The sequence below is a fragment of the Emydura macquarii genome, unplaced genomic scaffold (genome assembly GCF_026122565.2).
Source record: "Emydura macquarii macquarii isolate MOO-44397 ecotype Brisbane River unplaced genomic scaffold, CSIRO-AGI_Emac_v2 contig_2676, whole genome shotgun sequence".
Taxonomy (NCBI): Eukaryota; Metazoa; Chordata; order Testudines; family Chelidae; genus Emydura; species Emydura macquarii.
Genome location: NW_027132813.1, coordinates 5,711,318 through 5,847,471, shown reverse-complemented (window position 1 = coordinate 5,847,471; position 136,154 = coordinate 5,711,318). Strand labels below are relative to the sequence as shown.

At 46.9% G+C, this 136,154-nt stretch overlaps 1 protein-coding gene across 6 annotated transcripts; it reads left to right on the top strand.

The window, feature by feature from the left end:
• The first annotated feature begins 18,710 nt into the window (after positions 1-18,710).
• On the top strand, positions 18,711-90,977 carry LOC137164163 (uncharacterized). 6 transcript variants are annotated; one of them, XR_010922958.1, is made up of 7 exons: positions 18,711-19,342; positions 35,692-35,770; positions 40,594-41,084; positions 70,058-70,111; positions 88,586-88,996; positions 90,282-90,367; positions 90,822-90,977. XR_010922958.1 is itself a non-coding variant. In XM_067564786.1 (5 exons), the coding sequence occupies exons 1-5, from the start codon at positions 19,274-19,276 to the stop codon at positions 88,712-88,714; spliced, it is 822 nt and encodes a 273-aa protein (XP_067420887.1). In that variant the 5' UTR covers positions 18,711-19,273; the 3' UTR covers positions 88,715-90,977. The 6 variants fall into 6 exon arrangements, 2 of the variants coding, with proteins under 2 accessions (XP_067420887.1, XP_067420888.1); XR_010922959.1 differs by lacking the exon at positions 90,282-90,367; XR_010922956.1 differs by having other exon boundaries at positions 90,282-90,977.
• Positions 90,978-136,154: the final 45,177 nt, after the last annotated feature.

Sequence of the window (136,154 nt, the reverse complement as noted above, 5' to 3'; positions counted from 1 at the left end):
GTTGAGTCACCATTTACACTTGTATACAGGGGTGTAAAAGAGTCATGTGGATGTAGCAGCCTTTCATACTCACTCGGTGCTCACTTTGTATGGATGGAAATGACAACACAAGGTACATGGCAATGGAGAATCAGGCCCTAGCCTGCCTAAAGCGGGAGAAGAAGGAGAGGAAAAGTGTGTGGCTCCTTTAAGGGAAGACAGCTACTGCTGGAGTTAACGCTGCTGGGGAATGAATCTCTGGAAGCTGCGTTTTTCTCAGAGTGCCTCAGGGGCTGGTTACTAAATTTGGTTAGTGGGCTTAAATAATGCAGCATGGCAGAGCCCATTGGGGTTGAACATTGTCATATCCAGACAATCTTCTTCGAGGCGGCTGAGATCTCTTGTTCTCTCCCTTCACCCTCTGTGCAGGAGTTTGAAGCTGATGTGAAACATCATCTATAATAATAACTAGCAGGGAAGGGCCGAGGCTGCAAAGTGCTATCTCGTTCTAATGTGCTCCCTCGATCTATCTCTAAGGTGCCAGTCACCATGGCACCCGAGCACTTTCTGATCTGGATTCAAGCTCCTCCAGTGTTCAGGGACGTTTGAATCCCAGCCCTTCATTTAGGGCCATCTCTAATGAACAGGGATGGGAGTGGAGCTGTCTGGTGTGGAGAAATAACCCTCCTATCATCTCTGATCTTCTCCCAGGCACTTGGCATCCACTGACTCTCTGTGCTCTGCTGGTTCCTCTACCTGGCGTGCTCCCCCATCTCAAATGCTCAATAGATCTTCTCTCTCCACCACCTGGGGGCACCAGAGAGCAGAACCTCTCCCTTCCGTGGGCGTGAATGGGCTGAAGAGACAAACCTAGTTGTGGAGAATGGGGAAGAAGCAAGTGTCACAACCCCGCAGAATATGGGCTTGGATACACCTGGTGGTTGGGATCTACCAGATGAGGAAAGGGAAAGAGAATGGTCCTGCCAACTGTGCCCCAGGGTGTCACTGTGCGTGATAGCCTTCTGCCCCGTCAGCTCCTGGACCACATGGGGAAGCTGGGAAGCAGACAAAGGCTTGCAGGACTGTGAGTCAGTCCAGACACAGCAGCAAAGGGACTCACTCACTGTAACAAAGAAGCCTACGTGCCTGTCTGGAATTAAATCAGATCAAACCTTCTCTGCATTGGTCAGGGAAACTGACTTAGCACCTTTCTACCAAGAATCTGGCTGGCTTACACAGGACCCTAATGTTGTAATTTCCTCCCCTTGATCAATCTTTGTTTACTAGGAGAGTGTCTCTGGTCCCCTGCGCCCATTATCCTTGATCTGAAGTGACACTTGACAGCAGATCATGTGGACAGAGACTTCCTGGATACTCAGCGGTTTCTCATCAGGAAGCCTTCCAAATCCAGTCCCTAGGCACGGTGGTTCAGCACTTGCAAAGTCACCAGTACTTTTCCCCCTCCCCCCAGTAATCACCCTCCCCACACACACACACAACTGCTGAAGTATTTTTAGTGATGTTGAATAAGTACATGTTAAATCTCTGCCCGCTAGCGACATGTCAGAAATGACAGGGGCATCAGCTGTGAAGCCTGCAGCAAAATTGGCTTCTTCTAGGGCTTTTGCACACGACTGGAGAGAGCTGTTACCTGAAAGGATACCGGGGACATAGGGATTAAAACCCTATGCTCAGGGTCCCTATGATCAGAACCACTGCTCCCCCAACCACTCCATACTCTCCACACAGACATACCCATTCTTCCCCTCACTGCCCTGTACATGCTCCACTCAGATTCCCACCAGTCTGTCCCTAAACCTCCCAGCCTACATCCACTATTGTCTTCCTCTAAAGCACTCCACCTTCTCCCCCTGAGACCTCCATTTACTTCTTGCAAGCCATGGGTCTTCTCTCCATAGGCAGCCCCATGCTATGACCCCAAATAACCCACCTTCTCCTCCAGACATCCCATTTCCTCCTTCCAACCCCCCCATCATCTCTCCCAGCACTCCTCCTCTCACTCAGTGCCCACTATTCTCCCCCTCTACCCCCTGTCTCCTTCTCCCCAGGACACTTTCCATTCCCTTCTCAACTCTCTTTCTCCCTTCAACCATCCCATATCCCCTCTCCCATGCTATTCCACCTCTCCGTTTTCCTCCTTTCTCTCCAACCACCCCATCTCCTTGGTCACTCCATCAACAGGGTTCCCTTGTCACGACTCGTGGGTGGACACCTCTCTATTTCTAGTGATGCTGTACTACCATTTGCATCTCCTTCACGCCACCTGGGGTGGGATCATTCCTTCCTTTGAAGTGGTCTCTTCATGTACCTGGTATTGATCAGCGTGGCAGCCAGAGGTCTGCACTCTGTTGGGCGTAGCGGGAGGAAGTTCACTCTGAGACTTTGCCACAAAGGGGCCTGGATAAATAGATGATGTGAAGCTTGAGGTGGAATACTAAGGAGCATTGTAACTGTCAGGCAATGCCAAAATATTTGTAGTTGTGAGTTATAGCGTGCCTGATTGTGGAAGGTAATAAAAATATACCACTATAAACACCCCTCTGGAGAGTTAGTAAAACACCCCAGGGATTTACATTCCTTAAATCTCTTGTCTGAGAAATCCCAGCAAGATAATGTGCAGCTTTAATTAAATAGGTGGCTTCTCCATCCTCAGTCACTTCTTTAAAAATGTTGGGTGAGACATCAGGTCTGAAATACGCAATGGCACATAGGTCAGTCCTGCTGGTTAATAAGACAATCACAGTTCTGCACGCGACAGGTACTTAGAAGCTAGCTAAGAGGACGTGAGGTGGCTAAGGGGTTATTGCTTTTTATTATTTGTATTGCAGTAGTCCCTAGGCATCCCTGCCATGGACCAGGACCCAACTGTACATGCACAGAACCCAAAGACAGTCTCTGTCCCAAAGAGTTACCTCTTAGTAACCTAGCTCAAATTCAGTTTAGGTCAGTAGTGATGGACAGTGGTTGCTGTGTAAAAGCGTGATCTGGGGGCAGATCGTTCCATAGCTGCCTGTAGTGCAGGGTTTCTTGTTACCTTTCTTTCAAGCAGCCACTGTCAGAGACAGAACTCAGGAGTAGGCTATTCTTATGTCAAACTCAAATCACTTTCCAATGTTAATTAACCAACTCCCCTGCCCCGCCTTGTTTGATTGGCATTAGCTCAATTTTACCAATGGAGAAACTGTGGCACAGGGAAGTTGGGTGTCTTAACCAAGACTAGACTCTATGAATCCTGCTGTAACTGCTGGGCCACATTGCTTCTGCCATGGCAAAGAAACCAGGGGGCACAGACATGCTGCCCTGGTCTGGAGGCAAAGGAATTGCTCTCAGATTGCTGCTGTGGCGTTGCTTTTTTATAACACTGCAAAACTGTTTAGTTTAGTTGGGGTTGGTCCTGCTTTGAGCAGGGGGTTGGACTAGATGGCCTTCTGAGGTCCCTTCCCACCCTAATCTTCTATGATTCCATGAAAAGGAGCCACGTTCCCAGAGTCCAGCAGCAGTCTTGGCTGCAGATAAGATTTCAGTCTCTGGTGGTGCAGAAAGTCCACAGCAACAGGGGCTGAGGCTGTAGGAAGAGACCTGAGGCAGTGGGCAATGTGAGTTGGAGTAGGTTGTGTCTTTCTGTCCCCCATAGCAGGTGAAGCCTGGGAACAAGGGATCCAGATAAGTAGGATTCTCACTTACTTGATAAGTGAATGTGAAACTAGCAGGGAAAACCATACATGGGGTAACTTTTCAAAGCATATGGTGGGAGTTTAGCTGACAGATTTCCACCCACTTTAGTGGGAGTCAAAGTGGAGAGGGTATGTAAAGCCCTTTCCTCCCTATGAGGATGTCAGGGGCAGTTTTCACTCGTGCTGGCTCCTATACTTGTATCTGAATGCCAAGTGTTTTAATTTAAAGGATCCCTGTAGGCCAAATGCTTTATTTTTGTACTTGACATTATTTTTCTCTCTGTCACCTCTCAGTTGCTTGTGGTTTGAATAACATTGCTCTCCCTGATTATTTTTTTATCAATCAGATTTGGCAAACATTGCGGTTGTGTCCCTCTCCTCCATCTCGCCTCATGTTTTTGGATGAGTGATATAAACATGGCTTCTATTAGTTTGCACGTCACCTCTGTTAGGAGGGTCAGCACAGCTCTGGGAAAAGGGCTTACCAGGTCATTTGATGCCTACTTAGGAACAAATCTAATAGAGTAGAGGGCAGTGGTTCTCAATGTATTGGCCATTGTGGTCCGCATCCAATACTACCTGTGTGGCCCCGAGGATGTCACATGGGCCACAGCTGTGTGCTGATTGGGCCACAAGCGACCTGTGGGCCGCAGGTTGAGAACCCCTGGTATAGGGCCTAACATAAACAGAGGCTATTTATTTGGCATATTTCTCACCATCACACTGGTAGATTTCATTTCATGCTCATTGATGCTCTGTACTTAGGTGGCATATTTTATCTGAAAATTTCCAGGTACCATTAATTAATTATTGTCACATCACTGCCTATGAAATAGGCATTTTAATCCCTATGTTACAGAGAAGGAAGCTGAGGGCCTGAGAAGTGAATTGTTTTTCTCAAGATCATACAAGAAGTCATTGGTAGAGATAGCACAAGAACCCTGACTCCTTGTTTATTTTCTTAACTAATAGATCACCCTCCAAACTCTAGTTACTCAGTGTTCCTATTTTCCACCAGGTTATATCAACTGCAAGAAGATAGGTCCAGTTGTAGTCTTAAACATCATCACTTTAAAATGTGCACTTACAGAAAGCCTTTCATCAGCCCGATCAAATACTTGCAAAGGTGGGTATTATCCACATTTGTCACACTGAAAACAACCAGGCACAGAGAGGTTCAGAGAAAATCTAGGTATAGGACCCAGGAATCCTGTTCTGCTGTGCTACCCCAGACCACATCATCTACACAACACCACCTCCCCAAGTTTAATTTTTAAATTCTTCCTCTCCAATTTATTTTGCGATCACCTTTGTGCAGGTTTCTCACCTCCTTGCCTGACTGGGTGGACTGTGTTGACGATCTGGGTGCATGACAGAGGCACACAACTGGCTTTGGGTTTGCAACTCCCTCACCTCCCCCCTTGGTTATTTTGTTTTGCAAAGCTAGAGGCGATTCAGCTGTAGCTCCTATTGTAGCAGTACCTCCAGAGTCTGGGCAGTGAGGCTCAGCTCTGCTTTTAGGCCTTCTTTAATAGTTAGTGGTATCAAAACTATGATTAAAGCCATTGCTGTGTTCAGGGAGAAAAACAAGGGGTGGAAAATGACATGGTAGGGGCTAGACAAGGTCCCATTGTTGTAGTGAGTTTTAAGTGTAAGTCACTTTCCGAAGGGAACTCAGGGGTGTTCTGGAGATGCTGATATTATGACTGCAGTAATTCCAGTAATGTAGCAGGATTTTGTGGGTGGGGGAAGGGGAAGGAACTCGGCAAACCATCACAATGGAAAAATCTTGGCAAGGGGTTGCGACATCATCTAATGTCCCAACTCACCCAAGACGGGAATCCTTTTATTGCTCTGCAGCATCCTGCTTTTGCAAAAACTCACCCAGTGTCTGAGGAGGGAAGCACAGATGAGGGTGTGTGCAGGAAATAATAAACCTGACCACGCTACGACATCCCTGTCCCTGGAACTGAGTGTCTTACTCAGCTCTTGAATGGTGGGATCCATGCAGGAGAGCAGACATGAGAGTGGGCTGCCTGTAGCAGCCCCCAGTTACACACTGCTAATTCCATTGAATGTCTATAGTGACGGGATGATCTGAGATGCTCTGTCAGGGCTAAGGAATTGAGACTGATTTTTTTTCATGAAAGCAAACTTTAAACAGGGTCCTAGTTCAGTCTGGTTTACTGGAGATCTTCAATTTGTCTTTTTGGAGGTGGCATTTTCTAGTGGGCAAGGCCTTGGTGTTAGGAGACCCTGCCTCTGCCCCCGCCATGCTGAGTGACTTTGAGCAAGTCACTTTGCCACTCCATGCCTCAGTTTCTCCACTTATAAAATGGTGAGAATATTCCCCACCTCGCGCTTTGTTGAGATTATTTCAAAGTGATCCGCGATCCTCAAATGGGAGAGAGTATAATTACCAAAGATTATTAGGCTCCTAGCAAGGGGAAGTTTTTTCTTGGCTAGATATTTTACTGTTCTAACTGCTGTTAAAATAAAGCATAATGAATCAAACTTAGGCAAGGTAAAACTTCATTGACTTCAACAAGAGCTGGAGCTGACTTAATTAGGGCTGAAGCTGGCCCATTGCCTTTAAAACTGCTCAAAGGGTTCTGGTGTTAGTTACTGCAGTTAGAGATACAGTTACTGATCACTTTGGACTGTGTCTTGCGTGCACACGTGACTGGCTAGAGCACTCATGATGCAGTCACGTTCTTTTGCTGACCTCTCGTGGCCGATAGGTCGCATTGCTGTCTGCCTGTGGGAGTGCAGAAGGGCTTGGCAGCCCCTGTGACAAGCATCCACTTTTGCTTTCTCTGCCTGGAGCGACAGGGACCAGAATGCTGGAGCGTCCTTTAATCTCAGCAGCTTCGATGAGTCCCACTGGATGAAAATGCACACAGGACGAGTGGGATTATTTAAATTTGCCCATTAATTTGAGTTAAAAATAAGACAGCAGCTTCCAGGAGTAACTTCCTGCTATTTAGAAATGATCACCCTGCTAGATGGATGATTCCCAGGTCAGAGGAGCTTGGGGCTTTCCTCAAGGAATGCTCTTTGCTTGGCGTGGAGGGTGAGACTTTTCCTTTTGGAGGTAGGCCTTGTCCTAGTTGCCCATGCCTTCGCTAGAATGCAGCTCTCCGTGGCTGGCATTCCCCACATAAAACCACGTTCGAGGCTACTGGCTTCTAACTGATTTCAATGTGCTGTTCTGCAGCCGGCTTACCCAGGGGTCACCTTCCTCGTCCTGCACCCAATGGGCAGGTAGGACTCTCACTGACAAGCCCCAGAGTGGGGTGTCAGTGCCGACCTGTTGACTCTGTAATATTCTTTCCCCATTAGGCTGGCAGAGGCTGGCTTTGCTGAACTTCAAGCTCTGCGGCAAGGCCTATATATTTGCTAAGGGGTGATTTGATGGGGGTGTGTGATTCTGCCTAGTATTTATATGGTGACTCTCACAGTGGTACCTAGGCATGAGTGTGAATTTGGATTGAGTTTGCGTTTTTAGTAGGCATTCTCCTTGGACCCCTAGGCATTGGTCTAAATCTGCCTTCACTGACCTGCCTCTCATGGCTATTCACATGCTCCTTGAGGAGGCAATAGATGCATCGTATACATTTTAAATGAATCAGTAAGTTGCTTGTGTTTCTCTCGCCCCTTTCAGAACACAGGATCCTTGACATTTAAGGGGTTGGGGCCTAGGTGTGTTCCTATTAAAGTCAGTGGAAAACCTACTTTATGTGAGGAGAGGCAAAGAGCTTGGCTTGTTTAGCCTAACCAAAGAAGGCTGAGGGGAGATAGGATTGCTCTCCATAAATACATCAGAGGGATAAATAGCAGGGAGGGAGAGAAGTTATTTAAGTTAAGACAAGAACAAATGGATATAAACTGGCCATCAATAAGTTTAGGCTTGAAATTAGGTGAAGGTTTCTAACCATCAGAGGAGTGAAGTTCTGGAACAGCCTTCCAAAGGGAGCCAGGGGGGAGGGGAACCTAACTGGCTTCAAGACTGAGCTTGATAAGTTTATGGAAGGGATGGTATGATGAGACTGCCTACAATGGCACGTAGCCACTCAGTGACTGCTACCAGCAAATATCTCCAGTGGCCGCAGATGGGACATAGATCATAAGAACGGTCATACTGGGTCAGACCAATGGCCCATCTAGCCCAGTATCCTGTTTTTTGACAGTGGCCAATGCCAGGTGCTTCAGAGGGAATGAACAGAACAGGTAATCATCAAGCGATCCATTCCCATTCCCAGCCTCTGGCAAACAGAGGCTAGGAACACTTCAGTAGCATGGTTTGGCATCTCTGAGGCCAGCCTGGCTAATAGCCATTAATGGACCTATCCTTCATGAACTTATCTAGTTCTTTTTTGAACCCTGTTATAGCTTTGGCCTTCACAACATCCTCTGGCAAAGAGTTCCACAGGTTGACTATGCGTTGTGTGAATAAATACTTCCTTTTGTTCATTTTAAACCTACTGCCTATTAATTTCATTTGGTGACCCCTAGTTCTTGTGTTATGAGAAGGAGTAAATAACACTTCCTTATTTACTTTCTCCACACCATTCATGACTGTATAGACTTCTATCATATCCTCCCTTAGTTATCTTTTTTCCAAACTGAAAAGTACCAGTCTTATTAATCTCTCCTTATATGGAAGTCGTTCCACTCCCCCAAATCATTTTGTTGTCTTTTTCTTTACCTTTTCCAATTCCAATATATCTTTTTTGAGATGGGGCAAGCAGATGTGCATGCAATATTCAAGAAGTGGGCATATAATGCATTTATAAAGAGGCAATATGATATTTTTGGTCTCAATATCTTTCCCTTTCCTAATGATTCTCAACTTTCTATATTATACAGTTATAAATGTAGATCAACATCACACTCCACTGGCCAGATTCTGTTATCAGTGACGTTGATGTAAATCCAGGGTAACACCATTGATGTCACCATTGACACTAGATGGGAGGGCTCTGAGTTACTATAAAGAATTCTTTTCCAGATGTCTGGCTGGTGGGTCTTGCCCACGTGCTCAGGGTCTGCCATATTTGGGGTCAGGAAGGAATTTTCCCCTGGGGCAGACTGGCAGAGACCCTGGGTTTTTTTCACCTTCCTCTGCAGTATCAGGCACAGGGTCACTTGCAGGTTTAAACTAGTGTAAATGGTGGATTCTTTGTAACTTGAGGTCTTTAAACCATGATTTGAGGACTTCAGTAACTCAGCCTGAGGTTAGGGGTCTATTACAGGAGTGAGTGGGTGAGGTTCTGTGGCCTGCAATGTGTAGGAGGTAAGACTGAATGATCATGATAGTCCCTTCTGATCTTAAAGTCTAGGAGTGACAAAACACTTATTCTCCTCCTCCTAAGGTTGTAAGCAGGGGCAGGCATGACTAATAATTAATTAATATAATAATAATTAATATACCATAAACAACGTTAATTCTGATCCATTCTCCACATTTTCACCATCAATTCCTTTCCAGCTGACCAAACCTTGGTATTCTTCCATGTCTACTTCTTGCACTGCTAATCCTCACTGCCCACCCTGGAAATCCTGATCTATCATCTGCTTTCTCATCATCACCCATGGGCTCCACTTTGACTAAGACCTCCTCACGTATCCAGCATACACTTTCCTAAGGCCAAGGACTGTACTTGTTGTATTATGGTTTGCAGATTTGAAGAAAGAATGTTCTTTGAAGTCTGGATGTGAGATATTTGAAAGGATGGGGTCAGATTCTGCTCTGAGTTACATTGACGTAATCCAATGTTACGCCACTGACATCAATGGTGTTACTCTGGATTTACATCAGCATCGCTGAGAGCAGAATCTGGCCAGTTGAGTATGATGTTGCTCTACGTTTATAACTGTATAAAAGTCAAGCAATCTCTACATGCATAAACTGTTTGAGGACTGGTCAGGGTTTGCACACTCTGGTCTTGAAGAAGGTGGGTGAAAATGGGATAAGAACAACTCTATTTTAAAGACATCTTCGTGGAGGTGTGTAACAGGATGACCTGCCACTTTAAGGCCCAGAAGGCCCGGGCCACTCAGCCCTGTTCAGTTAGCCCCACCCTGCTACACCTGTGCAGGGTGTGGGACTGAAAAGGAGGGAGAGGAAGTGGGTGGGCTGGCTAGGAGAGTGGTCAAGTTGCTGTGTAGGAAATAGACCTGATCCAGATGACTCCTGGCTGGAGCTGGCAATCAGACAATGGGACAAGCTGTTGCTGCTTGGAGCCTGCCAGGAAGGAAGGGGGCAGAAGGCTGAGCCCAGGGAGAGAGGAAGACTCTTGTTTTGATGTTTTTCTGGACTTGGGCTTAGGAAGTCCTACCGTGGGAGCGGCTGACTGCTTTAAAGTGGCTTGGCTGGAGGGCCAAGTCACCTCCACATTGGGCATAGCCTATAGGGTGTTGTGGGGAACCTGTGGTGGGTGAGCTGCAGTAGCTGAGGGGGTGCTTTTGGATGGTGAGACTTGTAACAGGGTGTTACATTCCTTAAAAACAGACAGTAAAGAAAGCAGGACCTCCCCTGAGGGCCGAGCAGCTTTCAGACACAAGCACCATAAGCCCGTGCTTACAACCCCAACTCCTGGATGAGACCAGAGTCTCAGCTTTCATTTTAAATTTCTAGCTTTTACAGATGCAAAGAAAAGCTTGACAATGTGAACACAATGTGCTGGATGTCTGCCTGAGTCTGCAGGCAGCCTGAAACACTAGCTCCAAGAGGTCTGAACTGCCTCACTCGTCTTAACTCTGAAACCTGCTGCCATCCCAAGGAAGGGTGGGGCCAATCAGAGAAGTGGGGCCACAGCATGAGGGGCAGGGGCAGGGGCAAGGGAAGTGTACCTTGCCCTCTGGATTGCCTTCACTTGGGCCAGCTAGGAGGAGAAATATGCACACGTGGGAGGACTGCATATTGGAGAACCCCATGTGGGGGACATGAGAGAACTTGTGGGAGGCTGGAAACCTTTGACAAGAACAAAACTGGGCCTCTTTCTAATGCTCAGTCATTTCTTGGACCCAGAGACTCCAGCCACATGACCTGAGCTGACAGCTTGGCTATGGGATGGACTCTTGTACCAGTGTCTATATGGTGGTCCCCCTAGTACATAGGCTACTTCTTAAACAGTGGGTCAGAATTCTGAGGGAATCTCCTGGATCAGTGGTTTTCGACCTTTTTTAGTTTGTGGACCCCTAAAAAATTTCGAATGGAGGTGTGGGTCCCTTTGGAAATCTGAGAGTCAGACCACAGATTGAAAACCCCTTTTATGGTAATGTTAACTTTTCATAGACCCCTTAGGCATAGTCTGCCATCCCCCAGGGGTCCACAGAACACAGGTTGAAAACTACTGCTCTAAATCAGTGGCTCTAAACCAGGGTCTGCGTACCCCTGGGAGTGTGCAGAGGTCTTCCAGGGAGTACATTGACTCATCTAGAGATTTGCCTAGTTTTACAACAGGCTACATAAAAAGCACTAGCGAAGTCACTACAAATTAAAATTTCATACAGACAATGACTAGTTTATACTGCTCTAAATACTGTACACTGAAATGTAAGTACAATATTTATCTTCCAGTCGATTTATTTTCTAATTCTCTGGTAAAAATGAGAAGGCAAGCAATCTTTCAGTAATAGTGCGCTGGGGCACTTTTGTATTCTTATGTCTGATTTTGTAAGCAAGTAGTTTTTAAGTGAGGTGAAATTTGGGGTACACAAGACAAATCAGACCCCTGAAAGGGGTACAGTAGTCTGGAATGGTTGAGAGCCACTGCTCTAGATAATGTTCCCCACTTGTAACACAGGATGGATGCTGCTGAGAAACACTTCTGGTGCTATTGGCCAGAGAGCTATTTATGCTCAGCCCTTCTTTCTCCGATAGTCTCTTTAATTTTTTTCCCTTTCTAAGGAAGACAGTCTGACATTCGTAACTGCTCAGCTGGGTAAAGAACCCCACCTAGCGACAGGAGAGCGATCACAGTCTACAACAGTGGATCATAGGGAGGGAACTGGGGGCTTCTTTCTCTTATAAGAAGCTTTGAAAGTACTGAGCGCAGTTGTGGAAGAAAGGGGCAATCTTAAAGATTGGGAGGAGTGCTAGGCATGGTGAGTATGCCACATTCTCAATCTACTTCAGCACCCTCCTAAAGCATCTCCCATCCCATGATCACTTCCTCAATTACCCTCTCATATGGTTCAGTCAGAGCTGTGGGCTGGGATCCAGGATATCTTGGTTCTATTTCTGGCTCAGCCACAGATTTCTTGCATGGGTCATTTAATTTACCCTCTGTCTCAGTTCCATCTGTCAAATCTGCTACTTCCCTAACTCACGGGGGTGGTATGCAAGGATAACAATCCAGAAATGACTGTGAGACGCTCAGATGCTATGTTGAAGAGGGACATAAAAGTAACTAGATGGAAGATGCCATAAGAAATGTAACTTAACAGCTCCTACTGAAACTCTACGATAGTAATCCTACTCAAATCCTTGGGTAAATCATAGGTATGGCAAATTACTAATAATTCCACAGCAGGCAAGAACTTGGGCTCAGAGTTAAGGGTGTTTGTGATGTCTGACCTATGAATTTCCTGACTTTCCAATTTCTGTTGTTTTATTTTAAACTTTGAATTTCCTTCCTTTCAAGTCCCTCTTGAGTGTGTAACTACAGTGCTGCAGATGGTTTGTGTGAGTCACTACTGTGGATTTACAAACATTTGTATCTGGCAATCCCTTGTAGGTTCAGGTGCATGAGTACAGAGGGAATGAAACTCCTAAGGAGCAATAAAGACTTTGTGAGCCCAGGGCCCAAATATAGTACTGAAATGCTCCCTTCTATTTTTTCTCCAGACATTTGTTCCTTTCTGCTTAGCCGTACAGGTTTGAATTACACCTATGCTGGGGCATTGCGTTCAGCACTGATTCAGAGGGAAGAGCACTGCTGTGCTGTGATGCATGGTGACATTTGCTTGGTTTGGATGGACCTAAAGTACTTTGCGGTGTGTAACTGTAGTCTTCACATCTCAGGGGCAATTTGGTGGAGGAGAGAATTGGTGATGGAAGGTGCTCTGATATCACAGTGATTGATGTGGTATAACGACATCAACAGAGCAGAGCGGAATTAAGTTGAAAGATCATCTATCAGGAAATGCCAGTGCCTTGGCAGCAAACATAGTGGGCTCTGTTGATGTCTCTCTTAGCTTACTAGGAAGAAGGAGAAGGTGGTTGGAGAGGTGCAGGCTTAGGGAAAGGATCCCATCAATCACTTGGGTTCTTCCTTTCTTTTCCACTTTAAAGACCATTTGTTTCACTTCAAAGGCCTCCAAGAGGCAGAACCACGTCTCTCCTACCCGCACCTGCTTATGGCAGGTGAGCAGGCTGATTTTTGCAGTCTGATGCTATGTATCTGGGTCTTATTCTATGGAAGATATGTGGATCCCAGAATACAAACACCATCTATGGTCCAGATTCACAAAGCTACTTAGGTGTCTAACTCCCATTGAAATCAGGCTGCTCCCAGCCCACCCTCTACAAAACATTTGCCTCCCCAACTTGGACTGTGACCTAGCAAGCCTTAATCTGCTCCCCTGCCATTCCTCCAATGGTAGAAAACAAGGGAGCAGCCCAGACAGTTGCCAGGAAGTGCACGGGGGAGAGGGGAAAGCATCTCCAGCCAGTCTCTTTCCAATATCTATGGCAAGAGATGCAGGGATACTGAGAGGTCATGGCACAGTGCATAGGGACAAAGTGGCTGGCAGTCTTCCAGGGTCCTTTTAGGCAGCTCTGTGTGTCTATGTGGTAGGAAGACTGCTGGGGAAAGAGATAAAGTGGAAGCGAAACCGGCTGAGACCACCCCCTCCTGGACTAGAGGAGTCTTTTAGTCTCTTCTGCCTTGGTTTGTGAAGAGCAGGATTGCCTTGCTAGCACTGGGTCTGATGCCATCTGCTATCTGGGCTAAGCGCCTGTCTGTGGCCTGCTATGAAAACCACTAGCATAAGCTGCTGTGTGTGTATATTATCAGGTCCCCCTCTGTGCCAATCCACAGAGAATGAGTCTGTTACAGGCCTGGCTAGTGCAGCATTAGGTCAAGCTGTAGCTGCTGGTGTTTTTACTCTGGAGGTCCCTGTTTCAATCCCTGATGTGCTGGCCAAGATAGTAGGAATGAGTAGCCAGCTGTAGCCTGAATTATTGCAATAAAGCCGAGGGGAGACAACGGGGTGTTAAGAGACTGGTCCCAGTCACATGGGATGGGTCAGGGTTACAATGGGTGCACTCACATTGGAAGGGTCAGTAGCCACTGAACCCAAAGTTACAACATCTTTTCTTTTCTTTTCTTTTCTTTTCTTTCCTTTTCTTTTCTTTTCTGCAAATACAATATCATATCAGCCAGAACCAGTCATCACATATAAATAGATTTAATTACTCAGATACACCCAATAGAGACAGCTAGGATGGAGTGAGCATCTGTCAATAACTAGACATAACTATTTATATCAGGGCTCCCTAAACAATTCTTCTCCCCCATTTTCTTTTACAAACACTGCAATCTGATTGACACTCATATTCTCCTGGATCTACCTCGTTTTGGCCCAGCAGCCTTTTGCAGCCTTGCTCCAGCTTCAGCTTTCATCCTGCTTTTGCTTTGCTGCCCCTGCTTTTTAACTTCTGCAAACCTTTTGGGTTCATGCTTCCATGATCCAGGCCAAATGTAGCCCTGGGGTCATTCCCTTAACACTCCTCCTAGAGGTGGAATTTAACCCAGCGGCTTTTAATTCTGCAGCTTCTTTTGGTGTAATGAAGAGAGATGTCCAATAGATGGCGCTTGAACCTTCAGCCTACAGTTTATTTCCCATACACTACACCCTGGGCCTTTCAATCCACAGCCTAGGTTGAAGTGTGCCATGCTGTTTGACTTGGAAGGTGGGGGAGGGAAGGTAAGACACCAGTTTACAGAGTGCTGTGGGCGAAACAAGTTCCCTGGTGATTTCCAAGGGGATCACAGTGACCCTTCTCTTACAAGAACCCTTTGACTGGGCCTGCTGCATGGATGTGGCAGCCCCGCTCATTAGCTTCCTTTCTGCTCTTGCGTCTGGAACAGGAGAGTCAGGGGGGCAGATGGGCTGGATGAGCTGCATCGGGTTTCCCCTGGGGCGTAATGGGCAGGAGAATGTAGAGGGAATGCAGGCCCTAAGCTAGCCTTGCTATCCCACCCGCCCCAGTTGCGCTGCTCTGGTGTGGCTCCCACAAAGCAGCATCTCTGATGAGGAAGGTGCAGCGCACAAAGAGTTAAGGCATGTCCTCCGGGAGTTACCTTCCCCAAGACAGTAAGAAATGCAACAGGTGGGTCTCACTGAAGATAGCTGGCTCGGCTCGCAGCATCCTGGCTGTGCGATTGCAGTGCTGTATGTCGTGTTGTACAGGGAACTAGCTGCTTTCCTCTCCTTCATCTCCATTCCATCCAGATCCCATCCTAGGGGATGGGGTCTGCTTTCAATGGGCTGTCTTGTGCTGGGAGCTGAGGCTCACTGGACATTGAAATTGTCGCCAGGTCTGAGACTGTTTATGATGCTACACCACAGTGTGGGGATTTGGGGGTAGAGATGTCACAGTAGAGTTAATATAGGGTACAGTGGTAAAGGTGGTAGCATTGCGGGGTCCCTTCTGTTGCCCTACCTTCATCCCTTTCTCTGGGCATGGACACAAGGAGTAGGCTATTTTCACTAGCCTTTTGAGTGATGCTGAGGCCGATATGTGGATTTTACATCAACATTGTACATCGTTCACCATTTTGTTGTATTTTCATTGTGCTGCCAGGTGAAACTAAACCCCTCTGACTGAGTTTCACTTTGAGATTTAGCTTTCGTGTGAACCCAATATTCAAAGCAAAATTCAAGAGGTGAGAAACCCACAAGAATCAAAACCAAAGCAAATGCTGATATGAAACCCTGGGAGGTGAAACCACTGAATTCCGCATAGCTCTAGCACTATGATCCTTCACTGGACAACAGGTTAGGTTGCAGTTTGGTACAGATCATAGAGCATGCAACTGGGAATCGGAAGACATAGCTTCTGTGTCTGGATCTGCCACTGATTTCCTGTGTGACGTTCAATAAGTCACTTAACTTCTCTGTCCTCAGTTTTTTCCTTTGGGGATGATAATACCACTTACCCACCACTGAAAAATATTTTGCGATTTTTGGATGAAAGCAACCCACACTCAAGTTGAGGTGCAACATCCCACAAGGCATTGGGACTGCCTGTGGAAGCATGTGCTCGCCAATATGAGAAAGTGGGTGGCACTGCTTGTGTGAGTACGAGCTACTCAGTGTGAGTGAGCACTGCGAGTGAGATATACTGTTCAACAGAAGTAAGAATTGGGCTGGCTTGTGTGTGTTTGTGCTCTTCAGTGTTAGCAAGGGCTGCAGAATCAGGTCCTGTGTTCATACAAAGTATAATTATTATTGGTCTTCTCATGTTTCAGGCACAATCACAACCCCTCATGTCATTCGCTCTCGCACTCTGTTAGCAGCACCAACCCAGGAACCGTGTTAGATCCCACTGGTGCGGGACCTGTCACGTCACTTTCGTGGCTTCTATTTTGCACTCTGTTGAGTCTATGCGGGTTACACAGAGGCTGCCAGCTGCAGGCCTGTCCGATGGCAGGTTCTATTACAACCCATAGGCCCTTTAGAATGGGGCTGTGTTCTAGGTAGTTATTTTCTCCCCTCTTCTGTCTGGAAGCAAATAAAAGGGCTCTGGAATGCGCCTATTCTGGTCTCTGGTAGGAAGTGTGAGTAAGCCTGGTACAGTCCCAGGAGTTGCTCAAATACAGGAATGGAGTAAAACCCTGTAGTTTTAGCTGGCTGAGGTTTATGGGTCATGTTTTATAGCTCATACTCCTTATTTAGGCAAATCTCCCATGTCTCTAGTGCCTGAATATGGAGCGAATAAAGGCCTCAGGATCTGGCCCTGTATGAACTTCTGCAGTGACACTCACTAGAACAAAAAAACAAAATGAGAAGGGCTTTCAATCCTCATGCATCAGAGCATGTGCTTATGTCCAGCTGGGGGTCACGAACTGCCCAACATGATATAATATTGCGCTACTTTGTGAAGGTTTTAGGTTTTCCTCTGGGATTTGGTATTAACCTCTGTTGGAGGCAAGATACTGGATTAGCTGGACCAATGGTCTGATCTGATATATCAATACCTGTGTTCCTGTGTTCATGAAAGACATAGCTAGAGATATCTAGACACTCCTGGATTTTACTGAGATATAGGATCTGATTTTGATTTCACTTTGGTGTAATTTGGGAGTACCTCCACTGAAGTAAATGGAGAGAGACAATTAAAAATCCATTGAAAATGAAGCAGTCAGGCTTGTAGTCTGATGTAGGTGGAGTACACTCTGAATACAGTATAACAGACACAAGTGTTGAAGAACTCCACTCCCAGCATCTTGTAAGGAAGCACCATTGGAAGATATGGTGCGGGTGTCTTCATAAAGCAGACTGAGGGAGTGTGGTGGCCCTTTAAGAAAAATTGTTTTGCTGACCAGAGCTGAATTCATTCCCTTTTGTGGGAAGCTAAAATGTTCTTTCACTTCTCCACAGTCAGCAGATTATCAGTTCTTGCCTTATCTTGTTACAGGTGCTTTGGCGGAGAATAGAGAACTGACATTTTAACCCCGCCGCTGGCCTTCCTTGCGATTCCTACACTAGCTGAAACCGCCTTTTCCCAGGAGCAGGAGGCAGGTCGGGATGAAAGGCCTAGTTGGCTCCAAGGATGGGCAATGGGGCCTCTCATCTATAAACTGATGGTTCAAATTCAGTGTGAACTGGTAGTTACTGAAATAACTTGGTCATTACTGGAAGCCATGCTGATGGCTGCATGGTAGCCTATGTGAAATGAGTTGGTGGCTGCTCATTAGTTCAGAGTGGCCCTGGCCCAGGCCCATGCCATACAACCCCTGGTACTGTTGTTGGCAGGGTCACCAGCAAAGCTGAGGAGCATATGGCTCCTGCAGCCTGAACAACCCTCTTACCCACATTGGCACCGTGGTGTGGGGGAAGGTTGTGCTGTCACTACCTGGCCTGCACCCGATTGGATACGGAACCTTTGAGTGCTAGGTCATGGGTTTGAATCTGAGTTGGATGGACAGATTCCAGGAGGTCAGTTCATGTGTCCCATTCCCCCCTTCTCCTGGGTGAGCAGACTGCTAACAAGGGTTCCCTATAGTGAGGGATCCTCCTGTCTACTAGGTACAGGATAGAGACCACTCGGTGCCCATGAGTTAATGAGGACATTCTGTCACTGCCACTACGTGGGTGGATTCAAACCAGTGGTGAAAGGCTTTGTATCCCATTACTGATCCCTAAAGCCACCCTGGCCCCTGACTCCAGTTCATGAGCAGATGAGACCCTGCCTGCCTCCCAGCATTCTGGTAGGTGGGCTCACACCAGCCCGCCTGCCTGCCCTCACTGCCTGCTCGTTCCAGTCTCTCCCTACTCGCAGAATAGGCCGTGCTGTAAAATGAAAGGAAAGCCAGACATTGGGTTTGCACTTATGGGGGATCAGGGGGCTGATGGGCTTCCTGGATTTCAGCTTCTACCCTGTTCATCAGTTGTTGCCATAGGGCACCATGGGCAGCAGGATCAGATTGTGTATGAGAGAGGAGGGCAGGGAGAAGGCTAGCAGAAACCCACCCTGATTTTTTGTTTTGTTTTGTTTTTAATAAGAAACTCTTTCTTCTGCTATCTAGTGAGTGATCTCCCTTGAAATTCCCCTGTAGAAATCCCCCTTTCAAGATTTAGGGGGTGTGGGTGTGGGGAGAGTGAGACCTGTTATCCTGCCACTCCAGGATCCAGGTTTGGGGGAGGGGGTAGCTCTCTGCCCCCTTTGATTTCTCTTTAAATGGAAGCCCTGCCCACTGAAATTGACACAGTCCTCCTTGGCTGGCCAATGGGAGCCTTGGCTGGGTGTTCTGTTTGTTACAAGTTTCACATTGCTGGAAGACACAGAGACTGAGAGAGAGAAACAGAGAGTCAGTGTGTATGAGAGGGAGCGTGGATGAGGGGGAGAAGAGAGCAAAGAGGGGCGCAACAGAGAAAGAGAGAGAGGAAGGATGCCTGTTTGGAGCAGCAGGCATCAAGGACAGAGAGAGATGGTATATTAGATCATTACCATGAGCAGAGCCCAGGGCCTCTGCTAAAGAGCTTTTCCATCTCTTAATAAAAACATATTCCACCAAATGTCTCCTGTCCCTTGCAGAACTCTGCCAGCTGGTACCTTCACTCCTTCCGAAGCCTGTAGAAAGAAGGGAAGTTTAATTTTTTTTAAGTGTTGAAAAGGGATTTTTTTTAAGTAAGGGCCAAAAGACAGAGAGTGGTGGGGCAGGAAGGAGAGGGGCAGTGCTGAAATCAGGGTAGCTGAAGATTGGTCCCCTTTAGGAGGTCTGTGTACCTGGGGGTGCTTGAATGCAAGCCGTTCTGAGCTGCTCCAAGCAAAGCTGCAGTAGCAACAGCTCAGCAGATATAGATGTGTGTGTGTGTATGTGTGCTTGCTTAACCCTTTCTTTGCTCCCTGGATTTATACCATGCTGAAGATCCTAACCAAAAAGCTCAGGGACCAGAGTTTGAATGAGATCCAGCCTTTCCAGCTAAAGGTAAGAAGAGCTCCGAGTATGTCTTTTTTTGGCACACTGTAGCTAATTAATAGGGATAATAACGCTGTTAACCTGCAGCCTTCTGCGTGCTGGGTCAGTTTCCTTTCACTTGGCTCAGGGTGGGAGGCAGGGTAGTAATTGGCCTGTACTGCATGAATGTTATTAAGACATATTCCCTTGAACACAGGGCTGCCTTTGCCAGTGCAGTACAAAACAGAGAAGGGTGTAGGATGGGGGCATGTATGTATTGGTCTTTCAGCCTAGTAATATTTTTAATAAGGCGCATGTTTAATAAGTGCTGAGAGAGCTGTCTAGCAGAGGTGTGTGTGTGTGTGTATCTATAGCTATATGTGTATCTAAAATCACACCTCTCTGATATTGCAGTAAGCATCTAGAGATCTCAGCCAGCCTCGGCTCTCTGGGGTTGGAGCCCCACTGTGGTAGGCCCTGTGTAAATATATCTAGTCAGAGCTCCATTCTCTTCAGTATTTTTGCAGTTTTCTTTCTCCTGGTTCTGAAGGCCAGCATCAGACCTGGAGTTTTCAGCCTGTTGTTGTTCTAGTGAGTGTCACTGACTTAAGGCTTTCTGAACCTCTTATTTCCTTGTTTAGTTTGTACAGGAAAACGAGGGACTGCAGACTCAGGACCATGTATATCCAAGTCCCCTCTGCAAAATGCAAGGAGAAATTTACCAACCATATCTTGCAAAATAAAAATGGAACCAAGATGAGAGGAATACAAAAAGTGCCAGGTTCTGGTCCATGACACTGGGGTGAATCTGGAGTAATCCAGCTGAAATCAGTGAAGTTATGGTGTCAGTGGCCCCAAATCAAAGACGGGACCTGGGAAAAGTAGCAGCCTTTATTGCCTGGTCTGAGGATTGGAGGGCCTATGGAGTGGAATCTTTTGTATGCATTACACAGAGGCAGATTGTAGTGTGCAGCTGTGCTCCTGCAGAGTTGCTCTGGCTAGGTTGGTGGCAACTTTATGAGAAATGAAGCTGATATTTCCTCAATGTTCTGTGTCCCTTTCATTTCTTCCAGTTTGGCTTGTGGATGCTGTTGTTCTGGGGGGGAGGGAAGGCGTTGTTTAGAGGCAATAGGGGCATTACTTTAGACTGGCGGATTGATCCAGTGCAGGCCGTGATCTGTGTGTGGTCAGTGCACAGTGCGATTTCTTTGGGCCTTGGGGCTCTAGTCACCTTTTGTTTGAATTTTTCCTTCTGTCTTTCTGAATCTTGAATTCTGAAACTGGAAGGTTTCTGGGGCTGCAAGCTAGACACAATAGGCCCACTAAAGCTTTCAGGATGCATGTATGCATACGCACAAACCGGTGCTAAAGGACATCAGCAGCTATTTTATTCACACAAGCACCAAGGTTCTGAGGCGCAAACAAGTGAGTTGCATTTCTGAAGGCCTACTGATACAGCCTTTAACTCTCAGCGTGTCTCTAAAGCCTCGTCGGCCTAGGCAAGTGCCATTCCAACCTGCTGGAGTTGCTAGTACAATGACTGGCACAAATGAGCATGGGCACAAAGCCAGAATTTCCAAACTCTGGGCTCAAATGTGTCTGCTGGCCACTGGGGACGATGTAAGCCACACCACTGCAAGGGAGTTTTGGGTGGGATTTTACCTCAGGCCAGCCTCCCCTTCCCACTACATCATGGAGTACACAGTACTATCCCTTGCATGTCTGGCCAGATTTTCTGGCTGCTGTGGACTTGGGGAAGGTTCCACGGGGGGCACGTGGAATCCCTGTGTTTTGGAGAGTTGTGCCTGGTTTTGGGGGCCTGCCCCAACCTCCCACCTGCTCCCTTACGCACTCTGGGAGCAACTAGTCACAAACTGGCCCTCTGTGCTTCTCGGAGCTCACGTCAGCGTCTCCTCAGCCTCCTGATGTGCACCGTTTGCTGCATGCATGCTGCATGGATTATTTGGTTACAGTTACTTGCCCAAGGCTGTTTGGAAAATCCAAGGGGCCTGAAGTCAGTGGGAGTTTTGCCCATGAATGGGAGTAGGATCAGGTCCATGGTAGTCAGACTAAGGATGAGTAAATCACTTTGGATAAAATAAGATCTGACCTCCAGCCAAAACCCAAACCAAGCAATTTGAGTTTTTTTTGTTTTTGTTTTTTTAAATCTGGTTAGCTGTTTCCACCCACATTGTCATATGCTTCTGTGCTTCACGTGCTTGCTGGAAGTTCCTAATACCATGGAACAGACTGTTCTTGTATTTCTAGCACTACTGGAAGCAGGCAGTATTGAAATCTTGCAACTGAGGCTGTTCTTGAGTGGATTTCCAGCCCAATCTTGTAGTTTGGAAAGAGTTTTAGATTGGCACTCAAACTTTTGAGTGCTTCTCAGAATAGAGCCTCTAAACATTTTGTGGATCTCCTGGCGTTACCTCATGTAATAAATGGTTGGGCTTAGTGTATTTGGTCATGTCGCTTTAGTGGCTGGCCTCATTGAGAAATAAGAGCCTGATATCACAGCAGCTAATGGAATTACTACTTTAGCTCATGTAGGGGTGCTTGTGCTTTTGCTTTTGCTTTCAGTGCTTGAGACCTTCTATTCCTACTAATGATGATGTCTTTATGCACGTGGCCACAAGTTCCTTACACTGAGCCGTCCCATACAGCTTCACCTGTTGCCTCTCTGATCTGACCATATTTGCTAGAGAGGAGGCCCAACTAGAAATCTGAAATACAAAAACCTCCAAACCTTGGTGGAGTGTTAGAAATCTAGAGGCGAAGCCAGATCTGAATTTTACAGTTTGGGTCTCATCTTCACTCATAGCTGGGAGCCGTGTCTGCTCTAGAACAGACTCTGGGGGTGAGGGGAAAGCTGTCTAGGGGAGTGAGAAAGGGAGTTTAAAGTTGTGTGCATTCTGTTCAAATTTTTCATGTGAGGGAGTAAGAGAGAACCGTACACCACCCAGAGTCATGCTTTTTTGCTGGGCCTCACCCAGACCTCCAGTATTGAACCCCTGAACCAGGTACAGTAGATAAACATCCAAATCAGTGCAGTTATTTGTACCCACCATGTGACATACAGGCCCCTTGGCAAAGGGTCCCCTGTTCTTTGCAAACAATTCTCATCTTGGACCTGACAAACTCACTACATCAAGTACATTGCTTACAGGGTATTTATCCGTACAGGGTAACATGTAAGGTCTCTGCTGAAAGCTTGTATGGGTGGTATGTAAGGAATAATGCAACTGTATTGAAGTTTATGCCCTAATGGTCTTAAAGTTAAAAGGCGTCACCAGGGAGTGATATTACTTGGTGATGGCCTGTTCATGCAGGAGGGAGTTGCCGCTTGTTCCTGGTTAGCTGGTGAGATAATGCCAGGTTTAGTTTTCTGCCATTGCCCCGTCCCAGAAGAGTCAATGGAAAACCATCAAAGACAACTGCAAACAGTCCAAGCCCCCTGCAGTTAAAAAAGGACCATTACAACAGACGGGGGTTCACCCTGCCTAGGAACAGAGAGGAACGACTGTTTCAGTGCAACACAGAATGCAGAGAGGCACGCTGGATCCATTCACCAAGGAGACATCATGAATGTTTGGATCCTGGTTCCTGTGAAACCAGTGAGTTCTGCAACAGACTGAACTTTGGGGAAGGGAGTGGGAAGTCTGCTGTGTTAGATTGGAAAGGTCACTGTTATTAAGTGTGGGCCCTAGTTCATGTTTTCTGGTTTTGTTTTGTATTATAACCATTTGTTTGCATTACTCTCCTTTCTAGTGGAATCACTATGCTTTCTTAAATAAACCTTCTTTTGTTTCGTTACAAGTGCTGTATGTTAAACAGGAGCAGTGGTTTAAGGTAAAACTAGTAAACTGGGACGCCTTTCTCCCTTTTGGCAGAGGATCTGGGATTTCTGGGAGTAGCCAGTGTCAGGGGCTGGGTATCACAGGGGAACGCTTCAAAGGGACTCGGCGACTGGGGTGCACAACTGGTTAACCTGCAAGGCAAAGGCAGGGCTTGAGGAGCCCGGAGGAGAGCAGCCCAGAGGAGAGTGCTTGAGTGGTTAATAAGCTGATGGGATTAGGAAGCTAATACCCAGTTTCCACAGGTAAAGGAAGCCTACCTCTTGTTAGAGGCAGAAGATGATAAGGTAACTCACAGTTCTGGGTGTGCAGAGAACCATCACACCCTAGTTTTGGGCTGGCTGCACCTGAGACCATTTCTGGGAAAACTAGGCCAAACTATAGAAGTCCAGTTTTCAAAAATATGCTGTGAAGTTGTATCTAGGTACATGGGATAAATAAGATACAGGAACCGAGTGTGCAAAAATATACAGCGATAGGAGAAAAATGGCTAATTGTGTCCAAATGAGTTTGCATGTACAATTGTAGCACTCTTTTTCCTCTCACAATGACACAGATGTGGTTTTTTTTGCATCCACAATTAATTGTTTGCACCCCTGTATGCATATGTCGTTGGTGCAATTTAGGAGTGTAGTTTTTAAACCTAGATTTTAAACTCTTTGGGCTAAGGACTGTGTGTTTACTGCATGTACAATGCCCATCAAACTAGAGTCTTGATTGGTGCCCCTAGGTGCTACTGCAATACAAATAATCAGTAATGCATTGAAATACCTAGCCCAGGGTATGCAAAGTTAATAGGTTTGATCCATCAATCATAGGTTCTAGCCAATCACTTTTTATTGACACCATGGCAGCAGTGAATAACTTTATGGACTACACAGTAATTGTTGAATAACTTTAATATCAACACATTTAATATTATTTTAACCCAGAAATATTATTCAAACAATTATGTATTTGGAATATTAATTCTGTACTGGTGTAAAGCACTTGGTTTGGAGTTAGGGGAGTGAGAAGGGTGTCCATTTTTTAGCCCATGAAAGGAAGACGAGCTGTCCTCATGCTGAGTATTATCGTAACAGAGAACAGCCTCTCACTGCTGCTCAGTGCATAGGGCAGTATGGTCTAGTTACTTGAGAAGTCACCTCATCAACCCCCTCGCTCCTTCAATTATTTCCTATTAGCACCTGCACCCAGAATCAGTGAAGGGATTCTGCGGTGACTCTACGGTGTTTGGATGGGTCCTGGCAAGAAGCCATGGATTGATTTTGGGTCCTGAGTGAAAAAGGTCGCGAGCCACTGTCGAATGGGCTAGAAATGGCGCTGGCAGACACTTCTGACCCTGTTCTGACGCACTACTCTATATTACCATGGGCATGCAACTTAACCTCTCTAGCCATGGACCAGGTCCGAATTTGGCCCCTCTGTCTCTATTTCCCCATCTGTAAGATGAGGAAAATAGTCTTTACCATCTAGCTCATTACTAATGCTGAATGATCTCTTACAAAGCGCTACATAAGTGCTCGTGATTATTATTCGTGAGGGCAGAGTATTGGCTTTTGGATTTTTCTGCTGTTGCTGCAGTTGTGTGCTCAGTCTATCCACTGGCCTCCTACCAGATTGCTCATTCAGCTGATGAAAGTCTTGCTCAATGGAATTTATTTTCATCTCTGTCTCCTAAGGAGGCTATTCCCATATCCCTTTCTGTTTGCTGCTCGTGCACATTTCGCTCTTCCCATCACAAAGAATTCATTCCCTTAAGATCGTCAGGCTCCATTTTAAAATCTGAACTGAAGACATTTCCATTCCTCATCACTGTTTATAGCTTTATGCTATTTTGCTTAGTTTCAATCTTCTGAAGCACTTTTTGGGAGTCAAGCAATAATTAAGGACCCTATTTAACAAGGTAATTTTAAACAAGGTGCCTAATTTTAAGCATGTAAGTACATCTACTGATTTCAAATGGACAGTTAATATGCTTAAAGTTAAGCATATGCTTAAGTACCTGGCTGAATTGGGGCCTAAAATAACACTAGCAGGTTAAAAATGAGATCCTTAACTGATATATATTTCAGTATTGCCAGCCCACAACCGTTCAAACTCAAGCTTGGGTTGCCAAAAATCATGAGATGGCTTAAAAGTCATGACACCTTGAAAAAATTTAGGGGTGCTTCTTACTTGCCTTCTGGGTTTTGAGCTTTTAGGGCTCAGGTTTGCCAGCTTTCCTCCACAGCCATGAGGGCTAGAAACTTCAGAAAATGAAAGCTGAGATTCTCACATAATCTCTTGACTTCAGAAACTGGGAATTCAAGAAAAATATCACACATTGTGAGACTTGTGATAACATGAGAAGCCAGTGAAGCTACACTGATTTATATCTGATAAAGATCTAAACTGTAATTTAAAAAAAATAAATGTCCTTAGCTGTGGGTCAAGAGAGACCTCAGGATTTGTCCCTATATTTACCAATCCTGAGTTTATTGAATCTAAAAATTTAAAAATACCCTAATGTACTTTACCCACATTTTAACGCTATTTGCTTACTTTTTGCATTTCAGTGAAAATATACTAGTCCATTTGCTCTGGTTTACAGTCCATTTTGAGCTGGGTTCTTTTTCCCGATGTCATGCAGCAGCTAACACTTATAGAAGTGCATCTAAAATACACCACAAGTGTTCAAGGTGCGGTCCCAGGCCGTCTGACTGTGTTTGGCCTCACATATGTGGCATTTGCCGTTGGTCCAAGCAATCTTCCTAGTTCCTCCTTATTTCTTTTCCATCCTTAAAAGTCTCAGAGCAAATTTGGCAACACTGTCTAATCTTTTCAAGCTGGTGTGGGTTTGTCTAAGTGATGATTTCTCTTATCTGTGTTGGAGGTCATAGTTTACAGCTGCGTACTTGGACGTAAAGCGGAAGAGGAAACCTTTGAATGGGGAGTTTCCTCTCTTGAGATGGGAGTGCCAGCCTGCCAGCTCAATACTGCAGTTTGGTGGGAAAATGTCTGCACTTGAGCTGGGGGAAAAATAAATCTTCCTTTGCCCTTTCACCTCATTATTACATACGAATAAAGTGTTTGTCCCAGACAACCGTTTAAAGTCAGCTTCGAAGAGATAAACAAGACAATGTGGCAGCTATAAGCTGTTGGCACCGTGGCCAGTGGCTTTTAGGGGGCTGTGCTGCTGCCAGATGTATGTGCGCTATGGAGAGAGGGAGCCCAGCTGACAGACTGAGAGAACAACAGCTTCTGTGTATATATTTTTTGGTCATAGAGGCTACTTCAGCTGGTTGGGATTGGACAGTTCTCTCTTGGGAAACCTGTCACTGGCATTCCTCAATCAGCCTACCCTACAGGGGTCACTGAAGAGCAATGCAGTTCCCTCCCCCTTTTTTTGTCTCCTCTCTTCCAGAGATTAGGCAATTTTTTTCCTCTGCCACAGCTTTCCCAGTCTTCTGCTAGCCTAAGTGAGTGAGAAGATAAGTCCAGGGCTTCAGCTCAATGCACAGTGTATTGCATTAGCCATCAAGTTGGCTAGCATGGTTGCTACTCATCTTGAGTTGCATGAGTCTAACCTGCAAGGATACTACAGATAAAAGCAGTCCCAGTGTTTGTTTGGGGTATTGCTGGATTGCAATGCAATGTTGGAAAGTAACCATGCACACGCTATGCTGTGCTGTCCTGTTTCCACTGGACCAGATCATGTGTGTGATGGGGAGGAAACCCTGCTGCCTGGTTCCTGTGCTGCAAGGTCAAATTCTCCCAAACGGGAGCACCTGGGGAAAATCTGTTGCCTGGTTGGAAAGGATCCAAAGCACTTAGGGTCATCCCAAATTTCTGGATGGTCCTGATTTCTACCAGCAAGGTCTCCTATGAACTGAGCTTGTGGGCACCAGAACTGGACAAATGGGTGGCTAACAAGCTCTGAGTTTTACTTTGGAGACATTTGACCAGGTGGACCCAAAGTCTGATCCTGATTGGCAAGCCCTGCATTCTTGGCTCTCTTGAAGATGCAACACAAGAGATCTGATGTAAATCCAAAGGGGAGGAGGCACTTAGATCCGCTGGCCCTGAAAAGATTAAACGGGGATTTATTTGGGATGCCTGAACTTAGGTGGAATTGTATTAGCCAGATACACACACACATACGAGTAACAGTATTACAGTCAAGCTGGAAAATGCATTGTAAGAGGCAGCACATAAGTGAGTAGAAATGATTGTCAAGCAAGATCTCTCTCCAGACAGGGAGCTTCTCGTCAGCTAATGAAACCTCTCTTGGGAATGGCAGGTGCCTTGTCTGGATCTCCTGAGGAGGGGGCTGGATGGGTCGAAAGCACTGTTATCAGTTACATCATTTGTGCCAAGTACTGTTTGGCTGTGATTGTCTTACTGAGGGCCCCAGGAGATGTGGAGGAGTCCTTGAAAACCATCAGCTGAACTGGCCTCTTGCCAAATGATCTCTGCTCAGCCCAAATACTTAATAAGCAGGTTAGGCTGGGAGTGTGGCTGCTGTCTCAGGAGAGGGAGGTGTGTGTACTTAAAGTCCTATGGCTTTCCTCATCTTCCTCTCTGAACTCGGATGTATCTGGGGATGGGAGTGATGTAGGCAGCTCTCTTCTCCCATTTCCCCATCCCGTTACTGCTCCTGCCAAGTCTTCACTCGGGCACCAGTCCTGCAATTAATGGCATCCCCTCAGTCTGACTGAGTTTGGACTCAGGACTTCTGCAGCCATCGCTCCTTTTCTTTTCCCCTCTTCCTAATTCATTCCCACTGCTAGGTGTGTGGGGCAACTTTCTGGAAGTTCCTTCCTCCATTAACCCTTCCCTTGCCCTGTCCCCCCTGTGCTGCTCACAAGCTGCTGTCTCTATGCTTGTGTGATGAGGAGAAATAAAAGGAGGGAGCTTGTCTTCCAGGAAAATCCTTTAAATGGGGGGATAAATAACCCAGGAATCCTTTGACCACATCAGCAGAGCCATGAGCTTTGAGACACAGAGGTGGAGAGAGACTTATCGTGTGGCAGTGTCATGTGTGGTTAACTGCTGGCCAAAGCGAGGCTGTGGAAGGGGAGTTTGCCTCGGGCTGGATCCAAGGGGGTTGTTATGGAAGAGGCTTGCTGGAGGCCAGATCCTTGTCTTGGAGGGTGAGATGTGGGGTGGGAAGTTTGGTTGAAAAAGGCAAGACTAGACTCAGGGAATCGCACAATTTTCCTCCTCCCCACAATACATTGCTAGACTCTACCAGCCCTTACGGCTAAGAACACATGCTCAGTTTGAGGAGACAATGCCCCTTCCCCTCACCGCCTCCAAGTTCATTTGCCACCACTAGGGATGGTGAATTTCAGGGCATAGGAACCCTGCAATACTGGTGCCATTCCATTCTGCTGGCCTACAGGAAGGGCAGGCCTTCTCTTTGCAGGACCTCAGTGTGTTCAGTGGCATTCGTCTTACACAGCAGGAAATGCCCTGCAGGACAGGAGGAATTTGAAGGCTTTATGGCTCCAGGCTGTATCTTTCACCCCTCGCTCTATCTTGCCACGAGCACCTTTCCAAGCGCCTGGCCTAGCACCTGCACATCTCTCAAGGTGGAATGCAGCTGGTCACCCCACTTTTGTGGACATCTCCCCTCCTGTTCGCAATCACACTGACTGCCCCCTCCCATTCTTGAAGTCAGAACATCCCGGTTATAACTACAGCCACCCCTTACCCGGAAAAATAATACTGGGAAAGTATTTAGCAAATTGTAACTGTCTCTTAATTCAGTCTAGCAATGGGGAAACCAGCACCCTGGGCCCAGTCTGTCTGTGGGGGTTGTAGCATGCCCGTCACTATAGCGTTTGCTGGAGGCACCGCATTAGGGTTGAGCAAACCATTCTGAACGAAGTCAGAGCTGACCTGAGCCCCTTGCTTGAAATCCAAGGCGGGTATGGCCAGGAATGAGTTCGCCATAGCTATGTAATCAGCAGCGGGACTGGGGCCTCTGTCTGTCTCTGACAGGTTTGTCTTTGCCACTGCAACCACTGAGACTAGCTTTATAGGGCACAAATCTGGGCCTTCACTGAGGAGTGGCTGGGGGGCTACACACATTCATAATGCAATCCAGGGGTCCAGGCTAGGGGTCCAGAAGGAGCATCTGTGCACCTGCAGCAAACCCAGCTGCCTCAGACTCTGTCTGTCACCAATTTGGATGGAACACGCCGCTGCTTGAGGAAATGCAGGAATTTTCCAGCTTGGAGAGGGAGAATGAGCGAATGAAAGAGTGAGATTGAGGATGATTTGCAGTTAATCCCCTGCCCCTCCAGCCATGAAGATGGTTTATTTCATAAATGTACAGTATTTACTCAGCCCTGACTTCCCACTGAGATGACGTGTGCTCCATGGGGAGTCCTGGAAACAGCAGGAGCACATGTGCGCACACGCTCGCGTACGTTCTCTGTCTTTCTGTCCTGAACGTAATCACGCATGCACAGAAATGTTGTCGCACGCACACTTGCACGCAGAGACTAGCATGGGTAGGCAAACACAACCACACGTTCAAACAGTCACACAGACACATAGCACAGTGTGCAAAGCACGGACCTTTACCCTCACTCTGTTGCTCCCATGCACACACAACAGCCACACTTGCACCCAGGCCACACTTCCAGACATACCGGCTTACACCGTCACACATGTGCACCGACAAACTGACATTCACACACACGCAGCCATTGTGTGCATGTTTGGCCCCCGCACTCCACCCCACTCTAACATTTGCTTGCTGAATGACTTGTGTCTTTTGGAGCCATGCAGTATAGGCGAGTAAGGCCTGTTGGGAGAAGGGGAGGAGTGTAATATAGGTTTGTCACCTACTGCGCTCTCCCTTGGGCTTCCCCTGCCTCACGAGAATGTGCGAGTCGCTCCCCTTTCATAAATTACTAGCTGATTCTCTGTGGAGTTCCTACTGATTGCCTGTAGTGGGCTCAGCCTCCCTCTGTGGGCTATACTTTGATGAGGTAGCTTTCTCCCTCTTTATTGTGGAGTCTCTTAAGCCTCATTATTTCAGCGTTTAAGCCAATCTCTGTTAGAGATCAGGATGAGTCCAAATGAGAGGGGCAGATTATCCCACATCTGCCTATTGTGCCATTCTCTGAAATACCTGGTGCTTGCTGGCCACTGTCGGAGAAAGAATACCGGACTAGATGAGCCTTCCCATCTGAGCCAGTCTGCCAATTCCTGTGTTCCTTAGTAATGCTCCTGTCAGCTCCCGTCGCCCATCTCTCTTTGTGCTCAGTTTGCCAGTCTTTGGGATGAACGCCATCCTGCAGGGATGGAATGGAGAGTGTTTCCAGAAGGAGGTGTCCTGGGGGCAAGGAGTGACCTGGCATGGGATTTCTTTCCTGCCATGGGGATGTGTGGGTTGGTTTTTGTGTTTTTACAAGTGCTGTGTGTGCTGTCCTCAAACACTGCCCCCCACCCATTTCCCATTCCGGTTTTGTGTTTGTTTCCCAAACTTCATAATGGATAGAAAACCAGAGGGGTGAGAGCAGGCAGCCAAATTCTGAATGAGGTAGATGAGGTGGCCACCTGGGGCGCAGATAAGAGGTTCGTGTGACAAAGATAGGCCAGGTAATGGGGAGATGTGGAGCTCTCAGCCTGCCAGGATGTGTATCAAATACCTCAGCTGAAGGACCCAAATCAGAGACAAAGGCCCCAACTGAGAGAGACTGGTTAGTAGGTGAGAGAAGCACTGCATAAAAAATGAACATTGTTTTTTGTATAAAAGTTAGTGAGTCAATACATTAATTTATGCTGGTTTGTACCTGGGCCTCTAAAAATACCATTACAAAATTTGCAGGAGCACCCATTTGCGTTTGCCATATTGGCATTTGTGTATGTGCACCAGACATCTCATGTGCAAAAACCTACATTTGTGCATCTAATGTGTCCTCCTGCAGGAAAAATGCCCCTTTTGCCTGTAAAATGCCTGCTCAGTTTGCCCAAAAGGGCATGCATCCAGATTTTGCAGGTACCCTTTCAGAGGCTGGTTAAAAATGTGGGCTTATGTGTCTAACCTGGTAACTGGCAATGCTATGCAAATGTATGTAAAGCAAGGAGTCAGCAAAGAGAATCTCTTCTCCACTATTTAGAGGTTGCTTATGCCCTGAAGCATGAATGTTTGTATCCTTTCAAAATGTTTGTTTAAATTTGACTATAATACTGGAAATTCTCATCCATATAAATGTCCAACCTCCCCTCCTTTTTTTGAGTTTTGCTAAGCTCTTGACCTCAGCGATATCTTGTGGCAATGAGTTCCACAGGCTAATTGTATGCTGTGAGGAAAAATATTCAATCTGCCATGAAAGCATAGTCAGGTTTGAGGCACATTTCTTGGATATGGTGCAAGGGAAGCTTTGCTGCTGCTGCCTGTATCACTTCTGGAGATGAATGGAGGACTTCATTTTCCAGAGCTGTCAGCCTGGCACCTTTTATCTGCACTCTTTTTTTTTTTTTTTTTTTTTTTTTTTTTTTAAAGCCTAGATATGATTTAAGGTGTGAAAAGGTTTACTAATAAAAAGAGAGATTAAAAGAACTAAAATGCAGGTTCAGCTTAGCTAAATAATGACTATGGAGGTGCATGATGATTGTCTGCAGGTATTTGAAAGACCAAAAAAGAGAGAGTAACTCTTGAGTGAGGTCTGCAGGGGTATACAGGGCTCAAGCATAATTTTTTCGGGCCCAGTACAAACTTATAACATGGGCCCCCTCCCACACACATACCACAATCCCTCATCCCCTACATACAATCTCATGAACCATGAACATTTTTTTCCTCATGGTAATGGGGGTTGCAGCCTGGGCCGGCCCCCCCAGGGCTTCTGGGCCCCAGTAAAGTGTACCCTTCCCCTCTAGGTGGAGACCCTGGGAGTATAACTGTAATAAGAGTGTTGGGATGTAATTGAACAAAGGAAAAATCTAAGCTGAGTATCAGGTGAAATGTCCTACTGGTAAGATCTGTTCGACACTGGAATGGCGTCCCCAGGGAAGTGCTGGGAGATAGATAGCATGATTTAATAGGTATTTTCCATCTGTAATTGCTGTGATTCTGGAATTGGACCTTAATTGGTGGTTTTGTGAACGACATGTGAGACAGAATGGAGCATAGCTTGTTCTCCCTTGACTACTGCTAAAAACCTGATTGTATCAGTAAGATAAATAGGTAGACAGATGATAGCAAAGACTTTTGAGGGCGTGTCCCATGGTTCTTAGCGCTGCAATAAACTGAGACCTCGATGTATTCTTTCTCAGGGAATTGTGGCAGAACTTGTCTGCCCTTTCTGGGTGCATGGGGAATTGTGGGAAGGCACTGGAGGACTAGCAGTGCTTGCAGAGATACTGCCATACTGCAGAGTGGTCATGTTAGCAGCTGACAGGTTTTAGCCCTTACCAGGCCAGCCAGCTTGATTTAGCAGCAGCACCACTCTTCAGTTCAATGTGTGTGGACAGAACTCAGACTAGAGACAGCAACAGAGTTACAACTCGAGTTAACTCTGCGTTAAAGACAAGCCCACTGTGTGTTTGTATAGCACTTCCCACAATGGGGCTTCAGTCTAGCTGGAGACTCTGGGCACTGCTCTAAGACAAATAATAATAACATATTGTACTGGCTGTGTGGACAAAAGTAGGACTTCATGCTTCATGGCTGTTAACTTGGCACCTCTCCTCAGAGTTAAATGTCCTTATTAAACAGCGTGTGTGCGCGCACATAATATAATCTTAGCTGCTGTGCAGAAACGAGCAACTGCATTGATTTCAGCAGCATTCCAACCTCAGGAAAATCCAGCTCCCACAGTCATGACTTCACAAGTATTAGTAGGAAATTATCAGACCATTGAGGAAGGAAAATATTTTACGGTTTCTAACAGGGCATTGCAAATACAGGAGGGTGAGAAGCAAATATGAAGGGCACGTAGGGAAGACTTGATAATGTCCGCTTACATCAAACTGCAGGATGGTGGGTACACTGCTCCGGTACCTGCATTCAGTGCCAGCTGTAAGACTTCTCCACATGTGGCCCCAGTTAAGTGAATTTTCTCCTTCACTGCTAGTCCCTGTTTGCACCTGTGGGGTTATGTCACTCCAGTGATACTTCATGGGGACCAGTGGATTATGAGAGGATGAGTGTGTATCAGCATAATGCATGCCTTCTACCTAAATCTCCATGAAAATTTAAAGGCGACACATTAAAAACTTTTAAAGAAAATATCTTTTTTTTCCCCCTCCAATACACAATTTATAGTTAACATGTGGGACTCATTGCCACAGGATACTGTTGTGTGGCATGAGCCTAGAAGGATACAGAAAAAGATTTGACAATTATATGAATAATAGGAACATGCACAATTATTTTAGATAGGAGAGATGTAGAACTGTATGCTTTGGACAACCACTAATTGCCTGTTATTACAAAGAAAATTCCTGTACAATAGTACAGACAGTTTATTCCAAAATTGTCCAGTATGTGGGCTTTCTTGGGATTCTAGCATCTTCTTCTGAAGCATCTGGTGCTATCAGAAATGGGATATTGGGCTACCTGTACATCAGGTCTGACCACTGTGGTAGTTCCTAGATGGGCTACATTCTCCATAGGCGTATCAGCACATCCGGCAACACAAACGGTGTGTTTTACCCAGATATATGTGGACTGTTCAGCAGAATGTCAGATGTGTTCTATTTAAAGTTGGACCCGAGCAGCAAAAATTTGATCCAGGGCTCTGCTTCAGCCCATCTCGGCAAAGGGGCTAGCCAGCAAATTTAGATTAAAAAATTCCAAATAACCTATATCCCACATCTTAGCAGGTGCTTGGTTTTGGTTCAGGCACATTGGTTGGCCAAACCCAGGTGTATCTGGAATTGTCAGCAACATGAAATGTCTGTTTCAAATATACCTGGAAGATTTAGCACCAGTCAGAGTGGCTGCAAAGTCAAGTCACTGCTAGTGGAGAAAGCCTACTGGAAAAATAGCACACTGGGGTCATGGGGGAGGAGGGGGAAAGAGTGAGCTAGACACTGTCAGACTGTACTTGGAGCAGGTGAGCTTTGTGGGACTATGTGTTTGTGATGGCAAATGGGGTGTTTGTGTAGGTTGAGTGGTGGCAGGCGATGTGTGTTTGCGGTTGCGTGGTGGCATGACGTGTGTCTGCAGGAAAGCAGCATTTTGGGTGTTTGGCTTTGGAGAAGAAGGTGCATATGTCGCATGGCCATGTGCAAGGTCCCTTATGGAAGAGTCCTATAGAACATAATAGAAAATGCGAACCGTTCTAAAGATCTTTTTCATCTATCCTCTAGGCATTGTCCTACCAAATTCACAGTTTATTTTAATAAATTTCATGATTCAAAGCATTTTAAAAATCTTGAATTTCACGGTTTCAGATATTTAAATCTTAAATGTCACGGCATTGTAACAAAACCTGAATATGTATTTTAAAAGGGCAAAATATAAACAGATAAAGCCCCTGATGACCTCTCCCCAAAAGGGACGACCCGCACCCAATATTGTGCCACCCTTACTTCTGCCTTGCTGCTGGCGGTGGTGCTGCCTTCAGAGCTGGGCACCCGACCAGCAACCGCTGCTCTCCAGCCACCTGCCTCAAAAGGCAGCACTGCTGCCGGCAGCAGTGCAGAAATGAGGGTGGCAATACTGTGACCCCCCACTACAATAACCTTGCGACTCACTTTTGGGTCAGGAGCCCCAGTTTGAGAAACGCAGCCGTAGGGCAAAAGTACATAAAAGACCAGATTTCATGGGGGAGACTGGATTTCACAGTCTGTGACGTGCTTTTCATGGCCATGAATTTGGAAGGGCCCTACCTATAGGATTTAATTTGTTATTAAAATTTTGTGAGGTGGTTCTAAAAGGCCTATAGAACGATTCTTTTTGTCATACACTGTAGGTTTTTGGGAGTACGTTCTAGAGAGCCCTATTACATTTCTACAGAATCCAAATTACGTCATCCTTGGTAAGTTCTGCTGGACTCTTCCATGAAGTGTGACGGGGCGTGTATGTCGTTAGGTGTGTCTAGGAGGGGAGGGCAGGTGCATAGTAGGGTGACTGGTGATGATCCATGTGTGGGTAGGGTGGTGTGGTTGTTGACAGGATGTGTGTGTTTGGGGGGAGTTGGTGGCAGCATGGTGTCTGTGTTTGTGGGGAGGAGTTGGGGAAGTGGGCATGTGGTGACAGGCTGTGTGTGGTTACAAGGTGTCTGCGTTCGGGGGTTGGTAGCAGGCGATGTGTTTGCGTTATGGGGACAGTTGGGGATGGGAGATGGAAGCAGGCGGTGTGTGTTTTTACTGGGTGGGTATGTGTGGGCAGGGGTAGAGTTTGAGGCTGGGGAGGAGGATGTTGGGGAGCAGGGTGTGTGTGGTTCATGGGGGTGGCTGCCGGGTCTGCGTGGGAGAGGCTGGAGAAGTGGGTGTGAGCAGCAGCCGTGCCGTGGGGATCAGACGTTTAATACCAACGATGAAACCTTTCCTTTCTGACTTGTTGCCTAGATCTCTTACCCCCCTAGTGATGAGGAGGACAGCGACGACTCTGAGGGAGAGAACCAGGAGCTTGCTCAGATTGACAGAGGTAAAACAGGGCTGCCAAGATGGAAGTGCATTTTGCCTTTCACCTCTGCCCTGAGAGAGACTTGCCTTCCCGTTCATATTATCCCACCTGCACCACAGCCAGTTCTGCCGTCCCGCCTGCATCTTGCTAGTGGATGCTTTGCATATGCTCCCATTTCCATGCACATCCTCCTAGGTTGGCAACTTTTGATCAGGAAGTCCTATGGGGCTGCTGGAAACAGTAGGGGTTGTAGACAGCAGCTCGCAAGAGCATCAGTAGAAAGGATCCTTCTGAAGCTCCCTGTACATGAACAGGTCCCTGCTGGTATGCCTTCAAGTGCACAGTGGGCCTAATTTCAGTTACTCTGTTTGAGTGGCTTTTAGCCAGTCTTGCATGCCACCTATTCTGAGCCCATGCATGCTTAGATCTGCTCAGCCCCCGGAGTAAGTCAGAACAGCCCAGAAGTCAATGGGATTACTCACATCAGTGAAATGGTGCAAGTGTTTGCAGGACCAAGGCCACAGTTCTCAACGCTGTTTACTAAGGTCTACACAGGGACCCTCCAGAAAGTTAAGGTGAGTTAACTAAGGCCACGTCAACACTATGGGATTACAGCAGCACAGCTACAGGGCTGCGTCTACATTGCTGTAGCATAGATGCTTCCTACAGCAGCGGAAGAGGTTTTTCTGTCACTGTGGTAATCCACCTCTCCCAGCCACATTTACATTGGGGGCTAGATCAGTGTAGTTACAATGCACAGGGTGTACATTTCTCTCACACCCCTGAGCTCCGGGCTCCGTCGACCTAACATTTAAGGGTAGACCAGGCCTCTGTAAAGTAAAATGGTCTCAGGGCATGTCTTCACTACAGAGACTATGCTGGCGTAAGCTATGTTGCCATAACCCCGTAGTGTAGTGTGGACACAGGACTGAGGGAGGGGGTTTTTATGTCAGTGTAGGAACATCACCTCCCTGAGCAAGAGTAGCTATGTTGATGGAAGCATTCTTCTGCTGACACAGCTGTGTCTACCGTGGGGGCTAGGTCAGCACGGCTATGGTGCGAGTGTGGGTTTTTTTACATCCCTGACTGTCAGATGTAGCTATGTTGATCTAACTGAGCAATATAGACCTGGCCTTAGTTTGCGGTAGTTGAGGCCTGGCCTACACTAGAAAATTAAGTTGGCTTCTCTGTGTCACTCAGTGGTGTGAAAAATCCCCATCCCTGAGCAATGAAGTTAAAATGTAGACAACGCTAGGTTGATGGAAGAATTATTCTGTTGATGTAGCTGCCGCCTCTTGGGAGGTGGGTTAACTATAGCAACTGGAGAATCCCTCCCATCAGCATAGGTAGTGTTTACACTAAAGCGCTTCAGTGGCGCAGTTGCAGTGGTGCAGCTGTGCCCCTGTAGGATTTCAAGTGCAGACTAGCCCTTAATCTTCCTTTAAAGGGAGTTAAGATAAAGTGGACTAATTCCCCTTTACTTCTGAATGAGGCCATCTGTGTGTGTGTGTGTGTGTGTGTGTGTGGTGGTGGTGGTGGGGGTGTGTGTGTGTGTTATGCCCTTTAATTTCACAGCTTTCATTAATTCAGTTTAATTAACTTGAATGTCCCTGTGTAGACAAGGCCTAAGAAACATCGATATCATTAACCTCCTGTTAAGGGCAGGGAAACAGTAGCACAGGGAGGTGAAGGTCTCAGGGCAGGTCAATGGCAGAGCATTAAACCCAGTCTTCTGGCTTCCAGTCTAGAGCCCGATCTACTGGACAATGCTGTCTCTCCATAAGTTTCAGATAACAGACCTAGTTTTTGTATAATATCATGTTACCTACAAAAAACTACGTTGAAAGAACATGATTAAGGTTTCAAACTCTAGCTCTCAAAAGTTAGGAAATGCCAGAAGTAAGGTTGCCTGTGCTACTTTAAATCATCCTCTTTGGGCGTATGCATTATGAGACAATCTTTAATTACATGAGCACATAGGTTTTTTTCCACAGGACCCCTGGCTCATTGAGTGCACAGGATGGATGATGCTCACTGAATGAGCAGCTCTTCCATATTTTGTTTTCTCCTCATTGTTGAGTGTTCATTATTTCCTGCACACAATTCAAACCCTGCTGTGAAGACACAATGATTCATTTCCTCTTGGGTTTTTCTATGGCGTTCATCACTATGGTAGAGTGCTTCACAAAGATTAATGAATTTATTTTCCCAACACACCTGTGCCCCATTTGAGATACATAATACTTGATTTTTTCAGAGACCTTAGCGTTACATAGCACTTTCTATGTTCAAAGCACTGCGCCCACTGACTTCAGTTGTAGCTATGCTGAGCACTCACTCCTGCAGATCAGACCCCAGCTTCTCAAGTCAGGCACCCAGAAAATGAGGAGTAGATAATTCATGGCCACCTATGAAAAGCTGGGGTTAAGTGATTTGCCCAGCATCACATAGGAACTCCATGGCAAAAGCAGGGATAAAATCCAGTTCTCTAGGGCAGCATTCAACTGCCTACGTCATGAGTTCACTCTTTTCCTTTGTATAATCCCCTGCCTTAATCACTACACACCTGATTCAGTTTGTGACTTTTAGTCATTCTTGCACTCCACATACAAGGCAGGAGTTGTACAGACCGCAGTCTCCTCCTTCACTGCACATCCATGATTCATCCCCAGAGCACGGTCCATCTTGTGCACTGAATGAGGTAGGGTCCTGTAGAAAAAAGAGAAAATGTTCATGTAATTAAGACCATTTCATAATGCATACACCCAAGGAGCCGACTTTAAAGAAACACAGGCAACCTTACTTCTGGCATTTCCTAACTTTTGAGTGCTTGACTTTGCAAGCCTTAATATTGTTCTTTTAACTTAGTATTTTTGGGGATGCCACTTCATAGGTTCTTGAAAAAGCAAACTGAAAAAACCCAGAAATTCCATCATGTGGCATCATGTTGACACCCACCTGGGTCAACAGGAGGACGGAGCCTTTAGATCCACCAGTCAGAGCACTGCCACGTGAACTAATAAAGGAACGGAGAGCAGTAGCAGCTTGCCATCCTCTCTGTGGCCCAGCGCTAGAGGGGGATGAGACACGCTGCCAGTGGGTTTCACAGCTGTTTGCTGACAGACGAGGAATGTGAGACTCCGGACTCTTGGGTTCAGTTCTAGGCTCTAGAGGGGTGTGTGCTCAGTGGGCACTGAGTCATCTGCCCAGTTCCTCCCAAACTTGATGCCTTCTGCCCCATACACTCCAACCTGTCCCTGTTCCAGTCCTATCTCTTCCCCGCCCCGGCTCCTTGTCACAGCCCATTCTCCTCACCCAGCCAGTCCCTCTCTACTCCTCAGGCTTCTCATCCCCATCCAAGTCTTTTTGTCCAGCAAGTCTTAGTCTCACCCCTCCGCACTCCTTGTCTCAGTCCCCACTCCGCCACCCTGACTCCCTCCCCACTCCTTTACTTCCACTGGCTCCCTGTACTAGTCCTTCTTGCACAACCATTCCCAGTTTCTTCTCCCAGCAGCTCCCAGTCTTCTTGCCCAAACAATCCCAGTCTCCACTTATTCCCTTCTCCCAGGCTCCTTGTCCTTACTCCTCTCTGCTCCCCACCTTTGAGGTCTGGCTCTTGGCCCCTCTAGATTTGAACAAGCAGCTTCCTCCCCCACACTGTCTGGACCCAGCAAGGGGGTCATTGAGAGCACTGGTAAGACAGGCTCCTTGCTGTCAGTTCCCAGGCATGGTCCACCGTGCAGGGAAAGTCTGCTCAGCCCCAAGCTGGAGCAGGCCCAATGCAGATGGAATCTTTGGAGAATTTAGCTGCAAAACTCTAGCAAGCCTCTGCTGAGCTTGTGTGACTTGATTTTTCCCCCCAAAGATTTATAACTTGGCCAAGTTTGGGTGGATTTTTATGGGGATGGCAAAATGCACATCCCTGTCATAAAGGGCTCCCTCTGCCAAATTTAATCTTCCTGCTCTGTGAGGTCACTAGAGCTTCTCAAAGAAAAGGTCACCAGAATTTTTTTTTTTAACACTGGCAAAACAAATGTGTTTTTCTCTTGTTCTTGGAAACTACGTAGCCATTTTAGCTGAAGTATTCAAGAAGCATTCAGCCTGAGGTAGACACTTGGCATGGAAATTTTCAGCACACATGGTTGATGTTTGGCAAAGTTATAAGCAACTGAAAACAGGATCTTATAGTGAAGTGTTCACCAATTTTAATAACTGGATGGAGCTGGTAGCACACAGGTGGCTCAAAAAACACGTGCCTCTACCATTAGAGTCACAGGAGAGCTCCTTTAAATAACACTGCTTGTAAGTCCCATATTGTCTCGGTGAGTCTGTATCTAGAAGGCAACATCATCCACATTTTCACATGCACAAAACCAGCACATTATGTAGGGACCCAGCTTTTTATTAGATTCAGGTGCTGAAATAACTGGCGTGTCAATGTACTTGCCATACAGTCTGTGTCCGGCTGGTGGTTCTCAGGCTGGTGTCCAGTGAGACAGCTTAAAGTTGAGCCACGGTCTATGGCAATGGTTCTCAACCTATTTACCATTGTGGGCCGCACATGCAGCTCTCTGTGTTATGTGGGCCGCATCCACACAATATATATACACTACCCATATCACCCTGAGGATGTCACATGGACTGCAGCTATGTGCTGACTGGGCCACAAACAGCCTGCAGGCTGCAAGTTGAGAACCACTATCTATGGACTTCCAGCTATATGCTAATAGTTGAAGTGGTTATTTGGAGGAGCAAGGAAGGGAGATCAGAATCTAGTAGGCCTGATTGTATAGCATGTGTCATTCAGACTTCTCCTACCACTCACATTCTCCTCCTTCTGTCAGAGAGAAGACGGAATTGCACATTGACTCCTCTTGCGACCAACCAGCTCCAGAACCAGGAGAATCAATGCTGTAAGGTCCGGGCTCTTTTCCATGGCAGCCTGGATCGCCACAGTTCAGAAGAGGAGTTGGAGCGCATCAACCGTGAGTTTGCCACCGAGAAGCGGAAGTGGTCGCAGGTCAGCAGGCTTTCCTGCTGTGGTGACAGCCACAACACATCTTCTAGTGATGAGGAAGTGAAAAACTTGTGTGGCATGTCCTTCCGGCCTGTGGTGGAACAAGCCGATGGTCTTCATGCTAGCCCCAGCCCAGTGCTGTTCAGTGCCTCTCCTCCTAAGAGACTCCAGCCCCTGGTACTGAATGCAGCCTCCAGGCCTCTGATCTTCACAAGTGTTGCGGCCGGCTTTGAGCAAGTCATGCCTTTAAAGAGACACCGGCAAGGCTACGGGGACACGGTCAGCAGACCCAGCCTTGACCTGGAAAAAATGCAGCAGGTAAGGCTCAACTTCACAAAGGAAAGTTAGCAATTCACAGGGGAGAGGCAATTCTTGATTTAGTTCTAAGTGGAGCGTAGGGATCTGGGCCAGGAGGTGATTATAGCTGAACTGCTTGGCAATAGTGACCATAACATAATTAAATGTAACATCCTTGTGTGGGTGGGGAGAGTAATACCAAAAAAAGCCCACCGCAGTAGCATTTAACTTCAGAAAGGGGAACTACACAAAAATGAGGAGGCTAGTTAAACGGAAATTAAAAGGAACAGTCACAAGAGTGAAATACCTGCAAGCTGCATGGAAGCTTTTCAAAAACACCGTAATAGAAGCTCCAATTTAAATGTATACCTCAAATTAAAAAGAATAGTACGAAGAATGTGACTATGGTTAAACAACAGAGTAAAAGAAGCAGTAAAGGCATCCTTTAAAAATTGGAAGTCAGATCCTACTGAGGAAAATAGAAAGGAGCCTAAACTCTGGCAAGTCAAGTGTAAAAATATAATTAGGCATTTTTCCTCCTCTGTTTTTTGGCGTGGTGTACTACATTTAGCCTTATTAACAATGCCCCTTTTACACTTGTGTGAGGGTCCCACCAAAGAAAGGAAGAAAGATCAAATTTGTTCTGTCTTTAAAAAAATCCAGAACAAAAGACCCTTTTTCCATTGTCTCCAAGACATCATCGCCCCTACAACAATAGCTGTTCCGCATAGTGATTCCAGCCTCGTGATTTCAGCACATTACCCGCATCTTCCCGCCTCTTTGTCCTTTCCAACAAGCCACTAATGAGAGAACATTCAGAGGGCCCAATCCTGCATTCCTTATGTACCCAAAACATCCACTGGTGCCTACAGAAGTTTGAGCTGTGCAAGGAGCACAGATCTGAGGCCCGCTTGGTTAGAGAATAAAAAATAAAGGAGCCAGTGCTCAGCTAAGCAAAGTGCGCTAGTTTCAGGAAGTGTGCATAGATGTATGGTGGGAGGGACAGGGACCCTTTTGGCACTTGACACATGTCTCTAATCTCAGAGTCAGGGGCATGAATCGGTTCTTCCCGAGGTCCTTGTGCAGCACCATCATTAGGAGTGTGTGCTGGCAAAGGGTGAACTTCAAAAGGGTTGGAGGCTCCTTCGATTCAGTTTCTCAAACTGCCGAGGCTTTTCAGAAGCCATGAAGTTCAGCTGGGGAGTCTTGCAGAAATGAGTTTCTTCCTGGTACTTCCTGCTTCCAGCTGGGATGGAAGCTGCACCAGCCAGGCCTTTTTCACAGTAGTTCATCCCCGCACAGATCACACTGTGTGAACTGGGAAAAAAGAGTAGGCTGGAATGATTTTGAATGAAAAGCTTTTTTTTTTTTTTTTTTTTTTAATGAAAAATTTTGCAAGTTGACATTTTAGAATTTTTTGTGTGTCTTTTCAAAGAAATTTTGATTGAGAACGTTATTGACATTTTTCATTTTCACAAACCCCAGGTTTTGGTAAAGGGAAAATTTCAATAATGGTTTCAATTTAAAGAAAAAAAAAGTGTGTGTGTGTGGGGCGGGGGAATAAAAATAAAAATGGGTCAGTCCATCTTGAATCCGGTGAAATAGAAATAATTTTGAAATTTTTCACAGTTATATTTTTAAAAATATTGAACATAATATCAAACACTTTCAGAATTAGAGCTTCAATAGCACTTCTTATTTTACCCAGAAGGACTGTCTAGCCTCTACTTGATGGTCTTATTAGATTGCTGCCTGTGCCCAGGTCTGCAGAACAGATCCAAGTCGGGGGAGACTCCTCTGTATTGTGCAGACTAGTCTATAAGAACCATTGAAGGGTGGTTACTGCCAGAAAAATCAGTAACATGACTGGACTGTTGAGGCCATCTCTACACTACAGCTGCTACAGCGGCACAATTATGGCGTCATAGATATGCTGCTGTCGTGCTGTAGACACTTCCTATGGCAACAGAAAGGGTTTTTACATTGTTGTGGGACTTCCACCTCCTTGAGTGACAGTAGCTAGGTTGATGGAAGCATTCTTCTGTCAGCCTAGTGTGGTAGATACGTTGAAGTTTAGGTCAACATAGCTACGGTGCTGAGGGGTATTATTTTTCATGCCTCTGAATGCCATAATTTTGTCAACTTGACTTTTAAATGTAGGCCAGGCCTTAGTCTCCCCATTTCAGATTCACTTTGCATCAGCTAAATCAATGATCTTGTGATTAAGACACTTGGCTGGGATTTTAGAGATCTGATTTCAATTTCTGCTCTGCCACAGGCTTCCAGTTTGACCTTCGGCAAGTCACTTAATTTTTCAGTGCCTCAGTTCACCATCTATAAAACGGGAATAACCCATTTCTTTGTCTGACTTGACTCTTTAGATCGCATGTCTTTCAGGGCAGAGACTGTCTCTTACGATATGCTTGGACAGCACTTGGTGCAATGAAGCCCTGGTCTTTGGATACTAGTGTAATACAAATGGCAAGGAGTTGCATACTCCACCTGAGCTTTGAACATCAAGCTGTTCTTTATTCCTTGTTCATTATCTTTACTAATACAAATTTAGTCAGGAGAATGTAGCTGATGGTTTTGTTTGATGCAAAGAGGAAAATAATCTGGCTTGCTTTCCCCCAGCTGCACTGGGTCTGCAGTGGGTGCTGGAAGTTGGCAAGTAGGACTCAGACATGCAGGGAACAAATATGTTGTGATGAGCAAGAAGGTGCCTGTTTGTTTTGGTGGAGTGGGGACTGCATGGCTTAGGGCACAGGTGGGATGTTGAGACCTTCACCCCTATGCCAGTGTTTCTCAATTGGTGTTCCACGGAACCCTGGGGTTCCGCGGGAACACTGTTAGGGTTCCGCGAGCAGCTGTTCTCCGCACCGCCGAAAAAGAGAAGATGTCCCGGATTTTTCGGCAGAGGGTATTGAGTGTAAGTGTAATGTAAGTAATTGAGAAATGCTGATGTTTGCTTATTTCGACATTTTAAGACTAAGAGTATGGGGGGTTCCGCAATTATTTATGGAGTTCAAAAGGGTTCCATGGCCAAATTTAATTGAGAAACACTGCCCTATGCCAAACTACACTGGCAGTGGTAGTCGACATAATGTAGCTTGCGTATCTCCCATCGACGTACTTACGTTGACGTACCACGGTGTCTTCATGGCGCTCCGTCGAGGGGAGATGCCCTCCCATCAATGCAGCCTTTCAGGGAGGTGGATTAAGGGCATCGACTGGAGAGTCCATCTCCCATCGACTGAGTGGCCCACTCAATTGATCCCACTGCATCAATCGCTGCGGAGCCTGCAGCGTAGACATACCCCCAGTCGGGTTGAATAGTGGCACTGAGGCTATGGCTACACTGATGGCGGCAAAGATTGATTTCTCTGGATCGACTGAGCGGTCAGTGAAGACCCGCTCAGTTGATCCAGAAATCGATGTACTAAGACCACCTTCTCAAGTGGCGTAGCGCTGCGTCGATGGGAATGCGGTTCCCATCAGCGCAGTGCAGTGAAGACGGCGTGCAGAAGAGAAGCAGAGAAGTTGATGGGAGTTATGCAAGTTTTTTGCGTAGCTTGCGTAACTCCGGTCGACTGCCGCCGAATCTTGGAGCTAAGTGTAGACAAGCCCAAAGTGGATGCAGATAGTAGCCTGGGTTTCTGTGAAATGAGGTGGTGAGTGTCAGTCCCGTTCCCAGTGGACAGTGTCGAAAGAAATTGACACAATTGGTCCTCTCCTCTGGCAGTCTCTGAAGAGAGGTAAAGGACTCAGTTCTTTGGGGGCAGGGACTGTCTTTTTGTTCTGTGTTTATTCAATATGTAGCACAGTGGAGTCCCGGTTCATGATGGGGGAGCTCCTAGATGCTACAATAATACAAATAATGGACTTTGAGTTTGAATTTGAGTCTGTATGGGGGAAGCTTTCCCTGCTGCTCCGCACACCTACCTGTCCTGTGGATAAACAGAGACTGTCGTGGCCTCTCAGTCCCATGCCTTTCATCAGCACTAAACAGGTGGAATTTGAGAAGAAAACCATTCCGGGTAGCTGCACGGCCTTCCCTTCCCAGCATTCCCTCACAGCGTGGTAATGTTGCACGGTGCCATAGCAATGAGCCTCCACCAGTGGCAGCCCCCTTCACTGCCATGTCTGGTTGCCATCCAGACTCTGCCCCTTTGGAGCTGGCATGAAGCGGTCAATAAACTCTTCCTTTGCAACTGCAAAGGATTAAAAACATTAGCCCAGAAGATCTTTTTCCGTTCTTCCTTTTAATTGGGCTGAAATGTCCTGGCTCGGGCAGGCACACGCAGCTCCAGTGCACAGCCTGTCCCAGCCACCCCTTCGTCATTATCCTTAGCATTGTCCTCGTTCTGCGCAGGCCCTGCTGCCAGCCACGTGCATATCAATGCGGGTTGTGCCATGTCCCAGACAGGTTGGGGCTGCTGTTGCCGTCTGGGGATGGGCGTGGGTTTCTTGGGAGCTCCCAAACTCTGGTCAAGTCGCTGCACCTCAGTGCCTCAGTTTCTTCATATGTAAAAGGGGATAATATCTAATGCCTATCCATAAGGTGATTGGGGCTTTAACTCATTGTTATTTGTAAGATGCTTTCCAATCCTCAGCTGCAAGGAGCTATGGAAGGGGAAAACATTATCCAGTGTTTTCATTTGGAGTGTATCCTAAGGGAGAAACGGATCTCCTGCTGTTGTCTTTGTATCCTCTCTGGTGCGTGGACAAACCTTAAATGTGCGAGCAAACCAAGCTGGGAGGAGGGCCTAGTGATGTCATACTAAATGTGAAGGATCTGAGAAACATCTGCTCCACTGACTTCTCGAGGGAATCCTCTCCTCCGGACTTATCCAACAAATTCACCCCTTCACTCCTTTGCTCCAGCTTCTGTATGGCTGCAGGTCACATTACCATTCCTCTCTCCAGCTGACAGATACTGGCATTTCAGGTGGAATGAACCTGGCATGTGGGGCAGCACTGAAAGCTCACCTGGCCCTCATACTCCTCATGAGCAGGAGCCGAGAAATGGTTAGTGGGAGCTGTGTGTGTGTGGCGAGAGGGAGCTCTGCGCCAGCGTGATGGGAATTTGGCACAGATTTAGCACAGAGCCTCTGGTTGCTGAGCTGTAAACACGCAGCTGATTTCACTGCATTAAGTGAAAGGGGACTCCGTGGATGGTGATGATTTACAAATCCTTATGGCGGCTGAGGCTTGCCCTTGTCTAGTAAACGGAGACAGGAAAAGTGGCCTCTGGACAGAGAAGGCTCTAGAGCCCTTTTTACCTCTAGGTCACCAGCCTGAACCCAGCATAGGTTGTTAATGACTGAAAATGATTACCATCTGCTGCAGAGGCGGTGCTAGCCCATTGCCGGCCCTAAGCAGGAATATTTTTGCCCCCTCCCCCGTACAACACATAATAAAAAGCGGATGGGGTTTGCGCTGCTCTGGGCCCTAAGCAATTGCTTTGTCTGCTTCTGCCTCGCGCCAGCGCTGATCTGCTGGCTCTTTCAGAGCCTTTCATCTGCTGCTTGATGGGCCCTGCAAAACAGCCACCAGTCTGTGCTAACTTGCCACTGCCTCAGCTTTTCGGTGGTCAAGCGGCGGACTTCAGTCTCCGGGGCTGTCCATCATGAAATTCCCTGGCCTGGAGGGGCTCAGAGCAGATGATCACAGTGGTCCCTTCTGGCCTTTAACATCTATGGATCTAGCACTTAAAGCTCCTATGGGTTTCAGTGGAAGTTGTGGTCATTCAACGGCTCTGAAAATCAAGCCGTTTATCGAGCGGCGTGATGATAGGCATGGAAGTTTGCAAATGTAGGCATTAGCTTTTTTGTCTCCAAGTTCCGCTCCAAGTCCTGGTTGGAGCAGCATTGTGAGAAACCACACCAGCAACCTCATCCCCAATGCACCATCTGTGTCATGATTCTTGCTTTTTGTAAGCCTCCCCCTCAAAATCGCATTTGGTCAAAATGGGAGAGTCTCCTCACACCCTGTGAGCTTCCCCCCAACCAGCCTTCCAGGATGATATGCCAGGCAAAACGAGGGGTTCAGAGCATTGCGGGGGTAGCTTGCTTGCAGTGAGGCAATCCTGAGACTGTAGCAGTTAGGGACTGAAAAGATTTATTAGCTCATCTGATCTATCAGCCCACAAAGACCTATAGCCCTGCAGCAGAGAAGGTATCAGACATTACCAGAGTCACTGCTCATGAGGAGTGGCCAGCAATTCCCATTCTCTCTCTCTCTCTCTCTCTGGAGGAGGCATGGAGATGGTGGCTGTTCTGTTCTCTCGGGGTCCAATATCTACTGGAGAGAATCTTTGGCCCAGTGCCCTCGACGTAGCTGACATCTGGTTCTCTGACTAAGACCTTTATAGTGTCAGCATAGGCAGATAGTAGGGAAGGGAGGGAGGGGTGCCATCTGAGAACACCCAGGTGCTGGGAAGTAGGGAGGCTCAATGGGGAGGGTGTGGGCAACCTCACCCTGCCTCTGAGGAGGTGATTATAATTCTGCCAGCCAGCAGATATCTTTGTCTCTTCCATTGTGCCCTGTAAGTGCACGGTGGATGGTTATCATTATCTAATGCCTGGGAGATGTTCTCCGTGCAAACTTACACAACAGTGGAAGCTCTTGTGCACGGGCAGGGCTGGTGGAGTCAGAGCAGGAGGAGAGCTGCTACTCGGCTAGAGTTCAGCCACTCTTCGGCTGTAGCAGCAGCTGGCGTTGATCAGTTCTGAGAATGGTCACCACGATTCCTTTGGTGTGTCTCCGCCTCAGTGACTTAATGTTAGTAACGTCTCCTGCTGCTCTGATCGGCAGCATCTCCTGCTGTTCCAGCCACGGGCACCCTTCACACAGCTCTCTGGCTGCCCTTCGGTAATCCTGACTTGTAAGCACCCTCTGCTCTTCCAGTTCCTGGCCCCCATTCAGCTCTGCTATTGCCCCTCAGTGCTGCCCTGCAGCAGCCTCTGCTCTTCCGTTTCTGTGTCTCCCAGCTGGGCTGCTAATGAACCCCAGCTCCCATCTTCTAGCATCTCCTGTTATTCCAGTCCCTGTCCTTTCCCATGACTCTGCCAGTGCGTTTCAGTCCTGACGTGGAATACATTCGCTGTTCCATGCCTCAGCCCACACACTTTGCTACTGTCCCTCGGTACCTCCCTTCTGGTTTAGGTCCTGGCCTATCTCGAGCAAATTCAGAGCTGCCTTTGCATACACACAACGGGAGTAGGCTGAAGGAGGATGGCTGAGTAAGTCTCTGTATGGGTGCCTCTGTTTGGAAAAGACAGCTGTGCTTCGATCCTGTTCTTCCCACGGGACTGGCAACACAGCATTGCCTCCTCTGTGCTCTCCATCTCTGTGAGCTTGTGCAGCTGAGAGAAGTGAGTGGTGGATAAAGCTGTTCTGAGCATCGTGCTACCTTAACACCACCTCTGCTATTACCAGCCAGCAGCAGCAGCAAACCCAAGTCTGTTCCTTCTGGGAGCTTCTGGAGCCTGTTGCCTTGATAAGCTCCTGCTTTGGTTCCTGCCTGAAGGCGGGATTGGCGTTTCTTTGGGATTGACCGCAGCTGCCAAAGGTGCATGAGTTAGTCTTCTGAGATCTAGTGGTCACATACCAAGCGGGAGGTTACACTTGGAGCAAAAGTCCTGGTCTCTCCCTCCCCAGGACAGCAGAGAATGAGAGCACTGCGACAATAATGCATTCAGCTCCCATGGAGAATGGCAGTGACTCAACAGCGACCCCTTCCGACTGCTAATGGGTGGCATCAACAAGTCCCCAAGAGAGTCTTGTTCAGGCCCCACGATGGTTGTGGCTGTGTTGCAGGGCTTTGAGGAGGAAGCGTGAGAAAGGGAAGGAGATGGGAGGTGCATGGGCGGGGGCGAATGAGTTGAAGGGAACAGAAATGGAGGAGCCCGCTGAAGAGTGAGAGAGGAAGCTGTCTTGGGTGTTTTGGGATCCGCAAAGGGACAGTAATAGCACTTGGCATCAGTGATAGATGAGCCTGAAGTTGAAGTTACTGACTTTTAATTGGGGTTGCAGGCTGGCTGGAAACCTTTGTAGCCCTGCTGTCTGCCTGTATCCCTGAGCTCTAACAGCTGTAAGAAGGCATTAGATCAGTGGTTCCCAACTTTTTTGGCTTGAGGGCCACAAATATCATTTTTACAACCCTAAAGGGCCACTGGTCTATCAACTCATAAAAAATAGATTGATGTATACACCATTAAGGACTACAGATCACTACATATTTAACGTAAACGTGTTGATGCTACTGTCTCATTTTTACATTCACTATTTTACGCCTACAAATTACTCACAGTGTGTCACACGCTCACAGACAAAGCACTAGTGTAGCTGAGTGACTGTCACTACACAGTGAAACACATGGCCTGGCAGCTAAGTCATGGTGGGTGGCCTGCGCTTCAGTGGAAGCAAACTGGAAGGCACTGATTTTTAGAGTCCTGACCCTGCTCAAGCATGGTAGGTCCTGGCTGCTCTGGGCCCCCCCTTCCTCCCTCACTGCAGCCAGACAGAAGGAGTTCAGCGAGGAGGCCCCGTCCCCCTGGCTGCAGCAGGGAAACCGCACAAGTCCTGTAGCCCTGTGCACTCCTTCTGGGTCCCTAGGCAGTGGCTCCCTTCTGCAGCCAGGGGGATGGGAAATCAGTGCTCCCCTCCCTCTAGCTCCAGCAGGGACCCCAGCACCTACAGACCTAGGTGGAGCGCTTTGTTCTCTGCGGCAGCCAGGGGAGGGGAGCGCTGATCTCTCATCCCCTGGGCTGTGGCAAGGAACCTGCACCGGTCTTGAAGTCCTGCGGCAACGCACTCCGCCTGGGTCCTTGTTCAGCCAGGAGGGTAGTGGCAGGCCACTTTGAAAGACCCCGTGGGCCACAGGTTGGGAACCACTGCATTAGGCTAAGGCTGGTTGGTGCTCTGGCTGCAGGCCAGTGGGAAAGGAGGTCCGATGGGCTCACTGGCATCACTATCATGGACACTGCGGAGCTCAGACAGCACCAGGGCAATGTCCTGACGGCTGCCAGTGGCTATGGCTGGGGCTGGAGCCAAGATGTATATGCGCCTCTAGGGAACAAATGAGTGAAATGCGGTGGACTATTCCAGGTTACTTGAGAGAGGTGGCCTGGCTTGTCTGGTAAATGGCATGGGATACGTTTTGCTGGGCACAGCGTGAATGACACCCCCCCATGCAAAAAGACATGCCGCTCACCTAGAGGCTATTGAGGAATCTGCCTAGGGGAGGAGGGTGTTGGGGTTTGAACCTGAGTATCTCCGTCACTCAGTCATATTGTTACATGTGGTGGTGCTTGGCAAAGCATGGCTCCTCCTCTCTACTGGGTGCCTGTCTGCCAGTGTCTGGAATTGCCCCTGTTGGACTGGCAGGCTGTGTGCAGGCCAGACAGGCTTCCTGGGGGTTGTAAATCCAGGGCTGTCCTAACACAAATGTGACTAGGTTTAAATTTGTGACTTGAGGAGGCATGAAGAACTTTCACTGCATGGACACAAGGGTGGATCCTTGGGGACCTCGGTCTGCTGGGATTTCCCCACTGCTTCGCTTTCAGATAGCGGGTTGCTTCCTTTCTGCACCGGGTTTCCCAAAGGCCAGCGTTCTTTCGAGACAGCCCAGGAGGCCAATGCTGGCTTTCTCTCTGGTTCTGAACTTTCCCCAATTGGCTCTGAGGGCTCTGGCAGATTAAAAAGTTTTGCTGGAACCTGTTTCTACTTTCCTGCAGGGCCAGTTAGTAGATGCTGTTTGCGAATGGACAGAGGTGGTCTGCCCCCTGCACTGTAGCTCTTGGTTAGAGACAGGGGAGGGTTGGATTGCCCCACCCACATTCTCCTTGGCATATGAGGGCTAGGGAGACAGCTTGGGTTCTGAATGGACTGTCTTTGTTGGCCTGGTGTGGGTGCTTCATTGTGATGCAAATACTGCATTTTCTGGGCACTCATTACTGCACCCAAGGAGGGGGAGAGGGCAGGCGGCTCCTCCATATGCTATTGCTGCCCGTGTTGTATTTGTTCTGTGTGTGAATCGATCTCAGTCTCCAGGCCTGGAAAGCCACACCTCTTGCTAGCCACACCTTTGCTAGCACAAAAATTCACTGAAAGGCCAGAGCCCCAAATTGAATCTCTAGGAGAAAGCATTGGGTCAATGTGGATCACTACAATAAATTCTGCCGCTCAAAGTGCAACCATGTGGCGCGATCAACTTCAGGAAAATGGCAGTTGCTGCTCTACACCTGCCATATGAAAGGAGAAGAAGAAGAATGTGGCTGAGGACCAGGAGGTGTTTGGACCATACAGAGTGCAGGGGTGTTGGAACATGCTCAGCTATTCTCCTCAGAGTCCAGATAGTCCATCGTTAGCAACAATGATATGTTGCACTTTTGCTTGCGTCCAAGGGTCTCAAAACACTTCACACTCATTAATTAAGCCTTTCAAAACCCCTGTGTGTTACTGTGTATCTCCAATATATAGATGGGGAAATGGAAACAGAGAGATTAAGGGCCAGATTTTCAAGAGACCAGCTCCCATTTAGGCACCTAACTCAGTGGCCAGACTTTTGACAGAGGAACAGTAGGAGCTGGGTGCTGAGCGCTTTTGAAAGTCTGGCTGTACGTGACTTGCCCAAAGTTATACAGAGTTGGTGGCAGATGGGGGAACACACCCCCAACAGTCCTATCTTGTCTCAAGTCATTACACACACTCCCTCCTGTGCAAGCGCACCCTCCTGCACAGCAGTGCTTGGGGCTGTCAGTCGAGACGTGCACAGATCTGTCTGGGTCACATAATCTCCCCAGGGAGAGATCCTGGGTGCAAGAAGAGCAGGGAAATGAGGGAGCGAGGGATAGACTGCAGAGTGGATTTGGAAGCGGTAGAAACAGGAAGGTCTCATGATGATCTGGGATTAGCAACAAATGCCAGGCTTTTGTACTACACTTGTGCCATGACAGAATTAGAGAGGAAGCTTATTACAGAGCTTGCCTTAGCCAAGTTTGAGAGTCTCTGTCGTCCCAGTTTGATGGGCAGGAGCTGGCTGTGCCATCCAGCCTGTAACCAGAGTCAATACTCTAGGAAATAATCTTTTGGAAAATCTTTGGTTTGGGAGGCTGTGCAGCCCGGCTGTTACTAGCACAGCTGTCTTAGCATGGGCTGAGTTCTGAACTTAGATTTTTCCACCTTAACTCTGAGTAGCCCATCTCTTGTTGGTTCAGCTGAGACCCTTACTGTTACAAACTGCCCCTTTGTGTGCCCATCTTGGCTTTCTTGCGCCATTGACATTAGTGGGAGTTTAGAATGCAGGACTTTGTGTTCAAACCGCCAGGCTGAGATTTTTAAAGCACTCGGTGTCGGTCTAACTCTGCTCCGCTTGGACTTGATGAGAGCAGAGTTAGGCAAATGCTGAGTGCCTTTGAAAATGTCACCTGGGCTTTATTCCCAGACACGCAGCTCTTTGTTGAGCTGAAGTTAATATGGAGAAACATCAGTGATTTAAAGGAAAAACCCTTAAAAGCACACTGTAGCTTTAAAATCACACACTCGAGAAAATGTAGAATTTCTCATGGCTAAAGGGAAATGAAAAGAATAAAAATTGGAGAGTACCGTAGGGAAATCTTCCACCCACCGTACCCTTCATACCTATTTCTTACAAGAAGTGGTCTCACATAGGAATGAGCTTTCAAAGCTCAGAGTTCTCCTGAGGGCTGTAGGAATCCTGTAGTTTGTGTTGTAAAATCTACAGGCCGTGCCTACACCAGGAAAAAAGATGTTTTTTTTTTCAACAAGATAGTTAACACGTTGTAAAATCCTAGTGTGGACAGGGCGACCTGTAGTTTGACCTCTGTGTAGCTGGTTAAGGTGAATCCAAGTTGCCCAGACATATCAAAGTCAAACTACAGCTTGCCCTGTCTACTTTAGGATTTTAGAACATTAGCTATCTTGTAAAAAGTAAAACGCACACTTTGCATAGGGCAGACATGTCCTTTGGCTACTTCTGCCGATTTTACAAGCTGTATAGAGTAGAAATTCCCTTATACGCTTGCCAGATGCTCCTGCAGGCTTTGGTATAATGGTGCATGGAGCTAACGTGGCGTTCAGGAAGCATCTGGCAGATTGGAATATAATTTCTGAAGTTCACATAATTGGGCCTGTGCTGCTCCTAATCTATGCAGAAATATCCACAAAGTGAGAGCACCTGAGATTTTGCCCCGCCCCCTATTTCATTCAAATCCCTTGTCCAATTTCCTGGAACTTAGGTGAATTCTGTGCTGTTGTAAATTCACGTTTGTGACATTTCAGGGTGGTTTGATGAAGCTATTAGGGATCAGGGAGTATAGTTAGGTTCTTTTAACCTTTCCCACTGAGGAGTCCAGTGTCCCTTGTTGTACCAGAGAAAGAGACAAGACACATGCACACAGATGCAGAGAGAAAGAACACACTGCCCAGCTAGGTGATGAGACTGTACATTCACATATCTTATGTAAACCTCCAAAGCAAAGCTGGAGTGTTTTGTTTAGTACTCACCGCTTGACATGTTGCTGTGATGTATGATGGGTGCAGTTTGGTTGTAGTTTGTTATTTAAAACACAAAGACACCATGTTCAAAGTGGTTTTTAAAATATTATTTTGGTTTAAAGAGAGTTCTCATCATTCCCTGTATCACACATTTAGCCCTCTTTTCTCTTTTGAAATGCTTTTCAGAGGAGTGAGTCTAATTGTAAAGTATAGAATTGGTGCCGTCATGGAAAATGTTTTCGGAGCTTTTGGAAAATACGTCGTGCACTGAACTAGATAGTGATAGTACACAGTCCTCTTATAGTGTTCTTTGTGGGATATCTAACTGAATCACCCAGCATGGACAGCTTGAAAGGCATTTTATGTTGCCATCCTCCCCCTCTGCTCGCTACATTTTGCGACCTCTCCCACTACAGGCAGATGCTCTAAATATTCTATCGGGAGACCTTAGAGATGGACGAAACCATAAACCCCAAGAAGTTGAAAAACACCAGGTTATTTTCCTCCCAGTGCAGCTGCTGGGTATATGGTGGGGCTGCTGGGAGAGAGTGAAAGCAGCAGTAGTTAGCAATTTTGAAACTTGCATACGTTGCTCGTTCTGCAGTACAGAACTCTCCACTAAATTCAGCCACTGGTTCATTTGTCCTCCCAACTTCTGGATCCGAATCACTTGTGTGTGTATATGTACCCCTGTATATATGGATAGGTTTGGCTCCAAATCCAAACTTTTGGCCTATTTCTACTATATTGGACAACAAAATCCTCCTGGCTCTAAAGAGTTACCATTTCATTAACCTGGAAAGGGCCAAAATTCTGAATGAGAAAAATAAATGGGAAGATCCATGTGCTAGTAAAAGTCTAACTATGACTAAAAGCATGTGTGATGTTATGAGCACCACCATGTGCGATGTATGCTGAATGAACCCTGATGGCATACGCATCACTAAGGCAGCAGCTTATTTCAATCAAAATGCTAGGAATGAACTTGATTGAAATAAGGCACTGATATACACTAAGATCACTAATGCAGAGGACGCAGTTAGGCAAAGAGGGGTAGGGGTGGGTTCAAGAGAGGTCTGACGAAATCCAAATGGATCTCTCTTGCCGTAGGAAGTTTAAAATGGTGGCATATGTGATGTGTGGCTGCTGATGTGTGCCAACAGCCAGAGGCAAGGATAATTTCAGAAGCTCAGTCCTACATGAGTTGAAGTGTGTATGTGGGTACAGGGAAGAGTGCAGCCTATTGAATTGCCCACACCCCTTCCTGCAGTACCTAGTTCCTATTGGCCTGATTCTCCACTCCCTTGCACCACCTACAGTCATTTAAAACAGAGCAAAGTGGATGTAAAATGCTACCTGATCCAAGTAGTGCTTGGAGACTGCAGTGATGAGGGCCACACACAGACATAGAAAGACAGATAAAGTGCTAGGCAGTGGAATAGCAAGTCCTGCGTGTTCTTTAGTGATTACTCAACCAGATGCATGCTCTAGCCCTTTTAGCATGTGAGTTCAAACTCCATCATGGCCCTATGTGCTACTGCCACAGACGGTGCCCTACCCCCTGCCAGCTAGAGAAATGGTTGTGACGTGACGTGGGTGCAGCCAGGGTTCCCTTGCAGTCAGGCGGCACGCAAGTCTCAGGCAGCCGAGCAACTGGTGGGGAGAATGTTCTGCAAACACAGCAGTTAATTAGGTGTTGTATAAATGGATTAGCTCACTGGAGAGTGAGATCCTTTTATCCTATTAGCCAGCCAGCGACTTCACTGTGTTCCCCTGTGTCATTATTATGTACGTGGTGTTCAGAAGGGAACATGGGGGCAAGTGAATGGTGGAGAGCAAATGGGTTAGTCCAGCATTCCCCTCTATTATTATTTATTTATTTATTATTCCATTATTCCCATCCCCTGGTAGCACATAGTGGTGTGAGAAATGGTCCCTTCAGTCTGTTAATCATCCTGGCCTGTCATTTCTAATGTAGTATTTATTTATGCAAAATTATGCTAATTTGCATACACAAATGAATCTAATCCTTCATAAACAAGCCCAGGCAAGTGAAGGTGCAAGGCTGGCTAATACATGGATGGGGTATGGTGAGGAGGGTGCCTGTGTGGTGGGAAGGAGGAATGGAATTTACGGCCATGTACTCAGGCCCTGCAGGAGATCAAGCAACCCCAGGGTCTCAGCATAGGTCTGTGGGTTTGTTTTATGCAGTCTTGTTTTGGCTTTGCAGAGCCCTTTATGCAGTTGAAATAACATTGGCTTTGGCCTCTTCAAAGCTTCTCCACCATACAGGCATTTAAATCTTAGGTGCAGATCAAATCTGGTGTTTTTTATTGACTCCCATAAACGGCTCTCTGCAGCATTAACAAAGCAGCTTGCGGCAGCAGAAACTCAGGGGACTAGATCGTGAGCTGCAGAGAGGAGAGGAGGATGGTTCTAAGCTACCTTTTTGGTTCCTGGATCCTGAGGCTGCTGAAAAGACCCTGCTGTAACTCAAAGCAATGTGAGGGCTACTCATTACACTAGCTGGAGAGCTCCCATAGGGACCTTTGTGCTGACCAAGGATCAGCTGAACCAAAGGCCAGTCCCAGACTTGACAACACCTTCCTATGCACCCTTCACAACATGCACCCTACACAGGGGACGGGAAGGGAGGCAGCTTGCAATGCTGGTTTGATGACAGCTAGAGATCCCCCTCTGCTAGCTATCCCTTTAGGACAGCCTTTTGAATGCTTTGTGCAACCGCAGGCCCCAGGGAGCTGTCCCGTTAAACACAAATACCACCACATGCGTTCGAAAATTGTAAGTCAAGGTCCAAAACATCATGAGCTTTTGAAAAACAGATAAATGGTGGGTTGTTTTTATGTGTCTTCTAAGCCTTTAGGTTGCCCTTGCTTCTTGTTTTCAAGATTTTCTCTGCAGTCAGAGCAGCTAGAAACTTACTCGAAAAAGTGAAAGCTAAGATTCTTGTGCAATCTGTTGATTCCAGCAGCTTGGGCTTTAAGAAAAAAACATCTGATATTACAAGGCTCTCAATACAATCATCAGAGTTGGCAACAGTGAACACCACTATAAATGCTGCATTTAACACATTCTGATTACAGGTTCCTTATTGCAGGTGATGAATGAGCCAGAAAGAACCAGTTTGACTCTCAGATGAGAATGGGAAGGTTGCAGGGCTGGCAGTTAGGAAAGAAAATCTTTTTTATCCTTGCAAAGTGATCAGATTTGGCCTGGTGCCACTGAGAGACAATAAACATTGTCAGTGGCGATTACAGAGCCACTTTTCAGAGTACACCTGCACTTTAAAGGGGCACTTGCTCTCAAATAATTTAAAGCTTAACATTTAGATTTTCTTTAAAAAGTTTTATAAATCTGATATAATAATCGACAAATCTTCAGAGTATGTAATGGATTTGTGGCTATAAGCATCGGGCACCAGTGTTACTGTCTAGTTAGCGTATGTATGGAATGGAAAAGAGAAGTCTGAACCTGCAGTTCCAAAACACCAGTCTTGGCCACTTAGACTTGAGATTCTCCATTAGCTTATATCTCCTTATATGGCCCTTGTTGCCACCCAGAGCCATAAGGGGTTCTGTCACCGCCTGCCCTGTAATTTCAGAGAGCCGTGGTGCCGTATGGTATCAGATCTCATTACACTACTACAGATCTCTGATACCAGTAGCCAGCCCACAAGCATATGGTCTCACCCTGATACTCACCAGCCTAGTTACTCATTGCAGGATAATACAAATATCCCTTCCAGTTCCAGATCTCCCCAGATCCATCCTCCCCGAGTTCTTAAGTTCTCATTCCCTTCTGGTTTGTCACCCCTGAAAGTGTGACATCTGCCTCCCAGGTATCAGTTCATTTTGGCACACATACGCCATACAGTTTGCACAACAGGGACCTGTTTGGGATAAAAATAAACCAAAGTTTATTTAATAGAAAAACTACAGATTCAAAGATGAAATAGTGAGGGAGAGCAAACGTAAACACGTTACACAGAAAATAAACACAAAGATGCAACCTCAGGCTTTACACTTCTTTACTAGAAAAAATCCCTTTTCTAATACAAGCTACTTATCGCCTTTGAACAGTTCCCCAGAGTACCTGCTAACTATAGGAGGGATCCAGCATTCATGGACAGCTTCCCATCTAGATGCTGTCTCTCAGCCGCTGGATGACCAGCCTCTATTCCAAGCCTCTTTTTAAAAGGCTTTTTCCTTTCTTGTCTCTCTCAGAGCATGTGGCCTTGGTTATTCAGCGTGGGAGGATGTCTCAATGTCTTCCCATTAACTCTAATAGCTTATCATTTTTTTTCCTGGGCTAGACATTGGATGGTTATTTGAAGCCAGTTCCGTGTAGACATCTGACTTGGGAAGTGCCTCTCCTCACTTACCTGCTCACCACCCTGCAGTGAGGTGGCGTTTAAGTTTATGAGCACAGTTTTTTTTATATACACAAATACATAAATTCATAACCATGGTCCGTATACATATCTTGTAATGACAATCAAGTTCAGAACATTACAAGCGTTCATAAAAGCCCTTACTTGATATATTTTATAATATAATAACACAGTATGCAGTCAGTTGGTTTAACTGCTTATTTTTGGTGTTTAAACCTTCTGTTTTTCCCTTGGAGTGAAGCCTGATTTTTCACAATGAAGGCCTCACAATTTTTAATGTATTTATCCTCACAACACTCCTGTGATGTAGGGAAGTGTTATTATCCCCAAGTTTCAGATGGAGTATTGAGGCACGGAGTAAGGGACTTGCCCAACGTCACATAGGAAATCTGCAGTGGAGCAGGGAATTGAACATGGATTTCTGGAGTCCTAGGCCAGCACACTAAGGCCCAGTGCTAGTATGATTTATAATCACTAGGGTCCTCCAGCCACTAGAGGGCTACATATGCATAAAGGCATCAGTAGGTCAGACTTTCCATTCAGCAGAGGGCAGTGTTGCATATATACGGGAACAAGTGCATTGTAAAGGTTTCTAAAGTTCTGAAGGGAAAAGTTTGATTTGGAGCAATTGAAGGCATTTTGTTTTGGCCGCCAAAAGATTAGGTTTAGCAACGCTGTTGAAGCTGAGGGAATCACCTTTCCTATCGTAATATACAGAGCTACAGATTTCCTTGATCAGCAGGCCTTTTTAGGGAAGAGGGCAGCAAACTACCAACAAAAGGAGTTGGTGTCCATCTTTTGTTTATTCCCTAAGACCACTCCTTTTTTAGAAACATCAAATCAGTATGGGACATCTAGTGCCTGAACAGCATAACTGCAAGGACATCTCATTACATCCCCAAGTCTCTCATGGTCTGCATGATGCAGTCACCCAAGCTGTACTGCCTAAGGGCATCCTGTTAGAGGGTTGCTTTTCTAGCAAGGACTTAGTCTCAAGTTTAGGGGATAGTGTTACCCTTAGTGGTCCCAGCCTGTATTGGTTCTAAGTCCCAGTACTTCTATACAAAGATAAATAATTTGCAGGTTGGCACTGAGATCTGATTAACTAAAGAAATCCCAGTATTCCAAGTACAAGTGCTAGGCATTTGGGTAGACTGTTGTGTGTGTCTACACTTCCTTCTACTGGAGAGAACCTGGTCAACTGCATGTAATGGCCCATGAAGCCTAAATAAGCCCCTCCTTTAGCTTAAGTAGTAAGTGATTTTTGTTTTGGGAGCAGAAGTTTCTGAAATCTGTCTCTCCTGATGTCCATCTAAAGGGTAACAGTTGACAAGAAAGTCTGTGTCTTGCAGTAATTTCTTTCCTGTCCAGGGACTATAGTGGGGGTTCCACAGCCTGAGAATTTCCTGTGTTGCTGTTGAAGGAACAATCTTGTATATAAACCTTAATTTTCTCTGCCACCTGATTTGTATTAACAATTTAACCCCTTCATAGCACTCGGTGCCATCATGCAAACAGCTAACAAGAAAACCCTGGACGGGCACATGTTGGGCCTTGTGGATGAGATGTGCCCCAGAATGCCCTCTTTTCTCTCGTGGTGTTGCAGCACTTCAAAGGGAGAAGGAAAGTGGTGTAGGAGATGTCTCCATTGGCATAACAGCTCTGCCAATGGCAAACATTGATGGCAGGATTGCAGCTCACATCTAAGCCAGGACTTACTCGGTAATATTGCCAAGGGTCTCTGGCTGTGACTGCAAAAGTGAGATGAACCATAGAGACATCAGATAATATGTTAGGCTAGACTGGACATTCCCTATGGACAGCACTGGAGCCAGCATCAGGAACCTGGGGAGGAAATGTCCCATTGGCAACAATGAATCGAAAGCCTGTGAGCTGTTTTTGAGGGGCCCTTTCCAAGCTTGACAGCTGTGAAACTAGAGCCCCAGACATTTCAGCAGGGTCTTGCAAACAGGAGCATTAACTTGTCTGAGCAGTGGCTAATCTTGGCACATACTGCACAGATGAGCGAGAGTGAAAAGGGATTTAATGAATGCCGCCTCCGTGTTTATTTTTCACCTTCCAGGTGTCTGTGTTTCCATGTGCAAATGGAGTTTTACTTGTGTAAGGCCTGAAAGAAACCTGAGAAAGGACTTTAATATTTGGCTGTGAGTGAATAGGTGGACCTTATGACATGCTCTGCAGATCAACAGGCACTGGCTCTGTGAGATAAAATCGGGAAGTGAATGCAGAGCTGAGGACTCTCCACTGAAAATGTCCAGCGCCCTGGCCTCAGAATTCAAATTTGAGGGTTGTTAGCAAAGGTGCCTCTGCTGATCTTGCCTGTCTCACCATGGCATAAGGTGATGGGCTGTCAATAAAGATCCAAAGCTTACCTGGAGACCACATGCCATAGAGACAGCCCAGAAACATAGGGAGCCAGTCACCTCCATACATACAGATAATCAGTTCCCTAGAGCAGTGCTGCCCAAACTTTTCCTGTTGCCCCCTCCTCCCCCCTTTCCAGTAATGGAATCTGTCTATGCCGGAGTGGCCAAGCCATGGCTCGCTAGCCCCGTGGGCTGGGAAGCTTGGGGCTTCTGCCCTGCAGTGGGGTGGTGGGGCTAGAGCAGTGGTTCCCAACCCATGGCTTATGGGCCAAAAGTGGCCCGCAGGATCTTTCAAAGTGGCCTACCGCTTCTCTTCCGCTGGCTGTAGAAGGGAGCCGCTGCCTAAGGACCCAGGTGGAACGCGTCGTCACAGGCTACAAGACCGGTGCAGGCTCCTTGCTGCAGTCAGGGGGATGGGAGATCAGCATTTCCCTCCCGCTGGCTGTATCAGGGAACATGGCAAAGCGCTCTGCCTGGGTCCCTAGGCGCTGGTGTCCCTGCTGGAACCAGAGGGAGCAGTGCACTGATCTCCCGTCCCTCTGGGTTCTATTCTGTTTTGTTCTATTCTAGATGGTTCTTACACTGTCCTCCTCACCACGCCTTCCAATAGTGCATTAAGTGATGTGACTATCCTCTGTCACATGTGGTTTGTTTATTCTCTCATCCTCTCCCTTGGGGGGAAAATTTTGTGTGTAGTGAAATAATTTCCTCCTCACACTTATGCTCAAATTTTCATATGTGCTCCCTGATTTTGACTGTCTAACCTCAGATGACACATAGGGTCTGATCTTCAGAGGTGCTGAAGATCCACAGCTGTAATTGAAATCAAGGGGAACTCTAGGTGCTCCATACCTACTAAATATCAGGCCCAAGATGCCACCCAAAAACTAAGGCTCTCACATGTAATGGACCGTTTTGAAAATGTACTCCTTAATCTCTCTGTGTCTCAGCTGCCCCATCTGTAAAATGGGGTGGTAATACTTCCCTCCCTCCTTGGGTGTTGTGATCATCATCAATGATTTTGAGGAGCTCAGATACTGTGTTTGGAGATAAGCATGATGGAAAGCCTGTAAATAATAGTACACATACACAAAAAAGAGCTACTACCTGTACCTACTTACATGTATGCAGTGTTGTAGCTGTTTTGGTCCCAGGATATTAGAGAGACAAGGTGGGTGAGGTAATATCTTTTATTGGACCAGCTTCTGGGACCTGACAAAGAGCTCTGTGTAGCTTGAAAGCTTGTCTCTCTCACCAACAGTTTTGATGAGATAGCCATAAAGCCAGTGGATCCAGTCCCTGGGGAATCCCTTCATGCAGGGGAATTGGTCTAGAGCAAGGGATCGATTCCTCCCCCCCTCTCCCCGCAACCTTCTCCTGCCGTAGGGGGTATGGCTGAGGGAAAAAGTGCATGACCACAGTGCCACTGGACTCTGACCATTCCCAGCTGGTGCAATGGCCTCTTGGGGCAACAGATAGCCTGGTATAAATTAGGGAAGCCCTGAGAACAGGGGAGGTGCAAAAGTGGTGTAAAGTTACCTTAGCCTTTCTTCCTTATCCCATCTTGGTTCCTGTGTTGAGCAGAGCTCAGATACATACGAGAAATTAGCCCCAAATTTTCCTAGCTCAGAAACCAAATTGTCCATCGTCTGCCTATCTGTCTAATCTAATCTAGCTAATAAATAATCTGTCTAACCTGTGTCTGTCAGTTTGCCTCTCTGATACCCTCAGTTGCCCAGAGTGAGCCTGATTCTGATCCCACTACCTGATGTAAATCTGGAGCCAGTGGAGTAACTCTAGATGTACACCAGTGAAACAGAGATGAGAATCTGACGTTTTCTCCCATGTTCTCTGAATTGTAGGCTCCTCACCAGACCTAAGCATTTGTGCCCAAACTCTAGCAAAATCAAACACCCGACCCAAGTCTTGGCAACAGGGAAATCACTTTGTTTTCTCCAGACTCACAAGAAAGTGAAATCTGCCTTCTGCTCTGGGGAAACCTCTTGCCAAGTAAATGAAATGAAGAGACACCTGAGGCCTGGCTCTCCATTGCCCTTCACCCCGCGCAGTGACTCACACCAATGCAAAGTGCAGCCATGGTGATCTGGCAGCTTGGCACCATTCTGCTGCGGCGTGCATGATTGTGCAGGGAGTCAGGCCCTGAGATGGGTTTATGGAGAAACTGTGGGGTGACAGGGGAGGGAGAACCTGAAGGAGCCAGGTCTAACACTGAGCTCTGCTTGATGCCAGCAGGCATTTTAGAGGAGGCTCCTGGCGGGACTGTGGAGGGCAGCCCTTCGCCAGCTGTTGGAGTTGGCCTATCCCCATGTCCTCAAATTCTTTCTGGCCTTGTTTTCTGTAGAGTCCTGCTGAAATCCCATCCCATTCTGGGCGAATGGGGTGAGGCTGCAGCGTGTTAGATGGCTGTGGCGTCCCATCCCCCCACCATGCCCCGCCTGCGCCCTGCCACGCGGTGAGACGTAGGTGGAACTCGGTCAAGCAGAAGCCTGCAGCAGCAGCAGCGTGCCTCACAATAGCCACTTTGTGTTGGGGCCTGACCTCATCTGTCCACCACGCTGCAGCTGCTCCCTCCCCGGCACAGGCGTTAACCCTCGGCGCGCCGGGCCAGACGCAGTAATTGCTGGGGAGGTGGGAGGGAGTCACTTTGTTCTTTTGCTGGTGCTGTTGACTGGGGTGTGGTGAGTGGCTGTTCCCACCCTCATGACTGGCTGGTGTCCAGTGGGGTGGTGGTGTGGATCAGACTAGCTTGAGGTCTCCGTAAGTACCTGCGGAGCAGGGACCCTGTGTTGTTGCCCTAGAGGAAGCATCACCAGGTCACGTGCTGCACTCCGCCTTTTGGCAGCGGCAGTTCTTAGACTGGAAAGCGGATTAGTGCCAGTGAAAAGAGACAGCCCTGGAGGCCAAAGCCTGGACAAGGAGAGCTACTCCCATCCCAGCCATCTGTCTCATCCCACCTCTTGGAGCAGGGCCGTTTTAAGACCTTCGTAGGCCCTAGGCACACTTGCCTTCGCAGGCCCCCCGATCGAAATAACTAATTTGATTTTAAGCTATTAATAAATAGTTTTTAAATAAAAATAAAAAATTATATATAGCATTTTTTTTCGTAGGCCCTGAAAGTTTCGTAGGCCTTAGGCACCGTGCCTATTGTGCCTAATGGGTAATACGGCCCTGCTCGGAGTAAGTGGGGAGCTCTCTCGGTGGCCCTATTCAGTCCTTTGTTTCTCTGATGGTCCTGCAAGCAAAGGGGCCAGTGAATCATTATGCTTTTGATGATGTGAACACCTACCCAGTGGGAACTGGACAGAATGTGCCCCACTCGTTTCTCATTGGAGGGCCATGGCTTGCCACTGCTAGTGCCCTGGGCCTGTTGATCTCGTGGTGAAAGGGTTGCCCATTGCCAGTCCTCTGAGCAATCTAGTCCTCAACCCATCCACTGGAACATTCAGTTCTTTATATGTGTTTCCCCTGCCCCTTGCTTACCTGATATACTCCCTTCTCTCTGACCCCCAATATCATCCTGATCCCCTCTCTCTGCAAGTTTGAAAGCTTTTACTATACAAAAAAAAAAATGTAAGGCCAGTTACAGTGGAATGTCTCCAAGGGCCATATGTTCCCTTTGCTTCACAAGTTAATGTGGATGTCTTAGAAGGCACAATGCACAGGGCAAAACACTGGAGGCAAGGTGGCTCTTTAAAGGTGACCTGCAACGGGAGAAACATGGTCTCTGCCTGTTTTGCTTCTTTATGATGGAGAAAAAAGCCCTGAAAAGTTCTTTTTCAAACAATTTTTTTCTCTGCACATTATTTTTACTGTAGAAAATCAGATCTTGCCCGCCCTGTTTTTCCTAGAAGACTCTATGGACTATTGGGAAACTAGTAAGGGTATGATATCTCTAGCATAGAAAGTAAACCTGGCTGAGGGCAAATGACTTTTATTCAGGCTGATTAATTCTTTTGTTTCCTAGTGAACATCTATTGGACTTCAACACCTGACAAAAACCCACACACCTTCAATTAAAGGCTGAGACCACTCCCAATCCTCCACAAAACCAGGGAACGGCAGATTTGACATTCCTCTTATTATAACAAAGGCCTGATCTGCACATGCAGTTACATCAGTTAAAAGATGTGTTTTAAAATCATTTTCATTAAATTGGTGCAAAACCTCTAGGAGGACATTCTTCATTCACTTTCAACTTGGTTTATTTCAGTTTATCTTAAGCTGATCCTTTGTTCCTTTAAATTAAATTGATGTAAACCAATATTAGATTGAATTAAGATTCTTCACACAGGAATTTGTAATAATTAAACTAAAATTGACGTAAAAACCAATTTTAGTTAAATCGAGTGCAACTTTGGAGTGGAAAGAAGCCCTGAGGTTAAAAAAACAAGAAGAACAAAACCATCTTTTTTGGTTTGTTTTGAGTTGTGCAGATAGTACAAATGAAACCAGGATTTCCAAAAATTGTTCCATGTGTAAACATTTGAGGCTGAATAAGCATATGGACAGAGAATTAAGGCTGGTTTTCAATGGGTAGTGCAATATTTTGCATTTGTACACTGAAGAGGTTGTCTCAACTGCAAGTGTCTTTTGAATATTTTAACCCATGGCATCTTCCTTTCACTGTTCATTTCCATAGTTTTAAATGCGCACTTTTAAAAAACTGTAACATGATTTAGAATTCATATGTTTTAACATTTATGTTAATTAGTGGAGCAATCTTAATTTAAGGGTAATTACATTTTTGTCTGTTAATATAGATTATAAAGAACTTGGTTGTATGGTAGCTTGTGTATGGTTGTATAAACATAAACGTGCAGTGACTTCTACTGGACAGAATCAGAACTGCTCAAAAGAATGTCATAAGCTCTATACTACTCATGCCTACACAAAGATTTTTGCTGTAGCTCTAGTGTTTAGTGTGCTTTAAGAGCAGCAGGATCAATGTTTAATCTTTGCTGTTTACATGCCACTCTGAATGGCTGTGATATACAGCCAAGTCCTAAGGGACCATGGGTTAGTTGCAATATTTTATTCAGTGGATATATAACTCTCTAAGTGATTGCATTGAATCACTGCAATTTTCCTTTAAATCCCAGTCTGGGATAAAGGGGGTCGCTGTGCGTGCTTTTATGCAGGAGATGGAGTGGGTGGGAGGATTTCTTAGGCTAAACTGATTATGTTGTGCTCAGAAATTTAACCCTCAGGCAGCTAATGCAGCCTTCATTTCAGAGAGGCTCAGCATGTGGTCCTGGAAGAAACTTTTATTTTCTTCAGTCATTTTGTTTTCACCTTCACTTTGGGAGCCACCGGCATGGTACAATATGCTTTCCTTCGCATTGATAACTGTAGTTCAGGTTCTAACGCATACAGCCAATTTAAGGGCAACAGAAGGGACATTTTAGTTGAAATGAGGGGGTTGGGAGTCGGAAAGATGCCTCTTTTCATTCCATTCCCTTTACTGCAGAGGGAGGAAAGATAGTTTTGTGGTTAAAACACGGCCTCCGAACCAGGATCTGATTTTATTCTGAGCTCTGCCACTCATTTGCAAGTTTTTGACTGCAGGCAAATCATGTAACCGCTCTGTGCCTCAGTTTCCCTATTTGCAAAATGGCAAATTAATACTTCTCAACCTGGCAGGGCTACTAGCAGGGTAACACAGTGGTTACTAAACTGGGCATGCCATCTCTCTTATGGGTCTTTCCCCTTGGCTTTAAGCTGCTACAAGTCATGCCGCCACATTAATGTTACTTCAACCATGTCTGTACCGATGTGTATATGAATTAATGAGTCCCTGCTTCTCAGAGCCGGACCGATATATGGAAAGCTCTAGAGAGCTAGCATGAGAAGGGGCTGCCTTGGAAAGTCCCCACATTGTTGCTAGGCAGCAGCATGCTTTAGCTTCCTAATCTGAAAGGCAGCGCTTGGGCTTGGCAGTGATTTGGCTCTGGAAAAGAGAACCAGAGGGGTGTAAAAATATACGAAGATGCTTGACTTTATTTTGTAAATGGTAATTGTACCATTGCTGGGGCGTTGCAGCTCACCATGGACGTGACCAGGAACAAAGCAGCAAAAAATTTCACTGGGTGGAATAACAGCTGGACCCAGCCTTTTTTGGTGGGACAAAAGCATTTCATTCCCCCACATTTCATGCCTCCCTGCACTGCCTGGATCCTCACGGTAAAGCTCAAACACTGCAACACAGTTGCTCCCACCTTATTTCCAGCCTAAGCAGAAGCAGAACGTCTCTGCAGTCTCAGAGGAGAGAGCCTTCTCAACACTGCTTTATGGCCCAGCTTTGCAGACCCAAGAGCCATAGAGTTTAGGGCCAGAAGGGACCACCAGATCATCTAGTCTGACCTTCTATACATCATAGGCCACCAGCACCACCCAGCAGCTGCCCACTAGACCCAATAACTAAAAGGAGACCAAAGTATTACAGCCCACAGGAGACTAGACCATTAAGTGCAACAGACAGAGAATAGATGGGATCGAGGTTCACCGGTGCTCTTTTGGTTCTTATCCAAACCTCGGAAGCTCTTGAAGTTTCCTCTTCTCTAGATTTTACTTCTGTGTCCTGAAAAAGTCCAACCAGGGGCAAACCAGAGAGGTCATTATCAAGTAACAAGTCTGTGGCTACCTAGAACTTCACAGCTGCCACCATGCTGTCCACCATAGCTACCTGGAACTTCAAGGCAGAAACAGGGATGGAACTAAGATACTCTACCACTTAAAGCTCAGTCCTACTGCTTTAGCTAAAGGAGAATCTCCATTATCTGTTTGCAGTATAGGGCTTATGATACAGCTGAGCAATACTAGTTCCATTCAGTGAGGTCTGTCTATCCATCCATCTATTTGTTCACTCCTCCCCCCAAGCCAGTTCATTAAAAAGTGTAGTATTTATTCAAGTAATCTTTGGCTTCTTTTTTAAGATTGTGAGGCAGCTACATAGGTGCAACAGCAGTCACAATTAATTGTCCCCACATTTAGTCAGAAGCTGGATTGAGTAAACATCAGGGCCTTGGTGTCCATGATCATCTGAAGCTGGCTATTTGGAATGGTGTGACTCCACGGTGCCTTGCGGGAGTAAAGGGATCTAGGAGCGGGAACCCTTGAATCAGTGGAAGCTTTGCAGGGCAGACTGGGAGGTATCATGCTTGCCTCCTACGAGCAGGGACTGGATTAAGCAGGCTGCTTGCCAATGCTTTGTTCTTCCATAGCTCCTTTGAGCTGTGGATCCCAAAATACTTTACAGGCATCACTGAATTAAATGTTGAAACTCCCTTCCCCTGTGGGGGATAGCTGAGTAGTATCAGCTCAGTTTAAGAGAGGCATGGACAAGTCAAATGACTTGCCCAAGGTCTCATAGCTTGTAATAGAGCTGGGATTAAAACCCAGGAGTCCTGGCTGCCTAGTTCCCTGCTTTAACAACACTCCCCTCTCAGGGATGGGATTAGAACCCAGGAGTCCTGGCTCTTAGGCGCTGACCACTAGACAATGCTGCTCCCTCTTGTGTGCAGGCCATCCCCACACCTCCAAACAGCAGGTAAGCTTTTCGGCTTGGGGGGACTTGCCTTACCCTCCCAGCCAGTGGGAAGATACGGTGAGAGACATCACAGTGGCTTTGTAGGAGGGGCTTGTGGTGAGGATGAAACCCTGTAGGACCCCATGACTCTTTGCTTCCACATTCCCTGGACCAGGCAGTCAGTCTCTTTGTAAAAGGACATTCAACCCCCTAGGTTCCCCGCCCCCACCTCATCTCAGTGAACAATCGTTGGGGGCAGGGGGGGGGGGTCCTTAAGAACAGGCAGTAACCTCTCAGTAAATACCAGGCTTGCAGTAACTCCCTCGCAGGGGTGCTGGGAATGGAGCCCTGCAGGCTTTTATAGGAATTCCCAAAGCATTACTTGCTTAGCCGGGTGGCACAGGCCTGGGTTAGTTCAGCAGTTCTCTTTGTCTGCTTGCACGTAGTTTGTGCAGGGTTAGGGACCTTGGGTCTACATTGACATCATAGGCTGCGGTCCCCAGGCAGAATATTGGGGCAGGAACTAATTACGTGTAGCTACAACAAAGCTCTTTGATAGCCAATGAAAATGGTGGATTCAGGCCAGTAACTAATCATATTTGTCGGATATGACTAATCAGTCCTTAGAGCACCTACACTTTGAAATGCACTTGGTCCAAAAGAGCCCAAATGGGTTATCTTTCAAGACCTACTGCAAGACCCATCTCTTCTTCCAGGTATCTGGGGAAGGATGCATTTGCTGAAGGCTGGGTGCCCTGCTCTGTTATTTGTGCTGCTGGTGGGTGTTTTTTTCTTTCCTTTCCAAGTTTTGGGAGGTTGCTTTGTATTCTTTGTTTGTACTAATGTTATAAAGGCGTGTTTACTTGCAGCAGATTAATTAGAGCTGGTGAAAAGATGGGATAATTTTTTCCCAGTGGAATTTTCTGCCAGAAAGTTCTTTGAAATTCTTTGATTAAAAACTTTTGGGTTTCCTTGGGAATTTGTTGTTTTGTTTCAAGCCAAAAACTCTTTTTTTACCTCAAATATTTTGTTTCAACTTTTTAACCAAGTATTTGGGTTTTTTGGGGGGGGGTTTGTTTTAGTTTTCAAATTTTTCATCTCCCTTATGTAGTTTGCCTGTTTTTCGGCTGGACAAAATAAGAGAAAGTTTACAAAAAAAGAGTGAAAAAGCAGGGAGTATCCCAGTCTTCCAATTGGCAAAAGTTGGAAACCAGACAGAAAGTGGGGGAAAGTTTTTCAAGTTGAAGAATAGCAAAGTGTAGGAAAGTAAGGAAGAAAACACTTTTCTATATTTTGTTACTGTTTTCCATCTAGTAAAAAGTGGGGAAAATCCACTATATATTAGTAATAATTGGTGTTCCCCCAAATTTTTCATTTTGAAAAACTGAAAAATTTCACTGAAAGATTTTTCCATAGAAGATTTTGTTTTCTATAAAACTCTTCTTTTCCAACTAACATAGTTTTTGTCAGATTTTTTTGGACTAACTCTGATGTTATTCAGCCCCTACATGTCTGAGTGCTGTATAAAACTTCCTGATAAACAAAACAGACAGAGCTGGGACTCCAGTTGTGTGGAAGCCTGTTTGTTTGTCTCTGTAGCTGTTTTTTGTAACAAACTCCTCTTCTTCAAGGTGTATGGTTCCATATTTCATGACAAGTGTGATGGCTTTTTGAATACATGGCAGAGGAACCTAGAGCCATGGGCAGGTGCTTTTAAAATCTGTTGTGTAACTCTACATAAATAAATATAACAATAAATATGGATAATGGGAACATCCACACTTACATTAACTAGGATAATTTTTTCTCGTAAAAGGCATATAAACTCTCCTTCTTCATGGTCTAAGCCAACCACTAATTGGTGGAAATTAGGAAAAAACTTCCTCCATGGGTAAGTTCTTCCATAATAGTCCTCTAGAGGGTATCTTGCACCTTCCTCTGAAGTACTTGACATTGGTCACCATCAAAGACTGTATGCTAGTGGACCCTGGTCTGATCTGGTATTCCTGTCTTATCTTACTTCTCTGAACCATCCATCCTGTTTGATGTAAAGTGACTCCAATGCAAGCTTTGTGTCTGTTCCCTCCACACCACTGCTACTAATCCTTGGATTCTGTTTCTCTTTCAGAAGATGCTGCTCAAGAAGAACTGTGGAGCAAAGACAAGAGTTATTAAAATTCGTGTAAGTTGTCTATTTCCAGTGCCTTTCCAGATGTGTCTGAATGAGGTGGCATCCTTTGAAGCTCTACAAATGAGAGCTGGTCTGTGGAGGTTTCTTTTGGGCTGGTTGTCCTTTGAGTTGTTGGTCTGGAGGATTTTCTGAGCATGGACAGTAATCAACATAATTGAGGCTTGGTTCTAAAGGGGATATATATTAGCCTCTCAGCGCTGGAGACCTTGGGGTCAAATCTTGCTTGAAGTGAAAGTCTATGGCATCCTGTAAATGCATGTAATTACACAAAGCCACTCTACAATCGATCACTTCTGATCCTCTTCGATCAAGAGGGGCCCAGGCCGGGTCTGCAATAATGGCTGTTGCAGGACAGGAGCGAGATGCATTGGCCAAACTGTGCGAGAATCCCAGAGACAGAGTAGCAGAGAGCCTGGAGGCAGGTGACAACTGAAGAGAATTGTGTGAGACTCAGGACTGAAATAACTAGGAATGGGAGCTACAACTCAGGACTATCTTATGTATCTATGTGACCCCCCATTACCAGAGTATCTGAGCACCTCGCATTCTTTAATGAATATATCTTTACAACAGCCTAGTAAAGTAGGGCAGTGCTACTAGCCTGAATTTACTGATGGGGAGTTGAAGCATAGAGAGGCTAAGTGACATGTACAAGGTCACACAGGAAGTTTGAAGTGGAGCAGGGAATAGGTTGCCAGTGCCCTAACCACTGGAGCATGCTTCCCTTCTCCAAGACGACATTAGCATTGAGGCCCATTGGTAGAGCTTCGTGGGAGGGTTTTCCCAATGCTCTCCTAATGCCTTGACTTTGTTCTAGCTAGAACTATCAGTTCTTGATTTTCACCATCTAGCATTCAGTCGGCTAACAGCTGAGTCCCAAAAGATCCTCAGATGAGCTGCAGTATAATTATACCGTACAGGCAAAAACAAACCATCAGTTAACCAGAGAGAAGAAAGCAAACGTCCCTTGTGCAAAAACTACCGCTCTCATTGCAGTCATTGTTTTCAACAGTTAGACAGCTAGAGGTGATGAATGGGAAATGCAAACCAACATGCATGATAGTGTCTTTGTGGTTTATACTGTATCCTCGTGACAGCTCACCCCAAAAGCAAACTGAACTGAGAACTGGAGTATCCTCGCCCTCTATGTACCCAACGCTGCTGTACTACCTTTCCATGCCATCATCCCCCCGACATATGCTAATTTGTGGGTAAATTTAGTGGGAGACAGCTTCCCATAATCCCCTTGGCCAAGGCACTTCAGTCCAACCCTGCAGGAACCCCAGCTGTGACCCAGGACAACTCTGATCGTGTGTCTTAATCCTGACTTTTAGTGCTCTCCCTCTTATTCCAGTAGGGTGACCAGACAGCAAGTGTGAAAAATTGGGACAGAGGATGGGGTGTAATAGGTTCCTGTACAAGAAAAAGCCATGAATATTGGGATTGTCCCTATAAAATCAGGACATTTGGCCACTCTGTATTCCAGCCTGACCCTCTAGAGAGCTGTGTCGAGGCAGCTCAGTCCTTCCCAGCAACCATCTCTTGCTATTCCAGTACTGGGCTTCCACAGGCTGCATCTATCCTGCACGCACATGCTGCCGGTCTAGTCTTGGCCCCTTATTTTTGGTGCAAGCTGTTTATCTGGTGCCTTCTTTTTCATACACACTCTTTCAGTCTGTTTGTCTTTTCTGTCCCAGGGCTGGTGGTTATTCCTGTGCTGCTTGGGCAACAGTTCCCTATGGGTTTCAGTGGCACCTACTATAGGGAAGGTGAGAGAGTCAAGTGTAGGTTTCCCCTAGCGCTGTAAGCTCATTACTGCAGCTCACTTCATATGCCCTGGAGAATCTGAGACTGAATTATTCCTTCACTCCCTCCTGAGCCCAAGTCAGTCCTCACTAAAACAGACAAGCAGAGCACAGCCTTTCTGATGGTGCTGTGAGATCCATGCTTCTAAAGTCACCCCAAGAAAAGAGAGAGAATGGCATCTCTCAGTCTTAAATACTTCTGCGGCCCCCATTACCATTGTATTTGAACACCTCATGGGCTTTGATGGATTTATCTTCAGAACCCCCCAGTGAGGTAACATTGTTACAGCTGGGAAACCGAGGCACAACACAGAAAGACTAAGTGATTTTCTCAGGCAAATCTCTTAACCTTTCTGGGCCTCGTTTTCCTCATCTGTAAAATGGAGATAATATTTAAAACATCTTGAGATCCTTAGATGAGAGGCTGTATCGGAGTGCAGAGTATTACTACTCTTTTATTGGTCCAACTCCTGACGTCCTTGCTCTGGCAGAACTCGTATTGACTTCACAGAAGTGGAAATCTGTCTGGGTTCTTCCATGGTGCCACCCAGGGATGTAAAATGAGAAGCAGTGTCAGTCCCTTTCTCTCTTCCTGCTCTGCAAGTCTTGTGATTAGACTGTTGGGTCTTTGTGTATGTGAGAGGAACGTATTGAGGTGAAGCCAAGCCAATGATAGGTTTTGCATTTGTTTCTGAATGAGGTGAAGTTCCTGGTCATCCTTACCTCTTGTGGGAGTGAGTTCCATAGTCTAGGCCCAGACCCTGTCAACGTGCTGTGCCCCATGCTCATTCCTCCCTCTTCCCCCAATAGTTGCATGGTTCCAGTGGAATGTAGTTGTTGTGGGTGGTCATGTTTGAGAGGGAGAGGTGAGCTAGGGCGTCCCATTAAGAGCTTTGAATAGCAGGAGACACCTTGACTTGGACTAGCAGGTCTGCCCTTGTGGTTGCGCTATTTCCCCTAACTGCTTCATATAAATGTTGAGGAATATGGGCGAGAGGACTGACGCTTCTGTGACTCAGAGGTGAGGGCTTTGGAAGATGGCCATAATGACCCTCTGGGTTTGGTATGAGAGGAAAAAACGGAGTTATTTTAGGGCATTTCCATTCCCCCTTCAGCAGAAGGGATAGGAGTATTTGGTGATGAACAGTATAAAAGACGCAGAGAGACCTAGCAGGATGTGTATGGAGCTCATCCATCAGAGCAGCAAGGGCTCTGTCTGTTCCATGTCCTGACCTAAAACCTGATTTAGGCTCTGTCAACACTAGCACTTTTGTTGGTAAAACTTTTGTCAGCCGGGGGTGTGTTTTTTCACACCCCAGCTGACATAAGTTTCATCAACAGAAGCGCCAGCGTGAACAGGGCTATGTCGGCGGGAGATCGTCTCCCGCCAACATAGAGTGGCTACACGGGCGACCTTACAGCAGTGCAGCTGCAGCAGGATGCTTGATTTGGCTTGCTTGGAGAAACCAGATTAGACACTGAATGGTAATTTGCATAGGTCTCTGTCATTGAGTGATGGTTTCTTTTGTACTGGTCACACTCTTGCATAGTTGAAGATGAGTGGTGGACTTGCCTCATCAAGGGAGTCCTTGACAATCTATGTACACGGGGCCCCAAACGTTTTCTACTCTCTTCTGCCATCCAGGAAGGGCAGGTTCAGAAGCACAGGGGAAGATTCTGTTTACCAAGCAGTGCTTCCAGGATTACTGCTTGTGTGAGTGGGCTGGATTGCTGGAAGGAGGTGGTTGCATTTCCGCTCCTGAGCTTGGCTTGTTGTTCTTGGTGGTCCATGAACCTACCTTGAATGTCAGTGATCTTCACAGCGAACTGAGATGATTGTTTCTCCCACTGAGAGGTGCTGGGTCCTGAGTGGAAATGGGATTATTTCCAAGTAAGGATGTTTGACATGAGGAACAGGCAAAAATGTCACATTCAAAACACATGTGAGTTTTTGATGCAAAAATAACCCTTTGGGGCCACTTTTTCAAGGTCTCAGGTGTCTAAAGATGCAGCTGTGCACCTGATGGGATTTTCAGACGTGCCTAAGCAGGTTAGGTCCCTACCTGAGATCAGTTTGTATTGCAGTAGCGACAAGAAGTCATAGTCATGGACAAGGACTCCATCGTGCTAGGTGCTGTACAAACACAGAACAAAAAGATGGTCCCTGCCCCAAAGAGCTTACAGTCCCTCTTTAAATTCAGATTACTAGCAATCGCCCAATTCTGTAGCAGCGTAAGGAGAGATTGCAACAGAATCAGCCTGACGTGTAGGTAGGTAGAGAGGCAGTGTGGTCTAATGGTCTGTACAGGAGCCTGGCATCAAAGGCTCCTGGGATCTGTTCCTAGCCCTGCCACTGACTTGCTGAATAGTCTTAGGCAAATCACTTCACCACTCTATGCCTCAGTTTCCCCATTTGTGAGATTGGGACAGTGATACTGAGCTACTTCCCAGAGGTGTTCTGATGCTTAGCACTGTAATGTCAGTAAAGCACTTTGAGATTCCCAGATACAAGATTCTACAAGAGGGCAGCATATGTCTTTGTGGGATAGTTACCATTTTAAACATATTGTTCTTGTAAATAGTTGTTGTGACATGACATCTTTTGGGCTCCATTGCTTGTGTTACCATGTGTCATGAGATGTTGTGCACATCCCTGGAATATTTGGGACGAGAGATCATCCTGTGAAAATCAGCACTGGTGAGCAGAGATCAGGATGAGTGGCAGCTATTATGGCCCTTCTTCCCTGAAATATGCACGCTGCGTTAGCATTTAGAAACGCTTATGCTCCCTGGAGCCTTTCTGGAGTGGGCTGACATAGCCTGGGTTTTACCTTCCCATGGACTTTGTCTCACCCAGCCAGTTGCACTAAGAAGCTGCTTTCCTTGTGCCAGCTCAGAGGGGTGTGATCAGTCGTCCTTCCAGCCTGCTCAGCAGTTCTTCTGAAACCGGATGATGGGATATCAGTGTGACATGTGCAAGAATCTAGGCAGATTAATAGAGAGAGATTTATAAAACCCCAAACATTGCCGTGGCTTGGCCTTGTAGGAAACCTTTGTAGGAACACCAGCTGAGCAACTCTGAGGCATCAGGTGCTGTGGTGGAAGAGAGGACCCCCAGAGAGAGCACAATGGATAATGGAGTAGGAGGATCGCCACCCCAGGCAGGGCTGCACAAATAAATAGGAGGTAACAAACTGTGGGAAATATGGCTGTGGGTGTAATGGATCCGTGTAAGGTACGTGTCTGGGCAATACATGAATGTGTAATGGATGTGCATGTGCTTAATGTGTGGGAAAGTGTGCATTGTGTTTCTCTGTGTGCAATGTAATGTAATTTCTAGATGCAGATGTGGAGTTGTGTGGCTCTGCGTGTGTGTGACGTGTTGGTTATTCGCACGAGTGCACAGGAATAGTGCATTTTTGTGCGGCGGTGTATGTATGCAGACTGAATAGTGTGTGTGTCTGTGGTTATAATGTGCGTATGTGTGTGGTGTGGGTGTGTGAAAGGAGGCATCACACTGGCCGAGGGATATTCTTGTGTGATAATATTGGAGAGTCTTTTGTCCCTTGCCCCTCAGGGCTCACCCTGCATTATAGCCCTGCCATTCCTGCCCTTAATCCAGTCCCGGCCTTGTTGTTCAGTCACACGTTGTGCATGCAGGAGCCCTGAATGGGAGCCTGACGGAGCTGTGCTTATCTCAGCAGCAGCAGGCATGTGGAGGACACAACCTCTAAGTCCCTGTGCAAGAGCTCTTGCTGGGGCAGGCAGAGAGGGAGTATGGATTTTGGGCCAATCTGATAATCTGTCCGATCAGGGAGATGTTTTCTGCAATGTAAAAATAAAATAGGGATTAAAAATCAGAACATAAACTCCCTTGTGTTCTTGCCTCGGTCTTATCAGTGCCTGAGAATGTCCCTTGCTTGGACAGGGGCCAGGTCCCTGGAATGACTTCCCCTCCTCTTATCGTTGGCATCTGTATCCTAAACGGCTGCTGCAGAAAAGTACTGTTCTCTTCCCTTAAAACAAGGGAACCTTTCAGCTTGGAGCCAAAAGGAACATGTGCTGACCTTAGCCTCTTTGGCAAGGCCTGTGCTGTTTGAAAATGAGAAGCCTGCTAGGTGACGGAGCATTATTGGGGCATATTTCCCTGGCTCTGGCTCTGCAATGAGGGGCAAAGAATGTGCCTTCCCAAGGAGCTAGAGGGCAATGGCATTTTGCACATCTATAAGTGCTTTGCAAACATTAATGAATTTAGCCTCACAGACAGATAAATATCAGAATCCTCATTTCACAGAGAGGCAAACTGAGGCACGGAGAGGTGATGTGACTTTCCAAGCAGAAGTTCTGCAGAAAACGACCTGTGAGTTATAGTGAACAAGAAGCTGGATATGAGTCAACAGCGTGCCCTTATTGCCAAGAAGTCTAACAGCATATTGGGCTGCATTAGTCGGAGCATTGCCAGCAGATCGAGGGAAGTGATTATTCCCCTCTATTCGGCATTGGTGAGGCCGCATTTGGAGTATTGTGTCCAGTTTTGGGCCCCCCACTACAGAAAGGATTTGGATAAATTGGAGGGAGTCCAGCGGAGGGCAACAAAAATGATTAGGGGGCTGGAGCACAAGACTTATGAGGAGAGGCTGAGGGAACTGGGCTTGTTTAGTCTGCAGAAGAGAAGAGTGAGGGGGATTTGATAGCAGCCTTTAACTACCTGAGAGGGGGGGTCTACAGAGGATGGAACTAGGCTGTTCTCAGTGGTGGCAGATGACAGAACAAGGAGCAATGGTCTCAAGTTGCAGTGGGGGAGGTCTAGGTTGGATATTAGAAAAAACGTTTTCACTAGGAGGGTGGTGAAGCACTGGAATGGGTTACCTAGAGAGGTGGTGGAATCTCCATCCTTAGAGGTTTTTAAGGTGCGGCTTGACAAAGCCCTGGTTGGGATGGTTTAGTTGGGGTTGGTCCTGCTTTGGGCAGGGGGCTGGGCTAGATGACCTGAGGTCCCTTCCACCCCTAATCTTCTATGATTCTAAGGTCACACAGTGAGGTTTTGGCAGAGACAGGACGATAACCCAGAAGTCGTCAATGAGGTGAACTCACTCCCAAGACCTGCCTTCCTAAGACACTTAGAGTGGGTGTGGGAGGAATGGCTCTACTGAGGATGCATCATTGTTTGTCCCATACATGGGTGTGACGCCCCTTCCTTCCCTTCTGGGGTGCTCAGACTGACAGCACCATCGTGTAGGGTAAGGAGCTCCACTGTCTCCCGGAGAAAGAAGTAGTAAGTGGATATTAACTCGCCTTGAGGTGTCCAGTACCTTGTTGAATCTACTTCTAGAGTCAGCTCCTGATCCCCTTGAATGAAGTCAATGGCCAAACTCCCATTGGCCCTTTGAATAAAAGAGAGAGATTGTCCTGAATGTCTCCAGTGCTGTGCCACTGAGACCTCCTCTGAGAGCCATGCTGTTCTGTGACTGCGCTGTAAGTAGGTCGACTGTAGACAGCGAAGTGGCCAGTGCGTCTGTGGGAAGTTCTGCTGCTAGCAGAGAAGGAGGATGTGCCTTTTCCATATTTATTTTTAAGGAGAAGTTAGTGCTGGTGAAAGGTACTTGGCTAGGCCTTGGAGGCTGAAGGCTTGTCTAGCTGCAGAGCAGGAACTCAGAAGTACTTCCCATCCACATCATCCCCTGCTGATGTGCCTCAGCCCAGACCTCTGGAAGAAATAGGGGAGCACAATCCCCTTGGCCAATTTTAGTCCTTGGCTGCATTGCTGAGCAAAGGACCCAATGGGGATATGGATTTTTCTGATCTGCTTATCCAGGCCCCAATCTGGTGGTAATCAGCATAGGTCGACTAAGGGGGAATATGACAGAGGTCTATAAAATCATGAACGCTGTGGAGAGAGTGAATAAGGCAGAGTTATTTACCTCTTCACATAACACAAGAACCAAAGGTCAGCCAACGAAATTAATAAACAGCAGATTTAAAACAAACACAAGGAAGTCCTTCTTCACACAGTGCACAGTCAACCTGTGGAACTTGTTGCCAGGGGATGTTGTGAAGGCCAAAATTATAACTGGGATCAAAAAAGAATAAGATAAGTTCGTGGAGGATAGGTCCATCAATGGCTATTAGCCAAAATGGTAAGGGATGTAACCCCATGATCTGGGTGTCGTTCAACCTCTGACTGCCAGAAGCTGGGATTGGATGACGGGGGTGGATCACTTGATAAATTGCCCTGTTCTGTTCATTCCCTCTGAAGCATCTGGCACCAGCCACATTCAGAAGACAAGATACTTGGCTAGACAGGCCAGTGGTCTGATCCAGTATGGCCGTTCTTATGTTCTCCGCTGTACTCAGTGGAACAGATCCTCAGCTGGGGGAAATTGGCACAGCTCCACTGCAGTCAGTGCAGATCTTCACCAGCTCACACAATGTCTCTCAGCCAGGCCACGGGACAGCTTTAGAGGGGTGGCCTGCTCGCTGAGAGATGTGTGCATTGCTATCCATCCTGAGAGCCCTGTTTCTCGAGATGGCGAATTCCTGACAAAGCATTTTGTCCGGAGTTTCCTCCATGAGGGGAAGATCCACCTTTGTTGACCGTGGAAGGCCCTGTCCACTCAAAATATCCTGACATTTTTTTATTGAACATGTTTTTATTGGATTTCATTGTAAAGTTGGCTACTGACCAAGCTCAGCCAGCCTTATTTCTGTCCCTAACGGCCAGAGGAGGGACAGTCACATGTCTTTTATGCTTCATTGAAAAAATCAATTTGATTGCAACCCACTCTTTATAAATTCTCTGAATGATGTAGATGCTTGCAGGGTAAATGTTGTGGAGTAATCTGAATCTCTGAGACACAGCCATTACAGTGCTATGAAGAAGTGAGTCCAGTGGTAAGAGATTGGGGCATAATGACTCCCAGATATGCGGTTGACTTACTGTGTGACTTCGCCCAGTTTGGTGGGCCTAAGTGTTTGGGGTAATTCGGAGAAGCATCCAGATATTCAGCTGCTCCTCCACACTGAAACCCTGCTCCCTGAGGCCGGCCCAGCACTATCAATGCTGAGATGCCATCCCTGATGTTTGCTGCGGCGCTGCTACGGGAAGGGCGTGCGAAGAAGATGAGTCAGAAAGCGCTGTCCACATGGAGAGGCACAGCAAAGGAGTAAAAAGCCCAGGACTGTGACAATGTGGGGGGAATGCAAAGGGCCTGTGGGATCACAAGTGAGGTGGAGGGAGAGACCTATTGGGTTGCGCAAAGGAATTGAGAAGGAGGCATGGGGTCAGACAACTAGCGATGGGGCCTATGAGGTCACTCCGTGGGGTCTGGGAATGAGAGTGGCCCATGAGGTTGCACGACAAGAGTGTGTGTGTGTGTCGGGGGGAGGGCAGTGAGGGTTGCCCCATGACTGGTGATGCTCCATCAGGGCTCTTCTGTTTGCTGGCACACGCTGTGGAGGGTAAAATCGGAGGTGGTGGGGCACTTTCCTTTATCACTGCATCCAGTGCTGCTCTAGTTGTTTCCAGGCTCCCCTTTGTTTGTGAGGCTTGTGAGAACCTGGCTCCCATTCACACCCAAAGTCCTTAGCAGGGTAATCCTCTTTCCATATACACCGTTTGTCATAATACGCCCAGTTAGCGTACTTGGCTTCCATGACTGAGGCTGTTTGTCCAGAGGCAAGTGCACTATGTCAGCCTTTGCCAGGATGATTAATACTCACTTTGCACTTTTAATTTGGCTTCTTTCTAAATTAAAAGGATAATCTCCTGTGTGCCAAATTGCCTGGCTCCATGGAATTGCAAGGCCCTGGGCTGACACGGCGGAGGACGGAGGTCACACATAAGCACACACCATGTTCAAGACAATTGGTCCCATGGCTCTGCAGGTTCCAGGGCCAGCCCCTGAACTGAACTAAAAGTCAGCGTAAGTGTCAGACGCTGCCTTGCGGAGAGTGGATATCCTTGTCATAGGAAGGGAACAGGGAGACATTGGGACTTCAGTAGAGTACAGACAGGTGATCAGGGAAGAGTCTCTGGAGTTGTAATTGAGGGAATAAGGACCAGGTTGTGTCTTGTCCATGTATGGATGTGCTAGGAGATCTCAGCTTGTGCCCTCTGCACAGGGGCCAGGCATAATTGCAGTCCCTCCGCTGTACACAATGCAGCAGCTGCAGCTTGTTAGTTAGTACCCCGGGGCGCTAGTCAGTCCAGATCAGAGAGGGGCAAAGAGCACATGAGCTGTGACCCTGCCTTGCTCCGCACTGGTCAGAGCACGGGAGCATATGCGGCCGTCTCCTTAGTGCGAGAACAGTGTCCAGAGTGCAGATCTTCATTAGTTCTCTGTGGCAGTGAGCTGTGCAGCTTAGCCATACTACATTCAGAAGCATACCCTGCTGAATGTACTGCTGTTTTCATTTCATCACATGCCCTCTGGGTCTCGGATTATTAGGCAGGCTAAATCAGGGCCTGTGATCAGCTTTCTCAAAGGCACTGTAACGTGCCAGCAAGAGGGGAGGAAAAGGCTTATCTTGCAGGATGGCGTCAGCAAGAACCCAGATCTGGCACATTTTCTGCTCTCCCTGGTTATGGGTAACTGAGCATAAAGCATCTGTTAGGTCTCTTTGAAGGTCTTTCCAAAGAAGTTCACATATTGTCTGGTTGCACCTTTGTAGCTCTGCCAGTTGCCACCTGACAACTCTGCAAACACATTTGCAAACACTTGGCGGTTCTTTTTTTTTGATTTTACGAGGACACCAGTGTGTTTACATGACCTTCACAAGCCAAACTGGCCCTAGCAACATTGCTGTACAGTGTGAAATGGGTGCTGGGCAGCTCTTAGCTGATGGAGGAAAAGACCTGGCGGTTTCCACGATTTCACAGAAGGGTGTGGGAGTGGGAATTGTCAGCAAGATGTCCATAAACATTAGGGACAGGCCACAGCTGCAGACTTCAGCTCTGGATCTGAACTCCCTCAAGTGAGAGAGTGTTTGGATCTGGGATTTCATTCCTAGCCCCAACAGAGAGAACTGTGTTTACATAGAACCAGGGTCCCAAAGTTAAGTTCTTTCACGAGAGGTATTTTGGATATTATCCCAGACTAAGCGAAATATGCGCGGGGGTGGGGGAAAGGCTTTGGAGGATGGGGTGTTGTGTTTGTAAAGAGGAATATTTGATCCGCTTCATATCCTCAGCTGGTGCTAACCATGGGAGCCTCATTGAAGTTAATGGAGCTACAGCAGTTTACCCTGCCTGAGGGTCTCTATTTTGCAAAGTACTTGAAGCGAGAGAGTAAATGATAGGAAACTGCCTTTCTGCGAATCTCAGCGCTCAGACATTCATTGATTTATCCTCACCACACCCTTGTGGAGAGGGGATTATCCCCCAGTTTTACAGATGGGAAACTGAGGCACAGGAGAGGTGCTGTGATTTGCTCAGTGCCGTGCACCGAGTCTACCACGGAGGCGGGATTAGACCCCAGATTCCTCACCCACAGGTTATGAGTTTGTACATCAAAGTTGAAAGGTCACCAGTGTTTTATGGCAACCTTGCAGTGATGACAGGAAGGAGAGAAGGAACTGGCATTAAAAACACCTGCAAATGCTGTGGTGTGGATTCAAGCAGCATCAACTCTCCCTGACTTCCGCAGGCTTCTCTGCAAACTGTGGCTGGGTAACATGCTCCTGCACACCTCTGGTCCTGCCCACTTATGACGGCTGGGCACTGTGCACAGTCATGGCCTTCCTTTGCAGGACTCCACTGTGGACTTATTCCTTTCCACATCATCTGAGCGTTTACATGGTGCCTTTCATCCCAAAGGACTTTACAAATGGACCTACAAAGAGATCATTTCTCCGACTACCAAGAGGCAGCCACCTCTGGTGTGCAACGCAGCAGCTATTTAATAGAGCATAGTAACACTTTGCAACCATGTAGATCAAGGAGCGAAGAAGACTCCTGTGTCCTGTTGAAACTGCAAAGGAACCTTAGGCTAGCAGAATAGTCAAGTTAACCTGAGTTTGAATTTGGCCAGGAAACCAGGGCTAAGTCCCTCAGTCTGATGACTAAGACCAGGAGGTTATTAGGTCGTCAGGACCCTGGTTTTCCATCAGCTCCAAAAGATAGCATCTCCAGCCCAGCACCCTGCAGCAGTGTGCTGCATCAGTAGTTCAGCCCTGCCTTCATCCTTTTCTTTCCTTGGGTTTTCCTGGGTAGCTTCCGGTTTTAATTCTTTGTCGAGCTAAACTCTGCAGTTCTGAGCCCTAAACACCACCTCTTCCCCATTTAGCTTTTTCCGTGGTTCTTGATTCATGCCTAAGGGACAGTTCATGCAGGAAGCAAATTTGTGGGGTGGCTGCAAATTCCTTTGCTTTCGCTGAGCTGCTAATCTGATGGGCTCTGAAATTTTGGATTTTGGCTGTATTCTTTAATCTGCGTAGTGACACTGGCTGCCTTTGGGGCCCCTGGGTCCGGGTGTCATCCAGACTTTCTTTAGTTGATCTTTAGTTAATGTGTTTCAAGCTGGGTTTCTTATTTATTGCATTTATGCAATGCTGGTAGCAGTCTGTTGTTACGATAGAGATTTGCAAGCGTGTGCACGTGGGAGAACAGGAGTCTGCGTGAGGAAGTGTGTCTAGAGTGAGTATATATGAACAAAGGGCATGTGTGTGTGTGTGCATTAGGGAATGTATGTGATTGAGGCTCAGGATACACCTACATTGCAGGTGGGGGTAAGAACTAGCTAGCTGGATTCTAACTAGCTCGCTAAAATAGCTGGGATGCCGCTGCCACAGCGTGGATTTCCGTACCAGCTGCACAAGTCCGCCTGACACCCTCCGGGTTGCAGGCTCCCTTGCACTGTCCACGCTGACGTCCAGGCCACAGCGTCCTCAACCCTATTTGAGTGAGGTGGCTAGAGTAGGGTTAGTGCAGATACAGCCATGTGAGATGCCATTCACACCAGCAGCTGCTGTGTAAATGTTCCATGTGCCTTCACTGCAGAGTTAACTTGAGTTATCTACCCTCCAGTGACTCCTCTGGAGTTAGCCTAGCCGTATGGTGGAGTAGCACCCCAGCTGCACAGAGTGACTGGATAGCTGCACAGGGCGATTGTGTCAGCAGCTGGTGATAGCACAAGCTGGCGCTGACACTGCCTGCCAGGCCAGGCAACTTGAGTTAAAAGCACCGCCCCACTCGAGTGAAGGCTTATGTGTGTGGCTGGGACTCAAGTTAGGGCAACACTGCAGGGATGTCCAGGCCTGGGAGTGCATGTGTGTCCTAGGGTGTGTGTGTGTGTGGGGGGGAGGGGCACAGGGTGAATAATCTGGGCATGGGTGTGCGTGTGCACATGAATGTGTGGGAATGAGCGTGCACCTGTGAATGTGCATGCGAGCGTGCAAGTGCAAATGTAGAAAGGAGCATGGCCATGCAAGCGTGTGTGCTTGTCAGCTTGCACGTGTGCAAACGGATGTGTGCATGTTTGAACAAGTGTGGATCCAAAGAAATGTGTGCCCTTCTATCAGCAGCTGAGTCCTTGCATCTCAGCCGGCTCTCTTGCTGTGTAAACAAATTGCATTAACCCATTAAGGCCCCCCCACCCCAGTTAATGATTGCAATGAGCGTGCAGCCATATTAGGCTGTGGGCTGTGTGAATCTCCCAGCTGCCCGGAATGTCACTCGTGTGGAGGCATTGCCCTGGAACATCAAACGCGGAAGGTTTGCCTTCCAAGGAACCGCCACAAGAATCAGGCTGTGGCTGCGGTTGCAGAGCACGGGCTGCCAAGCAGGTTTATGGCAAGCTGCAAAGACCTGCCAACACAGGAGTGACTTGAATTTCCTTCATCAGCAAGAGCCATCTTGCCTCACCTTCGTCACAGTGCACAGCTAGATGCCCGAGGGAAGGACAGGGCTGATGGGAAAGCTGCCCGAACTAGGCGAAGGCACTAGGCAGAACGACAGGGTGACTCTGTTCTCCCACCTGGCAATCCTCCTCTCTGGGAGCAGGTCAGTAGGGCTTCGCATCATCCTGAGTATCAGAGCGAGACGACCACACGCTGCACCCCCAAATGTTCTCTCGGATTCAGACTGAGCAGGGTCAGGTGTGGTAAATATGAGGATAGGAGGCTGAGCTCCCAAGAAAACGCCAGCTCTGCAGGAAGGGGTGATACTGATTCAGTCAACGGTGCTCTTCCCTCTGAACCGTACTGAATCCATGGTGCTAAGGGATGCTGTGCTGCAGGTGAGGGCATCTTTTGGATCTGACATCGAACAGATCCTGTCCAGTTGAGGTTTTAAAAGATCCAGTGGCAGTTTCTGCAAGGATACCGATGTCCTGAGTAAGTTTCAAGTAGAGAAATCGCATTCTGTCCCCGCTGTGGTTTCAATTAGATACAGTATTCACTTCCTGTCCTCAGCTGTTGTCTGGGGGTGTTGTGCTTTGTGAACCAACTTCCACCTCCGAGGTGGCTGCATTCCAGTGGTGCGGGAAGTGATTCTTGCAGTACAGGGCCTTTGTCTTATAGGAGTGACATAAATGTAACATTAGTTATTATTATTTTATTATATCATCATGATGCAGACCAAGAAGCCAGAATTAGGGATAGAGGCCCCATTGTGGAAGGTGCTGTACATATGCATAGTAAATAGACAGTGCCTGCCCCAGATTCCTTACAACTGAGTGTGATGTGAAACAGCAGATAGATACAGCAAATGCACTGGGAAAACGGGAGGGCAGGGTAGAAATGGATCAGTTAGAAGCAGCACTCGGAGCAGAGCAGCGTTCTGTGAACCCCTTCTTTTCCCCCATGTCTTGTCCAGCTTTCTCATCTCCATCTCTGCTCTCATTCTGTGCCATGCTTCTACCATTGGGTTCCTTGGAGGCGGTGTGAAGGCTGCTTTACCCACACGTGGACCCTGGAGGCTGAGAGCGCTACCCCAGGGCTCCTTTCTGCCCAAGCCGTGATGAGTTTTGTGGGTGGCTTTTCGTATGTCCTCTGGGTCCCTCTCCCCAGCTCTTTCTCTTGTTGCCTTGGTCTTTGCCACCCGCCAGCAATCATCTCATTCAGACACCTCCCCTGATCCCATCTGGCATTTCAAAATGGAGGGCACTGCCAGCCTCTTTGTTCCCTTTCCCTCTTAGCATTGACAGGCAGCTTCTTTGCTCAGGAGAGGGACAAATCTGCTGATTTATTCTGCCCCCTTAGCTCTGAATAGGGGTTGCTACGTTACTCACCAGCTCCAAGGCCTGCCAGGGCACACATCACATATAACCCCACAGCAGGTGGCTATTGAACAGAGGCTCTTAAATCTGCTTCTCTTGTTTCTCGTATGGCCGGCCAAGGCAGCAGGGGAGGTAGTGGGGCACGATTTGCTGGCTGGAGCTTTGGGCAGAGCTGATGCCAGGCACAACCTTGGCATCTTCCACACTGAAGGACCTCCTCGATGAACGAGGGGGCAGCCGTGCATGAAAGGCCGGGCGCATGCATTTTTGTGCGAGTCTCCTTTTAAAATAAATAATGTCCCTTGGTGACGTGGTGAATTAGTGGCAAAGCTGGGAATAGAACCTAGAAACATTGTCCCCTTCCTCCCCCGCATCCCTCCAATCCCTGCTCTCAGAGCTAGATGGAAAACGCGGCAGGGGCTGGATGATCTAACAGATTTTTTCCATCTCTAAGGTGTAATGCCCCTATTGACTACTTCAGCTGGCCGGAAAGCCTTCAGGGAAAGGTTGTGTCCCCCTGCTGATCACAAATTAAAATCCATCAGGGCGGGGGAAGAGGGGATCAAAGGTTGAGGCCCCGGGTTTGGTGACCGCCACATGTTAGACATGACCTTGAGGTGTCAGAGGTCACGTCTCTGTACCACGAGACAAAAGAGCTGCTAATTGTTTCTAAAAGCCCTGATTCCTTGACAAAAGGGCCATCCACCCAGGCTGGGTGAGTAACACTTGCATTCAGGAAAACAGCATGTCCTTGTTAGGGGACGCAGAGGAGAGACAGCGGGCAGGCTGGAGCCAGCTCCTGATGCATCCAGCCATCAGCTGTAGGGTCAAATGTAGCCTGCGGTGTATAGGTGTAGCCCACCTTAGGTGTGCCTTCTCCCCTGGCCCCACACTGCGCTCACTGTTGTCCATAGCCAAGCTCCCATGGACGTCAGTGGAAGCCGGATGGGACAGGAGGGCGAGGACCAAAAGGGTTCTGGCCGGGAAACACAAACCACAAGTTGACAGTATCCCAATTCCAGTGCGTAAACTCTCTGTGGGCTACCTGAATGCTCTGCTTCCCCCTGGTGGTGCTGTTGGATACCCACTCCTGGCCAAGGGGGAGATGGTGTTGTGCTCTGGGGGTAGATTCATTGCTATCTCCTCAGGGGCAGACAGCCTTTATGCTTTGCAAGGACTGGGCTGAATGCCAGTTAGGCTGGAAACAGGGACAGTCGGGGCTGTATGCAAACAACTCTGTGCTGTGCGTTAGCCCAGATTCGAAGGGATTAAAGTGTCGTCAGTGGGTGTGCCTGGGGGGCGGGGCCGTGTGCTTTGTGCGCACACAGTCTGAGGCCAGGATTTCTAGGCGGTTTTATTATTGCAGAAGATCCTTGGCTGAAAAGGAAGCGGGGCAGCAAGAATGAGGCGCTCAGCTACTCTGGTGCTGGGCACCCTGTCGGAGCGGAGAGGGGCAGCCAGATTAGCTAGCTGGGCGAGAGGAAGAGAGGGTAGCAGGAAGGCGGCCTGTGGAGGGCAGTGCAGAAGGCGGAGTGGGAGAGGGAAGGTTGGAGACCGAAGCAGGAGTGGGAAGTGGAGAGCAGAGCTGGGCTTGGGGGGGGGGGGGGGGGGGGCAGCACTGGGTCTGTGTAGAAGATGGAGCGGAGCTGGGGGATGTGGAATGGGGAGCAGAGCTGGGGGGTATTTGTGGTCTTTCTGATAGAAAACAACAGTGAGATGAAAGGGGGAAACTGCACCTCCATAAGGTGGGTGAATCTCTGACCAGCAGTGGAATTGGTTGATCCACAGGTCCCAGCCCTGCACTCCAAAGAGTCTCCCAGGGAGCAGCGTTTCCATCCTGTGATGCAATGCAGCCTCGCTGCAGGGCGTTTATTCTGCTCCTACACTTGCCATGCTGGGGGTGAGGGGAGGAGTCTATGGGGGCCATGGTACAAACCAGGCTGTGGGGCCCTGATGTGCGAGCCATAGGGCACTGAGGTAGCTCCAGCCAGCTCCTGGCCCTTCTTTGAAGGCAGCGTGGTTTATTTTGGGACTGCGTTGTCTGCTGCGTGGGACGGGCTCTCTCCTGGCTCTGCAGATAAGATTGGCTCCATTGGTCACCAGCAACCAGCTTTCCATCTTTGAAACCTTGTGGGTGTTATTTTATTTCCTATTTATTAAGCCTGGTTCACCCATGTGGAATAGTTTCCTTGGCAGAAGCCTGCACAGTGACTCTGGTCTGAGGCAGTGGGCTCTAGTTAGCTCAGAAAGGACGGCAGGCTGGATGTCTCCATGTCAGGTTTCAAATCTAGAGAGGGTAGGATTTATTAGACACGCTGAGCACCCGCCACTCCAGCTGATGTTCCTCGGGAGCTGCTGATGCGCAGAGCTTCTGAAAATCAGGCGCATACAGAGGAACCTGCCCATAGCGATCTGAGATAGTGTAAGCCCTTCTGGAGTGAGGCAGAGTGCAAATCCAAGAGTTTCATGTGCAAACTGTAATCCTGGTTAGAGTCAAATCTCCCCAGAGAAGGAGTCAAGTGTTTCTGGGAAAGAAACAACTTTAGTGTAGGAAGTTAGTTTGTGTGTGTGTGTGTTTGTGTATAAAATACAGATTTGATAAACTAGATGAGATAATTTATAGATTAGAGAGGCAGACAGCAGAGAGCAAGAGGTGGGGTGGACTAAAGAAGGGAAAGATTAGAGAGACATTAGATCTAGAGATAGATGGGGTAGAACAGAAAGAGATTGTAGAGATCAAACAGATTAGAGAGAGAGTTCAGAGAGAGGATATGAACTAGAGAGAAATTAAAGACAGAACAGAGAGAGATGAGAGAGACTAGATAAGAGATTTGAGAGGGAGAAGGTAGAGATGGCCAGAGGCTGCAGGGTCTGGATCCAGATCCCCAGAGTTTCAGGGTGTCTGAGTCCAGGGCTTTGGTTCTAGGCCATCTTTAATAGATAGTGACTGAAATACCTGAAGCCGCTTGTGTTTTGTGATAATATGGCATGTAGTGAGTGGCTGGGATTTTACAAGGTTGGGAGGGCTGATTCTTAGACCCAGCACTCACTTGAGGAGCTAAATGCAGGTTCACTTGGCCCTAACTGTGATGTCATGTTGTTGCTTGACTGTTCTGGCCCCCTAATTCTGGTTGCCCCCCATATAGCCTTCCCCTATTTCTCACTGCTGCATTACTGAACTATTGGCAGGGGCCATGGCTCCTAATCACACAGGTACCCAGGTGCCCCAGTCTAGTGACATGGGTTTGAAAAAAACCCCCGAGGAAATAACGTTATCGCTTGTGGGGTTGCCATTAGCTGTTGGTGTAGGGCCTGTGACACACATTGGGGCAGACATGATTCCATCCAGCAGAGGGCAGCAGCGCACACACCTAATAACCAGTTCACTGCTTGCAGCGTGTCTGAGCACTGACAAATTCCTTTTCCCTTTTCTTTTTTCCATACAGAGCGTCAGTGGGAGCCGCCCCCCATCCCACTTGGTGTACGACCCCTCAACCTTTGCCTTCCGTTCCCTCAGCACCTTGAAGCCCCGGAGCCCCGGAGCTCCAGTTGAAGAACCGTCATGTGCCTACTGAAGGAGTTTCTCCGAAACCTCAGGAACTCTCGTACCCGCCCATCCCCCTGGCAGGGGTGGGACGGGGGGGACATCTTTGCAATAGCAATCTGTGTGGCAGTGGGAAAACAGGTGGATTTGCACCAGGGCCCAGTTTCACGTCATTCTCGGTGAAATGAGCAAGTCTGCTTCATAAGCTACTGTGGAGCCATGAAGGTGGCGTCAGACACATGGACATACTAGGTGTATTGAGCCTCAGAGGGCTAGCAGGCGTCACTGCATGGAGGGCAGCACTGGTGACCGGGTAGGTGGCTGACACATCCCCACCAAAACTGAGTAGATTTCTCTCCAGATGCTCTGCCTTCTACTGGTTTGCTTTAGGACCAGCCGCTTCTCCCAAACTGAAGAGTTCTCAGGGTTGGAGACAGAGGTTGCCTGGGTGCCCGACAGAGAGAATGGAGCCCTTCTGCAAGGTTCCTGAAATGACACTTACTTTAAACCCTGTTGCAGTTGAGGGGCCCTGGCAATTGGGGGTGGGGAGTGTGAATGTAGAGCCTGCAGGTGCCTATCCTGATTATTATTATGGGGCATTGGTCTAATCTAAAAATGGTTAAAACAGGCAGGGGGGCACAGGGTGCCAGGATGGAGGGAATCCTGCTGTGCTCTGCTGGTCTTTGCTGTGGGAAATGGAAGGTCTGTACTCAGTCATCGATGGGTACACTGAGACATCCGCTTTCAGTCCTCACACGACAGGGCTGAGTGAAAAACCTAGTAGAGTGGGACATCATTGGAGCCCCTCTCCACAAGGGCTGTGTCCACCCTGGAGACGTTCTGAGGTTGACATCGGGTGCCCCCATGCTCCTGGCCTAAGAAGGGTTGAGTTGAGTTTGATGACACCAACCTCCTTCAGCAAAGTCCACCATGCCCTCTGGGAAGCCCTCATTCTGCCGGTGCCTTGCAAACTTTGCTGCGATGGATGTTGAGCTCACTTGATTCTGTGCGCACCAGCAGACCAAATGATTTCAACACAGGCCCGAGGGATGGTGCACGTTTGAGGGAGCTCTGCTCGTCAAACCACAGCTTCCCTAGGGCAGGCATGTCATGTGCTGTGGGAACCACTGAAGGCCTCGTCACAAGTGAGACTTGAACCAATTTTGAGATCTCACTGGACGGCGATGTGGTTTGTGCCACAAAGGTGCAGTTAACGTGGGAATGCCCACTCAGTGCACTCAGATTCTATGTCCCTGTCTGGTGCAGAAGCCCCCATTCCCTGGATGCTCCCCTCTCTGAGCGAACCTTCAGAGCTTTGGTCAGCTGCGTCCTTCCCAGGGCTGCAGTATCTTCTTCTCCTTCTCTGGAGCATGAGGGGCACAGTGGAGGAACTGGGGGTTTCTGAAAAATTCTCACCAGCTGTCATGTGGGGAGCTCTTTGGTGCCCCATATAAAATGAGCCGGGTGGCCCCAGTCCCTTTCTCTGTGAACAGCCCACATGGCAAACCAGCACTAACTGGCCCCTTTGCTGGGAGCCTGAGCGGAGAGGCCAGGGCCAGCTGGGCCATGGAGACTGAACTCCCCTTTTTTCCTTGCAGGTCCGAGTTGGGGCACATTGGCAGGAGAGGTCAGTGTAGGGAATCTTGTCCTTGCTGTTCCTGTTTCTGTGACTAGAGGATTTCAGGTCTGTGGATAAAGCCCCTTTTACCAGCATTAAATAAAGGGGGTTGTCTTGATTTATTCTCTGGGTGCTGCTTTTGAGACCGGAAGCTCGAGCGGCATTTCAAAACAGATGTTGCTCCTAGTTGATCTTCCTCCCTCCAGTGGGGACTCAGCTTCTATCCTGTTTTGATGATGCACATGATCTTTAACTGCTGCCTAGATCAAGCTGGAGCCTTGCATGGTGAGAGCTGTTGACTCCTGGGGCCGCATCTCCATATTAAAGATGAGGGCAGCTATAACCTGGCTCCCTTTTCTGCAAATTGGGCATGGGCCTCAAACTGCCAGTGTGGCCCTCAGTCGGGCAAGGGTTGGGTGCCCCCTACTCTAAGGCTTCAGTCAGTGCTGCTGGAATCAGACCCCAAAACGCACCTTGCTGATTGCCAAGCAGGGTGACGTGTTTTTATTGGCCCTCGCAGGTGCCGTGTGCTGCCGTCCTGTACGATATTCCAAGAGGTGGGAATGGAGAGCGGAGAGTTCCTGTCAAAATCGTTGCCTTTCTTTAGTACTTTTGTAACTTTTCTCTCTCTTTTCTTTTTCAATCAAAAGAAGAATAAAGTTAAACTTTTAACAGCTGCTATATTCACTCCTGTGCCGGAGATCTTCTCTTCGCCGCCACCTGGGTTTTTAAGGCTGGAGTGTGTTTACAGAGGGGTGGAGAGTGATACAAGCTCGGAGGCAGTGGTGCCAATCGTCACAAATCACGAGTCATGTCCCCCAGACCTGGAGATTGGCTTAAAAACTCTGAATAAATAGGGGTGTGTGGTGGGGGAGGGTGGGTATTTTTTGGTGTGTGAGCCTTTAGGATGCCTTTGGGGCGTGTTTTCAAGCTTTTCTCACAGCCACGAGGGCTAGGTTACTTTAAAAAAATAGAAGCTGAGAATCTTCCCTAATGGCTTGTCTCTAGGAGCTGGGGCTTTACGTTAAACGTCAAATATCGTGATTCTTCCGATAAAATCACGAGCGTTGGCAACAATCAACTGCAATAACAGTAACAGAATAAATACCTTGCATGTATACAGCCACTTTCAGCCCTGTGGATTCCCAAGCGCCTTATGGAAACTATACCCAGGCATCACATTACCCACTGTAGAAATGGGGGTTGGGGGTGGATGTGTGAACAAAGCACTTTCTAGCTGGAACCAGCACAGCATAGCTTCTTGTTGGCTCCCCCTGGTTCCTGGATTCTCACAGCTTCAGAGTGAGACCTTCCCCCATTGCACACAGCTGTGGGGGGTGCGCAGGGGGAGGCGGTGAGGAGTTTGCTTGTGGTTGAGTAGCAGGGCAGCTCCTGTAACTTCTCTTCCCAGCCCTCACCCCTGCTACTGGTGTCTCTAGCTGGAGACATGCAGGTGTTTCCCCTCAGAGTAGAAAACAGACTGTTGGGCCCTGTGTGGAAAGTGACACTGTTATGCCACCGTGTGACCCAGAAACTCACATTCTGCTGCATTCAGCATCTCTGGGGAGGCGGATGGGGTGAGGGGAGTTGGCTTCTCCGTTGCTTTTGGTGGCCTTGCTACAGAATGTCAGAGACATGAGTGAAGAATGAGGCCAAGGGGCTTGGCAAACTGGGCTGTTGTATGTATCACCTGACCTATTAACCTGTATCACCTGTAGCCTATGAACTTTAACTAGCCCCATTTCCGGGCCAGAGAGCTTGAGGTGATCATCTGAGCTTTTGGATGCATAGCCCAACCTTTTGAGTTTCATCCATCCCTACAGAAATCTATTTACTATCCATTTGGCCTTCCAAATTCCCCCCTAAATATACTGAGCCATGGCCCCAGACCATCCTAGGCATTGCTTTAGTATGACTGGCTTGAATCAGATCTGCAGTCGGTATGTCCTTCTTCCTCAGCACACTAGGACATGTAGGGTGTTTGAAAAACTGTTCTAAACTCTAGCTGGGCTTTCAGAGCAGCGCTCGCTCTAATAACCCCCCATTAGGCAAAGTGGAGTGTCAAACCGAAGTAATGCCAGGGGACTTACTCCAGTGTGTAACCTGTGTCAGCAAATTGAAAAGCAAAATCTCTATCGCAAAGGTCCGTCACCGCCCAGCTGCTGGCTTGCTTTTGTGCTTTGGCAACATGTGCATAGCCTGCTGTGCCAGTGTTGAGTGGAAGAGTGGGTTTAGGGCTGTGTAGTGTCTGTGGCATGCAGCATGCCCAGTATACTGTGTCTTGGAGACAAGAACTGTAGGTGCTTTAGCAGCCAGGCCGTGTAGGGGCTAGTTCTGGTGGGGCCCAATAACCACTCGGACACATGGCTAAGGGACAGGGTATTTACGAGGGCTGGCAGGAAAGGGGAAGGTTGCAGATACCTTACGTACAGAGGCTTATGCAGGTACAGTGCAAAGTGAGGATTAACGGTTCCTGTTTGTGTCCCTGGGGCAGCCCAGCTGAGTCAGGGCTCGTTTGGCCTGATGCTTGGTGAGCCTTCTCCAAGCCAGTCTTTATTCAAGCAATAAGGGGCATGCAGGTTTCCAGGCCAGGCTGGTTGTGTCTCTCATTGAGGCCCCTCTGCACTGGCTCCCTGCCCAGCCACTGCTGCTCCCCTGTAAGCCCCACACAGATCTGCACCCAGCTGTAACGTCTGGCAGGCACAGCCTGTGCCACACATGGCTATGTCCACAGTGCTGGGGCTTCTCTCCAGTGCTGCACGGCCATGTAGCTGCTGCTCTCAGAGCCTGGCCATTCGCTGGTCAGGATCTTTCTCCTTACCAGGCTGGGGTAGGGGACGTGCAGTGGAGAGGGAAGATGAGAAACATAGTCCCTTCTTAGCCAAGGGAGGAAGGAGATGTAGAGTGTAGCGGGGGCTGATGGGTAGTGAGGTGCCTTGCTTTACAGATCCATCACAGTGTGTGTGTGTGTGTGTGTATTGAGTATGGCTAAGTGTATGGGGTGTGCAGGACACGTGTTTGTGGATGGCGTGGTTGTAGGTGGAGGTGTATGCACGTGGGTATGTGTAAATATATTGGGTCTGTTTGTAGGCGCTGGGGAGACAGCAGCATTTCTGGAATGGGATCCCGTAGCATTTCAATAGTTTGTACTAGTAGCTGGCAGACTTTCTGGCAATCCTTGCACAGCTTGGCACACCAGTAAAGTCTCCTCAAATTGTATTGATTGAAAAGTCATGAGTTTTGAGGGCCTCATTCTGCACCTCTGACGTCAGAGGCTGTTTTTGCCATTGATTTAACAGAAGCATAGTCTGGGCCTTACATGGACAGCCATAATTAAAAACAAAGATGCTGCATCACAAAATGCACGTTGTCATTTGACAAAAGTAATTTTTATTCTGTTTCATAAGAAATCACAGTCTGCTAACAAATGTTCTGTACAGGGCTGTTCCTACTTCCCTTGAAGCCAGTGGCCAAACTGCTGCTCGCTTAAATGGGAGCAGCGTCCGGCTCTAGTTTGCAAAAGTTTAAAAGTCTTAGCAAGTCAAGACCTAACTAGTGACTCTGTTGAATCTTTGCTGAGAAACGGCAAGAAGCCACTGTGCTTCGTGTGCGAACTCCAGAGTATGCACATGGGCATAGCATAGATTAGCAAGGATCTACTGTCTGGGATCTGGACAAGCAAGGACAGGTTTCCCTCAATAACTCATTGCCCCATGATGCAATGGCAAGGGAGAGAGGAAATCTTCAAAGGCCAATGGCATCCTCAAAAGGAAAATGAAGAGAAAAAATGCATTTAAACAACAGGCACCTTGGCAAATATTTAGTTAGATTTTAGTTGCGTTAGTCAAGGGACAAGAAATGAGGTAAGGAAAGAAGAGACGTTGAGATTTCAGGAGCTAGCAAATGCTGTAGCTATAAGCCAGGCTGACAGCTCTTGACCACATGTTTTCAGTTAGCCCGGGACAGGATATGCAGATATCTCCGGACATACAAGGAGCTCAACGATCCGTTTTCCTTTTTGTGGCTGCAGCACATCATTGCCCACTATAATAATAGCTCTATCTGTTAGCGGGTTGGCCAGCTTGGTATCGATTGCCTGTCCCCGTGTGACACGTTCACAGCCTGCTGGCTCCGAGGCCAAGTGACTGGAAGAACTGAAACTGCTGTGGGTGCTGAGCAGAGAAACACATAGAGAGATGTGTTTAAAAAATCTTAAATCAAATGCAAAGAGTAATCCCTTCTACTGGCAAAACATCTTCAATCGGAGGAAATTTGCTTTCTACAGAATTTCGCTGTAATCATTATGCTACATACCACAACCACCTTGAACAAACAAAGTAACTGATGGCAGTAGTAGGTTGTCATCCTCTATGTGGGGACTACAGGAGGATGGGAGGCACACTTTGCCAGTGGATTTCAGAGGAATAGCTGAGAGCAAAGGTATAGTGAGACTCAGGCATACTGGATTTCATTCCAGGTTCTGAGGGGGGTGTTCTGTAATGGTCATGCACCTTTCTGTCCCTCTTCCCCCCAAGACTAACCTCTTCTGCTCTGTACCCTCCAACCTGTCCCAGCCCTGCATCTTCTACCCCTCACTCCAGTCTTCCCCCATCCCTGATTCCTTTTCCCAGTCTTCATGCACAGGAAATCCCAGTTTCCCCCGTCAGAGCTCCCCATTTGAGGCCCAGTCTCCCTCCCCAGGCTCCTCATCTCAAGCTCCTTGCCTAGCCAGTCCCAGTCTCCCTCACATAGTTACCTCATCTGATCTTAGTCCTGCTTTCCATGCTGTTACCGTGGGCTCCCTCCCTGGGCTTCTTGTCCCAGTCTCAGTTGTAAGAAAGTTTTGACATGGGCAAAACAATGTTGTTTTCCTTAACCCCATTCTTGGAAATGGCTGAACCATTTCTGCTGAAACTTTCCAAAAAAAAAAAAAAATTCAGCCTCAGGTAGGTACTTGGCATGGAATATTTCAGTCTGAATGGTTAACGTTTGGAAAACAAGTTCTTATGTTGAGAAATGTTGGGCAACACTAGCAATAGTCTGCAGAAGAGAAGAGTGAGGGGGGATTTGATAGCAGCCTTCAATTACCTGAAGAGGTTCCAGGGAGGATGGAGCTAGGCTGTTCTCAATAGTGGCAGATGACAGAACAAGGAGCAATGGTCTCAAATTGCAGTGGGGGAGGTCTAGGTTGGATATTAGGAAAATGTTTTTCACTAGGAAGGTGGTGAAGCACTGGAATGGGTTACCTAGGGTGGTGGTGGAATCTCCATCCTTAGTGGTTTTTAAGGTGCATCTTCACAAAGCCCTGGCTGGGATGTTGGGTTTAATTGGAGTTGGTTCTGCTTTGAGCAGGAGGTTGGACTAGATTACCTCCTGAGGTTCCTTCCAACCCTAATCTTCATGATTCTATGATAGGCAGTGCTGCCACTCCACCTACAATAGGGCAAAGCTCTGAGTGTATAAATCACCTTTTAATCCAAAGTGTCTTTGTAAACTCTCCAGCCTGAGAACAAGTTATTGGTCCTGCCTCTGAAGAGAAGCTTTGCCCTTTTCTAGCTTTAAGTTAACCCACAAAATAAATCCACGGCTATTTACTGGCATTGTTTTCTTTTGCATGTTCATTGCTGACAAATAATCAGGCCAATTATGTTATATTCATGCCAGCTCTGGTGGAAAATAATTAGAACAATTACTACCCAATCAAAGTGCTGCTGTTCCTGCGGGTGTCATTAGCATGTTCCAAACATTTTGTTCTCGTGGTTGAAAGTGCAATAATAACACAGTCTGCGTGCAACACCCTTTCCAATGTAACTTCTCCACACGGCAAGCTTCCCAGCCGCGTTCGCCTCTGCCTCCTCCGAGATGCTGTTAATTTTCAATCATGGCCTCGGCTCCGTACCTACCTCAGGGAGAGTGCCTGTTACGCCTGTGATTTACCTAATTTACTTGGGTAATAACGGAGCTGGCTGTGTAGCCATCTGTCTGCTATCCACGGTTCTCTCCACACCTCTCCCCTCTCCCCTCTCCCCCCGCCATACAGAACAGGAGCTGTGGCCTTGTGGCAGGGAAGAAAGCAGAGACAATCTGACTTCAGTTATTAAACGGTCGTAGGTACGCTGGCTGCAAAGAGTGCTGCTGTTACACTTCTCCATGCAGCGCCCAGAGATGGTAGCGGTGAATGCAGCAGGGCGGTTTCGCTGTTTCTTGTTGGCTTTGTGATGTTGCGACTACCAATACAGCTGGCAAGTGATGCTGTGGTTCAGCTACATTTCCCCCAAGAACCATCAGTTCATTTTCAACATCAGTCACTAAATAGGCTGTGGACAATGATAGCTTTAAGTCTCTCCTGACCTAAGCCTGGATTGGACCCACTGATATACAGGTGAAAACTCTCTATTCCCATGCCTAAGCTCCCAAGATACCCAGTCCTGGTCATTTGGTTTGGCAATGGCATGCCAGAGCAGCTATACTCCCACTGTATGGGGTTCTTGCACTTGGGAAGTTGTTAAAGTCCCTCAGTCTTTGGGTGTGAGACTTGCTTGCAGCAAGTTGTAACCAGCCAGGCACTACTGTACTGTACTAGGTACTGTAATACCTGGCACTGCCGTAACACCTGCAATCCAAGACTGGTGAAGGACTTCAGAGACCTTAATAAACTCAGCCTTAGAGTATCTTGGAAGGCAAGGCAATGTTAGTCCCATTTTACTGATGGGGTCACTGAGACACAGAGTGGTTAAAGATTTGCCCAGGATCACGCAGGGAGTATGGGGCAGAGACAGGGCTAGAACCCAGAAATGCAGAGTCACTTTCTTTACGAGTGAGCACAGCCACACACGATTATGAACGGCAGACTAAAAGAATCAATCTGGCTTGACTACATGGATCCACCATCCAATCCACCCCCTCAAGAGGAGGAGGAGGGTTTTTACAGTAGCATCAGGGGCCACTGCATTATTGATATGGTAGAAGTGGCCATGGATTAGCTCCCTTGCCACTCCATGGCCTGGCAGGAAGTTTGTAAATTACCAGAGTGTTTGGGTATTTGGCTATGCATTGGATCCAGCATTTGGGCTTAATTATACTGAACCCAGTTCTGCCCTCAGTTGGATGGGGAGTAACACCCAATGTGTCCAAGGCAAATTGCACTGACTAAGCTAAGGGCAGAATTAAGGCCTTTGGTCCTGCTCCAAAGCCCATTTAAGTAAATGGAAAAATACACACTGACTTCAGTGAGCTTTGCATCAGGCCCATAAACATAAAACCCATCGTGACACCACATGCTGCTGTCTATGATGATAAATACTGCATTCACTAGATCATTATAAAACATTTAACAGAAAAGCCCAGCCATTTGCGGCCTGTGTAATATTATTCAAACATATCCACCCACATCTGTTTCAAAGCAGACATTAAACAAGAGAGGGGAAAGACAGAGCCAGGTCAATGGTAATTCAATAGTACAATTACCTGAGACTGCTGGGAAAAATCCAATACAAATAGAAGCAGAAAAGGAATTCAAAGCCATCAAGATCTGACAGGGGAGCATGTTCGTCCTTAACAAATCCAAGATTAAGGGGTGAAATTGCAGCATATATATATATATATATATATATATATATATATGTATCCAATACATTCTTTACAAAAAGAGCAGAACATCTTATTACTTACAAGAGTGGAAGGACTAGAAGCCAGATTCATAACTTCCTTGTTTCCTGGTGGAAAATAAAAGATATAAGACTGCAAGGAGATTGCAGAACAGAGTCTTACTAGTCAACTTAAACCATTCCTCTTATATACGTGTGTTAGAATGAAGATACAGAGAAAATCAAAGAGTGTAACACCAAAGATAAGGTGGCAAAAACTACAGGGTAAGTCTGCGAAGGACTTTAGGGAGTTGGTTATGGAGAAGAGGACATTGGTACCACGTGGAAGGAGTGGATACGTTTCGGGATTTGATGGTGACAAATATATTGGAGAGAGCTAAACAAGTTGTGGGTGAATCACAAGGGAAAACCTTTATTCAAAAAAAATCTGGTGGTGGAGTGAAGAAGTACAAGCTGTGATAAAAGCTAAGAGAAAAAAAGTTTAAATTCTGGCAAAAGAATAGGAGCAAACAAGATCTGGAGGAATACAAGAATGTAAAAAAATTGGCTAGGAATGTAGCTGTAAACGTGAAAGCAACGGTCTTTGTGGAACTTTAAGTAAGAGTTGGAACAAAGGAAGTAGGAAAAGAAGCATACAGACTAGTGAAAGCATGGGACAGAAGTAACAAAGCTATAAAGGAAGTGAGGTTTGTCAAAGATGGCATGGGTGGTGTAAAAAGCCTGCCTTATGAGAGGAGACTCAAAGAGCTCGGCTTGTTTACCTTAACCAAAAGAAGGTTGCAGGGAGATATGATTGCTCTCTATAAATACATCAGAGGGCTAAATACCAGGGAGGGAAAGGAATTATTTAAGTTCAGCACCAATGTGGACACAAGAACTAATAGGTATAAACTGGCCATCAGGAAGTTTAAACTTGAAATTAGATGCAGGTTTCTAACCATCAGAGAAGCGCAGTTCTGGAACAGCCTTCCAAGAGGAGCAGAGGGGGCAAAAAGCCTAGCTAGCTTCAAAACTGAGCTTGATAAATGTATGGAGGGGATGGTATGATGGGACAGCCTAGTTTGGCAATTGACTGATCTTGGACTACTGGTGGTAGATATGCCAATGGCCTGTGAAGGGATGTTAGATGGGGTGGGTTCGGAGTTTTTACAGAGAATTCTTTCTTGGGTGTCTAGCTGGTGAGTCTTGCCCACGTGCTCAGGGTTTAACTGATCGCCATATTTGGGGTTGGGAAGGAATTTTTCCCCAGGGCAGATTGACAAAGGCTCTTGGGCTTTTTCACCTTCCTCTGTAGCATGGAGCACGGCTCACTTGCTGGTGGATTCTCTGTACCTTAAAGTCTTTAAACCATGATTTGAGGACTTTAATAACTCAGACATAGGTTAGAGGTTTATTACAGGAGTGAGTGGGTGAGGTTCTGTGGCCTGCACTATGCAGGCGGTCAGACTTGATGATCATATTGGTCCCTTCTGATCTTAGAGTCTATGAGTCTTTGGTAATGACTGCTAATAATCAAAGCATCAATGGAGAAGGGATGTTGAACAGATTTTAAGTGCAGAAAAGCCAATCTTCTTCTTCCTTAGGTTAATCTCTTCCTCTCTATTGCACAGTGTGCCTAACACAGCTAAGCAATGGTTGTCTCTTGCGGCCATTCAAAGACTAGTAATTTAAGAGCCTCCCCCCATGCACATACAGCCAGGTGCTATGGTACTGCAGAAGGTCTGTTTTCTATTTTCACTCTGGCTGCTCTTGGAGGGTGAATATGCCAAAGCTTGAACTGTAGCAGGAAAAGATTAACTGTCCCCATCAGCTGCCTGCTGGTTGAGTCAGCGGTGGATGGCTCCCAATTTGGTAAAGCTGTGAGGATTTCTTTATCTCCTTCTAATGGTGATGTGATTAAAAAAAAAGGCTTTTCCCTCCAAAGCCTGCAACATATGTTTGCCTCATAGATGCTGCCTATCAAGCTGTGCAAATCATGGCGGTTTAGTCAGCCAAAGGTTTGTGTAAACCTGTTCCCCTTGGTTCATTTGGCTTTGAAGCCTTGAATTAGAAGTCCAAATGACCCAGAAACTCAGAGCTAAGATCAGTTTAAAAAAAGCTTTATTTTGAGGCAAAACCATAAAATAAAGGCTCAGCCATTCCTCCTTCCAAGGATCAACAAAAAGTTCACAAACCTGGATTCATAACAAAATCCAAAGCCAGGTTAGTCAGAACATAACAGCCATACTGGATCAGACCAATGGTCCATCTAGCCCAGTATCCTGTCTTCTGACAGTGACCAATGCCAGGTGCTTCAGAGGGAATGAATAGAACAGGTGATCCATCCCCTGATGCCCATTCCCAGCTTTTGGCAAACAGAGGCTAAGGAACCTTCAGAGCATGGTTTTCATCCATGCCCATCCTTGCTAATAGACATTGATGGACCTATCCTCCATTAACTTATCTAGTTCTTTTTTGAACCCTGTTATAGTCTTGACTTTCACAACATCCTCTGGCAAAGAGTTCCACAGGTTGACTGTGCATTGTGTGAAGAAATACTTCCTTTTGTTTGTTTTAAACCTGCTGCCTATTCATTTCATTTGGTGATCCCTAGTTCTTGTGTTATGAGGAGTAAATAATACTTCATTATTTACTGTTTCCATACCAGTCATGATTTTATAGACTATCATCTCCTTCCTTAGTCAGCTCTTTTCCAAGCTGAAAAGTCCCAGTCTTATTATTCTTTCCTCATATGGAAGTTATTCCTTACCCCTAATAATTTTTGTTGCACTTCGCTGTGCCTTTTCCAGTTCCAATACATCTTTTTTGAGATGGAGCGAACAGATCTGCATGATATATTCAAGATATGGGCGTTCTATGTATTTATAAAGAGGCAATATGATATTTACTATCTTATTATCTAGCTCTTTCCTAATGATTCCCAACATAGTTAGCTTTTTTTGACTGCTGCTGCACATTGAATGGATGTTTTCAGAGAACTATCGAGAATGACTCCAAGATCTTTTTTCTTGATTGGTAACAGCTAGTTTAGACCCCATCATTTTATATGTACAGTCAGAATTATGTTTTCCAATGTGCATTGCTTTGCATTTATCATCATTGAATTTCATCTGCCATTTTGTTACTCAGTCACCCAGTTTTGTGAGATCTCTTTGTAATTCTTCGCCATCTGCTTTGGACTTAATTGTCCTGAGTGGTTTTGTATCATCTGCAAATTTTGCCACTTCACTGTTTACCCCTTTTCCAAATCATTTATGAATATGTTGAACCATACTGGTCCCAGTACAGACCTTGGGGGAACACCACTATTTACCTCTCTCCATTCTGAAAACTGACCATTTATTCCTACCCTTTGTTTCCTATCTTTTAACCAGTTACTGATCCAGGAGAGGACCTTCCTTCTGATCCCATGACAGTTTAATTTGCTTAAACGACCTCTAAAAACCAGGGAGGGACACAAATTATGACATTTGGAACTGAAATTTGGGGTGCTCTGGGTTTATAGTTCAGCCCAAGATGTCAAGGGGCCATTTACAAAATTCAACCAATCCTCACTCCCAAATAGCAGGATCTGGAAACAGGCCCCTCTCTACTGAAAACTCCACTAACACTGGAAAAATTGGCCAGTAGGATACCAGTTATGGCAGAGGATGATGATTCAGCCAATCAGGCCTAGATTCTCAAAGGCATTGCATTTCAATGACAGTTGGAGCCTAAATACCTTTGAGGAACTGGGCCCAAGTGTGCTGTGTACTTCTCTGTACAACTCAAGTTAGTACCCTTTCCATATGCAGCACTGCTTACTCTGTAGTCCTGGCCACAGAGCATTAACTAATGGTGTTAAGAATAAAACTTGGTACCTTGCAGTGAAGATCTCAAAGTACTTTGCAAGGTGGGGGAGTATTATTTTGCCCATCTACCTATGTCCAACAGGAGCATCAGGGCATTTAAATGACTGGCTCAAGATTACACAACAAGTTAGTGGCAGGGTCAGAAAAAGAACCCAGGCGTTCTGTTGCTAAGACCACTGTTCCAACTGCTATCCCACGCTGTCTTCCTTCTTTTCATGACTTTTCCTCTTGAGAAGCAGCATTGGATGATATCTTGAACCAAGGCCTGAACTTCAGCTGATCAGCCTTCGGGAGCACTCTTGTTTAGCTTTGCTCTACTGCATTTTCAAACGGGATTAGGTCAAAGTGCACTAGGGAGCTGTTAGTATGTGGCCATAGGGTCCACACAGACAGTTCACGTGCTGCAAACTAGTGCTCTGCAGGTTGGCACCGCAACTTGTCGCGCACGTTCTCTCTGGCTAGACAAACCCGCAGAGTATCCCAAGCAGCCCACAGACAGCTGAAGAAGAAATCAAATTTTCCTGACATGCGAAAGGAATTTACAGGAAGCGATTCAGTACTGGCCACATGCTGGGCATGACTGGCCAAGATGGAGAGATCCGAGCGTGTTGTTTATACTGAATTTCCTCCAGTGGCTGACTTGGAATTTAGGACTGTGGCAGACATGGAACTGGGTGGGTAAAATGTCTGTTCTATCCAGGAAGCTCTAGATAGATCTTACAGGATGAGTAACCCTCCAAATTACTTCCAGATAACTGGCAGTATCCTCAGCTGGAGTTATGTTAAACGAAAAATGTGTATTACAGTTCATGGGGCATGGGAACCCTACCTCCTGGTGCTTCTGTCCATAGCTTTTTGGCTCAGGGCAGTATCGTCTAGGTATATTAACACTAACATAATAATAGCCAGACTTCACACTTACTCACTGGTAGCCCTGGCCCTCCAAGGATCTCAGAGCACGTGGCAAAAAGTGACCTTATTACCATTTAACATATGGAGAAGCTGAGACAAAAGAGGTGTAAACAACTTGCCCAAGATCACAGAGTGGGTCAGTGACAGGTCAGAAATAGAACCCAGGTCTTTTCACACAGCTGGTCCTTTGCTGTAATAGTCAGTGCTATGTCTATGCCAGTCGGACCAAAGGAGATAGCTAGCAATTGTCTGGCAAAACTAAGCTCCTTCCTTGCAACAACCCTGTAGCGCTTCAGACCTTACTCAGGGTAAGTTCAGGTCAAATTAATTCTTAGTGTGACCCCACTGGCTTTAACAGAGTGACACAAGGGATACATTTGGCTCATTGTACCCCATTCTGCCCTCACTGACTCCTGGTGGGCCTGAGGTCAGGCTGCTGCCCCTATGGAAATGAGGGTAGGAATGGATTCCTTGAGCTAAGCCCTGTAGGATTTGACCCTTTCGGTTAGAGCCTTAGCTGGTGCAAATTGATGTGGCTGTCTGGACTTCAATGGAGTTATGCTGATTTACACCAGCTGAGGATCTGGCCCTTCGGGTGAAACCCTTGCCCTATTGAAGCCAATGGCAATAACAGGACTGGACTGGTGCTACTGAGTCTGTCCACAAGAGATGTCTCACTGCATCTTGCTTTATAGAGATTGTTACAACAAACCTTCCTCTCCAGCCACGGCCACCTTTATCTTGCGGTGGGGCAGTCTCAGGCCAAGTGGCATGTCTTCTAAATCCAGTCCGCAGGCCTGGATGCTTCTTGATAAGATTGAACAGAAGGGAGTGACAGATTTCCTTTTGTTGCTGGCTGGGTTGGATAGTTCATTTAATGCAATAGAGCGGGCAATATTTCTTCTGCCTTAAAATCAAAGGTTTTGTGATCACACAGTCATTTCCCATCCCCTCCCTCGGTGTCTGGTAAGTAATCTGGATTGGGGTTGGGCCAAAAGAGCAGAAATGAAAACATACAGGATGCATCTCAGATTCTCCTTTCGTGTTATGAACTTGGCCTAGCTGAGCCGCCTGGTGTGCATGACAGCAACAGACAGCCAGGAAAAAAATATCAGAGGGGCAAAACTGGATTGCTGTCTCCAACCGCCCTCTCTCCCGGACACTGCGCACTTGGAGGAGTGAGAGAAAAATGAGACCTGGGGCTGAATTACCTGTGGTTTCATAAACCAAAAACTTGACTGACAGCGTTATGCAAAATGAAAAGTGCCCCTGCTCCGAAAGAGAGATGGTCCCACACAACAAAGAACTGGTTAAAAACCCATTGCAGAGAGCCACTTGTTTCCTTTCCAGCGAATGCACCGCCTAGAAACCCTAATGTGGGATCAGTTAATACCAAGCCCCCAACAGAGGAGGAGATAAAAGGAGTTGTTTCTATGCTGAGGTTTTATTAAAGTTAAAGCGGTTGGCTCAGTAAAGCAGGAGGACAAAGTGCATCACTGAGATGGTATCATGCTCAGAGTCTGGCCTAGAAAAGCTAGAGCAGAGGCCAGGCAGTCCTTTAGCATCCCCACAAATTGACAGGCAGCCACCAGCGATGGTCTGAGTTGGCATCTGAGCTGAAAGAAAGGTGAAGGGATCGTGGGATAACAAGATTTAGGCTGGCAGAGCAGCAGCATTTTCAGTAGTGCAGTAAAATAATAACCATCAGCCCCGCTGCAGTCTGCCTGGGCTTCAAGATCGCTGTGTTAACAGTCAGCCCTGAAGGACGTGAGAATGACAGAGGAGCCAACTATCTCGTGCTCTTGCCTGCAAGATGTTGGGCCCCATTACAAAACAGATTATTAGAAGTACAGCTGAGGGAGCTGGGTGCTGCTTTAACCCATGGGGTGCAAGCAGGATCCTGCCCCTGTCTCAGAGAAGGTGGTTTACTGTCACAGTAGCTACTGGAGTCAGTGCATGCTGAGCCCTGACATGTGACGGCCGAACAATCTGTTGTAACCCTGGCCCATGTCATGTGACTGGCATCAGGCAACACCCGTCTTGTCCTAGCATTCCTTTGTGTGTCCCCTTTTATTCTATGGTGGTAGGAGTAAACTAAATCCAGAGGAGGTGGTTGCAATTCTTCCAAATGCTCCTGTGGGCAAAATGGTCTGAAGAGAAGTCAGAGAGAGAGTGACATCTTCCACACTGCATGTGGCTGCATGTGGTCCAATGGCACTGGAAATTTGCACTACATCCCACATTGTACATCAGTAATGTCAAAAATCCATTGATCCAGCCAGACCAGTATATCAGTTTGGAAAGGCAGAGTTTCATTATGAGATGCTAGCTGCCAGCTGAGACCATTGTATGCAGTGTTATTGTAGCTGTGTCGGTCCCAGGATGTTAGAGAGCCAAGGTGGGTGAGGTAATTACCTTTGATTGGACCATTAACAATCATGTTACAGACACACGTAATAAAGTGAAAAATGGTGTCAATTTGAACAGGTAATGGACGTAGGATTGTTAACCTCAAGTGTTCAAAAATCATGAGTTGGGCCCCCAAAATCATGATATTGGCTTAAAAGTAATGAGATATTTTTTAAAAAGTACTTTTTGGGTTCTTTTCATTTACCTTCTTCTTCTTTCTGCTTTCTTTTAACCTTTAGGATATACTTGGGGCTAATTTTCAAGTTTCTTCCTGCAATTGCAAGAGATAGAAACTTACTTTTTGAAAAATTCAGCAGAGATTTTCATATAATTGGGTTTTTAAGAAATATACTAAATTTCACAAGATGGGTGTTAAAATTGCAAGAGTTGGCAACATCGTAGACAGATTAATTAGAGATCACATTATTTATTTGAGTGTTGCCAACTCTTGCAATTTTATCACCAGTCTTAAAGCCCCAGCTTCTGGAGTCAGGTGATTATATTAAAATATCAGCTTTCATTTTTCAAAAAGTAAGTTTCTAGCTTTCAGGATTGCAGAGTGCATCTAGTTAAAAATACACATTAAGGCATAAAGAGAGAACACAATGGTAAACAAATGACAGAGACCGGAGTTGTTTGTAGCAGATGTAGAGGCAATCACAACACAACACAATGGCATCCAGTACAAAGAGTGTCGTCTCATGCATGCAACTATTTTGCAAAAGTGTGTTGTTCTCAGCACAAAATTACAAAGAACTACAAAAACAAAGTACATTTGTGAGCATACAGTTGGAGAGCAAAGTTCTGATGATGCTGCAGAAACAGAGTTTTTGGTTGGATCACTCAATAAATTTACAAAAGAATGCTCTGCAACAGATTGGTTTGTTACACTGGAAGTAAAGGAACAAAGTTAATGGAGCCTGCTGCCTCTCTACTAGGCAGGTAGCAAAGGCTTGGTTAACTCTGCACATATAGGGCCAAGTTCCAAGCCCATGTAAAGGCTCCCATTGAATTGAATGGGCTTTGGATCAGGCCCACAGAGCTTCCAAGAGCGTTGGCCACTTTTCAGCTTGGTTTCTTATCACCCAACAATACCAACATCTACAGTAAGTACTGCATGTCACCAAACTGAGGCTGTGTCTGAGAGTCTGTGCTGAGCCTCCAGGAAGGGCATTCCTGGAGGAGGGGACCAAGGCGATTTTGAGCCACCTTTGTGCCCTCCTGATTCTGAGCTACTGTAGGGGCTGAAACAAACCTTGGTGTAATGTATGCTGCTTTAATTTACCACCAACTTCTCAGGGGGGCCTATGGCTTGCAGCACAAGCCACAAAGGCCATAGTCTGGTATACTATGGCCATGGCCCCCCTCCACTCCGTATGGCATGTCTCCTCCCATCCCCAGCACACCCCCTGTGTCCAAGCTGAGGGTGTGGCCTGCACAGACCTCTATGGCGGTCCAACATAGTTTCTGCTCTAGGGAAATTCCTCGTCTGCACCTTGCTGGGTATGTATGGCCCCTGCATGCTGCCACAGCAACGTAGAGGGGCCAGAGCAGGCTCGAGACTCCCACTCTCTGTTTTAGTAAGTACTTTTAATGATGGAGGGACAGGAGGGGGAGAGGGATTGAATGGGGCACAAGAGGGCCAGGCGAAGGTAAAAAAGGGGGATGGTTAAAACAGAACAAAATGGGACTAGTCTGTGGAGAGGAGAGCACTGGAGGAAAACAGGCCCTCCATGCCCTGAGCCTAAACACCCCAGTGCAACGATGGGCTGCCAAATTTTTAACAAGGGGCTCCCACAGAAATAGTCCCCAGTCAGCAGTCAGGAATCCTGCACCTCTGTATTTGCAGAGGCGTGCTGTGACGAACACGGGATGCCGTTTGTTTGTTTTCCCATTCAAACAGAAACGCTTCCTCCCAACCACAACCAAAGAAGGAGGCAGTGCTGCTTGGCAAACCAAGCTACATTAAGTGCACTTGCTGGAAATGTTTAGACTTCATTCCAGCAAAAGATCTTGAACATAATGAGAGTATAGCACAGTGCTCAGCTAGGGCCTTTGGAAGTGGGGGTGAAGAACGTGTATGTGTGTGTGTATGTGTGTGATGGGGGAAGGGGAAAATCCTTGTCTGGGACATTTAAAAAAAATCTCTGCAATGGTCCATTCCAAAGGCAAAAATAATTGCACTTCAGAAATATTTTTGCGCTCTAGGGATGGTTTAGCAGTATTCAGAGAGTGGGTGACTCCACTGAAAGCCAGGACATCATCTCAGTTGTGCTTATGGTACGGTGGCAAAGTTTTAAGAATGGTCTTCCCAAGAACTTCACTCTTCTCACATACACACCACTAGTCCCATTAAATGCTGGCAGGTATTTTTCTCCCTGAGTCAGTGGTTCTGTGCCAATCTTCAGCTTCATTTATCTGTCCACTTACATAACCCCTGCCTACTCACTGTCATGGGAGTTGAGCACCTCATGATCTTTAATGTACTCACTCTCAGAATCCCACTGTGCTTTTAGCCCCCATTTGACAGGTGGGGAACTGAGGCCCAGAGAGACTAGCCTGAGATCACACAGGAAACCTGTGGGAGAGCAGAGAATTGAAGCCAGGTTTCTGATGTCTCAGGCCAATGCCTTAACCACTCAACCATCCTACCCCATACACATAAGATGCAAAACATGCAAAACCCACTTTTGTTGCTAACGCTCCCACGTAAGATCAAGGCTATTAACATCGGTTTCTTGGCAAAGTTCTAACACTGTTATGATATTATGTTCCCCTAAAATCCTCTTTGCAGTGTCAGTTGGAAACAGTGACCAACACTGTCCAATGACGAGTGATTTTGGATGTCGACCTGGAGACACATTACCATAGCCTGATTTTCAGGAGGTAAGGGAGCAAAACTTTCAGAAAAACAAGAGTTTCAAGTGGGGGGACCCCAAAGTGAGGCACCCACAATTGCTAGTCACTGGTATTCTTCTTCACTTGTCCTAAACAGCTGTGCAGCATTGCAGTACACTACAGATCAGCTAGCAAGTTACACCCCACGCTCACCTGCCAACGGTGAGCAAAGCGATTTCCCTCTCTGTACAGTTTGTGAAGCACTTTGGGATGAACTATGGAAATGTAAGATCAGTACAATGAGTCTGCTGCTCATGGGAAAGATTCACAAAAGCTCTGAACTTACCCACTCTGACTTCACATTTCCTCTTTCACCATTTCTATTCAAAACCAGCTCCAACTTGTTAACTGCAGAGTGGCAGGGCTCACTTGCATTCCCACACTCCGGATTTTATTTCGTTTTAAACAAAACATGTTTGTGATGTTATGCAACTCTCTTCAAAGGATTCATTTGACTGCATACAAACCCACGGCACCATTGGCTAACAAAACCATGGTGAAAAATGCAATCCTCTGAATTCAGAGCCCTGGAGGGCAGCCATGTTGAAATTATGATTAAGTATTTAGGTCCATGTCTTTCATTAGAGCCTGCCAGATAAATATTTACAGCTGACCAGGAGTGGGGGTGGAGAAGAGGGACAGCTGCAAATTCTTTGGCGCCTTGCTGCTTTTTAATTTAATTTAATTTTTTTCTTTGCCTTCCCATCCACACATTATCAATGTCTCTTTTCTTAAAACACTAGGGCAACTGACGAGAGGCCTTTGTGGACATGTGAGAAACAGAGGCCATTGGTGAGAGGCTGGGGGCTGGGTTCTGATCTGGGTTACAATGGTGTAAATACAGAGTAACTCTGTTGAAATTAATGGTATAACTGAAAGCAGAATTTAACCCTGGCTTACTAACTGGTGTAAATTTGGTGTAACACTATTGATTTCAGTGGTGTTACTCCGGGTCTTATTCTCCACTTCCTTTCACTTTGGGCACTCATTTACACTCAGATAAAGTCAGTATAGAGCACATGTAAAATGCTAGCAAAACAGCATGATAGTGTTTTCACACCCATTTCACACTGGTGTATATGACTCCCGCTCATTGGCCTGTACTTTCAAAACTGATTCAAGTGATTTTGGGTACCTCAACCTTTTTCAAGGGACCTGATTTGACACAACTTAGACAGGTCTGATTGTCAAAAATGCAGAGCACTCACCTTTAAGGTGTCTCAAGCTGGGTACCCAAAACCTGAGGCACCCAGAATCGCTTATAAAAATGTAGGCTGTTATCTTGGGAGGCTCTTGGTGCATATCTATGCCCAGCTCTGAACCACATGCAGGAATCTGTAGCTATAAAAGTAACTGCACCACCCTATAATCCAGCCCATATGCCGCTTTCCTTTCATGGTGCACTCAAGAGATTTCTGTGAATTAAAGCAGGCTGTATTTGAAAGCACTGCTAGAGTTTAGTAAACCAAATTAAAAAAGACTCTCAATAAGCAACTAGCGGCGCTCCAGAGCTCCTCCTCTCCTCCATAAAGCTGGTATCAAGAATTGACTGTCATGTTGGGATCAGAACACAAAGCATCTGAGCGCTGGCTGAGCTGTCATCAGCTGTCAGAGAGCACCCTGGGGTAATCAATAAAAGTTCTACATCTGGAGAGCCCTGTACCTGTCACCAGCTTTATGAGGAAAGCTTTAAAAATTTATAAAAGAGGCCTCAGATTCCTGCCTGAGCTTCATAAGCTTCTTAACCAAGATGCAGATAGATATGTGAACCTCTGGAGATAATCTGTGCGGGTTACTAGCCTCAGGCAAGAGAAATAGAACCTGGCCAATGACATATTTGAATGAACTTGCAAATGTGCACTACTGCTGCCCTCTGTAGGAGAAAATCAGAATGGCTTTACTGTGTGTCATGGGCTGTAGTTTGCAAGCAGATAACTGGGATTCTCCTTCTGCTCAACTGATAGCAGCCAATGCTTTTTAGAGCAGATAGGTCTGAGTTTTAGCCCCACTGTTTGCAGCGAAGTGCCAAATAACTGGTGTGCAGTACTGAAACAGTTTTGAAATCCCAGGTTATCACAATTTTGTTATAATGTAATCTGAGATGATAGTATTTATATAAGCACCATAAATACTCACGATACTTAACGGAAGACTAGAAGACAAAGTCCCTGCCCTGGGACTATACAATCTAAATCTAAAGGATTTAGTTATAAACAAAGTTTGAGGCTCCAGGAAGTAAGCTTATGTCAGGGAAAATAAATTATAAACCAAGACCTACATTAGTTGTAATGCCAGAGTTTATTAATATATTCATGGATTCCTAGACCAGAAGGGGCCATTGTTCTCATCTAAACTGATCTCCTGTATCACACAGGCCATAGAACTTCCCCAGAATAATTACTAGAACAAGTCTTTTAGAAAAACATCCAGCCTTGATTTAAAAATTGTCAATGATAGAGAAGCCACCATGCCCCTTTGTAAATGGTCCCAATGGTTAATTACTCTCACCATTAAAAATGTATGCCTTATTCAACTGTCTTACTCCAGATTTACACCAAAGTAACTCCTTTGGAATCACTGGATTTACACCAGGATAAAAATAGAGTGCTGCAGTGGAGAATCAGGTCTGTGGCATTTATGAAACCTAACAGACATAAAAGCATGTAATTGTCTGAGTAGCTAGGCAAGGTCAGGCTGTTTCAATAGGATGGGACAATGCCACAGGTCACTGACCTATTTCCCCATCAGAATCTTACACTCAGTTTTATCAGCTCAGATTTCTGACAGTGATTTGAGTTTTATAGCCACGTTTTCATGTGTCACTTCCCTAAGACACCCAATGGTGATATTACCTCAGAGCTCTGACATGGATTTGGACCTTCATTTGTATCACATTTTGAGGCTCCAGATGTGAAGAGAGAAGGATGGAACCGTGTGAAGTTCTTGGAGTTTTGAAGGAAGTGAGGAAAAACATGTACAGCTCTCTCCTTCCTCCCCTCAACTTTCCCACGTTTCTGTCTATCTTTGTTCTTGACCTGAATCTGTCTTCACACTCCTTCCTGTCTGAAAGGTAATGCCATCCCAACACTGTCCTGACTTTAAAAACCATCAGTCCAATGTCTGCCTGAGATTTGTTAAGGTATTTCCCAGGCCAGCCCTACTATTTTTGATAGTCCTTCATACTGCAGGCAGGGCACTGCACAGCTCCTGAAACATCTTCTGTGACCACACACTGTCATCATGCTGTGACATCTGCTTTGTGATCTTTGGCATCGTAATGTTACAATGTGACATCAAACCACCAAAATGCAAATGTCTCTGTGCATTCATGGGAGACTGCGGGAGCAAAATGTAAGCAGGGAAATGTCTTTGACAGCTGCTGGGATAGTAAATTGAAATAAATCCAGATCAGAGGCTCGCTACCGCTTATTGGCGTCTATGCTGCTCAGAGAATGTAAGCACCAGGCTGGTGTTTACTCCTGGGTAGAAGTTTTGCTGTTCATCTCACTGGCTACAGAATGAGAATGGATATATTGGTTTGGGGAGAATGCTGACCACCAACAGCCACCCAAACTGGGAACTTTTATAGAAGTTCTGAAAAGTTTGGTAACTTTGGGGGCCAGATCCACAGTTGGTGTCAATCAGCATAGTTCCCTGGGCTTCAGCTAAGCTACACTGGTTCACACCATTTGAGGATCTGACCCCATGTCTCTAAACTGGGCTACCAGACACAGACATACCCACTGGTGCCAACTCTCATGATTTTATCCCATGTCTCACAAAAGCCCCAGCTCCTGGCATCATGTGATTATGGGAGAAGCTCAGCTGTCATTTAAGAATAAAGCACAGTGCTAGACCTCCTGGTTGTAGACAAAAACTTGAAGATATGACCCCTAAAGTCTCAGACACCAGATTTATTATTATTTTTTAAATCTTTTTTTTATTTTAAAATTTTATTTTTAAATTTTTTAAATTCTTTGGGGAGTGGGGTGGTGCAGGGGCTCAAAATCCATAACTGAACCTGAATTTTCCAGATGTTGGATGGTCAGATTTGTCTTATTATAGAGACAGGTTCAAGCTGCAAATTCAGATGTTCAGTTTGGGCCCATTGTCTCTGTTATTCCTCTGTCTGCACTGTCTAATTTTGACTGGAAGTGAGAGTGGAAATACTTCAGTTAAAAATTTATTTCTTTAAAACTTTTGCCCTTCTGTAGCTCCTATCATTTAAGGATCTCAAAGCACTGCACCAACATTCACAAGCTAAGCCTCAAAACCCTTCCCCTGCCCTCCGTGAGACGTAAATGCTATAATTTTTTTATACATGGGGAAACTGAGGCACAGAGTGTTGCAGTGACTTTTCCATCCAGCAAGACAATGGCAGTACTGGGAACAAAACTCAGATCTCTAACTCTATCCAGCGGGACTGTAACCACTAGTGCTAGTGTTCATTCAAATGTCATGAGAAAGGCTATCATTGCATTTCTAACTTGACCTGAGAGAGATAATCTCATGAGAAAACCAGTTTTCTCGGGGTTTTCAGAACTAAGAGTCTTGGCTAAGGTTCAGATGAGAATCCAGGGCTTGATTTTCCTCTCACTAACCCTGATGTAAATCAGGATTAACTCAAATGACATCAGTGGCCTCAGACCAGTGTAAAACAAAGACAAGTCAGAGGAGAATCAGGCCACCAGATGTTTGGGTGTTCGCCCGAATGGAACCCCTGGCACCCTGTGATGTTTGCGGAGCTCCAAGAATGTGTTCATGAATTCCTTCTCGTCTCTCTTCAAATATGGGACCTGTAGGTCCTGTGTCCTAACCTGTTGTGTGGAAGTAGGACAGCATGGGCTCTCATCTCCTCTCCCATAACTAGTGTCAGTCGCACTGAAGTCAGCCCTCCCTGCTGCAGGCTTTCGTGAATCATGAAGCAGGAAACTCCAATATTCTTGAGACAGAAGGAAAACGCTAAATGATGAAGCATCTGAGGAGTGAGTGGTTAGAATATTAGCCTGGGACACCCCGGTTCTATTTGCAGGTCTGCGACTTGGTCACACCTTCTCTGTGACTCAATTTCTCCTAACTGCAGCCTCCTAACTGAAAAATCCACCTGGACTCAATGGAGGAAGACATCTAGCTATTGGACCATCATGATTTGTACCCATAGTTATTTGAGGCTGGCAACGAGGGACCCCAGCTTGGGGCCCTTTTAAAAATCTGTTCCTGTGTAACTCAGCATGGAGGAGCTTTCACTCATAATAGACTATCCCTCGCTGATCTCTGCCTGGCAAAAACGCACAGCAGAGAGCATCTCATCCACAAACCTCAATCAAGACTTCAATGGCTAGGACCGTTGAGCTGAGAACTAAGGAGCTGGAGTGATGAAAGCTCTTTTGAGATGGTTAAAACTACCATGGAAAAAATATCCATAACAGACAACTGGGGACTCTGCATTCTGCTACGCCTTTCTGCCTGTGATCTAAAATCTACCTCTGTCTAAACACCAGCCCCCTTCCTCCACTTCCCTGAGACAAGTCAGCATCAGTCTGGCATGGTTTGCTTCCAGCTCACACTGAAGCCTATAGAGCTCTCCGGATCCCTCTGGTCAAGTTGTCTCCCCAGGACGTGAGCTGTGTCGGATGTCAGGCGTTGGTTAGACTCCAGCAGTATTTACAGGAAATTCATTTGCGTCAGATGAGTTCTTTGGTCTTTCCTTTGCTTTGCTGTTTTTGGGGAAGGGAAGGGAAGGGAATATGAAGAAGAAACTGAATCAATAAGCCTCTGATATTCTAACTTACCTTGCTCACGCTGCAGAGCATGCTGATTCGGGTAGTCTGTCTCCACTGCATCAACTGCGAAAAGCCATGGTGTTCCCCCAAAGCATGAAGTGAACCCCCTAGTTCCTATCCCCTTTGGAGAATGGCCAGGTCTCCTACAAGCTTGTGTTATGGGAGTGGGAGGCTTGTGCCTGATACTCGGTTATGATCCTCCCTTTTATGCCTTGGGGTGGATAAGTGGCAGAGATGGCTCCATGGAATGTCCCCAGGGCAGGGGGCCTCCCCAGCCAGTCTGGAGTGGTGTCAAGAGGTTCCCCGGCTTTTTTGATGTGCCAAAGATGTCTGTGTTGACAACAAGCATCGGCATTGAGAATGTTGTCAGGGAGACACTGGAGGTTTTGGCACTTGAGCAAGGGGGCGTTTGGGTCTTTGGGTACCAGGGGATGTGTAGGAGGCTGGCTAGGACTATGGCACTGGCCCCTTAGCTGCATGTTTCTGATGAAACACCCAACAGTGAAACAGTTCACAGAACTGACATCTGACTCATCATCTTTAGGTTCCAGAGTTAAACTTATTGAGGATGGAAAAGTTCATGACTCTCAGAGCTGTTGTTTCAGGCTCTCTGCAGACTCAGAAGACAACATCGTGTCAATTACACTCCTGGGATATCTTCAAGGTGTTTTTTCACTACCATAAGGGATAGAAACATTTTTTAATGAAATCTGGGATTCTGGAGCTTAGTTCTGTGGCCAAAGCACTGCAGAATACATGGGAGCTTGGCTATTAGGAATATGAATGAAAAGCAGTGGCCTTCCTTTACACAGCACTTCGTGGAATCTCTCCTCCCTTAACTTCATGCTCCCAGCTTCAGGTTGCTCTGCTGACAGAATGTGCATCAACTTGCAGCTCAGACAATAAGCTCACAGTTCTTCTCCCTCCTGCTGAGAGCCTGTCAGTTCACAGAAGTTAAGCAAGGTCTGTACATGGAGGTGAATCCTCAAAGGAAAAGCCTGGCCATTGCACGATGTGGTGCCAGACCAGCAAGTGGCATGCTTCTCTCTGAGTTACAACTGCCCGGTAGCCCTGCCAAGAACTAGGAGGTGCTGCTGCTGCCATTGGTTTGGGGTTCTCCTTAACTCCGGCCACTTGCAGGATTGCACGGCATTGATCACAAGCACTGGGGTTTAACCCCGTTGTCCCAGTCAACTTCCAGCATGGACAATTACATTCTTCCCATCTAAATGTCACATCCTGGTTCTCTAGGGTGTGGAATTCTTCACTTCCTGTCCTAAACTGTAACTTCAGAGCACACTGTACTGCTAATTTTACCCCAGAGGGGGCTGCAGGTCTCAGGTGGGTGACTGGTCCCCTGTATTCACAGTCTGTAAAGAGCTTTGTGCTCGCTCATGATGAAAGGCCGTGGGAAACACACACTGAGGCAGGCAGTCAGGTACCACACCGACGAGGACAAAAACATAGGTAGATTAATGATCATTGGGTGGCCAGGCTCATCCCACTGTGAAGCACAAGGCTATAAAGGCCTGTGATTGGTAAAACTGTAGTTAGGACTCACGCTGCCATCATTCTGTGCCATCGTTACATTGCCATGACTTTATATAACCTCACTTTCCACTGTGAGGTCATGGGCAAAGGTTAAACGAAGATAGAGGGGGTAGCTCCCACCCTTTGCTAAAAGCCTTGAGAGAGCTCCCTTTTCTCTTTCAAGGTGCTGCTAAACGTATAGAGAGCCTTCCCCCTAATCCTGGATAGAGCTGGTGGGAACTCCCCCTCCTGTTTCAGGCTATGATAACCACTGATCATGGGCAACTAGGTGGTTTTTAGCCCACTGTATTATCTGAGTGCCTGCTTCAATGTATCAGAAAATGGTATTATTATAGGTGGGGCAATAGAAGTGCCACCTAGTTTGAAAGCTGCCCAATACTTCCCATTACAAGACCCTTTTTTCAGTGGCTTATAACTTTGCCAAACTTTAATTGTTTGGGCTGAAATTTCCCATGCTGGGGGTCTGCCTCAGGCTGAAGTTTTTTTAGAAAGTTACAGCCATTTCCAAGAAGGAGGCTAAGAATAAATATGCTGTTTTGCCATTTTAAAAAAGCCTGGGGACCATGCGTTGGATCAGGGACTTGAAATGTGTCAGTGGAGGCATGTGGCCTTTGTGTTGGGGATTACTTTTGCTATCACTGTGAAAATCCACCCACATTTGGCCAAGTCACAAACGTTTGAAAAATCTCACTTTGCACATGCTCAGCAGAGAATTCTTAGCGTTTAGCAGCTAAAACCACTGAATATTCTGTCCTCACTGAGCATTCTTGAGCCAGTCACAGCTCCCGGATAGTGGATGTTCTAGCCACACTGAGTAACTGAGTATGCAACTGTCTAGGGCTACAGAGGTGAAGCTGGACTTTTCCTGTGATGCCTGACCACATCTGCTGTGGGCTGGAGTGGACTGGGCACTGGAAGTGAGAAGAGGGAGCCTGTCTCTCCTTAGCTCTCAATGACCACCCTTCTGCTGGTGCTCAGGCAGCATGAAGAAGGAAGCCATCTGATTTGAATGTAGAGGGGACAAAAGCCAGACCCAGGGAATAAGGAAAGGAGTATCATGGGACAAGGAGTGTCGTGAAACTGGGACTGGAGGAGACAACCATGTCTGAGATTTGAGGGGCCGCTGGAACTGGGAGCTGAGAGAAGCAGGGCAGTCTGGGACTACGTGGGCAAGGAAAATAGGACTTGCCAGAGAAGACTGGGAGCTAGTGAAAGAAACTGAGAGAGACTGGGGAACAGCTGGGGGGAACACTGAAACCAGACAAGGAGCTGGGGGCAAGGTAGAGATTGGGACTGGCTGGTCAAAGAGATGGGGACTAGGAACCATTAAGGAGGGAATGGGGGCAGAGAGGGAAGAAAAGATCTGACAAGGACCCAAGATTCACGGGGAGAACCTGGCCTGGCTGTGTAAAGAGACTGGGACAATGATCTAAGGAGGGTGGAGACTGGGACAAGCAGGGGGTGTAGGTGGGGGAAGAGATTAGGATTGTATGAGGAACCTGAGCAGGAAGACAGGAGTTTGGAGCCATTGGGAGGGGGAAACTGGGACTGGCTGGGAAAGGAGACTGGGACTATGGAGGAAGACTGTGACTCGGACTGGGAGTCTCGTGTGAGGAGACTAGGACTAGCTGAACAAAGAGACTGGTACTAGGATGAGGAGCCAGGGATGGAAAAGAGATAGGATGGACAGGGAAGAAAGAGTCAGGCTTGGGGGTAGTAGGTAGATGGGGCTATGCCCACTAGACACAGTCTGCTCTGTAGCCTGGAATGGAAACCAAGATTCCTGTCTCTCATTATTCCATTATCAGCAGATATCAGGCAAAGTGACACATCCCCCTCTAGTGCTGGTCCACAGGGATGACAACCTACTATTGCTATCAGTTACTCCATTAGCTCAATGGCAGAGGTCTATGCAGTGGAGCTAAAGCTTCCAACTCTGTTAATGATGCAAGCAGGGGTCAATACGATACCTTGATGGAATTTCTGTTTTTTCTATTTGCTTTTTTACAAATGACACCCAAAAACTATGTTAAAATATTCATTTTTAAGGCAACTTTTAATCTGGCCTTTCCTCACTTTTGAGCGCTTGACTTTGCAACCTTAATAATGTTTTTTTAACACAGGGTTTATTTTTGTGTGTATTATATATTGATGCCATGCTTAGAATTCTACTGTGACCATTAGCTCAGAGTCAGTGTGTTAGCAGAAAGTAACGTGTTAATTATAGTGGGGTGTGTGCATATGAAGGTTGCGTGCCACACATCAAAGGGAGAATTCATCCTTAAAATGTTTATTTTAAAAAATGTATTTGTTGCAGCCCAACAGCTTCAAAGAGCCTCCAGATTTACTATCTCAGCAGAACTGGGAGATATTTATAGAAGATTAATAATAGATGAATTAAGAAAGGGAACCAGGGATGTAAATTGCTAAGTAAAAATAGGCGTGGTTGCATTTGCTGGCTATGTGACTTGGTGATTTGTTGAGGTTTTTTGCTGTGGTTGTTACCCCCTTCCCTCTTTCATTCATCCTTCTGAGCCAAGGGGTCCTGTCTGTGTTTCCAAGTGAGGCCACTGCTATCTCCTTAGGTAAACACTGACATTATCCAGGCATCACTCTTAGGCAGAAAAACTCAGCACAGGCCAATCTGCTTAGTTTTTATTATTGAGAAGAAGGTACCGTTTAATCTCAGCCCCGACTGTTTCTTCCCACAGCAACTTTCCTTGCAGGAAAGTCCTCAACTCAATCTATGGGGAAGAAAGTAACTCTTAGCAGTGGTCATGGATTTTAAGACCAGAAGGGACCATTATGGTAATCTAGTCTGACCTCCTGCATAGCACAGGACAGAAAAGCTCTGCCAGTAATTTCTGCAGCAAGCCCATCCCTTCTGGTTGAGCTAGAGCATCTCTTTTAGAAAGATACCCAGCCTTGATTTAAAACCTCCAAGGAATGGAACCTTAATAGGCATTATCATTCTGAATTCCACTCACCTATACATGGAAACAACAAGTCCTGTTGTTTTTTATTATTTGTATTACGTTAGCACTCACAAGCCCCCAGCTGAGATTGATACTCCACAGTGCTAGGCACCGTACAAACATATAGTAAGAGACAATCTTCACCCCAAAAAGCCTACATTCTAAATACACAAGACAGATATAGGGTGGGTGGGGAAACTGAGGCAAAGAAAGGCAAAGAGATTTGCTGAAGTTTGCTCTCAGTGGGAGAGTCAGAAAGAGAACCCAAGTCTCCTGACTCCTAGTTCAGTGTCTTAATCACTAGCTTGCAGTAATTCTGGAAGCCCTTTAAAATTACTCCTGTATTACAGAGGATTTCTTACTCGCAGGGTGAATTCCACTGAGTAACACTGAAGAAGCTCAGAGCTTTCAGAGACTTGTTTTGGATAAGCACCCAAAGAACAGATGCACCCCATCTGTGGGCCCAATCATGAAAGGTGATGACTGCACCTGCAACTCCCATGAACTAGAATGGAGATTGTGCTCAGAATCAGTTTGGAACCTCTTTGGTTTGCAAAAACGGGGCTGGACATCTCATGAGAAGGTCTATCTGGTGAGATTTCCAGGATTGCCTGTTTCCAGCCAGAATGGAAATAGTGCCTCTCTGCTTCCTCTCTAGTTCAGAACCAGGACATGCAGAGACATCCCCAAAATGAAAAATTACAAGAGGGAGCGAGGCAAAAATTACCAGGCTGTTAAAGTCACTCTGGCCAGCAGCTACTAAAGGGATACATGCTCTCACGTCTAGTGCATGTGATCATGTCTCCCTCTAGTGGCTGGCCACAGTGATTTCAGCAGCCATTTACTAGCCTGCCCTCTACTTTAGTTCAAAGGCTCAAGTCCTGTGCTTTGAGTGAGACACATCCTGCGTTCAATCCCCACTCATGACCATTCTTGCCCTTATCTTTATGCAGATTAGTTACACTTGCATGATCCTCACACTTTTACCAGTCTGAGCACCTCCAAAGCAGTTCTCACATCTTACCCAGGGACCCAGCTTCCCGCTGCAAAGGCCACCACACTTTAAAAATAGGCATCTCCAATGAGGTTTTCATTTAGATTTAATATCACACTTATGGCATGTAAACTAAATACCACTCGATTATTAAAACCATATTCACTGAGCCTAAACTCCCATGCGAGAGATACATGTGCATTTAATTGCTGTAAAACCTCTGCAAACGTGCTTTCAATAAGGCACTGGTATTGTTTAACATACAGATAATAACAACTACTGAAATCTAGAGCTGATACTGGAGTTTAATAACATCGGGTTTTGAACACTGCACAGGAGAACAGATTATTGCGAGCCAGTTTTCTGACATTTTGCAGCTAGGGAGACGCTGTGTGTCTGTGCGCTCCATCTTTGGCCATCAAACAACTCCTCTGGCTCCTCTTCTTGCTCGTTCAAGGTCCAGATCAAAACTGCCCTCCTTGTTTTTAAAGTGTTTTCATGACACAGCTAACTTCCCTCTCTCAAGATGCTGGGGCCTGATTCCCCTCTCACTGACGTAGTGACAATCAGGAGCAATCCCACAGAAGTCAATGGAGTGCCAGTGGTGTAATATCTATGGGAAAGGAGAAATAGGGCCCTGATAGCTTTTTACAGACCTCCCACCCTCTCTACTCAGCCTTTCACTCTCTCCTCACCATCTGAGCATTATTTGAGCAAGAGTCTGCACCTCCTAAAATCTGGAGCAGCCTTGCTGCATCTCTCGGTGTCTCTGATTTTCCATCTCTTCACTTCTCCTCTAGCTGATTCTCTTTTGAAAACATGCCGCATCTTTACTTCCTTACCAGTGCTTCTTGACACGCTCCCCCAACCCTTCCCCATCTCCTGCTATTTAATACTGTAACTGTGTTATCTAGCTCTGGTGAGGAGTTATGGGACAAAAGTATTTATGAAAAACCAAGATTTGATTCTCTCTAGCACCTTTCAGGTCCTTGGCACTCCAGAGATCTTTACTATGTGATGCTTTGGACACTGAAGGGAGAAGAGGTTCTAGTTTGATCCATTTGATTGGGGGGGGAGGGGGGATAGGGATGGAGGAAAATGGCATTTTATAGGGTGAAAACATTAAAAAATATGGATCTTGTTCAGGTTCTAGACTCATAGATTCTTCAAACTATGATTTCATCACAAGTTTACATAGTGACAGACATATCATGATAGCGCCTGTGATACCTTAAAGACTAACAAATTATATATCATGATGCTTAGCACAGTAGAGTCCATGCTTTGAGGATGAAGCCTGGGTAGTAGATAGGGGCTGTCAGCATGGAAAACTCTCTTGACTTCTCCATGATGTTCCAGAACAGGGTTTCTGGAATACTACTTGCTGTAGAGACCCTCATCTGCTCATGGAGTTCAACTTCCAAATGATGAGTTCTTGTCCTGTCACATACCAGTGTGCTACCACCTTCGCTCTAGGGATGGGTTCCTGGAGCATGAGTTCTCATGGACTGCAGCTGTAGCACGATCATCTGGCAACATGAACATCAATTACATGGTGGCATTGAGACTGCTGCACTCATGAGGTTGGATTTTGGGTCAACAGACTCAAACAAACCCATTCAGAGAGACTCAGAAATTCCCAGCCACGCTATTTTATAAGGGATCCTAATACTGAAGGGAAGCAGTAGGCTGGCTATCTATCTATCTAGGCGTCTAACTTCCGCTGAAATTGATGGAAATTAGGATCCTAAATACCTTCGCAGATCTGAGCCTAAGTGACTTGCCCAAGGCCACACAAGAGGTCTGGGGCAGAGCAGGCCTTCAGCCCAGATCATCAAGCCCTAGGCTAACGCTCGAAGCACTTAGACCATCCTTCCTCTTCCATGAGAGTCTGACAAGAAGCTTGTTGGTGCTTCGCAGTAGGTGGCACTTTTCTCTCAGACTCCATGTGAGATCCACGTACCAGCGTGCTGTAGGGAGACACTGGGCTGTCGGGTGTGCTGTCTTGTGGAGGAGATGTGAGATCAAGATCCTGGCCATGCCAGGGCAATGAAGATGTCATGAGAAGAGGGGGGGATACTTCCTGTTTTTGGGAAACTGCTGGGATAATTACATTCCACCTGTCTTAAATTCCCCCTAAAATAGTGCAATTGGGTGCAATTGCCTTCTTCATCTTCTGAATGAAACTTTTAGCGTCGCTGGGGGGGTGATCAGCTGGATCTGCAATACTCTCCACTAGTAGCTTCATCGCAGCAATGGACACAGTGATGATTATAAGCCTTTATTTATGTGTATACAGCACTTTGGGAGCCATTTGGATGAAAGGCTCCGTGTAATGTAGCAGTAGACAAGAACACTGGATCCCAGCTGCAGATCCAGATACAAATGTCTTATCTCGCTAATGGAATGAGCCAAACCCTGCCGGGATCTGTGCAATCCTAAACATTGGGGATTGCAAATATGAATTGTCACAGATTTCAGGAAATTGGTGTTTGGACTTGGCTCAGCAAACTCCAACTCGGCAATGTTGGGTTTTGGTTCTTGTCTATCTTTAATGTAAAGATTGCTCTCCTCAGCTAAATATTCCCTTGAACAGCTCAGGGGACATGTGGAATCTGACACGAGATTAACCTCAGAAGCTCAGCTTTCAAAGAGGAAAAGGTTAGATATTCTAGCCTTGTGAGTGTTGGTCATGATATTCTAGAGGCCACAGAAAGTGTGGGGGGGAAGGGTGGGGAGGAGAGAGACAATATCCTTTTGAAGTGCAGAGACAGAAAAAGGGAGTAAACAGAGGTTTTTCCTCTCTCCAAGATGCTTTAGGGCATGACACAAAATGGCATTCTCAGAATGAAAAAAGTGCCCTGTTTTCCGGCTAAATATCGGTTTGGTCTTACAAAGGGTGGAACCAGAAGTTGCTATTTACTTTCCAAACTGTTTGTGTTTGCTGACAGCTGGCACGCAACAGACTCCACCAGGCAAAGCCAACTGGCTTCCCAGCATGCCTTTCAGGGCAGAGAAACTAACAAACCCAACTGATGTCAAGTGTGTGGAGCCAGTGAATTGTGAAACATACAAAGAGCATGCAGCTTGGTGGGGAAAGAGGGTCCAAGGAGAAGAAAAGCATATACATTCAGGACCTGAAAGCAAGGTCAAGAAGAACTCGATGTAGGACAGAGAGGAAAAGGATTCACGAAAGAGAGTGAGCTTATGTATGCACAGGTAGACAAGTTCATATGTCAGAATGTGAGTGTAACTGTGTGGTGGGGCTCCCCCCACCAAGATAGCTTATTCCAAACTCCCACCCCTTGCCTTGGGTGGCACACTCTCCTACAGCCTTTGGGCAGGTAGGAACTTACCCAGAGTCACAGAGCTAGTCCAACACCTTTATCAGCCTGGCCAGAACCACACTGTCATTTAATGGCATAGCAAATGCAAGTAGAATGAATAAATCCAAGGTGCTTAACAAAGGAGCTCTAACTCCATCAGTGACTATATAGTCCAGTGGCTCCTCCAGCCTTTGCCCATCAGCTCTCAGCTTAGGGCACCTCCTTTCCTCAGAGCAGAGGCTGATTCTTGCATGAAGTGCAGTGCAAATCTCTAGTGACTATATACTCAGGACCCCCCCACCCCCCGCATATAGTCTCTTAGAGAATGGTCTTCTAATTTCCCATGAGAGTACAGCTAGCAACAGGAGAAGGGTGACATTTCCTGCCAGAAGCTATGATGGGGATGGTCAAGTCTAGTGGTCAGAACTGTGGGGCTAGAACCAGAATCAGGAGCCCAGAGCAGGGCTGGAGCAAACCTAGAGTGAAAGCAAGCCTGGTGTAGGCTAAGACTTGGGGAGTCTGTTGCCACTGTCAGGCAGGGAAGAGCTCCAAGCCCTGGAGTGACTTTGAGCAGACGGAGCTGCTGGACTGCCTGTGAGGCTTATATACCTGCTCTGTGAGTCACCAGACCAGTTCCTGGCTTGTGGATTGGCTGGAGCCTAGCACAGGAATGACTCACCACCTTACACTACCCAACCGGGGCTCAGGGAGTGGGGCAGAGAGGCCAGTTTGTCCAGTCGGCCCATCTCCTAACCAATCCGGGCAGGCCTTCGCAGCACTGCTGCTGCTACGCAGGACGGGGCTCCATACTTGCGCATGAGTAAGGCCACGAGGCATTTTTCCCAAACCTGGAAAAGTTCTGATCCAAATGTTATGGCTGGGACCTTTCTCTAGAACGGGCTTGAAGCTGGACCCCAGATCCGAACCCTGCCCTGAATGTGGGGAATGTTTGTGTTTGGCTCTGCGCTGTGTGGCTCAGGCCTCACGCTGCAGCAAGGAGACTAACGAGTGGCTCAGCAGTGTGTGAAACGCCACCGTTCCCATTTGCAGGGGTTATGACATGGGTCAATCTGCAGGGCTTCGTGCAAACCGCTGGCCTTGCCCACGCCTCCTCTTGTTTTTCAGGGCATGGGGGTTCATGCCCTGAGTTTGGGGTTTGCCTTAAAGTGATACTCATGCAAAACTGCTAGCTGCTGCATGGTTTCAAAGGGAACCATAAATCTTCCCTGGAAGTCAGGGATTCAGTTGGAACTGGGCCCAGGTTCATGAGAGAGGCCCATCCATGAAACCAGTGGTTGGGGGCTTTTTAACAAAAGGCTCCCAGGGCTCCCTTACGGAGATCCTGTACTAGGGGTGACTGTTCCTAGTGAACCAGCTCATCTGGTTCTGACAGACAGACAGATGGACAGACCCCCCTGCCCTCGGTCTCCAATCCATTCCCATGGAATAAGGACCTGGAGTTCTATGGCTTCCTGAAATGGGCTCTGTGTATTGCCCAAAGGCGGCCTTTGAGCAAATCATTGAGGCTGTCTTCCCATTCAGTGCCTGCCTCCCCACTCCTCGTCCCAGGACAGACAGCATCTGTCTGACTAATGACTGAATGGCTTGAAGGGTCAGGTTTCAGGTCTACAAGGGACGGACTCTGTGTGTGGAGGGGGTATGGCTATACCGAAGAAAACTGGACAGGATTTACCCTGCAGGGCACATTCCTCCACCCTAGAGTCACGGAGTTGCACCAACAGTGAGATAGGGTAGGCAACTTAAGTTTCATGTTCCCTGACAGAAGCACTGACTGTTTTGGGCGTTTGCTTCATGCCCTCTCAAATCCTGCTGCTGCCACGAATGTTATTCCCCCATGTCCCTTCCACATGGCACCTGGTGAAGCCAAAGAAATGCCTGCTGAATACATTGCACAGAGGGGCACTTTGCATGGTCAGACCGGCCAGCCACTGTTTAAAACAAGGCACTAGTATTTCACAGACCAGATGTTAAAATAATCTCCCCCCTTCCCCTCCCCGCCTGGGTTTTTAATTGATCCCTCCAATAACCCAAACTCCCCATGAAAGGACTGGAGGCCTTTACTCAGATTAATGAATCCCAGGGCATGCTTTTCATTCTTCAGCTGGAGATCATTAGAAACTGTTATGGCTCCTTCACCAGAGCCTCCCTCGCCTTCTCCCCCACAACCAGCGGGGACTCACTGCTGCTGTTTTGCCTTTATCCTCCTCCCTTTCCTTTTGCCCATCCCCCACTTTCCATTCTGGGATTTCTACTGCACGTTTAGGCCCCAAATGGAATATCCGCCTCTCACGGCTCCCTCCACCCCACTCCCCATGCACACACGTATCACACGTCACTTTCACCACAGTACATGCTGGGGAAATCAGCTACATGGAGCAAGGGGTGTGTGTGACACATTCCTGTCAGTACCTCAGAGACCCCTATTTCTGCCCCTAACCCTTGGTCTCTATCACTCCCTTCACTTTACTCACTCATGATGTTACTTTCCCTAGCCCCCTAGTGTGGAATACTTAGTTATAGAACAGCGTCCTGGATCTTGGGGGATCTGCACGGTTTAAGGGTGAAGCGCTGCTTGTCTCACGGGATAGCAAACCTTTACCCCTTGATAGAACAACTTGAGAAATCCGCTGATAGCAGAACCACATGGAATTTAACTCCCCCGTTTCTCCTTCCACATGTTTTCCCAGGTCAAGCAGTAACCTGGCCCAAATACTCCAGCGGGTATAACTCCACAGAGCACAGGGCAGTGGTGCATGTACGGATGTCATGGATGGCAGCGCTAGGCTTTAACAGCTGTGAATGGAGCTTAGCACTGTGATGGAGGTGTATGCACTTTGATGGCACTTTAGTCTCCTTTTTCTGAGTGGGGCAGTGCCTTGGATGCCCTGCTGGCAGGTCAGCCACTGCCCTTCCTCCTGCGCATAGTATAGAGCACATGGTGCACTGCCCAAGTCACTCTGCCCTTGGTTGCCTCTTAAGCTGAGCAGACATCACTGAGGTACTTCTAGCTATGCACCAAGGACCAAACCTTGCGCCCTCTTGAATGGGCGCACAATGCCTGCAAATTTTGTGCTCTGCTGCAGTTCTGCGGTGAGGGAGATCAGGCCAGAGAAAAACCCTGCAGAAAACACTGCATATCCATGCATGCTGCACAGCAGTGCTCTGGTAGCACACCCCAGACTGGCGTCCATGTGTTTTTGCAAGTGAAGGGGCTGCTGGAGTGTTGGGGGGATAGGCAGCAGGTGTGCAGCTATGAGGATCCAGTGGCCCAAACCACTTTCTTATGTAAACGGGGTAGGGGTGAGGCAGGTGCAGGCCACACTATGGTCCAAGGGCTGGAATAGCAGCAACAGAATGACTGTATTGGTGTTCCATTCCTTGCCATTGTGGATGTCACATGTACTTAGTCTTTGCAAAAACGAAACGGGATTTGGTCTTGAGGGAGAGAAACAGTCTAGTGTCCTGAGACCAGGGCTGGGAGCCTGGAAGTTCTACAGCTCTGACACCCATTCCCTGAGCCACTTTGGGCAAGTCACACTGAACCTGTCTGTCTTGGTGTGCCCCTCTGTTAAGCTTGCTCAGTGGTGGGAGGCAAGTGCGATAACCGATTAGTTAATGTCTGCAAAGTGCTAAGTACTCTTAGCCAATGCACCTGGTTTCAGGCTTACCCAGGCTAATAACAGAACAGTGTTTTCTCTGCTATGGTACTCCAGGGTGTTGGCAGCATGTGAAATCACAGCCCCTTGTCAATGGCACATGTGTGGTCTTATTATCCCGTACTGCTACACACACATCCACTCACTTGCATGTTAATTTATATAGCCCAAGATACACTTGTGCATCTGTTCCTTATTTCCTGTGTGTGCATTTGCTTTCCTCGTAGCCTTGAAAATATTGAAGCAGAGAAGGTTAAATGCATTGAAGATTTTGATTTACTATTTAAGTCTTTCATTACTTCCTTTAAAAACACTCCCCATTTATTATGGCGGGGAAAGCAGCTAGAAATAACATTAATAGTGAATTACAGCATGCATACTTGCACTCTGGGGCAAGTCATTGTCACCTAGGGATTCCTTGTGGGCTCCAAGCTTGCTCCCTTGCTCCCCACTGGCTGGACACATGCAAGGTGTTGATATCACACTTATAGCATAGCAAGAGGCTGAGTGCGATTTGCAAGGACCTTTGGCCAGGCATGGAGAGCAGTATGTTTAACAGGAGTCACCCTTGGATTACAGAGGTACTGTTCTGATTCCCCGTTTTCTGATGGTCCATATTGTGTATTGCAATTGGCTTGAGAATATTTTCATTTGACCAGTAAGTTCCACAGGGGATCAATGAGGCAGGTGCATGACTGTACAGTGACTCCCTATATTGTTTGATGTGCTTATAGGTCACCACAAGTTGCTCTAGAATGCTACCAACAGCCCATGACACACATCTCTCACGTTCCTGAAATTATGGTCCTATTACAGTCACCCATCAGAGCAGTGTTCTATACCCATGTACGTGGTCCAATCCCTCCACCCAGAGATTTGCTGTTTGATTCAGGTTCAATGACGGGCTTGATAATTGTGTATATAGACTGATCTGGAATAAAAATACTCCACTTGACTCCAGGGAGTTACACCAAGGATGAATATGGACCCTCCCTCTTCTCCTCAGGCTCTCCACCACATTCCTCTTTGCTTCTTCAACCCCCTGTGTCAGTAAAACTTCACAAGCGTAAGTCAAGTGGATTTGTTACCATGGGAGAGAAGGACTAACTCCAGCAAAATGTGTGTTCAAAAATGTCCACTCCATTGGTTGTTAAAGGCAAATATGATGCACAATGGGAGGGTATGTGGTGTTTCCCAGATGCAGCCAGTTCAGCGTTGTGAATTCAAAGGATGCAATTTAATGGTTTGTGTATAAATGGCAAACACCGGCAGGCAGATGGATGGGGGCAGAATTAGTTGGGCAGGAGAGGTCACGCAGAACCACTGGTGTATTACCCAGGGAGCTCAGCAGCAAGCAGTCACTCGACTATGAAGCTCCCCATCAGATAATGGTGGGTGCTAGTGGAGCAGTCAGTCTCTGGTGCAAATCCCATTAATGTTATGTGCCACAGCCTGGACAATGAATGTTTCCCTGTGCACATTTTACAGCACACGTGTGCGCCATGCATGTACACTGCGGAGGTGGTAAAGAAAAGGAAAAGAGGGGATTTCACATAATGAAAATGTCACAGCAGGTTCCAGCATGTCATGGTAATAATGCTGCTGCTCTGATTTACACAATAGAATCGCAACTGTATATTGAACTGGTTTAAGAAGATGAGGACTCTAACTCTCCTATTCCCTTCCCAGGAGGCAGAACTCAGGGGCTAATGGACCCACAGCTACAGGTGCTCCCTTAATAACAAACTTTTGGTTAGTGAATAAATCTCTCTTCCTCTCTCTGGAAATGCATGCTTTAAAGTCAGCCTGTCTGCAGGTTTGTTGTTGCTGGCCCTGATTCTCCTGGCTGAGGCTACCAGAAGACTGTCTTGTGTTGCTGATTGGCACGGAATTGCTTTGTCAGCAAATGACTGGTCCTGATTCCCACAAAAATGGAGCTTCTTTCATTCTGGAACAGTAGCTAACTTCCTGCCTGGGCTTCCTTCTCAGGCACCATCATCTATGGAACAGGGGACTTATCACACCACCATTTGGAAATTTGTATTGGGTCATAGCTCAATGGTGCTGAAAGGATGGAATTCGAGCAGATTAGGACTAGGGTTCCTCAGATAAGGTTCCCAAAGAGCCTGGTCCTGCTCAATCGATGCCAGTAGGAGCAAGAGCAGGACCACATGCTGAAGATGGTTCGTGTTCCCCATGCAATCTTCTAGTGAAGAATCTCCCACTCTCTAGTTCACAGAATGTGCTCCCCATTTACCTAGGGACTGTCTCCTTTTGATACTGAATTTTGAGTCTCAAAGGAAAGTGATTTCTCAGCACACAGAAAATGTTTTGCCTTGGCTTACTGATACTATTTATTTGGATAGCAGTTGGCCTGGAGGTGTCTGGGTCCACTGTATCACAGCCCACACCCTATGTAAAGTGCAAACTTACTGCCTATCTGGGGTTTGACCGCAACAGTAGGATAAAGATCAGCTCATGCCATCTGCTCAAACTTGGCTGCGCCTAGGTTTCCTACACAGGATTGTTCACACCACCTACCTCGCTCAGTCAGCAGATCCTACTTAACCCTTTCCCAACAGGATTAACATCTGCTAACAGGGTGGGGAGTTTCAGACAAATACTACCACCTTGCTATTAACCTTAGACTGGCCCTGGATTTCACTGTTAAAGGAAGCTAATAGCTAGGCTTCCTTATCTTTGGAACTGCTCCCCAGGCCACAGGACCACAAATATTGGTGTCCATACCAATCCAATTCTTTGAATAAAAGAGTCCTAAGATTCCCCAGAACATGGCAAAATCTACTCAAGGTATAGCTAGTGCAAATCATTGGCATGAGCTCAAAATCTGAGGAACTCTGGCTGTAAGCCATGTTCACAGCTGGAATCTCCAACTGACCAAATGAGGTTGCCCCATCAGATTTTGACCCATTGCATAGAAAACTCTTGACTGCTCAATTAAATTAAGCTAAAGATCATTTCCCAGCCTGACAGAAGAATTTGTTATGTACACAATGAATTACCAGCTATTTCAGCGTATTAATTGTTCACACATTGTTTCTCTGCTTTTCACTGGTTTTTATGATTCATGCTGTTCAGTCGCCCACTTGACATTTCTAAAACCATTCTAAAGCACAGCCTTTTTGTTTTTCTTGTCAATTTGAGAGACGTGTTTTCAATTATGATAAAACCTTCATGTTTTATTGACAAAAGGTTAACCTAGGAATTATTCTTAGGGAAAATATTTGCTTACTTAGAAAGGGTGTGTGTTGGACTTCACATTTACTCTGGGTATTTAAAGGATTCTGAAATAAGAGCTTCCCACCCCCACTCACGAGGGGAAGAACCAGAGCTATAACTGAAGAGACATTATTTCAGGCTGATGAGAATTTAAACAAGCACTAAGTTTCTGTGCAAAAGGTGACAGGATCTAAAGGAAGAATAAGGCCAAATCCAGCATTTTATGAAAGGGAGTTTAATGGGCAACACAGCTCTCTACCTCATATAGGGCTAATTTTTCACTAACACTCTTTTACTTACAGAAGAGAAATATTTAGGCTATGTACACACAAATTCGCCTCCATCAGATCGATTTTTCCAGATTGATTGAGCAGCAGTGAGGACATGCTCAAACGATCTGGAAGTCGATCTATTAAAATCACCTCCAAAAAAAGCGTAGCACTGCATCGACGGGAACACGTTTCCTGTCGGCGCAGAGTGGTGGAGACAGCGCGCTAAAGGGAAGTAACAAAGTCGATAGGAGTTATGCAAGCTATTCTGCGTAGCTTGCGTAACTCCTGTTGATGCTGCTGAATTTTGCTGGCAGTGTAGACCTGCCCTTAATTAGTCCACAGAGCTGATCATTTAATTAAACAGCAATAACCATCTACTGGCCCGAAGATTGCACCAAATGATAGAATCACAAAAGAAGGGTAGTTTGTCCATCCAGGATAGGATAACTTCCTACAGGATATTCTTCACTGCTTTCTTCAGTCTCCTGTTAAATGACTCGCTATGAGCCAGATCCTTCAAACACACACGAGTAGCATTACCCCATTGCATTCAGTGGTACTATTTGCATGAGTAATGCTACTTAACCCACATGTTCCAGGATCAGGAACAAAGGGGCTTTCACCATTGCCCTGAGGAGACAGTCCAACTGTCTATAGTAGTGATTCTCAACCTTTTTGGGCTCAGGATCCCTTTGTAAATGTTTATGGCCTGTTTGCCACCTGGTAAATAGTCTGGGGGGGTGGAGATCCCAGGGTGGTTTCAGTCAGGTCCTGCCTCCCAAGGGGACTGGGTCCTGCCCAGCACTCACCTCATGGTGGCAGCTCCTGGGCTGTGAGGCTGGCTGGACTTAGCTCTCCGCTCAGGACGTTGCAACCTTTAGGCCCTGCCCCACTGACAGGACCAAATTTGTTGTGACCTGGCTCATGGGGTTGCAGTACCACTCACTCTAATATGTCCTACCTGGGCTCCCGTCATCATGACGGCTGGGCCAAACCTGAGTGGCGCTGGGACCCCAAAGGTTGCAGTACCTGGAGCAGGGATGTGAGCCCAGCCAGCCCATGGGACAGGAGCCACAGGACCTGCCATGCAACCCTTTGAAACATTCTGGTGACCCAATTTTGGGTCCTGACCCACAGATTGAGAAACCCTGGTTTATAGAGTCTGCCTCGTTGTGCATGAATAACTCTGGGGATTGTCTCTTTCTAGTTTTGTGCACCCTCTCAATTTCTTTGTATTGTTTTAGATCAGTCTAAATAAATATGCCCCTTCATGGCTCTGAGCACACAGACACTTTTTTCCTTTAAACCCTACAGCTATAAAAAGAAACTGGACAAACATTCACAATTAAAACCCTCTCAAATCAACTCAGGCCTTGTCTACACTGGGATTGTCTTGGAAAACATGTTAACTAACACGATTTTAATAACATTTGAGCAGCTAACACAGACCGAGCCAAGTCAGGATTAAATCTATTAGCTGCTCTTGGTTAAAGCCTAGAGCCCCCATAGGTTTCTTCCTAACCCCCATCAGTTAGAGATTGGCTTATGACCTAAAGCATGACTTTTTGTATTCAAATGAGATTGCAAAACTGTTTATAATCCTAATTATATAGTGGTCACCTTCTGCTAACACTACAGACAATAGCAATGACAAGCTATCAGAACATGGCTGAAAACAATTCATTAGAAGCTGTGTGTATTCTTGTTTGGGTGGATTTGGGGACCAGGTCCCCAAGTGGAATGAAACCTACTCTTTCCTGAGCTGACAAGAACCTTGAAAACCTGTAGTTTGCCACTCTAGTCTCTTGATGAGGAAGGTACCATTCTTGATTTCCGATTGGCTCAGTTCACTGGTTGACACTGGCTCATGTGACCCCAGTTTGTGAATAGAAAATTAGAGAACATCAGGTGGACGGAGTTCATATATGTGATGGTTGTTTTTGGTGGTGGTTATAATGCTGGAGCCATTTCTTCCTTGTGCAGGTAAGGGGCTTGTAGCAAGGTGCTGTGGCCTTTCTTGGAGCCTGGGCCCGAGGAAGGGTTGCGACGCCCCTGCTGGGCAGAACAGGGCCCTACAGGCCAAACTTCCCTGCAACAGAGGGGCGGAGCCAAGGCAGGAAGTGGAAGTATAAAAGGTCGGCCTAGCAGCTCAGTAGGGAGGAAGCTGTTGTTGGAGGTAGATGTGTCTTCTTGGAGTCTGTGGCCTAGGCCAGACCCAGACCTGGTGGCTGTTTGGGGCAACCGCCCCACTGAGCGGAGCATCCAAAACCTGCCTGGATTGCCAAGTCCTAGTAGCTGGAATGAGCCACCTGAGGCTCCTGGGTGGGAAATAACCCAAGGCTGGCCCTGACATGGAGGAGCTGCCTGATGCTGGGGACCCCGGGGAGCTGACTGAACCCTGTGGACCGGAGGAACCCCTGGGACCCTGTGACGTGGAGGAGCTGCCCTACACAGAGGAGCTCCTGGACCTGCCGCCAGTTGATGGTGAGGGACTTGTGGGACTGCTACTTGTTTTCTACCCCAGCGACCCGGAAGGAGACTGCTCCCTGCAGGTACCTGGGGACAGGGTGGGAGGGAGTGGCCCAGGGACAGCCAACTAGCAAGTGGCGGAGTCAGGGGCTAAACCCCATCAGCGTGTTATGGTTGTATCCCTGCTGACTCAGTGGCAAACGGCTTTGCCACTGATAGGACCCTGGGCTGGGATGCAGTGGAGTTGGGTAGGCCTGCATCCCCCTCCCCCTTCCCTAACCACCCCAGGAGTGCCGGGTACCCTTAGAGCTTGCATTACTGAGGATATCGAGCGCTGCTGGCCCCACCTGCCTGCAAGGCTGGGAGCTCCAGACTGCTCTGCTAGCCCCACCTGTGTGAAGCCCGGGGGCTGTAGACTGCTTGCCTGCCCTGCCCTGCCTGAGGGCTGGCGCACCAGACCTCTTGCTAGCCCGCCCTGCTGCGGGCCGGGGCTAAAGACTTGTAAACAGGCACTGTTTATTCCCCTAAAGGAAGGCTCTGTGGCCTTCTTTGGAGCCTGGGTCTGAGGAAGGGTCACGATGCCCCGGCTGAACTGTGCCACCAGCTTACAGGGCTAAATATCCATTTCTCTACTAGAGAGAGTTCTTCGGGTTCCTTTCAACTGTCCAGCATTTTAAAAATGAACATATGTGTCAATTAGAGCTGCAGTCTCTAGAATTTACTTCAGATCCCCAAAAGACCACCTCTATATTTGTTGTCAAGGAACTCCATTACCATGGTGCTTGTTACCATTAGACAGGATACCAGTGGCAGGTGTTTTTGGCAGAGTGATACTGCAAACCCCATTTGCCATCCACTACTCTGTGTCAGCAACTTGTCAGGCCTGACAAACTCACTACACCTAACACTGTTGCCATGATACCCAAAAGATGGCATGTAACAGATCCCTGGAAAATTAATAACTCACCAATCATTAATATGCCTTGCGTAATGCATGTATGAGGTGTGTACCGAGAGTTATGGATATGTGCTAGAATTATGTTCTTAAAATATGTTTGGCAAGCAATGCATAGGCCCAGTGTGCCCTAGACCATGGAATGTGTTTCTGCTTGGCTGACCAGCCGGTCATCAGGCAGAGACAATGAAGGTGCACTTACATAAAAAGTAAACAAAGCAAACAAGGGGAGGAGGTAATGACTCACCTACGACCAGCAAGGAAGGAAACAGCATGAAATCTTCACCAGGCCACATGGCATCTCTTTCCAGAAGGAGAAAAGGAATTTTATCTGAGAATACCTTTTGATAGTTTACTGGACTATAAAGATAGTAAACTAAATGATAATTAACTGAATCAGCTGACCATACAGTAGTACTCTATTATAAAAGTGTATCAAGCAAGGTTTTTTAAGAAAGCTAATGATACACTGGTGATTAATATGATTGTAAAATGTACATCTTAACACTACCTGAGGAACTATGAATACTCACTGACATTATGCCTCAAAGTCTATGACCAAACAAAGGGAGAAAGAGACAGGATGGAGGGCAGCCATCCATCTGTCTCCAATGAAATTAAGCAAAGTATGACCAAAAACAATGGAAATCCTATTTACAGACAAATGAGCCAGGAGATGGGAAGTCCACAAGAAGGGAAGAACAGCATGAGATCATCCTGAGTTTGGGGACAAAACGCTGAGTTTGGGAAGATATAAAGAGAGAGAAGCAGTCATCACTGGACGAAGACAGAAGACCAGAGCGCTTGCAAACTGAAAGATGGGTCCTTCAACCAGGGGTGTTGAAGAACTGAATATAGGTGAGAAACCTGCTCAAGCAAAGAACTCTCACCTAAGAAGACAAAGAGAAAAGACAATTACTTACTTGTAATTGTTGTTGAGTTGTGTTCATAGAATCATAGAATATTAGAGTTGGAAGGGACCTCAGGAGGTCATCTAGTCCAACCCCCTGCTCAAAGCAGGACTAACCTCAGCTATATCATCCCAACCGGGGCTTTGTCAAGCCTCAGCTTAAAAACCTCTAAAGATGGAGATTCCACCACCTCCCTAGGTAACCTATTCCAGTGCTTCACCACCCTCCTAGTAAAAAACTTTTTCCTAATGTTCAACCTAGGCCTCCCGCCCTGCAACTTGAGACCGTTGCTCCTTGTTCTGTCATCTGCCACCACTGAGAACAGCCTAGCCCCATTCTCCCTGGAACCCCCTTTCAGGTAGTTAAAGGCTGCTATCAAATCCCCCCTCACTCTTCTCTTTTGCAGACTAAACAAGCCCAGTTCCCTCAGCCTCTCCTCATAAGTCTTGTGCTCCAGCCCCCTAATCATTTTTGTTGCCCTCCGCTGTACTCTCTCCAACTTGTCCACATCCTTTTTGTAGTGGGGGGCCCAAAACTGGACACAATATTCTAAATGCGGTCTCACCAATGCCGAATAGAGGGGAATAATCACTTCCCGTGACCTGCTGGCAATGCCCCTCCTAATGCAGCCCAATATGCCATTAGCCTTCTTGACAACCAGGGCACACTGCTGACTCATATCCAGCTTTTTATCCACCGTTACCCCCAGGTCCCTTTCTGCAGAGCTGCTGCCCAGTTCGTTGGTCCCCAGTCTATAGCTGTGCATGGGATTCTTCCTTCCTAAGTGGAGGACTCTGCACTTATCTTTGTTGAACCTCATTAGATTTCTTTTGGCCCAATCCTCCAGTTTGTTTAGGTCACTCTGTATCCTATCCCTACCTTGCAGGGTATCTACCACTCCCCCCAGTTTAGTGTCGTCCACAAACTTGCTGAGGGTGCAATCTACCCCATCCTCCAGATCATTAATAAAGATGTTGAACAAAACCGGCCCCAGGACCGACCCCTATGTTGCTCATGTCTATTCTATTGTAGGTGTGTGTGTGCCTCCGTGCACGGTTACTGGAACTTTTTTCCCTTTAGCAGTACCTGTAGGGCCGGCTCCAGCGGCTCCTGAAGCCCCGTGCACATGCTGCAGTAGATGAGGCGCTGCCAGCCTTACGCCCCCTATGCCACCAACTCCGGCAGCGGGGATGGGGGGTGGGTCATGGAATGGTCATGAGGAACACATTTCGAAGAACAACAGTTACAAGGTAAGTAACCATCTTTTCTTCTTCGAATGCTTGCTCATGTTCATTCCATTGTAGGTGACTCACAAGCAATACTTTGGAAGTGAGCCAGAGTTACAGATGAGCTGCCTGCAGCATTGCTCTGCCGAAGCCCGCATCGTTCCGCACCTGCTGGATGATGGTGTAGTGGGACGTAAAGGTGTGTACAGATGACCAGGTGGTAGCCCTGCAGATGTCTTGCACAGGCACTCTCGCTATGAAGGTTGTGGATGAAGCTTGAGCGCTGGTTGAGTGGGCTGTAATTATCCCCAGAAGGGGCACCTTCAGCTGCCCATAGCAGAACTTGATGCAGGAAGTTATCCACGATGAGATGCGCTGGGCAGAAACAGGTAAGCCTTTCATCTGATCTGCCATCGCGAGGAAAAGTTACATAGATCTCTGGAACGGTCTTGTGCACTCGATGTAGAATGCTAACGCCCGTCTAACATCTAGCGTATGCCACCTCCTCTGAACCATGCGGTTTGGGGAAAAAACACGGGGAGAATAATATCTTGGTTATAATGAAATTGGGAAACCACCTTAGGCAGGAAGGCTGGGTGTGGCCGCAACTGAACTTTTCCTTTATAGAACACAGTATAAGGAAGCTCTGGGGTCAGCAGCCTAATCTCGGAGACCCTCTTTGCCAAGGTTATGGCCACCAGGAAGACCACCTTCCATGACAGCAGCAATAAAGGGCATGTAGCCATCGGCTCAAAGGGGGGGCCCCGTGAGCTGCTACAGGACCAGGTTGAGATCTC

Bases quoted from the DNA above. Each gene is read 5' to 3' on its own strand.
- LOC137164163 (XM_067564786.1), top strand. From the start codon at position 19,274: ATGCTGAAGATCCTAACCAAAAAGCTCAGGGACCAGAGTTTGAATGAG. The intron at 19,343-35,691 runs GTAAGAAGAGCT...CTTGTTGCCTAG, and splicing joins TCCAGCCTTTCCAGCTAAAG to ATCTCTTACCCCCCTAGTGA. The intron at 41,085-70,057 runs GTAAGGCTCAAC...TTTCTCTTTCAG, and splicing joins ACCTGGAAAAAATGCAGCAG to AAGATGCTGCTCAAGAAGAA.